Consider the following 144179-nt stretch of genomic DNA (forward strand, 5'->3'; position numbering starts at 1 on the left):
GGAGCTGGACTAATCCTGCCTCTTTGATCACTCACACTCTATGCCTCAGTTTCTTTACCTGCAAAATTAGGATAATAATCGGAGATGTTATGAAAAGCAAATAAAACAATCTGCCAGAGCTCCGAGAATAGTGCCTGGCACCTGACAAGCATTTAGTAGACACTATTTATTACCGGTATGATTTTATTCCCAGAAAGGCACAGGCCTTTTCCCCCTTGACAATGGAGCCCCTAGGTCGGAGCTGGGCACACAGCCAAGGAGGCTGCACAGCCATGTCCTGCACGGGGGACGGGCAGGATGGGGGTGCAGGCTGGGGCTGGGGCTGGCTCATCCTGGCTCAGCTCTCTACATCTCCACTTTCTCTCCCTCTGCGCCCCTTCAAGCTGTCCAAACACAGGCTGGGAGCCCGAGGAGGACTCCCAAGGAACAGCCCTGGGAAAGGTTGGCCGTCCGCAGCGTGAGGCTGGAGGAAGTGGCCCTTGTTTGCTTTCCCGCAGCCCCGGGAGCTTCCTTCCCTCTGCATGTTTGCTTTGCTTTCTAGCAGCTGCCTGCTGCGGAGGGCTGGCTGCCTAGTGGACGCAAGTCCCGGAGCCCTGGACGTTTCCAGGCCCGGAGAAGCATTGTCTTAGAACAACAGCTCAGTGTGAGCCTCGGAGCTCAGAATGGATGGTAAGAACCATCGCCGTTGAGACTAAGGGAAAAACAATCATGTACATGGAGCACCTGTCTCCATGCTCCATGTACGTCTGTTCATTGCAGTCTCCCAAAGAAGCCATGTAGCTCACTCTATTCCATCCCCATTTGACAACCCAGGAAACTGAGGCACGGAGCTGGCAGGTAACACGTCCCAAGTCTCACGTAACTAATAAAGACTTGTGTTTGATCTCCAACAGCCTTATTCCAACATCCGCTACCCTGTCTGGCCTCCCTGGAGCTTTTAACATAGAATCAAAGACTCGGAATCATAAGATGGGGGCATTTTAAAACAGAATCCTAGAGTCCAGGAATCCGATTATAGAAATTTTCAACAGTGTTCCAGGATCTTGTAATAAAAGCATAGATTCTTAATTCTTGGGCTCATTATATCTCTTTGTCCGAAGAGACCCTAAATGATCTATGACCCTTTCTATGGTGCCTTCTACTGATGCATTTCCTTGTACACTTCCAATGTTGGGGCTCTCGTCACTTCTTTCAGCCTGCTCAACCTACCAGCACCAGTGGTGAGAATTGTTTTGGGACTGTTGGGTTCAGCTCTGCAGCTTCCCTCCCATCTGCCGCTCTGCTCAGCTCATCTCATCTCTCTCCTTCTTACTTGCCTGCATAAATTAGCACCCCCGCCTCTGAACATCTGGTGACAAAGAGTGGCACTGATTCTAAAAAGCTGTGTGTTTCTTGTGTGGATTTCACAAGCAGGGTCTTGACATGGTGGTGGTGGGGGGGGCGATGGTGGGGGGATGGGGAAACTTTCATTCTCAAGCCAGTTGTTTCGCTCGAGGTTGCTCTGTTTCCCCCAGAGCAAGCTCCCGGGAGAGGAGCTTTGGAGCATAGCTGTCAAGGAACCTCATGCAGACCTCAGCTGGGATCAGTCCCCAAAAGACTTGTACAAAAATAAAATCTCCTAGTGGGAACACATGAAAGGTCACCTAGCGCATCCGACTTCATGGAGAAAGGGCTTTTGCAGTATCCTGATGGGTGGTCGTTTAAAGCCCCTTGCATGCCTCTGGCAAAGGAAAGCTCACTACCTCCCAAGACGTGGTTTTTCCAGGTTCATCCTTTGGGGTGAGCAGTGCCCTCCCCCTAGGCTCTCACACCCTCTTTTGGGCAGAGTGTCAAAGAGGGTTGCCTTTTTGATAGCATTTTTGTCACTTTCTATCCAAAAATTTTAAGTCATCACTGTTTGACCCAGAAATTCCACTTCTAGGAGATAATCTTACAACAATACTCAAACTGGTGTAGAAAGAAAGTGCTTGTCATAGTAGATACTTCCGAGGGGAAGGATTTTGAAAGACATATGGATATTTTCACCTGTTATTCACTTATATATGTTCTTTTTTTAAATTAAAGAGCATGCATTAAAAAATATAAAGAAAAGTGGTGCCTTTCCTTACACTGGGGAAACTTCCTTAAGAGGGTACATGAGAAGGTTGGAGTGCTTTAGCTGGTCTCATCTATCACTTTTGTTTCCTGAGACTTTGGGTTAGCCACTTGCCTTCTCTGATTTCCACCTCTAGCTAAAGGAGACAGAAGAGCTTGAATCCTACTGGTTTAGTTGGCAATTCTAGTTGCTTGAATAGCTAAACCTAGACATATCAGTGGCTCAATGGTGTGGCTGGTTTCTTGCATTTCGGCAGTCCGGAATGGATATTTAGTAGGAGGAATTCCATGGGGTGAGGAGGGACCCAGACTCCTGCCATCTTGTGGCTCCTCTCTCTTCCACAGGGGGTTTCAAGGTGTCTGTGGAGAGGAAAAAGAAGTGGGGACCCACTTGCTTCTTTCTTCATAGGTCTAGATATTGATGCATATCCACCCCTGCTCTCTTTTCTTTGGTGAGGCCAGTAGTGTAGCCTTCTATAGCTGCAAAGGAAGCTGGGACCTGCAGTAAATAACTGGGCAGCAACTTCTCCACCAGCAGCTCTTTTTTCTCCAAGAAAGCACAAATGCTGTTGCACAGCTCTCGGCTGCTCTACCTCAATGACTAGCGTCTTTTCTTGAGCTGATTAAATCACCATGGGTTAAAATCAGCCAGTGGGGACTCTGGAAAGAAACAATATAGAATCTCATCAACATCAGGGGACCAGAATTAAAACAGTTCTAGGAACAGCTGGAGTATATATTGGGAAGACATGAGTGCTCTGCTCCAGGCTCTGGCCAGGGACTTCTCTCTGTTTGGCAGGAATTTGGCATGCCTCAGTTTCTCTACCTCTGAACAAAAACTTGTATAACCTGGTATTGGTAAGTTCCAGCAGGAAAAATCAAGCTGGGGCAGGGGTTCAAGTGGTGGCATGCGACAATGGCGGTATTTTAGGCACGGAAGGCAGGGGAGACCTCTGTGAGCCAGTGACTTTGGAACAGAAATCTCAAGGAAGGGAGGGAGTCATGGATAGACGAAGGGTAACAGAAAGGGTAAGTCCTCTAGGGGAGAATGAGCTCAGCAGGTCCCAGCCCAGCCAGGCACGAGTAAAGGAATGGTGAAGGTTGGCCATGCAGGAAGCTTAGAAAAAGTATTTTGTTTTCTTTCTTTATTAGAGAAGTTGTGGGTTAACAGAACAATCATGCATGAAATACAGGATTCCCATATACCACTCTATTATTAACACCATGTCTTGTTGTGGAACATGTATTACAATTGATGAAAGCATATTTCTGTAATTGCGTTATGAACTATAGCCCATGGTTTAACTGATGTCGTTTGTGTGATGTGGTGCCATGGATTTTGAAAATAATTTTTTATTTAGGTATCATATACACCTAACATTTCCCTTTTTAATCACATCCAGATATATACCTCAGTGCAGGTAATTGCATTCACAGTGATGTGCTACATTGCCAGCGTCTGTGACCAAAACATTTCCATCATTCCAGATAGCAGCCCTGTACATTTTAAGCCTCAAATTCCCATTCCCTATCCTCACCCTGGTAAACTTTATTCTAGATTTGGACCGTGATTTTACTTATTCTAATTGTTTCAAATCAGTGAAGTCATACAGTCTTTGTCCTTTGGTATCTAGCTTCCTTCACTCCACATGATGTCTTCAAGGTTCATCCATGTTGTGGCGTGTATCAGGACTGCATTTCTTTTCTTAACATTTTTTTATTGTGAAATACATATATATGTACAAAAAAGCAAGACATTTCAAAGTACACTGTAAAAGTAGTTATAGAACAGATTTCAGAGTTTGGTGTGGGAGACAGATCCACAATTTCAAGTTTTTCCTTCTAGCTGCTCCAAGACACTGGAAAGAAATGTCAATACAATGATTCAGCAGTCACACTCATTTGTTAAATCCTCTCTTCTCTGTTATAACTCCACCTTCACCTTTGATCCTTCTCCCAATCTTTAGGGGTATTTGGGAACTTTTTCATGTTGGAAAGGGGTGTCAGTATGGGATGGGGGTTGGAACAAGTTGATGTTCTTGGAGAGGCTGGCCCGTCTGGGTTTCAGGACTTATCTGGCCTGAGGAACCCATCTGAAGGTTGTAGGTTTCTGGAAAGTATCCTAGTGAATACAACTTTTGTAGTATCTCGGATAAAACCTTAGGAGTTCTTTATGGTTGACAAGAATGGTTTTGGTTGGGGATTGGCAAACCATGATAACTAGCAATATCTAGCTGAAGCTTGTGTAAGAGTAGCCTCCAGAATAACCCCTTCACTCTATTTGAACTCTTGCAGCCACTGATACTTTATTTGTTACATTTATTTTCCCCCTTTTTGATCAGGAAGGTGTTGTCGATCCCATGGTGCCAGGGCCAGGCTCATCCCTGAGTCATATCCCACACTGCCAGGGCAACTTTCACCCCTGGATGTCATGTCTCACGTAGGGGGAGGGTAATGATTTTCCTTGCAGAGTTGAACTTAGAGAGAGAGGGTACATCGGAGCAACAAAAGAGGTTTCTGGAAGTAACTTTTAGGCATAGCTATAGGTAAGCTTAGCTTCTCCATTACAGAAATAAGCTTCCTGAGAGCAAGCCTCAAGATCAAGGAGAAGCTAAGCTCACTTATAATTATGCCTAAGAGTCACCCCTAGAGAACCTCTTCTGTGGCTCAGATGTGGCTTCTCTCTCTCTAAGCCAACTCAGCAGACAAACTCACTGCCTTCCTCCCTATATGGGACATGACTTCCAGGGGTACAAATCTCCCTGGCAACGTAGGACATGAATCCTGGGGATGAGCTGGGACCTGGCATCATGGGATTGAGAAAGCCTTCTTGACCAAAAGGGAGACAAGAGAAATGAGACAAAACAAACTCTCAGTGGCTGAGAGACTTCCAGCAGAGTGGAGAGGTTATCCTGGAGGTTAGTCTTATGCATTATATAGATATTCCTTTCTAGTTTATGGTATATTGAAATGGGTAGAAGGGAGTACCTGAACCTGTTGAACTGTGTTCCAGTAGCCTTGATTTTTGAAGACGACTATATAGCTATATACAGTCACACAATGACTGTGTGATTGTGCAAATCTTGTGTCTAATGCTCCTTTTATTCAGGGTATGGACAGATGAGTACAAAAAGTAAGGATAAAAATTAAATAAATAATATGGGGCGATAGAGGGTAAAAACTGAGTACATTGCAATACTGGTGGTCAATGAGAGGGAGGGTTAAGGGGTAGGGGATCGTATGAGCTTTTTCTTTGTATTTCTTTTTCTGGAGTGATGCAAATGTTCTAAAAATGATCATGGTGATGAACACAAAACTATGTGATGATATTGTGAGCCATTGATTGTATAATGTGGTTGGACTGTATGTGTGTGAAGATTTCTCATTAAAAATATTAAAAAAAAAAAAAAGATCAAGGGCTTGGCCGATTGACTTGTATCAGGGGTTGTCCCAGTGGTAAAATTAATAGTTCCATACATTTTCTCCCACTCCTCAAGGCAAGGATTGCATTCCTTTTCATGGCTGAGTAATATTCCATTGTATGGATAGATCACATTTTATTTATCCATTCATCAATTGATGGACACTCGAGTGGTTTACCACCTTTTTAGAAATGATTTTTCGGGTGGTGACCCCGGTGAAAAAATGGGTCAAAGACTTAAATTGCCAATATAGAGAAGAAGAGACCAGAGAGACCAAGAAGTGGGTGAAGAGAAGGGCAAACCCCCTTGAGTCAGCAGAGAACAGCAAATTAGAACCAAGATGAGCTATTGCGTGACTTGGTTGGACTGGCAGGCACAAGACAGCTGGGTGGGACATGTCTTTATGGTGCCCCGTGGTGGGAGTGTGAGGGCTGGTGGAGCTGTTCCACAAAGTCACTTCCCAGTGTGCCTCCAAATGAAATCACACCTGCCCTGTGCCTCAGCAGTTCTGCTCCCGGGTATTTATCCAAGACGTTTCACACAGGCCTCTCAGGCAATATATGATGGGTGAGGATGTGCCCTGGGGTGTCATTTGGGGCAGGGGGGCCAAAGCAGGTCACCTAGGGGCCTCTCACTTGAGAGCTGATGGGTAGGAATTGAGCGCCTTCTCCTTCGACCAGACACAGAGCCGTGCACTCCACGTGACACAGCCATTAGTGTCCCCATTTGGCTGTTGCAGAGACTGAGGCTCAGTGGGTGGACGCATTGACCCAAGTCACTTGGACAGCCGGTGGCTAAGGTCTGTGTTTGTGAGCCTGCCTTCTGCAAACTCAGCTGAGGCCCCGGAGGCATCCCCGTTGTGGGCTGCTCCACCCAGCTCCACGCTAAAGGAACCTCTCCTGGTAGACATGGGTCTGAGGGGAACATGGTCTCACAGGATTCTCCCTCTTAGCAGCCCCCTGACTTTGCATGACCCCCCGTTATTAAAAGCAGAGTCTGGACAAGCTGGCCCAGGGGACCAGATATTCTCTGCCCTGATCAATGCAGTGTGGTCGGGGACCATGTGCTCTGGGTGCCAGAGCGCAAATGGGGGTGGGGGGCAGGGCGTAGGAGAGTGGCGCTAATGACATGCTGATTTAGGTGGGGTGTCTTGAGGGATTCCAAGAGGCCAGAAGTTGTGTCTTGGGGTCCCCCTGACCCCTGACTTCTATCCCTTTGCTCAGCCAGCAGACTGTCTCCCACGTGACCACCTTAGCATACATAGTTGGAGCCTGGCACCCCACCCCCGCCCACCCTCAGCCTGGGCCCAAACATAACAGATAAGAATGACTGGCACTAAGCTTGCTACTGCAGCAAGGTGGCAGCTGGGATTGGGGCAGGGTGGAGGGGCAGACAGCAGAGAAATGGAAACCGGAGCAGAGACCCACCGGAGGTGTGGCTCATTTGTTAAGAGTGCAGGTGCCGCAGCAGACTGCCTGGGTTCATGTCCAGGCTCTGCTACGGCACAGCTGTGCACCCTGGGCAAGTCATCTCACCTCTCCCTTCCTCAAGGTGGGTGCGGTGGCAGTAGCAGCATCTGGTCGCTGGGTTGTGAGGATGAGATGAGACGACACATGTAAAACAGTTGGAACATTGCCTGCATGTGATATGTGGTAAGCACACAACACTCAGAAACCATATGTGTTAGTTAGATTCAGTTGTCAACTTGGCCAGGTGAGCATACCTAGTCTTGTTGCTGCGGCCATAAGCCAATGGCATGTGAACCTCATCTGTTGCTCATTACATCTTCAGTCAGCTAGGAGGCGTGTCTGCTGCAATGAGTGACGTTTGACTTAATTGGCTGGTGCTTAAATGAGAGATTGCAATGTAGCACAGCTAAGCAGCTCGGCATTCCTCATCTCAGCACTTGCAGCTCAGCCCAGGCCTTTGGAGATGCAGAAAGAAGTCACCCCGGGGAAAGTTGTTGGAACCCAGGGGCCTGGAGAGACCAGCAGAGACCATCCTGTGCCTTCCACGTAAGAAAGAACCTCAGTGGAAAGTTAGCTGCCTTTCCTCTGAAGAACCAACAAAATAAATCCCCTTTTATTAAAAGCCAACCCATCTCTGGTGTGTTGCATTCTGGCAGCTAGCAATCTAGAACACCATTGTTCTTCATAAATCTGCAGATCCACCCCCTTACCCACTCCCAGTGCAGAGGAGAACGAGCCTGATGCAGAGCTCAGATTGGTCAGCCCCAAAGAGCTTGTGCCATTGATGTCAGCCAGGAGAGGCCAAGTTATGCTGCAGTAACAAAAAGTCCCATATCCTGGTGGCTTACTGCAATAAAAGTTCATTTCTCACTCATGTTACATGTCCAAACGGCTCAGCTGCTGGCTTTTCTCTGGGCCATCATCACTCTGGGAGTCAGGCCAACAGAGAAGCTGCTGTAGGAAAAGGGAGTGGTTCTTAAAGCATTCATCAAGAAGTGAGACCCATCACCTCCCCTTCCATCTAATTGGCCAATGCAAGGCATATGGTTAACTCCAAAGGGGCAAGAAGTACAACCCTTTTATGTCCTTGGAAGATGGAGAGACAGCATACTTGCAGGCACTGCTAATGACAGCCATACCTCTCACCCTTCTTTATTATAATCATTATTATTGTGGTTATTATTTTAAAGATGGGCTGAGAGGGATCAAGGAGTCAGCCCAAGACTAGAGAGCCATGGATGGCAGAGTAAAAGTCATTCCTTCATTCAACAAATGTTTACTGAACAGCTACTATGTGCTGGACACTATTTTATGCTGTGGGAAAATTACACAAGACAAAGGAGTACAAAAGCACTGTCCTCAAAATATTTTCATTTGGGTGGTGATGGGGAGACAGACAATAAACATAAGAAGTAAGTTATATCCTAAGTAATAAGGTGGAAACCACAAAGCAAGGTAAGGGAGATTGAAACTCTGGAAGGAAGTGGGCACTTTCTCTTTTAAATATGGTGGTCAGGTATCCTTGAGAAGGTAAGGGGGTGGGTGAGCCATGGGGATGTGTGGGGGAAGAGCCTTCTAGACGGTTAGAGTGATATGTGTAAAGGCCCATTCTGCTATTCAATCAACAAACATTTATTAGGGCCTACTCAGAGTAGGGCAGTTGCTAAGAGTTTGGGATACAGAGCAGAAAAAAATAATCCTTACCTTTAAAGACCTCAGAACCCACCAGGGAAGACAGAAAGGGAAGGCTTGGACATGAATGAATGAATGACTCATTCGTTCATTCAGGCACTCACTAAGCATCTGTTAGCACCTACAGTGTGCCCCAGTGTAGAATCAGACAAGGCTCCTGTCCTTGAAGAGCTCCCAGTTTGGTGGAGGAGTCAGGCATAAACAGGCAGCTCCCATTCAGTGTCATAAATGCTGTGATAGAGGGATGCACCCAGAGGGGGGCCCATGGCTCAGAGAGCTAGGAGGCTGTGGCCACAGTCCTGGGGAAAGGCGGGGGAGCCTGGGTGGATGGTGACAGTGGGGCTGGAAGGGAGAAAGTGAGGGGGCGGGCTCAGCAAGGCCTGGACATTGGTAGGATGTAGGGGAGGAGAATGGAAGGGGAAACTAAGGATGACTTTGGGGTTCCCACCTTGGATTACTGGGGTACTGGAGAAGAGGTCATTCTCTGAGATCAAGAAGATGGGATGCTGAAAAATTTTGGATGAAGTGATGAGTCTAGACTTGGCCACGTGGGGAATGAAGTGACTGCCAGGACAGTGTGCTGCTTAATAGTAGGGTGCAAGGCTCCAAACTAGGGGCTGCTCTTACGTGGCTGAGTGACTTGGGACAAGGTCAGTCTTGGAGCCTTATTTTGTCATTCTTATGTAACTTAGGAATATCAAAATTCACATGGAATTGCAACGGTCCATGGAAACAGCCAAAACAGTCTTGAAAAAGAACAAAGGAGGAGGCTCACACTTACTGATTACAAAACATACCTCAAAGCAACAGAAATAGACTGTGTACTGGCATCAGGATATAGATATAGGCCAATGGAATAGAACTGAGAGGACAGAGATAAACCTTTGCATAGCTCTTAAGTGGGGTGGGGAGAACTGTTAACAGGTCATGTAAGTGCTGAGTCATCAGTCTTCATCCTTGCTGCTATGAGACTACCAGGGAGTTTTTCAAAGTCCTCAGGCCCACAGAAGTCAACAGAATCCAGAAGAGAAAGAACATGCTGCCATGTGCACTGCCATGTAACAGAAAAGCCAAGGACCAAGGATCACCAGCAGTCAGCCCCAAAATGCCACAATCTTGGAGAAAGCATTGCCTTGCTGATGCCTCAGCTTTGGACTTCTCCTAGCCTCCAAACCCTGAGCCAATCAATTCCTGCTGTTCAAACAACAACAACAAAAATCCCTAGGCCAAGACCACACCCCAGCCCAATTAAATCACAGTTTCAGGGGGTGGGTTCCAGGCAACTGCATTTTCAGAGCTCCCTGGGAGATTCCCAAGGCTAAGAACCACAGTGCCATGTGCTCTGCTTGGCACACCAGAGGAAACTGATGAGTGGGATGGGAGCAGTTTTTTATTCTTAGTTTTGACATTGTTGTTTTTGAACCATTATTTAAAGGGTGACATCCAAGAGGTAACAGGAGAGCTAAATTTTGGAGGGGGGTCCTGCCTGGTGCTACAGATCCCAGTGGGTCTCACACTACCTGCAGAGCTCCTTGGGGACCTCCTTTAATGAATGGATAAGAAAGGAAAGCAATCCCAATGAAACTATGGGCTTTGTCCTTTCTAAAGGAATTTAAATTTTTGGATCTAATCAGTATTCAATAAGGTAAAATTTCAAAATGCAGAAAGGAAAAAGAACACAAAACACAAAACTTAAAACTCCATCACCTAATGAAAAATTCCTGTAAGTATACTCATTATACAGGCATACAGTCATATATATATGTATATATAAATATATTGAAGTGTTTGTAACTATTATGCTTTAACTTTAAGCAGAGTTCACCATACCTGGACCCAAAGCTTTCAACACTGTGTGAAGAATTAACCTTTCCATACCTCATTCTACTCGTCTAAATGTTAAAACCCATGAGAGGTTTTTATTATTGTTGTTTAAAAAGTTATTTTTTAAGATATTCAAATAATAAAAAAATAACCTTTTACATTTTCCCATGTTAACTCTTTCAGTGTTCTTTGTTCCTTTATTTACATTTAAGTTTCCATCTGCTGGAAAACATTCTTTAGCATTTCTTGGAGTGTGGGTCTGGAATTCTTCCAGTTTTTGAATGTCTGAGAAGCTCTTTCTTCTGCCTTGGTTTTTAATGTATTTTTTGCTGGGTACAGAATTCTAAGTTGACTTTTTTTTTTCTTTCAGTATTTTAGAGATGTTGCCCCACTGTTTTCTGACTTGCATTGTTTCTGGTGGGAAATCTGCTGTCATCTTTATAAAGATAAGGTTGTTCCTCTCTACATAACATTTTTTTTTTTTTACCCTCTGGCTATTTTTAAAGATTTTCTCATTATCACTGGCTTGGAAACAATTTGATTATAATGTTCCTTGCTGTGGTTTTCTTTGTATTTCTTGTACTTGGGGTTTACTGGGCTTGTAGGTCTATAGGCTTAGCATTTTCACTAAATTTGAAAAGTTTCTGGCCATTATTTCTTTCAATTTTTCTGTCCCTCTCTTTCTCTTTTCCTTTTGAGACTCCAATTACTTGTTCATTAGGATGATCAAAATTGTTCCACCCTTCACTGATGCAGTTTTCATCTTTTAAAAATTTTCTCCATGAGTTTCACATTGGATAGCTTCTATTGCTGTTTCCGAGTTACTAATCATTTCTTCTGTTTTAGCTAATCTGCTTTGACTCCCATCCAGCATATTTCTTTGTCTCAGACATCACTGTTTTCATCTCTAGTAGTTTGATTTGAATGTTAAAAAATATACATCTTCTATGTCTCTCCTTAACTTTTTGAGCACACAGTACATATTTATAATAACTATTTTAATTTCCTTTACTGTTCATTCTAACATCTGTGTCAGTTCACATTGGTTTTGATTGATTTTTCTCCTCTGTAAGAGTGGTATTTTCCTGCTTCCTTGCATGCCTGGTAATCTTTGATCGGATGCCAGACATTGTGAATTTTACCTTGCACAGTGCCATCTATTTTCATAGTCCTATTCACGTTCTTGGGTTTTATTTTAAGATGCAGTTAAGTTCCTTGCACACAGTTTGAATCTTTGGAACCCTGCTTTTATGATTTGGTAAGCAGATCTGGAGTGGTGCTCAGTCCAGGGGTAATTATTCCCCACTTTTGAGATAAGACCTTCCTGTCCACTGGCTTGTGAATTGTGAGTTTTTCAGTCTGGCACATAGAAGCAGGGCCTATTTCCATCCTGGGTGATGAAGGCTCTCTCTCCTCCAGTCTTTGCAGAGGTGCCTTCCCCTGGTCTAGAGTAGTTTCCTGACATGCATGCACTGATGGGTACTTGGCTGAATACTCAAGAGAGGCCCTCTACAGATCTCCAGGGATCTCTCTGTCTCCCTCTGCAGCTCTCCCCTCTCCGGTATTCTGCCCAGTGAGCCACAGCTTCCTTGATCTCTCTGACCCCTCAGTTCCATCTCCTTGACTCAGGAATTCTCTGGGCTCTGCCTCAGCTCACCCTCCGGAGTGTACAGCTTGGAAATACCCTCAAGGCAGAGAGCTGGGCAGTCATTGGGCTCACCTCATTTGTGTCCTGTGCCTCAGGGATCACTGTCCTTCACTGCTAGAAAATTTGAGAATTGCCATTTCATACATTTTGTTGGTTTTGTTTGTGTCAAGAGGAAGGGGACATTCAGTCCCTGTTACTCCATCTCAGCCCGAAGACAAATTCCCCATGGATTCTGGTGCCTTCCTCATCTGAATTAAATTTGATTCTTGTCCTTCTTCCCCTTCTGCTTATACATGTTGCTGTGTCCCCTGGGTCATGCCCGTCCCCGTGCCCTGAGGGCAGTCCACATGAGGGTGGAGGCTGTGGGGTCCAGAGAATATTGGACCTCAAAGGAACCCAGTGGCGGGGGAGGAGGGTGGGGTTTGCACATGCAGGCGCTGTCCTGGTGCTGAGTGACGTGTGCTAGGAAAAGGTCTGGAAGTCCACTGGAGCCTGTTGAAGCCATATGGGGAAGGATTATTATCCACTCCACGTTTCATGGATGAAGCCCTTTCCAACACTGCACAGCATCAGAGAATCAGGGCAGAATTTGAACCCAGGGCTGACAGATGGTATATTAATATCTAAATCAGGCACTGCTCTAAACACTTTATATGATTTATGCATTTAATCCTCAGGCAATCATATGATATAGGAATGGTAGCCTCGATATTGGACAGGCGATACTGCTGAGTGGTTGAGAGTGGTCTGAGGGTTCTGGAACCTGGGGGCCTGGGTTTGAATCCTGCCTTAGCCGTCTAAAGTTGGGATCAGTCACTTTAACCTCTGCATCGGTTTTCTTATCTGTAACTTACCTACCTCTTAGAGCTACTATGAGGATTACATGAGGAAATATGTATCAAGTGCTAAGAAGACAGCATGACACACCTGAGCTTTTGATAGTTGATGAGGAAACTGGGGCCTAGAGAGGTTATGTAACTTGCCAAGGATCACACAGCTCACAAGTATCTGAATACAATCCCTAAACCACCAGTGACTCTACTCCTCCATCTAAACTCCAGTCCATACTCTCTCCCGAATACACTTTGCCAGGGGTTCCTGCCACCCTGTCCCCTCCTTGCCTGTAGTTGGTGCTTAACCACATGAATCGATAATCTTCCCTGAGGTCAAAGGGAAAAAATTAAAAAGTAGAGAAGGCAGCAGACTTCTGGGGCCAGGCTGGCGGGGAAAGTATTTTACTCAAGGAAGTAATTACATATTAAGTGAAAAATTCCACCAAAATGCTCTCTGATTCACCGCCGCAGCTTCCTTGACGGATGTGCAGTGGGGATGCCGTCTGTGGCTCCCTTCCAGCAGCAGGTGATCACAATGGAGCGTCTATCATAAGTCACCTCTCGGCCACCGTCCAGGTGTGCCAGCTGGCAGGTGGGGGCAGGAGGCAAGCCGGAGGCTGCTCTGGGCAGAGGAAGGCATTCCTTCGGAGAGGAGAGCCCCGACTGCAATACCTGGTCTCTCTAAATGCTAAACGTCTTGCCCTGGGAGCCAAGATGTTCTTTCGAAGTGGGGCAGGAAGCACGGTGCCCATGCTGGGGAGGGGCGATGAAAGGGGGCGGGGACACACTGAACCTGACTCTGGCCACCTCCTTCTTGCAGGTGACTCAGGCCAAGCCACTTCAGCTCCTGGAGCCTCAGTTTCCTCACCTGTAAAACGGGTGTCCCTATGATGGAAGAGCCCCAGGGACCTGTGGGTATTCAAGAGCCTGTAGCCAAGTGGAGACTCCCCTAATTTCTACCCTCCTGGAGGACCCTTGCTTCCTTTGCCAGAGAAGCAAAGTCACAGAGGACACAGTCCTTGCCAGTCACCTAGGGCTGCTCAGTGGTGAGGGTGAGGGTATGAGGTATGGGATGAGCAGATGTGGGCATTTGTGGTGACCACCTCTCAAAGTAGGTCTGACTAGCTGTAGGGGTTAGGGAGACCCCAAAGAAAAGTCCCCATGGCCCCCACAGCCAATATAGTACCCGACCCCCACCTCTGCCCTAGGGGGATGGATGTAATGCCCCCATGTCTGGCCAGAGAGCCATAGCTCAGAGGTAGAGGCACTGCCCCCCAGTGCACAGCGGGAAAGTGGAAAGGGCTGGTCTTGTTTGCACATTGCCAGGCTCTCAGCACCTTGCAAAGCAGCCTCGGCACGGGTAGGATTGCCATATGTTGCAAAGAAAATCACAGAACACGAGTCAAATTTGAATTTCAGATATTTAATGAATAATTTATTTTTTAGTACAAGTATGTCCCGGGCAATATTTGGCATATATGTACACTAAACATGTTGTTGTCATTTCTTCACCGAAGTTCAGATTTAACTGGGCATCCTGTATTTCATCTAGGCAGCCCTAGGCTCAGTGAGGGGCTCAAAGTGCCCCGGAGAGGCAGGAGCTGGTCGTGGTGTAGGGTCAGCCTGCATGGGTTCCAGCCGTGACACTGCCACTTCCTGGTTTGGTGACCTCATCAAGTTGCTGGAAGCTCAGCCTCAGTTTTCTCATCTGTGCTAACAGTACCTGCCTCATTGGGCAGGTGTGAATGTGTCATGAAATAACCCTTATGAAACCCATAGAACAGGACCTGGCACACAGTACCAACTCAATATATACTCCCTGTTTTTAGTATTTATTGAATTTGGGTGAGCAGAGGAATTATAATCAATTGCCGGCAATGCGTCCAAGGTGTAGCTCTCAAGCTTTTCGACTCAGGACTCCTTAATATTTAAAAAAATGATTGCAGACTCTAAGAGCTGTCTTTCTGTGGGTTAGCTCTACCGATCTTTACAGTAATATAGAAATTAAAGCTGAGGAAAATATGTATGTATTAATTCATTTCAAAATAATAATGAACCCATTTTGTTTACATAAGTAACACATTTTAATGAAAAGTATCTCTGTGCTCTAAAATCAATGAAATAAAATTGAATGCAAAAGTGGCATTGTTTTACCTATTTGCAAATCTCAAATGTGGCTTCCTAGAAGTCAGCTGGATTCTCACATCTGCTTTTCTAACATTAAGTCTGGAAAGAAAGAGGATAAAGACTGAGATGGTATAAGTAAGGAATGCCTAGAGTGGACAGTGATGGTGATTAAATGTACAAATATGAGAATGTTTTTGCATGAGGGAGAACCAATGAATGTTGACACTGCAAGGTGTTGACAATTGGATGGTAAACAGGAAAAAATACAATCAGTGCAAACTGCTCAGGTCTATAATCAACAGTAAATTGTAATATGCTTCCATTGAACATAACAACCGCATTATGCCAAAGCTACATGTCAGTAAGTGGGGGATATGGGAGAGGAACATGGAATGCTTTGTGGAAGAAAAGGAAACGTCCTCAAATAGACTGTGACGGCAAAGCCATGGCTTATGATTATACTGGGAACCATCGATGTTTTACTTGGGTTGGATTGAATGATATACAAATAAAAGGGTTTAAAAATGAACAGAGAGAGGGTGGCCCACGGTGGCTCAGCAGGCAGAGTTCTCTCCTGCCATGCCGGAGACCCGGGTTCGATTCCTGGTGTCTGCCCATGCAAAAAACAAACAAACAAGCAACAAAAACAAAGATGAACAGAGAGAAACAAGTGCTAGAGAAAATGTGGAGAAAGATATATACCTATTCATTGTTGGTAGGGAAACTGAGAGGTGCAGCACCTTGGAGGGCAGTATGGTGGCTGCACAGGAGGCCAGGGGTGGGGTTGCCATATGATCCTGCAACCCCATTGCTCAGTATATACCTGGAAGAACTGAGTATGAGGACAGGAATGGACATTTGCAAACTGGTGTTTACCGCAGCAGTGTTCATGATTTGCAATGGTTGGAGGTGGCCTAAGGGTACATTGACTAAGGAAGGGAAAGGGGATGTCTGGTATATACATACAAAGGATTACTGAGCGGTTGCAAGCAGGAATGAAGTTGTGAGGCATGCAACTAGATGAATGAACCTTGAGGACAGTATGGTGAACGAAATGTCAGAAACCAAAAGACAAATATTATCATAGCTCATTCATAGGGACTAACTATAATATACATACTCAGAGAATTGAAGTCGAGAGCACAGATTATCAGGGTGGGGCTTATTGTAAAGGGTCCTAGATTGTAAACTCTTACAGCAGTCACATATATTCAGGAGGTATAACTGTTATTTCTAAGTTCTGAGATACTGAGCTGTTTGTGCATAACCTGGTCGTTCCCTGAAACTTCAGGAATTTATGTGACAAGTGAGACTCAGAGTTAGAGCTCTGAAGCTATCAAAGTCCAGTACCCCATACAGCAACTGCTTAAAAAGCTGAAAAAGTGATCAGACTTCGACTAGAGATATGAATGAAGCTGATCCGGATAGGTCTAAGGTATATCAGAAAACAGGTAAAAGATGATATGGTCCATATTTTAAAACTTCAACTTCTTTGTGAAACCAAAAGGAGAGATGTTTATTTGGTGCAAAATTTACATTTTGAGTAGCACATCATCTAATTTAGCTTGTATGGTCAGTTTATTCAAACACTGTAATCACACGGAATCTTCAATAGGGAATGACATCTTGTTAGTTTATATAGGTTAGTGTGATGCCCCAGTACATCCTAGAGTAATTTGGGCAGAGAATAAAAAAGTATTTGCAAAGGCCTGTTGGGGGACTGGGGACAAAGGAGGAAATATTAAATTTCCCCATTTGGGGAATTCCTGATATTCTTACAAGCAGTGAGGACAACCAAATCAATAGGCTGAGGCCTCAATCTTTTTTTTTTTTTTTTTTTTTTTTTTTAAGAGAGAGGGAGGAAGGGAAGGAAAGACAGAGAAGGAAGGAAAGAAGGGAGGAAGAAAGGGAAACATTTTTAAACATTTTCTTGTTTTATTATATTTTGTTTGTTTGTTTGTTTTTTACATGGGCTGGGGCCGGGAATCGAACCGGGGTCCTCCGGCACGGCAGGCAAGCACTCTTGCCCGCTGAGCCACCGCGGCCCGCCCTGAGGCCTCAATCTTGAGGCTCACTCCTATGAAACTTATACCTGCAAAGGAGAAGCTAAGCCTGGTCACACCCAGAGAACTTCTTTTATTGCTGTGATGTGGCCTCTCTCTCTAAGTCAACTTGGCAGGTGAACTCACTGCTCCCACCCCCTACGTGGGACATGACTCCCAGGGGTGTAAATCTCCCTGGCAGTGTGGGACCTGACTCCCAGGATGAGCTGGGACCTGGCATCATGGGATTGAAAAAATGATGATGAATTTTAAAAGCCTTCTTGACCAAAAGGGGAAAGAGAAATGAGACCACATAAAGTGTCAGTGGCTGAGAGATCTCCAACAGAGTCGAGAGGTTATCCTGGAGGCCATTCTTATGCATTATACAGACATCCCTTTTAGTTTATGCTGTATTGTAGTGTCTGGAGGGAAGTACCTGAAACTGTTGAGCTGTGTTCCAGTAGCTTTGATTCTTGAAGATGACTGCATAACTATTTAGCTTTTACTATTTAGCTTTTAACTATTTAGCTGTGTGATTGTGAAAACCTTGTGTCTGATGCTCCCTTTATCCGGGGTATGGAAAGATGAGTGAAAAAATAAGGACAATAAATAAATAATGCGGGGGTGGATAAAGGGTAGAGAAGGTGGACAGATTGTAATATTAGTGGTCAGTGAGAGGGAGTGGGGAGGGGTATGGGATGCATGAAGTTTTTTCTTTTTCTGGAGTGATGCAAATGTTCTAAAAATGACCATGGTGATGAACACACAACTGTGCAATGATATTGTCAGCATTGATTGTATACTACTGTTGGACTGTATGTGTGTGAAGATTTCCCAATAAAGACATTTTTAAAAAAAAGATGGAATACCAAAAAACAAAACAAAAACAAAACAAACCCAGAAACCATTCAGTCTATTAGGATCTCACACTCTATGTGGCCTCCGGAAACCTCCACCATCCACGCAGGTGTGGGTGAGTGTGAAAAAGGCAGATATCTCGGTATTATTATGAAAATAGCTTTGACCTTTTCATCGCCTGGGCCTTGAAAGAGGTCCCAGGTCACACTTTGAGAATCACTGTCTAAGGAATGTTTCCCACAGAGGCCTCTCCACCCTGGAGGCCCTCCCGGCCCCTGGTGGGTGTGGGGGGCTGAGTCCAGCTTGCGAGGGGCTGCGGGGGCCAGGGTGGGTAGTCACGGCCGTGCCCTGGCCTGACAACACGTCTGCGCCCGCCGGGGAGGCGCCCCTGGGATTCCCATCACCGTGTGCATGTCACAGGGAGGATGCTGGGCTCAGAGAACAGGAAGGTCTGGCTTGATTTCTTCCGACTATGGGGCCGAGCTGAGAGTGAGCCCAGAGCTGGGTCTTGGGCTCAGAGGCTGCTTTTTCTTATACTCAGGTGTCTCCGTTCGGATGTGGCCTTGCAAAGGAGGGGGTGCTGGGGCTCCCTCCAACCTGTATGCCCACAATAGCCCGCCTCTCCAAACACCCATACACACACACACACACACACACACACACGCACCCTGGGGGGCTGCTGTCCAGCAGGTGCTGGGGACAGCGAATGAATGAGATGACCTGGGCCGTGGCCTGTGTCCTGGGGATGTGACCGTGTACCTCCTGGGGTGGCCGTGTTTGTATCCCCCGGAGCCTCACATGGGAGCCTCTCTGGGGCTCTGGCCTGGCTGGTATGTGTGTGTTTGTGTTTCGCTCTGTGCAGTTTTGTTCTCTTTCTTGCCTGTGTGGGTCCCCCTGGTCTCTCCACTCAGCGTATGGGGGTAACTGCGCGTGTGTGATGTGTGTGTATGTGTGTTTGGAGTGCATGTGCATTTAGCACAACACTTTCTCTGGGTCCAAGGACACTTGCCCTCTCGGGGGCTAAGCTGGGGTTGGGGTGGGGGTGTGGCTGCAGAGCTCATGCCTTGTCTCCAGCACATTCTTCTGGGGCCAGGAGTGTTGTCGTGGCAACTCATGGCCGCCCCGTCAATGGAGCAGATGGGCCTGAGACTGCGTCGAGGGGGCTTGATCTGTCTCCACGCCCCCACCCTGGCCCCTGAGCAGGCAGGCAGCTCCCAGGACAAGCCCCCCTCTTGTTCTCCAGCTCCTCCACTCCAGACGCCCGCCTGAGCCCGCCAACCCCCAGCCTGGGTCCAGGCAGAGAGCCTGGTGAGTCTGGGAATGGGCTCCCAGTCTTCATTCATTCTTATCCAGCAAATATTTATTACCCCCCCAGCTAAGCGCTGGCCACTGTGAACCCAGTGAAGACAAAGACAGACAAGGGTCTGTGTTCAAGAAACTTAATAAACATATTAATATGCCAAGCTCACACTTCTATGGTGCTTGCCGTGGGCCAGGCACTGTGTTTTGCAATTTACACATATTAATACATTTAATTGCCATAGTAATCCTATTGTTATCCCCCTTTGTAAAATGGGGAAACCCTGGCACAGTTACTTGCTCTCAACACACAGCAGAGCCAGATTTGAACCCAGGGTTTCTAGGTCCAGAATCCATGCTCTTAGCCACTGTACTTGTGGCATAGCTTCTAACAAATGAGAAATATCATTTCATATAGTGGTAAGTTCTACAAAGAAACAAAAATAGCGGGTAAGAGGTGCTGGGAGCCAGGGTGGTTGGGGTTATACACCAATATGTTGAGTTGAAGCTCATTAACAAGAGCCAGTCATGGAAACATCAGAAGGAGCAGCACGTGCAAAGGCCCTGAGGTAGGATGGAACTTGGCATGATGGGAGAACAGAAGGAAGGCCATGTGGCCAGAGCCTAGCAAGGGAGAGGCCCTGGGCTGTAACACCTAAATCTCAGTGGCTTCCCACAACAGACATTTGTTTCTTGCCCATGGATGTTCCTGATGAGTAAATGACAGCTCTTCTCCAAGTGGTCATGCAGGGATCCAGGGCCCTTCCTTCTGTGGCTCCACGGCCCTCACCCCACAGCTTCCTGGGAGTCTGTGCCTGAGTCAGCAGAAGGGAAAGAGTGTGGGGATTTTGATGGGACAGGCCTGGAAGTGGAGCCCATCACACTCCACAGTCCACAGCCACATGTCCACTCCTACTCAAAAGAGATGGGAACCTAGCTGAGCAGTGCGTGTGCCGAAGAGAGGCCCTGGGTGCATGAGAAATAAGTCCAGCCTGGCCCAGTCATGTGAATGGCTGGTAAGGCAGTAGACAGATTTGGGCATATTTTTAGGTAGAATCCACAGGACTTGCTAATGTCCTGGGACAGAGGAAGAGAAGACTCAAGGCCAAGTCCATGGCTAAGGTAGGGAAGCTGAGGTTCCAAGGGGTCTGGCTCTTTAATGTCATCAGTGCTAAAAAACTCTCTTGTTTGGGACAGCAGATGTGAATGTCTTTGCACTAGGCCTGTATTCAGTTACTTACAAATTATTCCTCTCCCTGTATCCACATCCTTGGCAATGTCACTTCACCCCTTCTCTCATCACGAGGCGACTCTGTTTCCCCACCCCTTGAATCCAGGCTGGGCTCATGACCTTGCTTGGGTCCACAGAATGTGGCAGAATGAATGTAGTGACAATGCTGAGCCTAAGTCCAAGAAACCTTGCAGGGTCTGCTTTGGAACCCTTCCCATCTGATGTCAATAAGATTGAGCTAGTCTGCTGGAGAATGAGAACACATAGAGAGAGCCCAGTCATAGGATAGCTGTGCCAAGATGATCAGAGCCACCTATTTGACCGAAACTGACCATCAGTGATGAGACCAAAGAACTGCCCAATCCATCCATAGATTCGTGAGCAATAATAAATGTTTATTGTTTGAGGGCACTTTGGGGTGCTTTATTACTCAGCAGTAGCTAACCGATAACAGTTCCCCAAGCTGGAAAAGAGCTCTGGTCGTGGAGGCAGGGATCTTGGTCCCAGTCCTGTACCTGTCAGTGATTTGCAATGTGCACTGGGTCCATCACATCACCTGTCTGCCTTGAGCTGGGAGGCTGGATCTGCAGCCTCTAGGAGAATGTGTCGTTCCGAGTCCAGAAGCTCAGAAGGAGACTAAGACTGCATGTGAGTCATTCACGATCCCATCCTTCCTGCACAGAAAGACTCCTCAGATAAGAGGCTGTTAGAACTAAGATGTGAGGCCTAACCAGGAGTTTGTCTGGTAGAGAAAAGAGAATTCTGGGAAACGGAAACATCCAAGGTGTAAGATGTACTGCAGAGCGCTGGGACCACAAGTATTTCAATGCAGAAAATGAATAGATGATGAGAGTGAGGGCATGGAAATTGCTAGAACCTTTTCTGGCATATAGTAATTGCTTCATAAATGGCATTGCTGCTACTGTGCAGAAGAGACAGGGACAAGGCTGCCAGCATGGCAGGGGCCAGGCCTTGAAGGGTTAAGCAGCATGGACTTACTCTATAGGGCAATGGGGAGCTATGGATGGTTGTAAGTAAGGTGTAGCTTGGTCTGGTTGGAGCTTGGAGGGTGGTTTGAATGAGCATGAGTGGAGGCAAGGAGCCCTGGGAGGAGGCTGCGGCATTTTTCCAGGTGAGATCTGAAAGTGGTTGGTGTAGGACAGTGATAACAGTGGGGTGGGGCAGTGGGGGAATTCATGGGATGCCATGGGGCAGAAGTGTCAGAGCCTTGGTGGCCTGCTGCATGTGACCAGGAAAGTAAGGGAAGGAGTTAAGGATCATGATCTGGTGTCTGGTTTGGAGCGCCGATGGGGTCCACGCCCTTCCTGGCCATGGGACACGAAGACTCTGCAATGTGGAAATGAGAGGCTTACAGGGGGCTCAGGAAATATATCACAGCATATCACAGCTTTGCCTTTAAGGTAGCAGAGGACAGTTCTTCCGGTGGAGATGAGCTTCATCCAGGGCTCTCCTTGCCCTGGTCTGGCAGAGGAGTGCCTTGATTGAAGCAGAGATGGGATGGGGAGAGCTATCTTGGCTGCCTCGGTGGTGTGCTGTGTTGGTAAAAGGCTTTCCCTGGAAGGCGAGGAGGCTGGGCCTTCGCTGGGCCAGACTTGTTGGGGGGCCCCAGTTTCTCCGTATCTCAGACAAGAGGTTTGGCCCCGGCTGGAGGCTGCACGCTGGTGCCAAGGAGGCCATGTGTCGCCTGCAGACATGCTTCGCTCCATCCTCATGGTCTTTCGTCAACAGACTGAAAAAACAGGAGATTTTACTTAAAAATTCAGATGTTTGGCCTTGCTTTAAAAATCAGAGGGTGGAGTTCCAATGAGGTTCACACCCCCACGTGCCACCCATGGCCCCCAGGCACCTGAGATTTTAACACCATGGTCCTGGGCTTTCTGGTTCTTTGAGTCAGCTTCTTAAGATTTCGGCCTTTTTAACATTGGTTTTGTTGAAACGTCCCTTTAAGAGTAAACTGAAGGAGGAAGAATGCTTTTGTGCAACACAGAGGCAAGTATTAATTCCCATAAGCTATGCTTGAAAAAGGCCATCCTCATGGGGAGAATAATAATGGTGATGAGGAATAAGTAATTCATAATAATAACAAGCATTCATCCATTGCCTTGTGACTCAAAGTTGCCAAATAGTTGTTACTGGGAGGCTGCTTGCAACAGCCCTTGTAAGGGAGGGCTTCTGGTCCTAGCTTTACAGGCGGAGAAATGGAGGCCCAGGGCACAGTTGAGCTGGAGCAGGTTGTAGAGCTATGAGCAGGCTGGCCCCTCTGGGATGGGCAGCCCCAGAGCTTTAGAGTGCACTAAGGCGCCAGAGGAAAGGCTGAAAGCTGCCCTTGCCAGTCTCCTCACAGGCCCGGCTTCCCTTGTGCCAGGCCCTCTCCCCTGCTGGATAGTAAGGTGGGTCTGGTGGTGGATTTCTGATGTCATGCTTATGTAACCTTCAATAGTCATCTGGAAGATCTGGTCAACATTCCTCATCTTCCCAGGCGTCAAGGAGGAAAAAAGAAGAGGGCCTGCAGGATTGGGATGCCCCCACTGCTTACAGCAGACACTCTGGTTTTTCCAAGGCAGATAAAAATGTGTAGGAGGGTGGGGGGCTGGGGAGTGGGTTTCAAGGAACTCCTGTGTATTTTCTCTTCACCTACCCACCTATCCATTCACCTACCCATCCATTTATGTACCCACTCAACCACCCATTCACCCACTCATCCATCCATCCATCCATCCATCCATCCATCCATCCATCCATCCATCCATCCATCCATCCATCCATCCATCCATCCATCCATCTATCCATCCACTTATCCACACATCCACCCATCTATCCAACTACCCACCCACCCATCCACCCATCATCCATCCACCCTATTGTTTCTTTATATACCCATCCATCCAGAAACCCAAGGAAACAAGAAAAAAAGCACAACAGAACAAAGAAAGAAACCAAGCAACTGTCCAGCCACTTTTATTTGCCTATGCTGAGAGCCCGGCAGACCCAGTGCTGACATTGGAATCAGACACGGCCTTAGTCCTGAGGGACTCCTGATTCACCGGCTGTGGTCTCAGAGGCAGCCAAATTTCACCACTGGCTGTGGGGACAGAGTTCAGTGGTGCCATCTCTTGGGTGGCTTGACACAATCACAAAGGGTCCCTACTGTCTGCCTCACACCACAAGCCCTCACCCGCAAGTAGTCACCCTAGCAGAGGCACGGGCACAGAGCCCAGGAACATGCAGGAGCACAGGGAAACACACACAGACACGGATGTGTTTGCAGCACAGGCACGTGACTACTGCAGCGAATCCCCAGGTCTCTCTCTCTCTCACACACACACACACACACACGTACACGGAAATGCAAACAGACATGCGTGAAGCCCCCCACAGTGCCCCCCAGAGGACAGCTTTCCAGGACATGCTGGACCTGAAGCGGAGTGGGGCGTGGTCTTCAGGCCTCACCCACCCCTCCCTGCCCATATGTCCCCGTGAGTGGACACCAAGTTCCGACGGGCCCCTCACCCTGCCTGGCCTTCTGCCCCACACCTGAGGACTGCACCTCTGCTCCTGAGACACACAGGCAGTGGCAGGGGTGTCCTGCTGAGGGGTGGTGCTCCCTGAGCTGGCTTCTGCTGGTGACAATGACCCAGTCCCTGTTGGTGCCCACCCAAAGCCGAGGGCGTGGGCCTGCCTGCCAGGGTCCCTTCTCCGGTCACTGCTCAGTGACCCTGTGCAAAATGCCTGAGCTCAACAGGCTGAGGTCGGGGACTCAATTTCTTTCCCAGTTAAAACCAGTGAGGCCGCAGCCCCAGGCCTTAGACGGCTGCTTTCACCCACTTGGCAAATCCGAACTCAAAGCCCCAGCTGTGTGAAATTCAATGAGGGGGTCCCTGTGGGCCCTGGACTCCACCTCCATGCCTTGCCCCTCCTGACCCCACAGTGGGTACCAGAATTAAGAGGAAGCACAGGCCATGGAAGCAGATTTGATATAAATAAAATATTCATATAAAAATAGTCTCTTACAAAATATTCTCTCTTATCCAGTGGCTCACTTTTCCAAAGATGGAAACTGCTGGGTGTTTTATTTCCTTTCCTCTCTCTATTCCAAACCAGGTTTTCTAATGGTGAGTCTGAATTGGGGAAGACTAAAGGATGGAAAGTGTATTCCACAAAAGGTCTCTGAATCTGGACTGGCTTAAGTTTCTGGAAAAGTAGCAGCAAACAGCAAAAACAAAAATATAAATGTGTGTGTGTGTATGTGTATATATATATCTATGTATGCATAAAAGCTGTCTGTTTTTGGACTTAAACATCTAGTGCTGCAAAAGGTACTTGCAAAATCAACTAGTAGAAATATCTGCATAAAGAATGATTATGTACAGTTCCACTTGGCTCCTTGTCCTAGTGACAAAATTAATCCCACCAGGAAAGCAAGCAGTCCACTTTGATTGCAGAAAACGGATCCCGACGAGGTGGAAGAATTCTTTTTAATTAAATAAATTAATATTATTTTATCAGAATAAATTGTTAAATATTGCTATGATGAGGCCCAAGGGTCCCACGTTGCCCCTGCAGAGGCGGAGGAGGGGCCAGGGCAGTTTCTGGGGAAGGATGGAGCAGCATTGGGTGTGGAACAGAATAGTCGAGGGCTCTCAGAGGCTTTTCCCAAAGGTGCCTGGGGGAAACCCAGGAGAGGTGCCCTCTACAGCAGATAAGACAAGCTCAGCATTCCTGTAATTCCCTGTGGAGGTCTTGAAGTGACTTGCCGGGGGGATTCCAGCTCGCCGGACTGTCTGGGCCTCCCTGTGGTCTAACTTGCAGCTGGAGGTCACGGCCCACCTGGGGCAATGTGGGGCGTGACCTTGGGTTCACTTGCACGTGTAAACCTCAGTACGCTCGCTGCACGTGTTGCATTTGACGTAGCAACACCAGTGGAACTTGCAGTTGCACTGCCAGACGCGGGCATACTGGTGGGTGTTGTAGCCACGGCCGCAGCACATGAGGTCACAGCCGCTGGCCTGGGGCGCTGTCTTGTTGCAGGCGCGGCCCTGCGTGCCCACGCTGCCCGTCACCGGGTCCTCCTCGCAGTAGTTGGGGGACTTCTCGATGTACACCAGGTCCGTGTCCATGGGCTTGCGGTACGACAGCGGCTTCTTGATCTTCAGGAAGGTGGGCCGCTTGTTGCGGCTGGCGCGCACGGGCTCCACGTGCACCGCCTCGTTGTACTTGTCTTTGAGCACGTAGCCCAGCTCCCGGAACTGCGGCAGCGTGGTCCAGCACGTTTTGGTGGTGCATGAGCCCGACACGCCATGGCACTTGCACTCCAGCTTCATGTTCTCCTCCAGGATCTGCAGGGGTGGGCAGGGAAAGGCAAATCACTGCACGCCAAGGCCAAGTGGGGCCCCCAGCCCGGCCCGGACTCCCCCCTGCCCCACATAACCAGCGATGCTTTGGTTTTCCTTTGTGCTGCAGAAAACTCCAACCTGGATTCAGACCCCTCTCCCCATCTGTCTTTTTTTGCTGTGCACTCTCCCCTGGAACCTGCTTGTCCTCCTTGCCTCCCCAACTCCCACATTGGGGTGTAGGGCTTACATCAGTCCAGGCCAGGCCAGGCCAGGCCACTGCTAGATTCTCCTCGGTTTCAAACCAACATTTAAAAACCAGGAGAGTTCACTTGAAAATATGGACTTCCAGGTTTTCTTGGCAAACAGACAAGACATACAGGGGTGCTCATTTAAAATATTCAATTAGCTGACAGAAGCTGGCACTGCTATTGGAACAGAAGCTGGTCACAAAAGCCAGCACCGCCATCCTACCATGTTCCGAGTCACTGCAATCCCTGCCAACATTGCTATATGGTGACAATATATGGAGCTGCTCCAGCTTCACAGGTTGGCACCCTCCAATTTGCCACAGTCCCACCATTCCCTATTGCCCCCCCACATGGAGCTATGGTTTCTTTGAGTTCATCAGCTTTGACCAATTATGATACCCGCCAGGCCCCTTAGGGAACCCTGGCTTTGATGGAACCTTCCCTGGCAGCTCTTCCTGACTCTCCAATCTAGACAATGTACTCTGCTCCTTCCTCTGACTTCTCAGCACCCCGTGGACGTCCATCTCCATAACTGGAGAGGCAAAGAATCACACAGTGGTTAAAAAGCCCCTGTGGGCAGCACTTCCCCCATATGTAGAAAGTGGGTTAATAACAGTACTTAACATTCATACGATGGAATACTACACAGCAATGAAAAAAATAATGAACTCCTTATACACACAATGAGAGGAACGGATCCCTAAGATATAGTGTTGAGTGAAAGAAGGTGGACAAAAAGAGAATATGCTGTATGATTCCATTTATAGGAAGTTCAAGATCAGGAAAAACTAATGTCAAATGGGTTTACCCTTGTGAGGGTTTCCTTCTGGGAGAGGGCAAAAGGGGCCACCTGGGGAGCTGGAAATACTGCCTATTTTGATCTAGGTGATGGTTATTGATTTCTGCACTGGCTCGTAAGCTAAACTCCAAAAAGTTAAAATAAAATAATATTACTAAACTCATATTGGGGTTTTGCAAGAAGAGCGAGTGACAAAGTGATCAGTGAGTGCCTAGCACCCAGCAAGTGCCGTACAGCTGTTAGTTATTATTATAGCATTTAGCACGGTCAGGTCTCCCCCATGAGAATGGGACCCCCTGGAGGCCATGGACCACCCCATCTTGGGTTCCACTATGACCCCAGAGTCACGGATGTGCCTAATCCCTAGCAAATTCTCAATAACTCCCCTTGGAATGAATAAAGCACAAAAAGCCATGAGAACCTGGGGGAGTCATTTTGCTTCTGGAGCCTCATCTTACCTAGGAAGCAGGACTGGTCCCTTCTGCCTTGGAGAAAGGATTACAGCGAGTGAGTGTACAGGCCCCTGGCAAAGCGCCTCATCCACAGTAAGTGCTCAATAAGTGGCAGCTACAGTTATTTGTATTCATTAATAAAATATTTGGACAAAAATTCAAACCTGCCTCTTTATCTCAACAAAATGTCGTTCTCCTCCCTACAACCCCTTCCCACTTGTTCCTGATGATGTCTAGTGGAGGGGTCAAGAGCCCAAGCTCTAGGGCCCAAGCTCTGCCACAGGGCCAGCTTCATGGGCAGGCGGCCAGCGCCGTCTCACAGGGCCTTGTGCACAGTGTCTAATGCACTGCAGTCCCATCCTGAAATTGTTCATAATTTTATCTGTGAATCTGTGCTGTGTATATGAAGCTCGAGGGGACAACAGAGCATGTCCCAGGGACTTGTCGGCTCAAAGGCGGTTCCACCTCCGGTCACCATCCGGGGGAGGATTCTTGGCTGTCCCCTCCCCAGGGTCTCCATCCTGGAGGGCCAGGGTCTAGGCGGGGGTGGCTAGAGATGGGCGTGCAACATGCAGCATTTCAGAGAGGGCGAGGTAGCGGTGGACCTGCCCTGGGCTGGCAGCACCAAGCTGGTCTACTGCAGATGCAGGGGCTTGCCATGGAGGTCGCAACACACAAGAAGAGGAGACTGACTTCCCTGAGCCAGCTGGGGCCCCGCATTTTCAGTTTGCGCCAGGCCCTGCAAATTATGCAGCCAGCCCTGCAGCTACTCACCAGCCCAGCAACCCTTGGCAACTTCTGAACTTCTCTGGGCTTCAGTTTCCCAACCAAAAAATGGGCGTGACAACCGTGCCAAGCTCACAAGACTAAGCACCCAGATGTAACAGCATTTCTTTCTCAAAGTGCTGTCAATCCTTGCTCTTTCATCTTTCTATTTATTCTTTTCATGGCTACACAATATTCCTTTGAGTTGATACTGCCAGGACCAAATGGTGACTTTTGTGAGGCCTGGGCACTCTTTGTCTTCATGGGTCCCTTCCTTTATTAAAAAAATATCATAAATTCGATTTTAGGATGACTTTGGTACAAAGATGAATATAATCCAGGTTGGATTCATTATTATTATTATATTCATTTTTCTTAAATTAGAATATTTTCATGACCCGCCCCCCGCCCCCAAGAATATCATGGGGGCCTAGACTCTGTGCCCACTGTGAAGGATAAGTCTGTTCTAGATGGTGCATCATTTATTTCAACAGCCTTTCCCGGCTGCCTGAGGGGTACATTCATACCCTGAATGGTATGAGCTGGTCTGGCCCGTACACCAGTGAGTGTACGGGCCAGGGGGAAGAGATGAATCTAGATCAGGGCCTCAGAGGAGATGCCCCAGGGAAGGGGATGTGGAAACTGGGCTTCAAAGGATGAATAGGAGTTCACCAGACAGAGAAAGGCAGAGAGGGCCAAGCACACACATACAAGTATGGAGGAAAGAAACGGTCAGATCCACTGTGATAGATCACAAGGGCTTAACAGGTCAGACAAAGATGCTGGGAGCATATCGTTTTTGTTTTGTTTTGTTTTTAGCATATGGTTTTTAAGCACATGATTTGAGAAGCATATTAAGAAGAACAGTTAGGCAGATGGATGGAAGGGATAGGAGTGGGGGTCAGAAGACCAGGGGGAATCCAGAAAGATTATTCAGGCAAGAGAGTAGATGGCCCTGGAGGGTTCTGCAGGAGCAAGAAACCAGAGTGTCAGCTCTGAGGGCAGTTATGGGCACATTGGAAGAGCCAGAAGGAGAGGGGACCTGGGTGAGCCCAGCGGTGTCTGGCCAGGATTAATGGGTGTAGACTGTCATTCTCCAAAATGAAAACCCAGGAAGAGAAGCAGGCTGAGGGAGAGATCCACATGAAAATACTCTGTCTGTACACTTAGCTCTTCTAATGTTCTAGAAGAGGACTCAGCAAACTTATTCGGTAAAGGGCCAGATGATAAATATTTCAGGCTTTGCAGGCCATTTGGTCTCTGTTGCATCTACTCAATTCTGCTACTGTGGTGCAAAAGCTACCACAGACAATATGTGGCTGTGTTTAATCAACAATTTATTTATACATACAGGTAGTGGGCCAGATTCAACCTGAGGGCTGTAGCTTGCTGCCCTCTGTTTTAGAAAATCTCAGCTATAAAAGAAGGCAACAGTTTATCAAACCCTGCCACAATTCAGGATATTTAAGTCGTTTCTCAGGAATTTTTTTTCAACTATAAATAATGTGGAAGGAAATATATCTGGGGACTAAAGCTTCTCTTCCTGCCTCATGCCTTCAGCCTGATTTCATCCTAACAAACATGTATTTGGCCCCTACTGTGTAAGAAGCACTAGTATGAGTATATACTGGTGAGCACAATTCCTGGCTCAGAGTGTATAAACATTTTTATCATCCTCATACAGAGTGTGAAATTGCTTTCTGCCTATTACACTGTGAAAGAAGAAAGGAATGATGAGTACGTAAATGACTGAACATTTATTAATCAGCTACGTATACACTAGGCTAATCTTTTATATGTGGCTTCTTTTAAACTCCATAGCGCTGGCATGATTATGATTCCATTCCACAGGAAAGAAAAATGAGGCTCGGCTAACTCTCAAAGCTGGGCTATAAAATATTTTGAAATGAAGTTCTTAAGAGCTGAGTAGTGTGAATTATAGGCTTGGTGCAGAGGGCACAGGGCAAGGCGAGGAAGCCAAAAGCTGATTTCAGTCTGGGTGTCGCCACTTACTTGCTACGTGGCCTTGGGGTGATCACGCCCCTCTTTGGTTCTCGTCGGATATGCTTCTGTGCCTCTGCCTGCACTGGGTGCTGGGGACACAGAAGTGACAAGACAAGGTCTCTGTCTCCAAGGATGGCTTCTCCAATCCCTGAGAACTCAGCTCCCAGGAGGTGACCAGGGCTTGGGTCAACAAGACCATCAGGAAGGCAGAGCCACCTTGTTTCAACCACAGTATCTGCAGTCCAATGAACCAGCGACACTACAGACATCTAAAATGTTCAGGGACAGATACTGATTAGTAAAGTGCTCTGGCTCAAAGAGAAGTAGCACAACAGAGCACCTACAGTGAGGTGTGTGTGCTCTTGCGAGATGCTCACACATATTCAGCCGGTACCTGACAAGCAGCCCCTTCGAATGGCGGGTCCCCAGAATAACACAGATCTCCCTTTTGATGGTCCAAAGAGAAATATTTCCCCAAATGGCCAGTCCTTCTTTCTCTCCTGGCCTAAGAAGTGGGGGCTGGGGAGTGGGTGGAAGCAAAGGCTCAAAGTTGTGATGGTGTGTGTTAAGGACAGGCAGGCATTTTTGAGGCTCTAGAGTCTAGTTGATTGAGATTCTATTTCAGTTGGAGATTCCAACACAGAGGTGCCTGGGGGATGTTCAGAGGTGGTTCTGACAATAGTAAGTGCTGACAAGATTGCGGTGCAACTGCGGCTCTCATGCCTGTCTGGTGGGGATGGAGATACAGATCTGTTAGAAACCCATTTTTCAGTAGCTGGTGGAGTTGAAGATGCACATATCCTGTGACTCAGAAATTTCACTTCCAAGGCAGAGCCCCTAGTGGATCACAAACTTGTGGGCACAGACTGTTCAAGAATGATCAGAGCAGCAGCTTTGTAATAGCTCCAAATGTGGAACAATCCAGATGCTCATCCATGGTAGAATGGATAAATAAACTGTGGCCTCAGCGCTCAATGAGATACCATAGGGCAGCGGCAACAAATGCCCAGACAAGGAAATACCTTACAGATACCACACAGAAGGTAAAATGTGAATCATGAAAGATATCCACAGAACAATTTCATTCATCTCAAGTTCAAAGGCAGGCAGTACTGGGCTATATTGTTTTGGGACACATACAGAAGGGCAAAGTATAATTAACGAAGTAAAGAAATGAGGATCACAAATCGCAAGCCAGGAGCTCTTCCTGGGGTGGGAGGTCAGGGGCTGTGGTTAGGAAGGGTTATCCAGGGGGCTTCTGGGATGTTGGGGATGCTGTCCTTGCCATAAGTGATGGTTACATGGGTACTGCTTTGTAATTACTGTTTTAAATGAGGATATATGTTCCATGTGCTTTTTCTTGTATGTAAGCTAGATCTTGTAACTTATGAAAGTTCAAAGGGTACAAATGGCCAATAAGCACATGAAAAGATGTTCAACGTCATTGGTCATTGGGAAGTACAAATCAAAATCACAATGAAATACCACTTCATAACCACTAAAATGACTAGAAACAAATAGACAATAGTAAGTGTCGACAAGGATCTCAAAAAAATTAGAACCCTCAGGCACTGCTGGTGGGAATGTAAAATGGCATAGCCACTCTGGAAAACAGTTTGACAATTCCTCAAAATGTTAAAAATGAAAGGGCAATAAAGAGACAATGACAATTAAATGCAATTCCTGATCCTGAACAGGAGCTAGTAAGAGAGGAGGAAAGACTCAAACATACATTGTGTGGGACATATGAAAAAATTAGAATATAGACTGTAAGCTTTATATCAAGTTAAATTTGTTTAATGTGATACCTACACTATGGTGGTTATGTAGGTGAGTATCCTTGTCCTTAGTACACGGCAGCATTGAGTGCTTAAGGAGCACGATGTATACAACATGCAGACAAGGATTCAGAAAATGGATCGATAGACAGATACAATCAATAGATGGAACGATGGATAGATAAATCGATGATAGATAGATAGACATAAAACGATGGAGCAAAAATGGCAAAATGCTAGTACTGGTGGTTCAGGATACATGGGGAATAGGGATAAATTGGAATTCTCGGTGTGGAGTTTGTATCAGTTAGTATCTGTACTGTAAGTTTGAAAGTATTGCAAACTAAGCAATTTTTTAAAAAATGTTAAACATGGTCATGTGCTCAGTAATTCTACTCCTAAGTATATATCCAAGAGAAATGAAAACATGTCCACATAAAACTTATACACAAATGTTCACAGCAGCATTATTCATAAAAGCCCAAGAGGGGAAATAACCAAAGTGTCCATCAAATGTAAGTACCCTAGAAAAGCCATGTTTTAATCCTAATTCCATTTTGTAAAGGCATCAGTTTCTTCTAATCCCTGTTCAGTACTGTATGTTTGAAACTCTAATTAGATCATCTCCCTCAAGATGTGACTCAATCAAGAGTGGCTGTTAAACTGGATTAGGTGGAGACATGTCTTGATTAGTTTACTGGAATCTTATAAAAGAGGAAACATTTTGGAGAATGTGGAAGATTCTGAGAGAGCAGAATGATGTAGCCATGAGAAGCAGAGAGTCCACCAGCCAGTGACCTTTGGAGATGAAGAAGGAAAATACCTCTGGGGAGATTCATGAAACAGGAAGTGAGGAGAGAAAGCTAGCAGATGATGCCGTGTTCGCCACATTCCTTTCCAGATGAGAGAGAAACCCTCACTCTGTTCACCACATGCCTTTCCAGCCAAGAGAGGAACCCTGACCATGTTCACCATGTGCTTTTTCACTTGAGAGAGAAACCCTGAACTTCATCAGCCTTCTTGAATCAAGGTATTTTTCCCTGGATACCTTAGATTGGACATTTCTATAGACTTGTCCAATTTAATTGAGACATTTTCTCAGCTTTAAAACTGTAAACTAGAAACTTACTAAATTCCCCTTTTTAAAAGCCATTCTGTTTCTGGTATATTGCATTCCAGCAGCTAGCAAACTAGAACAGTCCCTAATCAGATGACATTCTCCCAGCTAACCCTGCAAACTCTGCATTTTGAGAGATTCAGCTATCACATTATGTCCACATTAAGCTGGGGCATAATTGCAGCTGCCCTGACTGGGGCTGATCATTCCAAAGGGCGTGCAGGTGGCCCCTAGCCCCTCCCCAAGGCAGGACCTTGATTTACCTGCACAGAAAACACTCGAGGGCCTATGTAGAACTCTTCATCCCCAAGACCAGGCTAGCTCTCAGCTTCTGAGCTGCCCAAGGGGACTTCATGGTCTTAGATCTGGATTCCGTGATTCGAAAGGTGGCTGCTCTAAGGGTTTGTCAGCAGTGCTCAGAAGACACAACCCCTGAACTTTCCTGGTGCCTCGTACAAGCAGGTGCTCAGGAAATGCCCAAAGGTAAATTCACCAACAGGGCGCAATCAAACTATTCTACCACTCAGTAACTGCCAGGTCTAGCCCATCACCAACAGGAATGTTCAAGATTCTGGAGACCCTGCTGGGGCAGGCATCAGCTCTTCATTGCTCAGGGGGCTCGGAGCAGCCGTAAGGAAGGAAGTCCATGTTTTTACATCAGTGATAGCACCACTGGGTCCTAGCCTCATATGATTGTTTGGGGTCTGCCTTCTGCCATTGTGCCATGTGAAGTTTCCACAGTCCAGAGGGAAATTAACCGAGGAACTAAATTTGTGAGTCTGCGATCTGGCCTCTGCAGATCCTTGGCCCATGTCAATTCTTCTTCTGCTCTCACCCTGACAGTGGCCTGAGGTCTGAAAAATGATGAGAACCTCAGACAACATGATGGGGGGGGGAGCTGTGTTCCTGCAGGCCTGAAGGCATGGCGTGGCCCGTGGAGGCAGCTGAGAGCCAGGTGCCTCTGTTCCTCACTTCCAGCTCGAGCTAGGGGCCTCCATTCACTACCTCCACCTGTCACTCCTGGTTGGTCAATGCAGGGCTCGGTACCTGCCTTCATAGGAAGCCCAGAAGACTTCATTGAACATGTTAATTGAGCACTTACTATTTGTTGGCCCATGCCAGGATGGAGGAATTCAGCAAAGGACACGGCGATGAAGAAGCTGCTCTTAGAGAACATTCTACGGGCAGTGGGGAGAGCAATAGATCATTGATTACCACCATTTTAGAGAGTGAAAAGAGGAAACTAGAACAGGGTGGAGGGCGACAAAGGGAGCGAGAAGGTGGGGGCAAGCCTGCCTGAGACAGAATGGCCAGAGCCACCCTGTCTGAGAAGGTGACATTTGAGCGAGAGCAGAAGCCCAAGAGGAAGTTTATTTTCCAATTGAATTTGCACTTCTGGGCCAAGGACAGCAGTGCAAAGGGCCTGAGGCACTTGCAGAACAGAACTAAAGTCAGCGAGACTAGAGTGCGGTGAGGAGAAGGTGATTATGGTGGGGGCCGTCAGATCCCATAGGACCCCATGGATTGTAATAAGGAGGTGGGGTTTTTTCTAATAAACTCTATTTTTTATAACATTTTAGGCTTACAGAAAATTTGCAAAGATAAAACAGAGAGTTTCCATATACTCTTTTCCCTATTATCTTACATTAAAGTAATGAGCTAGTATTGATACATTATTACTAATGAGAACTCATACTTGATTCAGATTTCCTTCATTTTTACCTGATGCCCTCTTTCCATTTCAGGATCTTATCTAGGATACCACGTTACACCGAGTTCTCAGGCTCCTTAGGCTGGGAGATGGGGTTTTACTGTAGGTGGGAGGGGAGCCACCAAAGCTTCTGATAGGCTAGCACTGGCTCATAGTTATGTTCTAAAAAGTTCTCAGAAAGGAAGCTGTGCGTGCCCTGAATTACCTGTTTGAATGTAGTTAAAAGGGGACATTTTAGGTCGTATATGCAATTAAAATAAAAATTTTACAAAAACACCAACATAAGCCTGTAAAACACAAACGGTGAGCCCCAGTGTTAAGTAAGGACCATAGTTAATAGCACAATTAGAATAATATTCTTTCAACAATTGTAACAAAGGTACCACACTAATGTAAAGTCTTATTAGTGGGGGGAGGGGTAAATGAAGACTGTATTTTCTGCATAATTTTTTTCTGTAATCTATAGCTTCTCTAATAAAATACACATACACACACATATAAAGAGGCTATGTTTAGGGACTGTCCCTGGAGTTGAGATTTGGCTGTCTCTGCTGCTGACTGGCAGGGTACCCTCTTGGGGCCTCAGCTTACTCATTTTGAATAAAAGGATTGAACCAGATGATTTTCTGGACTACCTCTGCCTCCCTGAGAACATTGGCCTTGTATCCATACTGCTCTTTACCCTAGAGCTCTGGAGCTCTGGAGGTCATCTGACTTTGACAACACCCCCAGAGAGGTGGGCACTTTTATTCATTTTGACAAGTGAAGAAACTGAGGCTCAGAGACAGGAAGGGACTACTCCAAGATCCCAGGGCGGGCTGGTTCTCTTCCGCATGCCTCTCCAGGCCCCTTTCCACCCTTCCCTCTTCTGTTTCATGCCCTCGGAGACTACACTGTAGGAATGCATCAACAAACTCGCTTGTTCCGGGCCTCTGAACAATTCACGTGGTGAATGGTTGGGTCTGGAGCACACAGTGGTGTCACTGTTTTAATTCATGGTTGTCACTTCCAGGTGAGTTTGGCTGGTGGAGGGAACTGGTAGGAGATCAGAGATCAGGAGGAAAGTCCAGAAAGTCCAAATGGAATAGTTATTCCCCCTGCTTCCTGCTAGGTCCCTGCTCCTACTTAGAAAGTCCTCCTGTACAGTCTTCTCTGGATTCTAGCAACCACAGCCCCCCTGTTCTTCAGGGCTAAGGAATAACACCTCCCCACTGCTGCACCATTTACCTTTGGGCTCCTTTAACTTTACCCTCCACTTTATTAGCAATTACTCTTTCTTAATAGCATTGTTGCAATATAATTCACGTATTTAAATGGTACAGTTCGATGGTTTTGGGTGTATTTACAGGTAAGTGCTATCATCATCTCAATCAATTCTAGAGCATTTTCATCACTCCAAAAAGAAATGTAGTCACTCCCAGTTCCTTCTTCCTAGGAACTACTAATTTACTTTCTGTCTTTATATGTTTACTTATTCTAGACACGAATATGAATGGAATCCCATAATATCATACAATATGTGGCTTTGTGTCTGGCTTCTTTGTTTTCAAGGTTCATCCATGTTGTGGCATGTATCACTCCTTTCTATGGCTGAATCATATTTCCTTGTATGAATCTATCCTATTTTATTCATCCATTCATCAATTGATGGACAGCAGTCTTTCTTTTAAGTTCTCCTTAATTTCCTAGTTTTGAGTGTGTCAGTTGATTCTGGCCAGGATGCCAGTGGATACACATAGCTCCTATGTGGCAGTGCCGAGAAGAAAGTCCAGACCCTTTGACTCAAAGGCCAGACCTTTCAATAGTCCTGTGGCATACTGGGCATGTCCATCCCTTCCACATGGCTCAGCCATGCCCTTGCTGTCTGCTAACTTGGAAGGCCAAAACGTATCACCACTATGAGACCTGACCCAACTATTCCACCACTGAATGTCTGGGGGGATCACGCACATGTGAAATGATGACGAGACTGGCCAAGGCATCATCTGTGATATAAGAAGACCAAATAATCCAGATATCCACCAATGCGGACTGGTTATATAAATTATGGCACAACTGTAAATTGAGATGGCCTGCTGCTATTATAAAGAATGAAGCAGTTCTGTACTTACCAGTAAGGGCTGAGCTGAAAACTACATGGTTAAGACAATAGAGCAGGGTACGCAGGGTGTGCTCTTGTTTGTGAGAGAAAGGAAAAGAACCTACCCACGTGTGTTCATAAGAGTACCAAATATCTCTGGAAGAATTCACCAGAAATTGGTGTGAGTGGCTTGCCTCTGGGGAGAGCACTCTGATGCTAGGGTATCAGGTGGACAAAAGCCTCACTTGTCATGGAATTGCCTTTCATACCTTTGGAATATTGCATCAAGACAGAGTAAGAAGTCACCTCCTCCATGAAGCCTCCCCTGATTGCCAGGGCAGTCAAGGGCTCCCTCGGAATTCTCAGAGTTGCTTATCAGAGCTGTCCTGGGCTTGGCCCTGTGAAAACCTGTCCACACATGTCAGCATCCACCATCAGGCCAGCGACTCTTTGGGGTGGACACAGAGATACAATACCCAGATGCCCCTTCAAAGAAGGATTTGCTTCTCAGCTACAAGTAATGGTGTGTTGGTAAGCCAGCTCTCAAAAAAAAAAAAACCTATATTGTAGTGTTTGCCGATTTCATGACTGATTTTAAGCTACCCACAGTTTAATAACAAGTGCGACAATCACCGGACCAGAAGTGTGAGGGATGGACAGAAACCTAGCTCTTAGTTCCTGCAAGGCCTGCCTCACTGCAGAGAACCCTCACATCTCAGGTTATGCCTTCTCCATGGTGGTCTGCACGTGGGGACTGTGAGGGCAGGAAGAGCATCAAAGACTGGCCATTTTCCCCAGAGGCCACCCCCGATGGGCAGCTCCTGCTCCCAAGCTCCTTATCCTACATCACAGCTCGACCTCTTCTGTGCCGACCAGCTCCTCTGCTGGTCCCTCACGGATTCCTAATGAACAGCTTGATCCTGAAACTCCATCTCAGCATCTCCTTTGCAGAACCCAACCTCTGACCTCCTCAGGGGCACTCAACTCCCACTTCCCCCAGCACAGGAAAGATGCTGACGTGTTTGCTGGTGGATAAAAGGGCTGAATGTCTGTTTCCATGTGCATTCATTCATTCATTCGTTCACACGCTCACTTATTTGGCATTGAGCACCTACTGTGTACTATTTTGCATCACCCTGCTGCAGAGGCCCTGGGAGGACTCAAGCACAAGCAGACGCTATCCTTGTCCACTCCGAGCTGACACTCCCCAGCTGGAAGCAGCCACGGATGTAATAACCCCCCAAATCTAATTATAAATGAGCAAGTGGTGCAAAGTAGGGGAACGGGGGCAAAGACACCTTGAATCGGGAGGAGCAGCTCCTATGCGCCAGCTTAGAAAGTCTCCCTCTAAAAAGGCCAGGTCTGGGCTGGTTGCTGAGAGATGGGTTTGAATCAGGGAAACTTATGGGGCGAAGGGCAAGTCAGGCTGAGGGAACAGCACATAAAGGCCTGGGGACAGGCAGACTGAGAAGAGCATGAACTGGAGAGGGAGTAGGGCTGCCCACTGAGGGCCAGGGAGGGGTCTGGATTATCAGGGGCCCCCAGAAGTCTTTTTTGCAGAGAAGTGGTAAGATGTGATTGACACCTTTAAAGATCATTCTGGTATAACCTGGTATTTCAAGATAAGGATGAAGCCGATCACGTCAGGATTAAGGTAATTCAGAAAACAGGTGTAAGGAAGACATTGTCTATATTTTAGAACCTCATACTCCTTGAGACCAAAGGAAGAAAGGTTTATTTTGTCCAGAACTTAAATTTCCTGTAGCACATACTCTAACTCAACCTGTGTGAATAGATCATTTAAACAATCCAAACACAGGGAGCCCAGAGTAAGAATGAGGGCCTTTAATCCCGTATAGCATAATATAATGCCTGGATACATCCCAGACAATACTAAGCAGACAATCAAAAAATATTGGCAAAGTCCCTTGAGGGATGGGAGAATAAAGCATGAAGCTATTAAACTTTACCTCCAGGAAAAACCCTGACACCATGTCAAACATTAGGAACACCCAAATCAATAGGCCAAGCCCTTGATTTTGAGGCTTGCTTGTGAAGCTTACGTATGTAGCAGAGAAGCTTAGCCCATCTATAGATATGTCTAAGAGTTACTTCTGGAGGACCTCTACTATTGCTCAATGTGGCCTCTGTCTCCCTAAGCCTAACTCAGCAAGTGAAATCGTTGCCCTCCCTACTACATGGGACATGACACCCAGGGGTGAAAGTCTCCTGGCGGCGTGGGAGATGACTCCCAGGGATGAGCCTAGCCCTTGGAACTGAGGGATCAACAATACCATCCTGACCAAAAGGGAAAGAAGTGTAACAAATAAGGTATCAGTGGCTGACACAGTCAGAGGCTACTGTGGAGGTCACTCTTACTCAAGCTTCAGGTAGACATTGCTACCCATCATAACTTGCCAACCCTCAACCAAAACCATTCCAGCCAATCCTAAAGGACATATAGGCAATATATAAGAGTCTACAAAGGTTCCATGCACTAGGGTAACTTTCCAGAAACCTACAACCTCCAGATGGGTCTCTGGACCAGATAAATCCTGAAACCTAGAGGGCCCAGCCTCTCCAGAACATCAGCTAGTTCTATCCCACTATCCCATATTATCAACAGCCCCTTTCAACATAGTTCAAATACCCCTAAACAGTGGGAGAAAGATCAAAGGTGATGGTGGAGTTATACAGAGAAGGTAGGGTTTAACAAATGAGCGTGATTGATGAATCATTATATTGATATTTATTTTGGTCTCTGGTATCTTTGAGCAGCTAGAGGTAAAAGCCTAAAATTGAGGAATTATAACCCCTACCAAACTTTGAAATCTCTTCTACAACTAATTGTTGTGATGTGCTTTGAAATTTACTGCCTTTTTGTATATATGTTATTTTTCACAAAAAAAAGGGAAAAGAGTCGATTATGATGATACATGCACAGCTCTAGGATGATATCGTGAACCACTGATTGTACCTTTGGATGATTACATGGTATGTGATATATAATATATATCAACAAAAAATAATTAAAAAAAAAAGATCATTCCGCATCCAGAATGGAAACCAGGTGGGAGAAGGTGGCCAGGGGCACCACAGAGGCCCTAAGGGAAGCTGACACCATCACTTAGGCAAGAGACAACGGCAGCTCCGACGAAGATACTGGCAGTGGAGAAGGGAAGGAGATGGATATAAGGCTGGAGCAAACTTGGCAAAACTGCATGGTGACCGCCCACGGGGGAGCTGCGGGGGCCCCTGGGGGAACGGGACCCCATTCACTGAGACTAGGAACCAAAGAGGGACCAGGCTGGGGGAGAGCACAACTTGGGGGCGTAATGAAGAAATCCCAGGCACTGAAGTGGCCAGGAAGAGGGGCAACTGGAGAGCAGAGGCACCTTTTGGTGCCACTGAAATCTGGTTCCAGTCGGCTCGGGTGCCTATAGGGGAGAATGTGAATGGATCCCAGTCAGGATTCAGTCACTGTGGCAGACTTAAACATGTAGCTGAAACTAGTCACAAATGGGGTCAACACCTGCAATTCTGTCACTCACAAACAAAAACGTGATTGCAAACACACAGGATGGGAAGACTGAGGAAAGAACAGTATGAGATGACCACAAGTTCAAAATGAGCTAAGAGACTGATGAAAAGCCAACAGTCTGAGGTCATGTCCATCAAAATGGAAGGGATGGTCTTGCTTTGTGATTTTTCCCAAACTGGCTAATGCTGGGCTACCTCCCAGGAGATGGAGAGAAACACAGCAAATCTAGAGGAGGGAGCCAGATTGGGAAGGGGGCTGGAGACCCCAAGCTGAAGGAGTTGGAAGTGCTCAGCCTAGAGAGTGTGGTGGGATCCTGGTCACTGCCCCCACAGGCTCTGCTGCCCTAGAACAGGGGAAGTTGCAGGGACTGTGGGTACAGAGCTGGGACTGGGAATCACTGTCACTTTCCCTTGTGTGGGCTGCCAGAGAGGTGATGAGCTCCCTGTAGTGGGAGTATATGCAAATATCAGCTGGGGTCTGCAAGGGGAATTCCTGCATTGATGGGGTGGGGCTGTTCTTGAGGTGCTTCTCTTGTACCCCAGCCCAGCCTCAGACATGTCTAGCAGTTAGCAGGAAGGATTTTCTGCACCGCTGGAGGGAGAAATATCAATCTCTTTCTGACAGATCCCCCAGGAAGTGCCAACAATGTACCAGGTGCTGCCTGGAGCCCAGAATTATCCGGGGCGGGGCTCTCAGGCCTGGGCGGGGCCTGGGGCGAAACTTGGCTCCAGAAAATTCCTTGACTCACACGCCCAATAGATACTATCGAAGTCGGCCTCCTGGGCTCGTCCCAGACCCTTGGGCTGCCTGGGGGAGAGGTGGGGTGAACTTCCTGGAGGAAAGAGGAGTCCTCAGCAGAGGGAGGTCAGAGAGTGACCTCTGGTTCCCACACATCCATGCCACACAGTGCTCTTGTGGCCAGAAGTGTCTGTCACTGTCCACAGCACTTGGGGGAAATCTAATTCTTGCACACCAAAAGCTGTTGAATACCACTGCTCCCTCTCAGCCTCGGACCCTGCAGCCACCCTCAATTCTTAATCCTCTGACGCAGTCCTTCTAGCCTTCCTACCTTCCAGCAATCACCCCTGCGGTGCCCTCCCCTCCAGGAAGGCATGCCCCCGCATGGCCCAGCCAGCTCAACCCTGCAAGGGCCCCACAAATGCCACCTCTTCCTCGGAGCCATCTTGACCGAGCAGGACGTCTCGGTCTATGCCTTCTATATCAAGCCTGCCTTGCTTTAGAACCTTCTCAAATGCTGACCCCTGAGAGAGCATTCCATGCCACCAAAACTAAAGTAGGCCCACCAGTCATCTCCCCATTTCCTATCAGTCACCTCCCCACTTCCCACTGGTCACCTCCTGCATGTCCCACAAATTATCTCTTCCAGTTCCCATCTGTCACTTTTCTCTACTTCCTACCAGTGACCGCTTCCAGTTCCCACCAGTCACCTACCCACTTCCCACCACTCATCGCCTCCACTTCCCACATTCTCACAGGTCCCCTCCTCCACTTCCCAATGCTTACCTCTTCCATTTCCCACTGGTCCCTCCTCCACTTCCCACCAGTCATCTTTCTCACTTCCTACCGGTCACCCACCTGTCACCTCTCTCAATTCTCACCAGTTGCCTCCTTCCGTTCCTACTGTAATTGCTCTCACTTTCCTGTTCGGTTTTTTCCAGAGCACATTTCCCACCTCAAAGTCTTTGCTTCTGCATCTGTCTGATTATTCAACATCTTTCTATTGCACCAGAATGTACTTCCATGCAGCAGGGGCGGGTCAGTCTTGTTCAGGGCTGTGTCCCAGCACCCAGAACAGTGCCTGGCACTCCGTGTGCACCCAATTATTGCTGGTTGGATGCATAGTGAATAATAAGCATTTGCTGGACGAGAGGACAGCAGTTTAATTGTAGGGACGCCCTACCTTCATTTCTGCTGGGTTCTCGTGATCCATTGCCCTGTTTCTATGTGCTTCTATCCTCTCCCCATCCAGCTTCTAGCAAACCAGCCCTTGACTGCTGCAGTAGAAGACAGAGGACATATGACAGCCCAGCATCCATTTTCTCCTCTTTGGTGAATCACACCTGGATTTCCCTCTGGGATACCTGATGACTCCATCCTCACCTATCATCCTACTTCCTCAGACATAAAGAACTTGGGGCCACATTATCTGAGGTTTCACAGCCAGAATGAACAAGGCTCAGGGGTGGGACATAATGTCAAGCTTAGCCATCAATACATTCCACTCTGCAGACCACTGTGAGTGGCCTAAGAATAGGTTAGTGTCCCAAGCCAGAGCAGGGCCAGTCCGAGTGAGTCCTGGGGCCTCTATGTGACTAGAAGGCAAGAACTGGCCATTATTTCCCACCATGGTGAACAGGAAAGGATGCAGCAGCCAGAGCTGTTCACAGGCCTGTGGGGTGGAGAATGGAGCCAACGAAGAAAGCAGAGCTAAGAAACAGGGTGGGGTAGAAGGGTCTGTGCAACCAGGTCCTGGGAATAGTATTTGTACCCTGGATCTAGCTGGGTCTTAAGCCAATACCCCAGGGCCATTCAGTTCCATATGAGTTCCCTTTTTTTTTCTTACACCAGCTTGAGTTAGTTCTCCGTTCCTTACAAGTTAAAATGCCCTGACTGTGCATAACTCATTTCACCTGTACGGTGGAGCTAGCCAGTCCCTACTGGATGGGTTTTAAACCACATCTGAGGAGCAGAGGACTGGTTTGCTTGCAAGGGCCTTAGGGAGGCTCTGGGTTCATTGGGCATCTCCTGCTTCCTCTCTCTTAAACCCCTCTGCTGCTGGCCAGCTGGCTCCTCTGTAGGGAGGGTCAGTGGGGACCACTGGCATCCTAGGTGATCGGAGGTGACCTAGGCAATCAAAATCACCTGGCAGCAGGGTATAATGAAGGGCAGTTTGAAGGAGAGGAGGGAGCATCAAGGCCAGATAATCCAAGAGTCCTGGTTCAAATTCTACCTCTGGCTGCCACAAGCCAGCAATGACAGGAATGGCTGAAGGGTGCAAGCCATGCGTCCTGTGTGACTCTCCTTTCCCTCTGACCATGGAGGCCAAGAACATGAGACATTCCCAGATAAAAAGACCTGAGAAAGCAATTGCTCTGGCCCTACCCTCTTCCTTCCTATCTTGGGATGCTGTGGCATGACAGTGTGAATCTTGGAGCTTTTGCAGCCACCTTGTGAGTAAAGATAAGAGAATTAGTAGCCAACAAGATGATACTGGCAGAGTGAAAGGATGGAAATAGCCTGGGACCGTAAAGATTGGAAATCGTTGCACCTCTGAAAGGAACAAACCTTTATGTTGTCAAAAAAAAAAAGCAAATTCCCAACATTGAAACCACTTCTAAAAAGAAATTCTGTTACTTGCAACCAAATGCATTCTAAGCGATTTGTTTCTCATTGTAAAGGTAAGTCTTTGCTCAGGGGGAACAGTAGAGTTTAAATGAAAGAAGGACAATTCAGGACCTGACACAGGGGTTCTCACATAAAGAATCCCTAACCTATGTGAGTCTTTCTCATCTTGCTCAATGAATGTGAAATTCAGGGCCTGCCACATGGCAGCTTTTGGGATGAGCCAGCTGGACGGGCAGGAGCAGAGGGAGCAGGAGGTGGAGTGGAAGAAGCAATCAGCTGGAGGTCCTGGTTCTGCCGCCACACTGCTGTGTGGCTATGGGAAAGTCCCTTTGCCTCTCTGGGCCTCAGTTTCCTTTATTTGTATAAGGAAGGAGCTAGAGGGGATCTCTGAGAGAGAAAATGAGGGCACAAAGGGAAAAGGAGGCAGGGGTATGGAATGGAGCTGGTTGGCTAAAGTCTGCCACATTCTTCCAGATATCCCTATAGAGTTCAAGTCAATTTCTGGGTGGTGCAGCTGCAGCAGACACAAGAGGAAGCAACCATTTCCTTGACAGAGGTCATGATGAGTGTGAAGAGAGCCCTGCTGGAGAAACTGGGCCTTTTGTCCTCCCTCCCACCTCCTCACCTACCAAGAAACCTGCCCTGTTGAAGATATACACACCCAGCTCCAGAAGCCTGCTGGCCTGCAGCAGCTGGCCAGAGTCTAGGGCACCCTTAAGAAGTGCTCAGGTCATCACCTTCCTTCCCCCTTTCAGGCCCTGGAGGGTCCTCTCCCATCGGCAGGGCCCAGTCAGCACTTTTTAGCACCCTCATATCCTAGCCACTCTTTCCCCAGCAGGCGACCTGGCTCCCGAACCCCCTCCAAGGAAAACCCAAGCCAGTGGGCCACCTGGCTCCAGCGGGCACCTGTCTAGGAGATGCACAGAAAGCAGGTGGCACACGAGCTGGGTGTGGTGGGCTCCTCTTCCTCGGGCTGATGGTTTGGCTCCCGCTCCCATGGAAGCCCTGTCTGGGTTGGACTCGAGGAGATGGTTATCCCTCCCTGTGGGTTTTGTCTCCCACATTTCCATGGCCCCAGCTGCCTGCGTTTCTCATCTCTGACCTTCCCGCACCAACCAAGGCTAGACACCTGCCCACTGTCCTGTGTGTGAACAGTGTCCCTCACTATGAGTGTGCCATGGGTCTCCTCCTTCTGCTGGCCACCTCGTGGGCATCATCCGTGGGACCCTCGCCATAGCCCAACAAGGTGGGACCCCTGTTGGATCTGGCTTCCCTCCTGGGACAGGCTGGCTGGGCTGGGCAGTGTTCGCTTACTCTCCAGATCCACTCTCCTCTTTGCTGCCCTACGAGGCTGACCTTTGTACACTACATCCTGAGACCCCCTTGACCTCCAGGCCCAGGTCAGGTTCAGAGAGAGGATGGGGCGTTTAAGCCCTGGGGTCCCAGTCCATGTTGCCCTACCTACACCCACAGCTGTCTCCAGCTCCAGGTACACTACCCCCTCAGGTTTGTCTCCTCGCTAAATGGGCACAATGACACACATCTAGGGGTGGCGGCAGCAGGGTGAAATGAGCCCAAGACGTGGTGCCTGGCCAGGGGAAGCTGTTAGGAAACGCTGCTGCCATTAGTAGGGTGGCTACGATTCTTTAAAGTACCACGTGAGATTTTTGTCTTGGTTTTAGGATCGGAGTAGGGACATTTTCTCAGCATAGGGTGCAAGGCTGGTCTCACGCCCCAGCTGCTCAGTGGTGCCACCTCCTTTTTGCACATCCCTTGCTCCCACCAAACCGTGAGCTCCAGAGGGCAGGAAGCACATGTCCAACTCCCAAGGAAAGCTGCCACCTCTGGGTCAGCAACTGTTCTAAGTGCCCAACATGAAGCCACTCGTTTAATCTGTAGAGCAACCTGATGAAGCAGATTTTGGTCATCGTCCCCATTCTACAGGAGAGAAAGTGGAGGCACTGAGAGGCCACAGTGCTGGGAGTCGGCACAGGGTCACACAATTAGCCAGTGCTGGAACCCAGGTGATTTGGCTCTAGAGCAAATCACTGCTGTTGGACAGAAGGAAGGTGGGTGGGCTGGGAGGGTTGCTTTGTGTAGCAGACGCTGTAGCATGCCACTCGGATCCTTCCTTCAAAAGCGAGCACCTCCCTGCCACCAGCTGCTGGAAGTGCTGGCTCAGTTACTCCTTGAGATATTGCCTTTGCATTAGGAGAGCTGTCTCAACCAAGATCACAGCCCCTCCCTGGGGCAGCCCCTAGACGATGATCTTGATGCCAAATTCAGACCTCAGCTGGGGACAATTCTAAAGAATCATCCTAACTCCAGAGCTTCTCTTGGGGTTGCTGCTGCATGGGCAGCCCAACTTCTCTGTGCCCAGTCTTGCCCTGCTCACTTCCTCACAGGTGTACCCACCAAGAGCCTGACATGTAAATCATCAGGGAACCTGACCTAAGACATCATGGAGCTCAGTGACCCGAGGCCTGGGAGACTAAGGGTTTGAGCTCCACCCCTGGGTCTGTGGGCTCCCTGTCCCAGGCAGTCCCCACCCCCCACCTCGTTCTCATTTTCTTCATCCTCCTCCTCCTTTCCCTGCATGCTGAACCATCACCAGCAGAAAAGTGCATTTCATCCAGCTGCAGCTGTATTCCTCTGGGCAACTCAGATGAAAGGGAAGAAAAAATAGCTTTTTTTTGCATGTGAAAACAGTTGCAGTATTTTCTTTTTGGTCGCATTCTTTCAGTCATATTGGACTCTCTGACTGCAAGCAAATATTCTTGTCTGACTTGGGGCAGGGATGGCTGGAGGGAAAGCTGTGCCCCACAGGACAGGCCACTGGAATGCAACTGAGCTAGCCCTCGCTGTCCTTGGCTGTGCAGAGTCCATCCGAAGCCTCAGGAAAAAGATTTCAACCCAAACTGGAGAGAGACATTTCCTGGTCTACATTGGGGGCCTCCTGAAATTCAATGTTTGCAAAGTCATTCCTGCTCAAACACCATCTGTGGCTCCCTATTGTCATGGGGTTAAAGCCCAGATCTTGTTATTTCCATGAACTGGCCTCTGCTCAGCTTTGGGGTCTTGCAAGAACTCGAGTCTCATGGACAAACAGCCACTCAGCCCAGGACTTCTGTCTTTCTAGGTTCCTACTACTCCCCCTGCAATATACCTGTTTGCCCCCTACACATAGTCATATATACACCCAAATATCCCCCACATGCTTACACACACACTCACACCCTCCTGCAAACGTGCCCCACACATGCAACTCCCATGTTTGTTCACACCCCTTCACCACACACTCATATGCACTCTCTCACGTGTGCTCACACTCACATACTCCCCCACACTTGCACACATGACTTTGCATGTCAACCCACACACACATGCCCACCCCACCCCAGCACGTGTAACCTCCCCCACAACCTGCACACTCACACGTGCCTCCCCCCATACACATACCTTCCATAAACCCGTGTTTCTATCACACACACATTCTTCCACACTCTCAGCCACATTTCTCTCTACAATACACACATCCTCCACCCACAAGCCCACTGTCACAGATGTGTGCCCTCCTCCACGCCTTCACCCATCATCCCCCACCTGCAGAGCTTATGCTCAGACACTCCTGCCCTTGCACAGCCCTACTCACACCCCATGTTCACACATGTGCACACAGTCACACCCCTACATGCATATCCATGTTCACACACACAACCTCTCCCCACACACACACTCAGTCACACACACATACCTCCCCCCATGCTCACACCCACACCACATGCTCACACATGTACACGCGCAACCTCCCATATGTGTACTCACACACAGTCACACCCCCCACATACTCACATATGTACATAACCTCCCCCATGCTCACACTCAGTCACACCCCATACACCACATACGCACATGCACACACAAACTTCCCCAACACCCATGCTCACACACACAGGCACACTCGCACATGCTCACATATGTATACACACACAATCTACCCCCCCCCCACGTTCACACACACAGTCACACACAGTCCCCCCCCACACCCTCAACCATGAAGGGAGCCCAGAAGGTGGAGACATGGGGGCAGGGGGCCCCAGCTTTGCTCACCTGTAAACTGGGGCTCACACCACCCCTTCAAAGGGCTGCCATGGGTGTTTAATAAACCAGAAACACCGATGTTAGGGGCCAGACTGCCGAGCTCTGGGAGGGGCTGTGACTTGCTCACGGGGCAGCCCCAAGTCCCACCCTGACTCTCCCAGGTGCACTCCAGCTGCCTCTCCCTACTGAACTGAACTCACCTGGAGGTTAGCCCTCGAGTCCAGGTGGGATCTGGACGGAGGACTGGGGCCTACAGAGAGACAGGTGGCTCCGACCATGACAGAGGGGCCAAGAGGCCAGCAAATACACACATTCCTCCCCATTTTGGGAGCAACAGGGGAGGGGCGTTAGCATTCATTCATTCATTAATTCATCTCTCCATCAAGTGCCACTTTCCTCTTTGCCCTGGGCCAGGCTCTGAGTTTGGTACCCAGGTGTGCAGGAAGAGGCAAGGGCCCTGCCCCCTTGAAGCTTCCGCCCTGGGGCAGGGAGGTGGCTGTGAAGCCAACGGGCACACCAGCACGTGTTCCTCTGAGGAAAATGCAAACCCCAGCTCAGCCTTTCTGGAGTCACAACCCCCGGTACCCCTCCCAAAACTGACTGGGACATGTTTTTAAGACAATCAGAGAAATCAGTGTTGGATGGGGTATTAGACGAGTATGTTTCTTAAACATCCTTACCAATGAGAAAAACGTGCTGAAAAAGTTGTGGGTGAAGTAGCGTGATGTTTTGAACATGCCCTGAACAATTCCCGCTGTGGGGAGGTGGGGGCTAAGGCTGGGGAGGAGATAAAACTATGTTGATGGCTGCTGGGCAAATGTTGGGGTTACTGGAGTTGGAGGTTAGGTACCTGGGAGTTCATTATACTAGTCCCTCTCCATCTACCCCTTTTCTACCCTCCCCCTGCCCATTACTGCTTTGACCTCATCTTCTATCACTCTCGTCCTTGTTCACTCCTGGGTCCCTGCCGTTCCATCAACACACCAATAAAAAAAATCTCACTTTTCAATGATACCCTCCCTGATTGCGATTTACAACGACAGTCCCTTGTCCCCAGCACCCTGCCCTGCATTCATTTGCTGCTCTGTCCTTACGGCATCTCGTGCCGGTTTCATTTGTCTATCGTGTCTCCTGCTAGAATGTAATTGCATGAGGGCAGAGACTTGCCTGACTTCTTCACCGCTGGGTTCCAGCACTCAGGCCCAGGACAGAGCAGGTGTTCCTTAAATCCCCATGGAATGAATGCCTGGGCATAGTTAACAAAGGAACCCGACCAGAGAGAGGAGGTGAGGCAGTGAGATGCGAGCTCAGAATGGGGAAGTCAAGGAGGAGCTGGCAAGACAAAACTGAGAAGTGAGCCTGCCAGGCAGAGTGCTGCACAGGCCGGGGCCTGGAGAGAAAGGAAGCATGGGGCAGACACCAAGCAAGAAGGGGTTGGAGGACGGGCGGGTTTTGGTCTTGGTCAGTCTCAGTAGGAACCGAGGGGCACATGTCGGAGTTTGAGAAGCAACCTCCAGAGGCATGTGGAGGACAAACTGAAGGCCCTAAGTGGATGCAGGAAGACAGAAGATGGAGGCTTGGACCAGGCGGAACCAGAGGTGAAGTTTAGGAGGACACACAGAGGCCAGAGGACCTGCTTGTCCATTTTCCCGGGGAAGGCCCTTGTGAAGCTCCTTTTGGTAAATCAATCAGCTACATCAATGAACTTCCCAGCAGGTGACAGGAGCTGAGACAGTGTCCACAGCACCAATTGAACTGTACCGCCCTGGCCAGCCCCCATGGGGACACAGAGGCCACCCTACCCAGGGCAGGGCCAATTCCTACATCTGTCTAAACCCTCCTTCTCTTGACGCCAGAGACCTGGGCTCCCCCAGGGACACACCTAAACCCCAAAGATGGTGGACTCCAAAACCAGAGGGTGGCTCTCCAGTCAGACCAGAAGCTGACATCCATGCAAAAACGTGCACCTGGATGTTCATAGCAGCATTATTCACAATTGCCAAAGGTGGAGACAGCCCGAATGCTGACCCACAGGTGAATGGTTAAACAAAACGCCGTATGTGTCCACATAATGGAATACTATTCAGCCGTGAAAAGGAACGAAGTGCTGATCCATGCTACAACATGGATGAACCCTGAAAACAAGATGTTAAATGAAAGAAATCCCTCGCAAAAGACTGAACATTGTATAATTCCATGTATATCAAATGTCCAGAACAGGCAAAGCCAGAGAGCCAGAAAGTAGATTCATGGCTGCCAGGGGCTGAGAGGAGGGACAATGAAGAGTGACAGCTAATGGGGTATAGGACTTCTCTTGGGATGATGAAAATGTTCTAAAACTGTGCTGATGAAAGCGTAACTGTATGAATATACTAAAAACCAATGAATTGTACATTTTCATGGATTCATGGTGCGGTAAGCAAATTAAATTGCAATAAAGGTGCTATACAAAAAATTCAGACCGAAAAGCCCGTCGGTTAATCCAGCAGGCCTGGGAGCCCAGGGTTGCCAGATGCCCCTATTTCTGCAATGTCAGCATCTCTGGGGGCCCCTGCGGGTCTGCAGCACCTGGGGTGAATCGGACCCCACCCCAGGCCTCCAGAATGTCAAGGTCAGTGACAGTGGTTCTCTACCAGGCTGCGCGTGGGAGAGTGGGGTGGAGGAGCTTTAAAAAAGTGTTGATGCCTGGGCCTAACTCCCAGAGATCCTGCTTTTAGTGGCCTAAGATATGGCCAGGGCAAACGTATTTTTAAAGGCTCCTTGGGTGAGTCTAACATGTGGCCAGGTGTAGAGAGAACCCTGGTGATATACTCTATCCACTCAGTCCTTTCAGAACCATCCAAAGAGGGCCACCCCCTGCCAGGGCCTGTGCTGGGTACTGGTGAGGTGAAGGTGGTTGGATAAGCTCCCTGTCTTCAGAAAATACCCAGTGGAGTCGGGGAGACAGATGGGCCAGTCAGAGTGTTCACAGAGGGGGATCAGCCTGGGCTGAGCTGTCATGGGACCAGTGGGATCAGGAGAGGCAAGTGAGCAGTCCTCCCTTCAGGCTTCCTGGAGTTGGTGATCTGTAGGTCTTGAAGTATGAAGAGGAGTTTGCTGTTGGGAAAGCAAATGGAAGGAAATTGCAGGTAGCAGAAGTGCTGGGACTAAGGCAGGGAGTGGGGACTAGAAAGATCAAGAAAGAGTGGGTACAGGAGAGAGGTTTGATGTGGTCTTAGCAACGGCTCCAAGATAGGAAAGGAAGGCAAGCTGTGAAACAAAGGGGGCCCTGGATGGACTTCCCACCAGACCGTGAGGGCTGGGATGTGCCCTTTCTCCCTCTGATGGGAGCCTGTGGGAGGGATGAGTCAGAGGTAGAAGGGCCCAGGGGCCAGGCAAAGGAGGCTTCCAATGGGGCAAGGGGTAGCCTCACATGAGAACCAGGGGATGAGAAATCCCCTGAAGTCTCAGGGCACTCACTACCTCAGGCCCGCTGAACTTCTTCCATTACTTAACATCATGTACTTCTGGACCATGCCAAGCCTGTTTCTGCCTCTGGGCCTTTGCAACTGCTGTTCCATCTGCCCATGGTTCCCCTCAGTGCCAGCTTCCTGCCCTCATTTGGGCCTCAGCTCCACGGTCAGCAATGCAAAGCAACCCTCGCTGGCCAACCTTCCCACCTCTGCGATTCCCTTTCACATCACCCTGCTTTAGGTTTTTCTGGGCACTCTCGCAAAGAGACAATGCCCTATCTTTTGGAGAACTTGCTTTCGTCTCCCATTCCCTGCCTGAATGTCAGCTCTAGAAAGGCAGAGCCCTTGTCTCTGTCTCTCATTCACGCGGCATTTAGAAGAGGCCTGTCTCGCAAGAAAGGCTCAGCTAACATGGGCCAAGTGAAGGAACAAATGAATGAATGAATGAATTCACCCTGGGCTCATGAACTTAGATGGCCATTTCCTTCATGTGGGATCTTGTAGAAGAGCCCCAGACTTAACCACAGAAGATCAAGGCTGAAGCACCCAGGGAAGAGCCCTGGGTCAGGGGGCTCAAGGAAGAGGCTTAGGGCTTATTGGAAGGACTCAGGAGCTGGGTCACACCCGGCTGAGCACCCTATGTGCCCTTTACCCCCCCAGGTGAACTGCCCTAACTCTAGTAAGGCCTGCCCAGGCCAGCCAGCTACCACCGAAGCCCTTTGACCCTGCCCTATAACTCCTATCCCAGATCAGGAGCTTCCCAGAGACACAAAGCATGGCCCTGGCCCCTCTCCCATTCCACACCTTTTCTGTTGGTGTCTGGAGCGAAGCCGCTGGTATCTGGGTAGGGGACTGGCCAGGACTGGATTCCATGCTGTCCTGCCACCAGCCTGCAGGACACACGCTCAGAGCCATCTCCTTTGTGATATCTTTTTTCCTGCCCCTGGTGGAGTCAAGTTTTTTCCAGTTGGGAGACTGGGAAAAACATGCTGGTTTATCTCTATCCCTGGGCAGTTTCCAGTCAAGGGCGGAGTGGGGGCCGTCTCCCCTTGGGTGGAGGAGGGGGGATGTGACGGGTGGTTGAGGAGGTTCCTTTCCTGGGGAGGGTGCTCTGAAACTCCAAGGCGCTGTCACAGGAGGCGAGACCCAGGGCGCAGAGAGACTTGGGTTTTGTCCTGGCTCTGCCACCAAGAACTGATCCCGCCGGCCCCCCGGCCCCCCGGCCCTGCCCAACTCTGAAGTTCTGTTAACAAAAATCTGGCTGGCCCAGTGTGTCTGGGTTGGGAAAGACCTCTGAAACCATGTCACATGGAAGGAACTGGAGCCTCTCGCAGTAAAGGGAGAAGAGGTTCCAAAGGCCTGACTCTGAGTCTCAGCTGTGTCACCTCCTGGCTGGGTGATTCTGGAAACATCACTTTACCTCTCTGGGCCTGAGCCTTCAACGAGAAAATGGAAACCACAGCAGTGTTGCCAGGAGGGCTAAATGAGGCAGAGGGTGTAAGGTGCTGGCCATGTTGGAAGGGGACAGAACATGAAAGCTGGAAGCGAGGGCCTCCAGGAGGCCTGGGCAGCACCTCTACACTTTTAGGGACTGTTCTCGGCAGAAGATGCAAACTGGCTTCTAGGTGGCTTTCCCCAGCCAAACCCAGAGCCTGCAGGGACGGAGTGGACATCCCATGACACAGAGCTCATCACCAGAGGTATTCAAGCCAGATCTACACTCTCCAAAACAGAAGCCACCAGCCGTATGAGCACTGGAAATATGGTTAGCCCGAACTTATATGTGCTGTAAAGGTAAAAATAAATGTCAGAGTCTGAATAGCTATTTTGGAAAAAAAAAAAAAGAATGTAAAATATCTCAGTAGTATTTTAGACTGATTAGATACCGAAATGATATTCTGAACCTATGAGGTTAAATAGAATAGATCATTAAATTTTTGTCACCTCTTCTTATCTTTCCAATACGGCGATTAGAAACATTTTAATTCCACACGTGGCTCACTTTATATGCTTTTTGGACAGTGCTGGTTTAAATCCTCCTACTCAGAGTGTGGTCCACGGATCAGCCGCATCCCTGCCACCTTGGAGTTTGTTAGAAATGCAGAATCTCGGGCTCCATCCCAGACCCGCTAGAGCAGAAGCTGCAGTTCCACAAACTTCCCAGGTGACGGATGTGTGCGTGCTAAGGTTGGGTGGGAGCTCCTACAGCCGATCCCAGCTTTAGGTAGGGAGCTGAGCAAATGGCCTTGAAGTCTAGCCCATATTATGTGAAATATTAAGTAATCGATGCCTTTGTCTGTTAGCCACACATTCGGTCAGCCGGGGCCCTTTAAACCCAGCTCTCTCACGCCAGGAAGCAAACACACACTTGAAAGAGAAAAGGGCTAGTCTCTCTCATTTAGAAATGAAACATCTCATGGAATACACAATCAGCTGGCATCCTGTAATTTTCTAAAGGCTGGAGATAGTCTCAGAAAACAACTGAAAAATAAATCTATGTGTTAAAAAAAACACAAACTTAACCGACTCCCTCCAAATTCCTCCTCCTTTTTCTCTGAAAACTTGGCCAACAGGCATTAAATGGCACTAAATATAGAAATGGTGAGCAAGTAAATCACTCAGAGGTGCCATTTGTAGCCCAGGGCCTGTTTTACGGTTGAGTTGTAAACCATTGAAAACTAGGAGCTGTAATTAAAATGCTGACAGCCTCCCAACTGTGAACAGGCCAGGAGGAAGCTGGGCTGGAAATCCATGGAGAGTGGAGGTGGGAGCCTTTCCAGATGCAAAGCCACCGTCTTCTGTTGGCTCTCCGAGACACAACCAAACCCAAACTTTTCCACAGGGCCCACGAGGTGCTATGCCCTTGCCCTCCACCCCATTCTCGTCCATCCCAAACGCACAGCCTGTGACCTCATCCCCTTTCTCTCCCCTTCTCACTCCATGTAAAAGCCACTCTGGCCTGTTGCCTCAGGGCTCTCATCCTTGCTATTCCCTCTGTCTCAAATTCTATTCCCCAGATATTCCTTGCTTCCTTTGGGTCTCTGTTCAGAACTCTCCTTAGAGAAGGGCCTCTCCCAACTACCCAATATAAAAATGCCTCCCATTCCATCCCATCATCTCTGCCCTCTCACCCTGCTTTATTTTTTCATTAGAGCATTTATCATAATCCCTAACAATAGATTCTCTCTATTTTTGATTATTTGTTTGTCATCTGCCTTCTCTCTGGAATGTCAGCCCCATAAGAGCAAGTACCATATCTAATCCCAGGCCGAAAGCAGTAACAGACACGTAAAATAGGTGCTTAATAAATATTTGTTGAATGAATGAATACACGGATTTTCAACCCTTTCTTTCAGCTGGTCTGGTGATCTCACTGGGAAAATGTCCAACTTGCCAGCAATGAGCTCAGCTTTTCACCCATCCATCTGATCCAAGCAACCATCCTTCCAAATAACTATCCATTCATCCAACCAACCATCCATCCATCCGCCCATTCAGCCACCCACACAAATTCAAAATATCTATTGATACATTCATCCAACCATCCTTCCATCCATCTACCCATCATCTAACCATCCATCCACCCATTCAAACATTCTTCCAAATAACTATCCAGTCACCCATCCAACCATTCACGCTTTCACCTAACCACCCACCCATATAATCATCCATCCATCCCAACCATTCTTTTCAAATAACTATCCATTCATCCATCAGCCTTCAAAATATCTACTGATCCATCCATCCATCCACCCACCCACCCATCATCTACCCATTCTTCTAAATAACTATTCTGTCATCCATCCAACCCTTCACCCATTTATCTAAGCATCCGTTGATATAATCATCCATCCATTCAGCCATCCTTCTACATATCTATCCATTCAACCATCTATCCATCTGTCCATCCAATCAACTATGTATCCATCTAACCACTCACCTGCCCACTCAATCATCAACCCATCCAAACCAACTCCCAAAAGATAAGACCTCCTATTCTGGGGTCCCACAGCCTCCTCTCCATTCTCCTCTATCAAATACAGTTCATGCTATCAAGTTTACATACAGTATTTCACACTTCTCCCTCTGCCAGTAGAACGTACTTTCTTCACAAGCAGAAACTGCCTTATTTATCTATAATTTACAGTGTCTAAGGCAGGGCTGAAACATAGTAGGTGTCAGTGAATGAACACATTTTCCCCTTATTTATTAGTTCTGCCTTTCCTACTAGACTGTGAGTTTGCTGATGGTAGGGACCATGTCTTAGTCATGTGTCATTCTCTAAAATCCTGAACATTTTCTGGCACAAGGAGGCATGTTGTAAATATTTAATGGATATATGAATGGGTGAGTGAATGAATGCACAAAAGAGAGGAAATATGGCAAGAGTGTAGACTCTGGACAAAAACTGCCTAGAGTCATATCCTAGCTCTCTATTATTAGCTATGTGACCTTGAGTAAGCCACTGAATCTCTGTGTTTTAGTGTCCTCATATTTGTAGAAAGGAGATAATAATAGTATCTACCTCATTAGCTCCTTATGAGAATTTAATTAATAGTTTCTGGAGTGGTATAAGGACTATATACATATTTAGAAACAAAATCTCCATTTACCACTGGTCTGTTGGAACAGATATTGACAGCATAGGCTCTTGAGTTCAAAAGAGAGGAAGGAAACTTTTGTCTATCCCTGTGCTGTTCCCACAGGAGACCTCCTATACCAAACACTAATTTTTCCCAGTCAAATTTGGATCATTTAGCAAACTACCAATTTTATGTCAGATACTCTAAGTGCTATGTAGAAAAATGAAATGTGGAAGGGGGGCAGGTGGCAGAGGGGAAGGCAATTTCAAACAGGGTGGTCTGGAGGGGCCTCCTTGAGAAGATGATATTTGAGCAAAGACTTGAGGAGGTGAGGGAGCAAATGTCTGGGGAAGAGTATTCCAGGCAGAGGGACCAGCAAATGCAAAGGCCCTGGGATAGGAATGTACCAGGTGTGTTTGAGGAATGGCAAGGAGACTGGTGTAGGTGGAGCAGAGTGAGTGAAGAGAGAAGCAGAAGGAGATGAAGTCAGAGGTATCATAAGGCCCAGATCAGGCAAAACCCTTGTGAGTCATTGTAAAAACTTTGGCTTCCACTCTGAAACAGGAACTATTGCAAAGTTACAAGTAGAGGTGGGGTGGGAGGGCATGATTGAACCTACATATGAAAACGCTGCAGGAGGCCAGGGTGGTAGCAGAAAGACAAGCTAAGAGCCTATTATATTGTTCCAGGTAAGAGATGATAATAGCCTGGACCACAGAGTTAGGGACTGGTTGTTATAAGGTGGCAGATTCTGGATAAATTTTACAGGTGGAACTGACATAGTGGATGTGGAGTGTGACAGAAAGAGAAGAGACAGGTACAATGCCAAGGGGCCTAGACAATGGGAAGGATGGAGTTGCCATTTCCTGAGCTGAAGTGAAGCTGAGAAAGGACAGTCAGGGTCCTCTCCAGAGGTGGGGACATTTGGTTATTCAGGTCCTCAGAGAGAGGAGGCCTCCAGATCATTGCAATGATCTGCTCTCTCCTAAATTTCAGTGATCTCCTGGGCATCTCCTTTTTCCCCAAGACTATCTAGCATTTGATGTGGGCCGGTTCATGGGGGGAAAAATGAGTTTTGGAGATGGAAAGATCTTTAGGGATAGAATGGGGCTTTGAAATGAGTGCTGCTACTACTTCTACTAAACAATATTCCTATAGCAGCTACAGTTGTCCAAACAGCATTCTACAAGTGGGCACTGTACTGAAGAATTTTATGAGTATCACCTCATTTAATCTGCACAACAGCTCCAAGAAGTACAAATTGTCATCACCTTTCTGCTGATGAGGAAACTGAGGTTCAGAGAGGAGAGACCACCCAAGGTCATGTGACAAGCTGCAATGTCAGGGTTTTCTACTGCAGCACTTTTGGACTCTGCAGCATGGAACGAAAGGCCAAGGTTCCTTAGCTAGCCAAGACCACAGTGTGGCCAGGAGCTCCCCGACCTGCTCCCTCTCCCACCCAGGACTCCCACAGCCCACGACCCTGAAGACTTGCCCTCCCAGCGACCAAGCAGCAGCCGGCTGGACCCTCCACTGCCTCACCTGCAAAATGGGGCACAGTTACCACTCACTTGGAGGGGACTTACAAAACCCAGGCCAAGAAAAAGTATTTCAAAAAAGTTTTGTAAATTATAAAGTGTTCTGCAAATGGCTGGTGGTAGAATCATTCTTTTTTTCAAAATGCTACCCATTTATATCTACTATAGCGGGAAGCCATGCAAAGGATAGGCTAGAGTGTGGGCTGCAGAGGCAGGATGGCTGGGAATGGGTCTCACCTTGGAGGCTTACTACCTGAGCAACCTCCAGCATACCATGTCACCACCTGGTGCCCAGTTATCCTCATCTGTAAAATGGGAGCAACCACAGGTCCCTCCCTCTGAGATCATTGATGGAGAGCACTTGAAATGGAACCCAGACATGGTCAGCCTTTCTTGAACATTCTCAGTAGGGCCTGGGGGTGGAGAGGGGGGAGGCACATGGTGCAACCCAGCCTCCAGCAAGGCCTGGCCTCACACCATCCACATCCAGCTGGCCTGGGTGTCTGTCCCTCTCCCCGGGTCCTGAGGAGGCCCTGAGGTCAGGGGAGCCCTCTACCTGCTGCTTAGGAGCTTAGGACATTGCTCAAGCCACAGCCTGGACCCAACTGCCCACCCATGCAAAGAATTTGACAAGGTCCCCTGAGGTTGCTTAGAAAACTAAGTGGATTAATCCATGTAGCACACTAAGAATCCCACCTGGGATGGCGCAAGTGCCCGTTCCTATAAGCTGTCCTTATCATTAGCTGCATTTTAAATGCACCCTGGAAAGTGATGATTTAAGGAAGCCTCTTTACAAGGCAACAGACATGATCACAACTAGATTTCTCCTTATAGGACAGGATGAGGGAAAGTGAAGGCTGATGGTTCCTGGTACCAGTTCCTCCAAATCACCTGCTCCCCCCTTCCCCCATTCACTCTCTCCCTCTAGCACCATTTCTGACCCCTCCCCTCCCCCAGCTCCCCCCTCCTCACCGCACTTGCCACACACCCCCCCCCCCCCCATCCCGGGCAGATTTGATAACACCCAGGAGTCCCCGTCCCCCTCCAGAGGACAAAGGGAGCAATTGTCCCAGGTGGGTGCCTTTTGACTTGGTCTCACCGTGGTGTAACTGAGCCTCTCTCTCCCCCACTACCAGACCTCACCTCACTGGGGAGCCTCTCAGGGCCTCGCCATGCCGCCCCCTCCCCACTCAGGTCAGTTTCAGATGAGCCCCCTGCCGAAGGGTCAGCAGCACCATGGAAATTCCTTCCAAGAGAAGTCAAATGGCCAGTATTTGAGATCCCCCTCGGGCTGGCCAAGGGCCAGGGAAGGGAAAAGACTGGCTCCTGCCATTGCCGAGACCGGCTGGGCTGGCTGGGTCCCTTTTTCTTCATCATCATCATCATCTGAGTCTTTATTCTGAGCCCGCCAGGCATGCAGCCAGCACTGCCTGACAGAACTTTCTGTAGCGTTGGATCCGTCTCCCAAGGTAGCCACGAGCCACGTGTGGCTATTGCGTGCTTGGCGAAATTTTCGCCTTACTAATTTTTAATTAATTTCAATTTAAATATCCACAGGTGGCTCACGGCTATCCTATCAGACAGCACAGCTACGTGCTTTAAACTCATGAAATCACTGATTGCTCACAGTACATTGAGGAACTATTGCCGTCTCTGTTTTGCAGCTGGAGAAACTGAGGCACAAAAAGGCAAAGGAACATGTCTGAGGTCACAGAGCTAGAAGGCAGCGTCTTTGCAAGTCAGCCTCACACCCTATCCCACCTCAGTATTTATTTACATTACAAGGCACTTCCAACCCGGCAGCTCATCAATCTCTAATGGCCAATTCTGGCTGTGGGCTTGCGTAGCCCAGCTCTGGCAGCCACAGAGGTGAATCTCCTGACCTCCGTAAGGATGCGGAGGAGCCAGCCAGCCGGGAGGAAAGGGTGTGGCTCCCCCAGGCTGCCATGCATCAAGCTGAGCAAGCAAGCAAGAGGTGCCCCAGGTCTCTGCACCAGGTGTGGACACCGCCTGGGCATGTCCCTGTCTGGGCATCTCCTCGTCCAGCTTCCGCTGCACTTCGATGACAGCCCAGGCCACCTCACTCACGGGGAATTCTCCTCTCCCCACGGCCAAGTTTCCCTCTCAGCCCTGACGTGTCCTCTCCCAGGTCCAAGGACAGTCCTCGGGCTGCAGTGACTGGAGCCACTGTGAATAACACATAATCCCTGAATGATAAGATACTGCAACTTCCTGGGGCTGAAGACTGCAGAGTCTCCAAGTTCTCCAAATCAGGGGAGTCATAGCATCTGAGGATGGCATCTTAGAATCAAGGTACGTTAGGACTGGGAGGTGGGTGGGGATAAAAGTATCTGAGTCCAAGAACCCCTGGGGCTGGTGACATGGTTCAGTTTTTAAGAACTGAGTCTTGAACCAGACTACTTGGGTTCAGATCACAGGGCGGCCACAAGGCAGCTGTGTGTCCTTGGACAAGTTTCTTAACCTCTCTGTGCTGCCATTTTCCCATTTGTAATGGGAAATGCTAACCCTATCGGGCTGTGGTGGGGATTAAATTAGTGCATGTATTTTAAGTGCTAATGTTAAATTCATGCCCATATTCTCCCAGCAAATGAATTTCTGTTCTCTATGTGGACCACCTCCTCTGACAGGCCTAATCCCACTTAGTTGCTACCACTGCCTGGTAGCAAGTTCTTTCTTACCTGAGCTGAAACACTGCTTCTTACCCACATTCCTCCATTCTGGGGGTCCTGGTCCTACCTTCCCCCACTCCCAACAGTCCTTCAGGGACTATGGGACAGTGACAGCTCCCTGGAGCTGCCCCCCACTCCCTTCCACCTCTGGCCAGCCCAGTTCCTACGAGGCCTTGGTCTCCAGCAGCCACTGCTGGATCTGCCCCAGGCTGCCCCGTTCCTCTTTGGGTGGGAGGGGGTGAGCTAGTCTTAGCAGTCCAGGGCAAAGTGGAATGCCGGGGACCAGACGCCACAGAACTGGGGACCCACAGATGCTTCCCTTCTCACCCCTGCACTCCACCCCCTCGCCCTCCCTTATCTCATCCCCTCCCTTCCGGGGCACCGCCAAGAGCAGTGCTATCAGCGGCGGCATCACTGACAGGACCAACTGGGCCCTGCCCTTGCTGTGTCATCAGAGTAAACTGGAAAAACCTCAGGCCTCATGGCCCATTCCCCTCTGACCACTCCTCAGTAGCTTCCACTCTGGTCCTGCTCTGGACCTGTCCTCTGGGCCCACACACCCGGCCTGGTTGTCCCAGTGCAGTGTCCCTTGATCGAGCTCCCAGCCCAACCTCACCGCCTCAACCTCGGAAGGCATGTGGGGCAGAAGGGAGGTCTGTTCAGGGAGCCAGGGCCTGGGTGCAAATCCTGTCTCCTTCACCATCTCTGGGTTTCAGTCTCCCACCAATTAAATGGGGAGAACCTCCAACTCTAAAATGATGCTACAGTTCTCTGCACAGTCTGAAGGCCACGCTCCTTGACATGGCCAGGCGAGGTTGCCAGATTTAGGACACAAATAGGCAAAAAAATAGGAACTTCAACCTAAACCTCACATCTTATAAAAAAGTTTATTCCAAATGGATTAGGGATTTAAATGTAAAATGTAAAACTATACAATGTTTAGTAAAAGCCTAGGGGAAAATCTCCAGGAGCTAGGGCTAGATAAAGTTCTCGTTCAACACCAAAACACAATTTCCATAAAAGGAAAAATGGATAAATTGGACTTCACCGAAATTATGAGCTTTTGTTGTGGGAAAGATGCTATAATGAAGATGAAGAGACATGCTACAAACTGGGAAAAACATATTTGTAGATCATGTACCTGACAAAAGGCGAGCAGCTAGGAAATTTAAAGAAATCTCAAAATCAAACAGTAAAAAAGCAAACCACCCAATTAGAAAACGGGCCAAAGACATGAACAGACATTTCACTGAAGATGCACAGATGGCAAATGAGCTCAGGAAAAGAGGTTTGACATCATTATTCATTAGGGAAATACAAATTAAAACCACAACGAGGTATAACACACACCTAGCAGAATGGTAAAGAAAAACCAGTGGCAGCAGAAATGCCAAGGAAGTGGAATGCTCATATATTGCTGGTGAGAATGTAAAATGGTGCAGCCACACCAGAAAAACAGTGTGGTTTTCTTAGAAAACCAAAGTGACAACTACCATTCGATCCAGCAATTACACTCTTGGGCAATGATCCCAAGGAAATGAAACAGAGGTTCACACAAAAACCTGTCTGCAGATGTTCACGGCAACTTTATTTGCCAGAGCCCCAGACTGGAAACAGCCCTGACACCTTCCAACAGGAGAAACTGTGGGACATCCACTCTATGGAATACTACGCAGACAAGAAAAGGAACAGACTATTAATACACAAAGCAACTTGGATGAACCATGAGAGAACCACGCTGAGTGGGGAAAAAGCTAAGCCCAAAAAGGTTATCTACCTCCTGCTTCTATTTCTATAACATTCTTGAAATGATAAAATTATAGAAATGGAGAACAGATTAGTGGTTGCCAGGAGTTCAGTGGGGATAGGGGAGGGCGGAAGTAGATGTAACTCTAAAAGGATAGCACAAGGATCCCTGTGGTATTGAGAATGCTCTGTCCTGTCTCAATCGATGTCAATATCCTGGATGTGACATTGTATATCCTTTTGCACAATGTTACCATTGGGGAAAACTGGGCAAAAGGTACACAGGGTCTTTCTGTATTACTTCTTACAACTGCATGTGAATCTGTCATCTCAAAATCTCAAAGATCTCAAAATATAATTATCTCAAAATAAAGTCTAATAAAAAAGAAAACCAGAAGCCCAGTTAAATTTGACTTGGAGATAAATAACAACTGCTTTTTCTTTTTAAGTATAAGGACATCCCCTGCAATATTTGGTATTATTACTTCCAGTACAAAGTTACTCATTGTTTATCTTAAATTCAAATTTAACTGGTTGTTCTGCATTTGATCTGACAGCTCTGCTCCTGGAAAAGTAATCAAGAGAAGAGCAGAAGACACTTATCGTTTCATTCATTCTTCCAACAATTTTTTCTAAGCACAGGGGAAGGCATGGTGAACAGACACCACTCTTCCCCTCATGGTGCTGACATTCTAGTGGGCAGCAACAGGCAATAAGCATGCAAAGAACTGTGTAAATAAGATAATTTCATATGTGGTAGATGTTAACACAGAAAAGACGGCATGGTTGTGTGACAGAGAGACGAGCTGGGCACTAAGATAAAGCTGTCAGGAAAGGCCATCCTGAGGTGGTATCTGAGTGGAAGCCTGAAGGAACAGGAGATGGTTATGCCAAAATTTGAGGGAAGAATATTCCAGAAAGTGGAGACAACAGCATGTGCAAAGGCCCTGAGGCAGGAATAAGCCTGGCAGACTCCAGGAACAGCGTGGGTGAAGGTTGGTGAGCAGAGGAGGGTAGGTGGACAGGAGATCGGTATCCAGGAATCTTTCCCCACCCCACTTGTCTCCCCATGGCAGAAACTGAGTGACCCCAGGGGTAACTGGGTGGGGTGGGGTGGGGGTGGTGGATAGGGATGAGATTTGCTCAAGGCCACTCCTAGATCAAGTCCCCTGAGTCTCGGCTGCAGGTCTTTCCATCTGGGAAAGGTGAGAACTGACATCAGTGCATGTGTCTGGAGCAGGCAGGAGGGAGGGCACCTTAGCCCGGTGGGGGTGGGGGTGCGGGTGGGGTGGGCTCCTCCCAGCCTGGCCCGGTTGGCAGGCTTCACACCAGGCAGGACCTGCCTCCTCCTTGGCCCTTGACATGCCACCGTTGGCCACTCTTTTTGGTCAAATATGCAAGTGGCCCTTTGGACAGCAGGAGAAGAGCATAGCTGAGCAAGCCTTATCTCGGCCCCACCCCAGCCACCGGGGGCTGGGTCCCCAGTGTCCCCTGACTCACAGGCCTCCCTGCGGCCAGGGCAGGGGCGGGAATCCAGCTCCCAGGAGTACCCAGACCAGATGGGGCAGGGCAGGAAAGGACAAGACCGACATCCTTCTGTGAGCAAGAGGCTGGGGCTGGGGCTGGGAGGTGGCTTCTCACTTGGGTAGAATTCCATCCCCCTGAGCTCACCTCCCTTGGAGCAAGCGGTACATTCCAGCAGGGGCCAGCCCCAGCCCAGCTGTGCCCCCATCCCCAGGGCTGCCTCCCTCTTGGGCTCAGTCACCACGCTCCCAGGAAGGGGGTGCTGAGGGCCCCCTCCTCCCCCCAAGGCCCTTCCTAGCTCACTGGGGCAAAATCTCCGTGTATGGTGGGCCCTGACAACCGGGTCAAGTGCAATGTTATCATGGGAGAGAATGGAGGCTGGGAGAGGGGTTCCCGGGCTGGGATATAGCAGAGGCCGGTTCAAAGCACCTGCTGGTCTTCTCTGCAGGCTCTCAGGAGGATATCTTTTACAAATGCACCCAGGGCGGCACCCACTCCTGATTTCCCTCCTATTTCTAGGGCTACTCCTCCACTTCCCCTAGCCCTCTTAGCCATTGCTGATTTCCCCCAGGGTTATGCCCCAGGGTCTCCTGCTTCTCACTTTAATCCTCTTGCTGGGCAATCCTACCAAATGCAAGGGCTTCTGGTACCACCTCCTGCTGGTGCTGCCTGGGGGAGCTCTCCAGCCCAGGCTTCTTCCAGAATTCAAACCCAGGCACCGATGGTCTCCTGAGCATCCCCACCTGCCACCCACAGACTCTCCCACTCCCCCCAAACCGACCTCCCCCTGCACCAGTTCCTGACCCCAGTGAGGGGTGGCACCTACTCATCCACCCCAAATGCAGCCCCCCCGATGGGTCCTGTCCATTGTGCTTCCTACACAGCTGTCCCTCCTGTCCACCCTGAGGCCCTTGGTTGGTTTCAGAACATGCTGCTCTTCCCCGGCCCCTTCGTTCCATTCTCCACTCCTGTCTCAGAGAGGACAAGGCATCTGACCATGTCAACGCCCCCACCAAAGCCTCTTGCAGGCGCCTACGGCATAAGAAGGACGCCTCCCCCCTCTGCCCCAACTTGGCCAGGCACTCAGGGCCCCAGCTCCCTCTGCAGCCTCATCACCCATCATTCCCCACTCTCCCTACTCCTGCCCCCAGGCACATGGAGTCCCCTGACACCCTCCCCCCACCACACATACACTATGTTTTTTAAGGACTTCGTGCCTTTGTACATGCTGTTACTTCTGTCTGAACTGCTCTCCTCCTTCCCCCTCTCCTTGTCTCTCTGGAGAACTTCTACTTATCCTTCAAAACCTTGCTTAGAGGTCCCTTCTTCTTCCCTTTAGAGGTTTTCAGACTTCTCTGGCTGGAAAATGCTCCCTCCTCTGAACTCTTTTCTGCACCTTCTGTACCACATTTCCAATCCCCATGTGCTAGGATTTGAACCTAATACTCTACAATCCCAATTTGAGATTTCAAAGCAAAAAATACAAAGGACCTAAAATTCCAATAAGGACAGGGTATAATTCTAAAGTCCCCCTAAAGATCTGTTTACATCCACCATTGTTATCCTTCAACCTGACTGTCCAATGATTCGACCTTGCGACTGCACAACTGCATGAGATAATGAGGGGAGGGTGGGTGTGGGGATAAAGTACAAGCAGTGTGGCCCTCCCTCCTGGGCCCCCATAGCCCACATTTGCCAGCCAGGGTCTGGCTCTGCCTGGGCTCGGACTCAAGCTGGAGACCTGAGACGGTGCTTACCTTCCCTAACCTGCCAGGTGAGTCGGTGGGGAGCCCTATAGAAGGGGAGTGGGCTCCTGCCACTGCCTCTGTCCCTTGCAACGCACACCCCCTCCCCAGCTCCTCCTGCCTCCCTCTTTCCTCTCGCTCCAGCTGCCAACAAGCCCCAGAGCTGGTGGTCAAGTTGAGTCTTGCCGCCCCACAGCAGGAGGGAGGGAGCTGGTGATAAACACATCTGTGATCCTTTCCAAGATGCTCAACCCAGGAGCGGCTGCAGGCTGGCCCCTTTTCTCCCAGTGCCTGGGGCCCTCGGCAGCCTGATGGGGGGAGTTCTGGGAGGAGGGCAGTCCCATGCGTTAGAATGCATGGCACATCATGGGGTCCTGGGGAATGGCCAACATGAACCCTCATCTGGCCCTGAGCAGCACCTGGGGATCCAGAGCAAATCAAGGTTCATAGTTCCGTTTAACAGATGGGGAAACTGAGCAACCAAGAAAGGACGAAACCCACAGCCAGATAGTCACTACTATATTGGACGAAACACTGGACACATGTCTGGGCCTTTGAGTGGCAAGGAGTGAGTGGCTTAGTCGTCCTGGGACTTAGCTGGGAGACCTCCTTCCTTCGTGCTCAGCACTGGGGGCCTGAGGACCAGTCGGGACCCTCCCTGGGGTCTGGCTGGTGCTTGCTAAGGTCTTTCCCCTGCATACTTCTGGAGAACCCCAAATTCCACCACCTGGCCCAGGAAAACACATATTCCCTATTTAAACTCCTTTTCCAGGAAGTCACCTCCAAGGGTCCTCCCCAGTCAGAATGGAGTTGGGCAGGCAGAGAAGGCATTTCTTCAGCTGGGTGGACTGTGCCCATTCAGAAAAACCAGATCAGACCCATCTGCCTGCTGTCAGGTCAACTCTTTCCCCAACCGTGTTTCTGATTCACACTCGAAGCCTCATTTTGTCACCAAGGAGACTGTCTCTGACTTCCACCCCTTCTCAGTTCCAAAACCATCAGTGGCTCCCTAGTAACTATAAGGTACTCATCCATTCCTTCCATACATATTAATAAAGTACCTATCATATGCCAGGCTCTGGGGTACAGCTGGAAGCTCTTCCCTTGTCAAGTTTACTGTATAGGGTGGGGGGAAGCCATGGAACAAGGCAACAGTAGAGAAAAGTCTAGAAAGGAAATCAAAGAAATGGCTTCTCTGAGGGGACATCTGGGCTGAAACCTGAATGACAAGGAGAAGGAAGCGGCATGAAAACATAGGGGAGAATGCAAGGGTCTGACTAAGGGGCCAGCCTGCAACCCAGGCCTGCCTGCTCTAACCCCTTCAGGGATGCACAGATTAGCTTGTCTGGTCCCTGAAATGACCCCATCCTTCCCCCACCTCTGGGCCACTGTCCACTACCTCCCCACACCCAAACCCGGACTGCCTTTGCCTCTCTTCTCTGCTTAGCAAAATGTCACTTTTGAGGCCCACCTCCTCCAGGAAGCCTGCTGAGGTTGACCTGATGAATGCTGCCAACCCCCAGCTCCAGCATCACCCACAAATGCCTTGCAACTGGGCTGAGTGGTGAACACAGACCAGGTAGAGCTGTGTGGCTTAGAAAACACTCTCCCACCTGGAACTAGTGGAATCTTACGTACCCCAGGCATTCTCTCCTTTCATTCTCCCCGTGGCTCAACAAGGTAGCTACTGATGAGGAAACTGAGGCTGGGAGATGGGAGCTACTTGTCTTCCTTCTCTCCCCACTTCCCTGGCTCCTGGGATCTGAGACATCAACCCTGAGGGAGGTCTGACTACAGAAACAGTGAGGGATGAACTGGAGGAGGCAGGACCTCATGGTTGACCCCTGGATGTCTGTCCCGTCCCTGGGGATGTCTAGTTGAGCAGGCTCTGGGTGACTCACCACGGCCAGGGGGACACTCTGACACACAGGATGTGGCTAGAGGCTGGAGAAGGGGATGGAGAGGAAGAAGGGAAGGGGCAGCCAGAGGTGCTCAGCCCCACCCCTGCCCTCTCCACACCAAGGGTATGCAGGCTACCCTCCAAAGCTCACACTTAGAAACACTCACCCCTCGCCTGTTTCCACACCCCATAATTACACCTGGCCTGCCTTATCTCCTTCCATCCTCACCTCCGGCCCCAGAAGGTGCTGTGCGTTGCCACCTCTGCTTTACAGGGAAGGTGGCCCAGAGCTGGGATGTGACCCAGGCAGCCTGCTTGCCCAGCTGCACCTCTCAACCTCACCCCATCATGCCAGCTCTGGAGCCAGGCAGGCTGGGTTCCAAGTCTGGCTTGGCTTTTCATTAGCTGTAGGACCCTCAGCAAGTTCCATAACAGCTCTGGACTGGAATTCCTTCACCCAGATGCCAGGGATAAAAATGATGCCATCCCACAGGGGTACCGTGAGACGGCCCACAGCAAGGCTCTATCAGGACAAGACTCACCACTTCCACCATTGGTCATGCACCTAGCCAGGAGATGAATTGTGCTGTAACCCCCTAGGCTTATCTTCCTTATTTCTTTTCTCTTCTTTTTTTAATGAATTACTAGTAGTTGCCAACATTAAAAAAAAAAAATGAGGTGATTGCATATAAAAATTGAAGCGAAAATCAGAGGGTCTGGCCACTTGAGGCCTGCATCCCCACATGGCCACTGCAGACCAAAGCCAAGCTGAGGGGCCCCCTCGGGTGGAGACGTAGCCCTGGGGCATGGCATTTCCCTTACTCTTAGTCCTGCCTGGCCCCCATGGGTCCCCACGTTTGTGGCCCCTGGGGATGCCCACACATCCTGTCACTGCAAAAGGCTCCCACCTGGGGTGGGCACCACAGACCTTTCACAGTCACTCTGGGAACCCACGTCCGACCTCAGGTTGCAGCCCAGAACGCAGCCCGACCTGGGCAGCACTCTCCCTGGGTGCCTGGTCAAGCTGCCTAGCCTTGCATATTTCCTGGGGTGGGGAGCTCATTTCTTAACTGGCAACTTGAACCATTTCTCAATGGCTGTGTCTGGAACTCACAATGGCAGAACCTGTGACACCCCCACCTTGTGGGTCCTGACCCTGTAATCCAGGCCTGTAGACCCACCTGTTCCCCATCACAGGGCGGAGTCTCCAGTCCCCTTCCCGTCCCTGCCACCTTCACTAGAAATATCACAGAAGATCCCTGATTCTCTTCTGATATGAACCCAGAATCTAGAAGGGAATCGTCTCGATGGGGAGCTCCAGATTTTGCTTAAGATGACACGAAGACACTTTTCTCTGTTCCTGTCAGTTATTTCAAAATGACAATTCCTACCGAAGTCACCACTCACCCCTTCCCCAAACCAATTTTTCTACAGCTGATTTTGTGGACCCAAGACCAAGAGGGTCACATCAGTCCTTCTTTCCACCTTGCCGGATTACAGTCTATATGCTGTAAGTGCAATTCAGGTATTCGACCTCTCCTGTCACCGACAAGTTGTACACCATACATAAATCCTCACCGCAACAAACTGACAGCACGGTTCAGCAGAATGGGGCTAAGGGCTGAGCCCTGTGGCACATCAGCAGGTCCCCAACACCAGACATTATTAATTAAGCCGTTTCGCAGCATCTCTGCCAGAGCCGCCCGGCTCCCCTCCCTGGCTGCCTACCTTTCGGCCTGCCTCGTTATTGTGTAAGTTCATGAGAGTCCGAGCATTCTGCTTGATTTCCCGGGCATCCACAAAGACCTTGGCGAAGCCGATGCCGTAGCGGATGTCGGCAGAACAGCCACCCCACTTCCAGCCCTCGTCCCGGTGGTACTGGCCTTGCTTCTCCTTGTCACAGCCACAGTCGCTCAGGTTGCCCTGGGTGCAGGCAGCTGTGATGGCATGGGCCACGCCCGCGGCGATGATGGCGTAGGTGAAGGCAGCCTCCCGGCTCCCTGCGAAGAGGACAGAAGAGTGGAGAGGCTGGGGTCAGGTGCTAGGGCATCTTGGGGGCAGCTGGGGCCTGGATACAGAAGGGAGCTAAGCTCACTGCACTGGTTTCACAAAGATCAACAGAGAGCCCATTCCTTACCTCCCAGGTGGCTCCCTCTCAGGAGAATCACAATGCATGGACATTCCCCATCATGCAGACATTCAATCCTCAATGAATGGTCCTGGGGGTGGATTTGGCAGTGGAGGAAGAAGGCACCTGGGCTGACCACCCAGACAGGGGGGGACACCTTCAGCCAACGATCACCCACTCCCCACCCTATTAGACCTGACCACGGCACCTGTACATCTGTATGGTGCCCACACAATCTGCAAACAAACCAAAAAGTAGCATTTCTTAACCTGCTGTGTGCACAGCTTCTGGAGCCAGAAGGCCTGGGTTTAAATTCCTTAACATCAATCCCTGGTTCTTGTGACATTCTGCCATAGATGCCCCCCCACCCCCACCCCTACCCTCACCCCACACCGCCTCAGTGTCCTCAGTTTCTCTATGGCCTGACAGAGAGTACAAAGACAACAGGGTGGAGGGGTGGGAAGAAATCCCTGTCCCATCACTCTCTAGCTGTGTGACCTTGGGTGAGTCACCAAACCTCTCTGTGCTCCACTTCCCCCACTATAAAACGGAGATGATAACCTTCCCCCACTTTGTTAATTTGCTTGAGAAGACTAGAAAAGCTCTTTGCATAAAGCCTGGCCCAAAGAGGTGGCCTCCGATTCTAAATTTATTACAGTTTTTATTGATGACACTAGTGAAGTTCCTCATGTCCAATGTACTTTTCTCCTGGCAATGATGGAAGAAGGATAAGCATTCATCCATAGAGCGCTCTGGGCCCTATCTCTTGACTATGGTGCCTGCAAGACACACAGTAGCTCTTTTTCTTGTAGCTACTGTTCTAACTGCTGTGGGTCATCTGCACTTTTCTTTTTCTTTTGTCAGGGTCCCTACCTTTTTTTCTTTCTTTTCTTTTTTTTTCTAATTGCAGGAGTTGTACGTTTGCAGAAAAGTCACATATTAAATACAGAGTTCCCATATACCACCCTATTAATACCTCACATTTGTGTGTACTTGCTACTTGGGATGCTCGTCCCCTCCCTTTCTCAGTGGCCCCTTCACCATGAGCATCTCCAGAGAAGCAGGGACCTGGCCTTCTTCACATCTGGGTCCCTGGTGTCAGAACCCACAGTCAATTAAGGACGGGGACAAGTACAACAACAGGGAGGGCTAATTTCAGGTTGAAGAGTACTAGATTACCAGGTGCACTCAACAGGGCGACTGGGGCGCTGCTTTGCCAATGGTCTTCCTAGTCTTTGGGAGACAACCCCCCTGGGAGACTGGGGGTTGCATGTAAGTGTTTACAAGAGCCTTACACTGGGGGTTGAACTCCTGAACTTGGAGAGCAGTTGGGTATAAGAGAGAAACCCCTCAGCGGGAGTCACTCAGACCTGGTGGCAAATCTGACCCAGCCACCCTATCTCTTAGCCTCTCTGAACCTCAGTTCCTCCATGTGCAAAATGAGTTTGAGAGCAACATCTACTTGACAGGGTGAAGATTAGATCAAAACGATTTGGATGCGCCCTGATGAAAACTTGGCAAGTTGAGCTCTCTCTGTCATGCATTGAACTGTGTTTCCCCAAAAGATATGCTGAAGTCCTACTCTCCAGGACTTCAGAACATGAGCTTATTGAGATGGAATTAGACAAGTTAAGATGAGGTCTTACTGGGACAGGATGAATCCTTAACCCAATATAATGGGTGTCCTTATAAGAAGGGAAAAAGAGACAGAGGGGAGAAGACCACCTGAAGATAGAGGCAAGAAAGACCATGTGGAGTTAGATGCAGAGACTGGAGTTATGCTACCACAAGCCAAGGAATCCCTGGAAAGGCCAAAACCAGGAGAGAGGCACAGAATAGAATCTTCCTACAGAGGCCCTGTGAGCACCTTGATTTCGGACTTCCAGCCTTTAGAACTGTGAGAAAATAAATGTTGGTTTTAAAAATCATCCAGTTTGTGGTACTTTGTCATGAGAGCCCTAGAAAACTAAGGCATTTTTCACAGCTGGAGTAGGATGGCATATCAGGAAAGGCAACCTGGAGGAAGAAGCACCTGAACCCAGAGCAGGCAGGTGAGGTCAAGATGATCCGCTAATGGAAGGGCTAGGAGAAAGTTCCAGATGTTGCAACAGAGATAGCTTCAGCAGTGGATGATGTACCTCCAAGCTGCTTTGAGCCTTAGGTTGCTCTGACACACACTCAGGTAGACCTTTCCTTCCACCCCTTTATCTATCCCATGGCCTCCCTAATTCATGCTACTAAGACACAAACAATCCACTTTCTCCCCCCCCCCCCCCATCACTGTTTTTGTACTGAACTGGACAGCTTGGCCCTGGCCATTCCATGCTTCCAGAGAGGAAGGAGAATGCTATCGTTAACAGAAGAGCTGGGCTCTCACACCAGACGCTTGGGTTCAAATCCCAGGTCTGCCACTTACTATGGCTGGATAGTGCCTCCTCCTCTCTGAGCCTCATCTTCCAGTTTGTGCAATATGGATAACGCCACTGCCTCCCTCACAGAGCTGTCCAGATGCAGTTAAAGGACAGCATATGTGCGACACACGGAGCAAATGGCCTGGGTCCACAAATGTCCCCAAAATCAAGATGCCGAGGAAGGGAATCTCTGCTTTCTCCCTGGAACCATATTTCAACTGCTGGGACTTCCTCCTGGCTTCTTGACTCTCCACGGATATGATCCTGCTGGTTTTAGAATCCATGTATGTGTAACACGTTCCTCTCAGAGGGTGCAAAGCAGACATCCACGTGACAGGGAACACAAGCACGGACAGGTTCAACTTCCCATGTGGCAATGTGGCAGGCTGACACCCAGCAACACTCTTTTTGTCCCCCCCCCCCCATCTTTAATGACTACTGAGTATAACCTATGCAACCCCTGGAGTAAGAGAGCTTTTCTTTCCTAGCAGCGTCCACAACAGCCCCAAGACGCTGATGCTCACGTGACTTGGGTCACGTGCCCTTCCTGAGCCAATCACAGGCATCGGAGAGATTCCAGATTCTGATTGGCCGTCTGCGCGTCATGTGCCCATACTTAGGGCTAGCCGTGAGCCCCGTCCCAAACCACAGGGACTGACACTCCGGGAGCGGGTTTCCCTTTTCGGGCCCCAGAAGGAGGGAGAGGAGATGAGGTGTTTCCGCCCTACAGACTGTGTTTTCACCATCAACTCCAAGGAGCAGCTGAACCCTCTGTTGCCTCAGTTCTCAGGTCTGGCTGCACAGTACGACCACCAGGGGAGATTTTAAGAAATTATCGGTGCCTGGGCCCCATTCAAGAGATTCAGATCCATGGTAAAGCCCCAGGTATCACTTTTTTGGGGGGGGGGGGCGTGGGGGTGGAGGATAGTTTTGTGGGTTTTTTTTTTATTAGAGAAGTTATGGGTTAACAGAACAATCATACATAAAATACAGGGTTCCCATGTACCACCCTATTATTAACACCTTGCATTGGAGTGGTACATTTATTACAATTGATGAAAGCGCTTTTTTTTTATAATTGTGTTATTAACTATAGCCCATGGTTTACCTTAGGGTGCGCTGTGCTGTGCATTTCCATGGATTTTATTCTAAATTTTTTAGTTTGCTACCATATATAAACCTAACATTTCCTAACAATTCCCCTTTTAACCGCATTCAATGCTGTTAATTATGTTCACAGTCCTGTTCTACCCCTACCACCATGTATTACCAAAATGTTGCCGTCATCCCAAATAGAAACCCCTGAGACTTTTAAGCCTTAACTCCTTATTCGGACAACACTCTTATACCACCAAGAAAATTAACCAACGCTTGGCTAGGTTTACAGGAAGATGAGGGATCCCATAGGAGCCACAGATGGAACTGAGCACTAAATAGTAGGTAAGGATAGGCTGTGGCTCTGCAAATGAGGGAGGTTTCGAATGGAGGGCGTGAGGGGAGAGAAGAGCAGACCTTGGGCCTAGGTGAGGCAGGACATTGGAAAAGAGATAGCACTTGATGGGAGATACCAAGGGAAGGGGCAGACCCACAAAGCTGGACAATGAGCCAGAACAGGTGTGGAGGGAGTGAGGAAGGAGGTGGAACCAGGATTCCCTTGGGAACTAAGAGCTGCATTCCTGCCTTTTCAAATGCTTGGAATGCAAATTTATGCCCCATTCTCCCATCTGCATGCTCTAGAGGCTCCCAAGCCAAAAGGGAAGACTTCTCTCAGGACCATGATGATTCCAGACTCCTAGAGGAGCACTGGGCACATGCCCACACTCCGAGATTATCAACATGCAAGAACAAGAAGATAATATACCAGAGGATTCAGCAACCAGCAAGATTAGACCATAAAGAATGTCAGTGAAAAGAACAATCTGATAGAGAGTACAAAGACAACAGGGTGGAGGGCTGGGACGAAACCCCTGTTCCACCACTCTCTAGCTGTGTGACCTTGGGTGAATCATCTAACTTCTCTGTGCTCCACTTCCCCCACTATAAAACGGAAATGATAACCTTCCCCCACCTTGTTAGGTTGGTTGAGAGGACTAGAAAAGCTTTTTGCATAAAGCCTGGCCCAAAGAAGTGTCCTCTGGTTCTAAATTTATTAGTTTTTATTGATGACACTAGTGACAGTTCCTTACAAGAGGGCTGTAAAGTAGAGGGTCTTTGTTCATTTTCATTTATAGTTGAGGAAACTGCAGCCAAGAGAAAGGTCTGACTTACTCAGGCTTCTCAACTGGTGGGCAGCAGAGTTGAGGGGCAGACAGCCTCCGGACACCTCCTACAGACCAAGAACTGGTCCCTGGAGATTAAATGACTCTAAGGTACAGAAGACTCCTGCAGGAGAGGAGACTGGGACCCCTTTGTCAGGTGAGAAGCCAGTACACACATTGAGGAGAGGGCAGGAAGACTTGCCCTTGTCCCATGCCCCACCAGCCCCAGGGCGGGTAGGGGGCTGTCAGCTCAACACTCCTCATAGTAACTTTGTGTGCCCTGTTCCACCACTCAGCAGATGGCCATCCCAGGGTCTCTCTGACCCCTTCGATGGAGCACGAGGATGCAGATGATGAGTTATAGATCATAAGGGTGATGGCTTCTCACCCTTATATATCCCTGCGGTGGGAGAAAGGCAGCTGTCCCCCAGGACACATTTAACTCTTCTCCTCCCCCATGTTCAAGGTGGACCCCAGACCAGAGGCGTGCCTCACTATCTGCCTATGGTCTACCCCTTCCCCACCAAGCTAGCCCCTCATGTAGCACCCACCGCTCCAGAGAAGTGAAAGCTGCAGTCATGGAGCCGAGAAACAAAGAGACCACCATTCTTGACCTCAGAGCACCCATAGACCCAGGCCCTGTCCGGTAAAGTTCACTCTTCAGCATGCTCAAAAGGTCCCTGTTGACCCTGGTGAGGTTGGCCTTAATTTTGGTCTTGCCCACAAGCATTAGGCCAGGACTGCCCAGTCCACCACACCCCCACTGACCACTATGGAAAGTGACCCGGGCATCAGGCCAGCCATGACCAACAGCCAATAGGTGAAACTCTTCAGGACTCCGGTGAAATTGGGGATAAGGATGGCATCATGGATGATCAAGTGAACTAAATCATATGATGAAGGGACGGTGCTGAGTACAGCATCTGTCATGTAGGAAGTATGAATTTATTAATAATATTGTGGATCCATGATATCCAGAAGGACAAGACACAGAGGCAAGTGTGTGGGGCTGATCCGGTGTCTGTCTGCCCAGCCAAGTTGTGAGTTCATGTCCATCTTGCTTCCCACTATCCCCCACTGTGAGGAATGAATGAAGGAGACAGACCTAAATTCCGATTCCACCCATCCCAGAAGCTAGAGGACTTTGGGCAAGCCACTAACCTCTCCGAGCCTGTTTCCCTCTCTGTGAATAAACACCCACCCTGGAGGAAGAAGTGGATATCACCTGCACAAAGCAGGTGCTTAAGTAAATGATATCAAGTATTATAATTATTACAATTGATTAAATTTAGGCACAATTGGAAGGTGCTGAGAGAAACTTCCCCCTGCTTTGTTTTTCTCCATAGCTCCTACCCTGACCTGCCATTTTTAATTTATCTACTTATTGTCTGGCCCCCATCCCCCACTGCTAACTCCCTCTATCCCCCTAGAATATAATTTCCATAAAGATAAGCACTTTATCTTGTTCTTTGCTGTGTCTACAGGGCCGGTGACATAACAGGTGTTCATTAAATACCTGTTGAATGAATAAGTGAATGAAAGAAGGAACGTTCTAAAATTCCAACCTGAAACTCCAAACAGTAGCCAGCAAACATCTGACTTTTATTTAATGCTTATTATTTGCCAGGCTCCACGCAAAGAGCTTTCAATAAGTACACTCATTTATTCCTCAGGGAAACAATCCTTCAAGGATTAGTTAATGGGTAATATTAGCATCCCCATTTCATAGATGAGGAAACTGAGGTCTCAGAGATCTGCCTAGAAAGGCGTGCACCCTGTGGTGAACTCCAGCCCCTGAAGACATGGGGTCAAAGATGTTCTCTGTAGTTTCCTGGTGGTCAACTCCTCAGGCCACTCAGCCCAGAGTTAGCCAGAAGCTTGGGGTTTTTTTAGGGGAAGAGTTGGGGGGAAGAGGTGGAGATTAAGTAACATTTGTTGAGCACCTACTATGTGCTAGACCCACTCTTGGCTCTCTGGCCAATTTTTCACAAGAACAGTCCCATAGGGTAGACACAATTCTCCACAGTGTTACAAGTGAGGAAACTGAGGCTGGGAGATACTTCTGGGAGATACAACTGGTTTGGGAGTCAGTCACCTAGAAACCAGCCAGGATTGGGATTCAAGGCCTAAGTCAGGCAGTGACTTATCCCATCCCACCTCTTTCTATTATTGCTTCTGAAATCCAGCCATTAGAGAGATTCTTCTGATTTAAGGTTTTTGACCCTTGTCGAAATGCATTTACTTCTGGCAAGAAATGCCATTCAGTTGTTGTCAGTTAAAACTTATCAATAAAGAATCTGTCATCTTACATCTATGGTCAGTTGGTTTTTGATAAATCTTCCAAGTCCACTCAATTGGAACAGAGCAGTCTTTTCAACAAATGGTGGTGGAGAACTGGATATCCATATGCAAAAAGTGAGAAAGGATGCCTGTCTCACTCCCCAAACAAAAATCAACTCAATCAAAGTGGATCAAAGACCCAAGAATAAGAGCCAGGACCAAAAAACTCCTAGAAGAAAATGTAAGGAAGCATTTTCAAGACCTTGTGTTAGGCAAAAACAACTTTACACCCAAAGCAAAAACAACAAAAGAAAAAAATAGATAAATGGGACCTCCTCAAAATTGACAACTTGTGTGCTTCAAATGACTTTGTCAAGAAAGTGAAAAGACAGCCTATTCAATGGGAGAAAATATTTGGAAATCACATATCTGATAAGTCTTTAATATCCAGAATATATAAAGAAATCCTACAGAACAACCCAATTAAAAAATGGGCAAAAGACATGAATAGACATTTTTCTGAAAAGGAACTATAGATGGCTAAAAAGCACATGAAAAGATAGGTAACATCATTAGCTATTAGGAAAATGCAAATCAAAACCACAATCAGATATCATTTCACACCCACTAGATTAGCTACTGTTTTAAAAACAGAAAACTACAAATGTTGGAGAGGATGTGGAGACACTGGAACACCCATTCACTGCTGGTGGGAATGTAAAATGGTGCTGCCACTGTGGAAGACAGTTTGGCAATTCAACTGATGAATGGTAAACAAAATGTGGTATATATACGATGGAATATTATTCAGCAGTAAGAAGGAAAAAGTCCTGAAGCCCTGAAGCATGAAACAGCATGGATGAATCTGGAGGACATTAGGTTGGGTGAAAAAAGCCAGAAGCAAAAGAACCAGTGTTGTATAATCTTGCTAATATGAACTAATTATAATAAAGAAACTCATAGAGTTTAAATCTAGAATATAGGTTATCAGGATATAGAATGAGGGTAGAGAATGGGGACTTGATGCTTAATTTGTACAGCATTTCTAATTAGGCTGATGGTAAACCTTTGAAAATGGATAGTGATGGTAGCACATTATTGTGAATGTAATCAACAGCGCTGGATTGTGTGTGAACGTGGTTGAAAAGGGAATTTAGGGTCGTGTATACATACCACTATAAAGAAAGCTAGAGGATGAAACCTGGGACTCTATAACACAGTGACCCTGTTGTGGACAATGATTGTGGTTAATAGTACAAATGTAGGAATGTTCTTCCATGTACTAGAACAAATGTACGTCACTATTACTAGATGTTAATAAAAGGGTGCTATGTGGCCACCTAATGCAGCTAATGGATTATAGTTAACAGTAATGTTTTAATCTTCCATCCAAAAGGTACCACACTAAGTATCAGCTATAGGGGGGTATAATGGGTATGGTTTTTTTTCTTTTTGGAGCAATGAAAATGTTCTAAAATTGATTGTGGTGACGAATACACACTCTGTGATCATACTGAGAGGCACTGATTGCACACTTTGGTTGGATTGTATGGCCTGTGAATATATCTCAATAAAACCGCTTTTAAAAAAAGAATCCTTCAAATAGGATGCTTGCTAAGCTGCTAACAGGGTGTGATGGCAGAATGAAAGTATAAAAGGATCCTGGAATCTTAAAAGCTCAGACTCTCAGACCAAGAGACCATGAAACACCACCCCCATCCATACCTCCTTGACCCGGCTCCGACGGGAAATAATTCCTTATTTTATCAGGGGGTAAACTGAGCCTCGGAGAGGTGAAGTGACTTGCCCAAGCAGAACCCAGAGGTCACACACTACTTCTAACCACCCTCCCCAGGGGGCTGCTGGCACCTGAAGAAGCTTTAGTGTTGCTGAATGGCCCACTCTCAGCTGCTTGGGGGAGCTCCTCTACCAGGGCCACGGACAGCCTGAGTGCCATTTCATTTCTCTGCAGGGGCAGTTCATCTGTGATGATACATTCAAGTGGATACATATCCACTTAGCTGTGAATAACCACAACAAAGTCGTACAAAACACTTACTCTTTGCCAGGCTCTGTTTTAAGCACTCACTTAATCAACTCACTTAATCCTTGCAAGGCCCTATGAGATAGGGACTGTCATTCTCACCATTTTACAGATGTGGAAAGTGAGGCCTCAGGGAGGCCATGTAACCAGCCATGACAGGTTGAATTGTGTTCCCCAGGGGAATAAAAAAACCAATATGTTTTTCATCTTAATCCCATTCTTGTAGATGTGAAACCCTTAAAAACAGGGCCTTTTGAAGGTGTTATTTTTAGATGAGGTGTGGCCCGCTCAATCAAGATGGGTCTGAATTCTATTACTAGAGGCCTTATAAAAAGAAAGCCATGAAAGAGGAACCAGAACCCAGAAGAGAAAAGAGAGGACATTGCCATGTGCTGGGAAAGCCAAAGGAACCCCAAGGATTGTGGGCTGTGCACAACAGACACAGGGAAGAAGGAAGCCTCTAATCCTTCAACACCACAAGCCAATAAATGCCCATTGTTTAAGCCAACCCATTGTGTGGCATTTGTCAAAGCAGCCTGGAGACTAAGTCACCTGCCCAAGGATTCAATCCTGGTTGGTCTGACTCTGGAGTCTGTCCTTTGAAGCCCTGCTCTCCTATATGATGCCTGACTCTCAAGCCAGCCTCTTGTTCCCAATCTTCTATGAGGGACAGACATATGGACACTGTGCTTGGCCGTCACTGACCGTGCCGTCTCTGACAGCAAGAATGGGCTGCCCAGAATGATCCACCTCTCCCTCCTACACTTGAGCAGAAGGAGAAGCATCATCAACCCTGCCCTCTCCTTACCCTCCTTGACCAAGCCATGTGCCCCATTCCTTTGCCCAACAGACATTTTTTGAGCACTTACTATATACCAGGCATTATGCTAGGGTCTGGGGAAACTGAGATGGGGAATTCATGGCCTGGACTTCATGAGGAGACAGACAGAAAGATCATTCCAGTCAATGGCAAGTGAGGACACTGAAGAACAGAAAACTGGGTGCAGATGGGAGGAGGGGACAGCTGAGATGTGGAAGGAGGTCCATCTGATTAGGTGGCTTTGGAGCAGAGACCTGGGTGATGAGGAGCCAGTCATGACGCTTTCTGCAGAGACAGAGGGCTCTGGGCAGAGGGCGGCTTGTGCAGTGGCCCTAAGATGCACTGGCCAGATGGCAAGAACAGGTGAATGGGGGAGAATGTGAGAGGAGGGGAGGCTGGAAAGGTGGGCAGCAGCCAGGTCCAACCAGTCAATACCATCCTGCCCAGAATCAGGGAACAGACACCCAGAGCCCACAGCCACAAGCCAAGGTTCCTCAGCATTTCCTGAATGTAACCATGATGGGGGTCATGGTGGCTGGGAGACTTGCCCAAAGTCACCAGTGAGTCAATGAGAACAGAAGAGTTAGAAACAGGGTCCCCTGCCTCTCGGTGTGGCATCCCCTGCCCTCAATCCCACGTCTTCTTTAATTCTAAATCCCCCCGTATCTCCAGGTAACTTTGCCATCTAGAAGTCCAGGGAACTGCCCTCTTGGAACTTTCCAGGTGGGCTTTAGCCTAGAATGCTGATAAGAGGGAGCTTGTCTGTCCCCCCTCTCTGCCATGTATTCAGCTGGGTGATCTGGAGCCAGGATCTCACCTCATTGAGTCTCAGTCTCCCCATCTATAAAATGGGAATCATCAGGCTGACCCTGCCAAGGTGGTACAAAGAGTAAATGAAACCCATGTGTAAAGAGTCAAGGCCCCTAGAAGGCCCACAACAGAGAATGGTATATGCCATCACTGAGATGAAAACTGGGGACCTGGGCAGATGCCCCTCATATATTCCTGCTGTGTAACAATTCTGGCTGTTACAGAGGAAATACACTGATATCCAAGCCTGCCCGAAAGATTCCATTCCACCGCCCTGTGCAGCTGCCCTAAATGGTTTGCACCGGAATATTATCTGGGTGTATTTACGGTATCTTACTGGAAACCACAAAGTGTATTGTATTTTTTTTTCTTTTGCTATTTAAAGCCAATGGGTCACCGAGTGAGCAATCTGCAGTGACACCAGCTGAAATATATGATGATTTGGAAAATATGCAGATGGAAAAAGGTTGCTCTTGCCAGCCCCATGGCATGGCAGTCCACAGCCCTCTGGGCCTAGAAGGCCACCTCTGGCTATCTCTCTTCACAGGAATTCAGTAGCCTCTCGAATAACTGGAAGATTTGGGGGCAGAGGGAGCATGTTTCTGTGACAGGCAAAGGTAAGAGCTCCCCACCCCGCCCTCCACCCTCCTCTCCTGCCTCAGCTACCTCTGAGGGTCTCTTCCCACCCATGCAATGCCCACAGCACCCTCAACCTCTCCTACCCCTTTCTGCCTCTGTACCTTTGCACCTCCCCTTCCTAGGTTTGGAAAGTCCTTTCCTTGCCCCGTCTGCCTGGGGTGCACATCCTGGCTCCACCAGGGTACATTCACTGACCTCTAATGGCCTCAGTATCCTCATTTGTAAGATGAGAGCAATAAAATACCTGCCTCCTAGGATTGCTGGAAGGAATAAATAAACCAATACACATGAAAGGCTCAGTCCATGCCTGGCAAGGAATCAGTAAGCAGTAGTTCTTATTGTATGATTGGCTACCATCATATCTATCCATAAATGCCTGGTTCAAATGTCCCTCCTCTAAGCAGTCTTACTTGTGCCCCTTCCCTCTGCTTGTGCCCAGCCTCTTATCTATCCTTAGTTTGCTCTGACCATGTTGAATTATCAGTCTCCCTTCATTGGGTTTGGAGTCCTGGATTAGTCATCTGTGAAGCCTCAGCAATTGAATAAATGAATGAATGTGCGGTGTGAATGTGTGTAAGTGTGTGTATGTGTCTGTCTGTCTACTCTAGGTAAGCTGGAGTGAGAACATTATAACAAAGGACTCATCGCAAAGAAAAGTGTCAGGAGAGCTAAAACCCAGGATGAACTGAGGCTTGCAAAAAAAAAAAAAAAAAGCAAATGAAACAAAAAGTCTTTTGTTAGCAGAGTCCTAAGATAGAATAGGGAAAGAATAGGTCTTTGGCTTGGGCAAGATGGCACATTGTTAAGAAATGACAGAGAGAAAGTGGAGCTGGTCCGCCCCTTGCTTCTGTCTCTCAATGGCAAGGTCTGCAAATCCATCTTTGCAAGCATTCTTTGGTTTTGCAGACATGTGCTCCGCTCACACAGCTGGAGATGGGTAAAAAGATGGAGTCATTTTTATGAGGCTTGTGGGTTCCTAGACCTGGGACTCCAGGCTGTGACGGTCAGCCTGGGGAGTAGAGGAAACTGCTGAGTGCTGCCCAAGAGGAGAAGAGGTGGCAAATGGGCAGGAGCAGAAAAGTACCAGAGTTACCCGGTTTGTAGACAGAGGAAGGTAGACCATACGAGCTGGGTCCTAGGTCATTTGTACCAATCCCTGGAGAAATTCTGGCAGGGGGGTACCAAACAGGAGGTGGTAAGCATTTGGAAAAGAATGCAGCCATCCCCCACAGTACAGGTCGGGAAATCATCATTTCCTTTTTGATGACAATGCTGGAGACAGAGCAAATTTCTATGTGTGCAAAAAAATCTGATCTTTCCAGAAGAACCCCTCTGTCCCTTGATGAAACCCTTGTGACAACTCTACCCACCCAGTCAACCCCCTGAGGCAGGTATACAACCCCCTACAGGAATGGGTCTCCGCTGCTTCACTCCTTTCTCCAGCTTATTATTATTCTTTTGCATGGGCAGGTACTGGGAATCGAACCTGGGTCTCCGGCATGGCAAGCGAGAACTCTGCCTGCTGAGCCACCGTGGCCTACCCTCTCCAGCCTCTTTTTATGCCCTCTCCTACCTCACACCTTGAATCTCACTGGATTCCAAGCTCTCTTGACTGAGTCACATGGCCAAGACCTTGCCCTGCTGCCCACCGCGCCCCCGCCCCACCACATCCTTCCTCTCTGGGTTTGTTGATTGGTTTCTATGAATCCTCCAAAATTCATTTAAGATGAACTTGCCCTCTTAAAGGAACAAATTCCATGCCCAGAGACTATTTCAGATACCCACTTCACTGTCTGTCCCCAGGGCAGAGGCCACGGGGGGTATATTTGTGGTTTGCCAGCATTTACTACCCAGAAGATTCTAGGAAACGTCTGTAGGGCAGATAAATGAATAAGTGGGTGGACATACAGAAGAGTCTTATTTCATCAGTGTTTAACTTCCATGAATTCAACCAATGCACCTAGAGAAAAATAAATGATAATATTGTATACTTATCATTTGTAGTTGTACCCTCCTTATATACAGTGCATTACTGTATGGACATGATACAACTACTTGGACATTTTATTGTGCTTCTTGTATAGAAAACCAGGTATTCTGAGTTCTATGGCTGATTTAAGGGACTTTCAAGAGTAAGGTTGACAAGAATAGATTTCCGTCGTACATGTCGATGTAAGAGGCTAAGATGTACCTCTGTTGTAGCCTTGGGGAAAGTTGTTGAAATTGGGAATGGATGAATATATTATTGATGCATTCCTGGTTGGCCCCCAAGCCATGTTAAAGTGGACAGTAAACCTGTGAGATGTCTCCAGGGCAGCATTTCCCAGCATGCCTGCCTCTGAAGATCAGCCCCATGGGATGGCCATAACTTCAAGGCCAGAGAACAACTCTCTAGCCTGGTCAAGCTGCTTTCTTTTCTGCAGGACTTATCAGAGCCTTTAATATGCTGGTGGGTACTCTGATTCTCTAGGAGCAAGAAACATTCTGATTCCTCAAATTTATCACCCATGGAACCCTCCATTGTTCCCCAGAGCTGCTAGCAGTGTGGTGGTGGTGGCAGGTGAAGAAGTGGGGACTGGTTTTCCACTGAGGAAAACTCCAGAGTTATGCTTTGGTGGGGGGGTCTTCCCTAGATCTTAACCTAGTCAATATCTTTCTCCCATTTGAAGCTGAAGCAAAGGAGAAGGGAGGGAGAGCTGATAGAATAGTTGACTGAATCAATGCTCAAAAAGATATTGATGAGAAGGAAGGCTGGGTTAAAATGGATCAAAATAAAAATGTCGTAGTTAAGTGGTAGAATTCTCGCCGGCCAGATGGGAGACCTGGGTTCGATTCCTGGTCCATCCACTTCCCAAAAGACAAACAAACAAGCAAAACAAACAAAAATCAACCAACCCAACAAAAATTCAACAAAATGGTGCTGCAATACAGGATACTCATATGGAAAAATAATGAAATGTGACCCCGCCATGCAACATACAAAAATAATAATAATAATAAATAAATAAAACAAAAACGTGAGAACATTCAGCTTTGTATTTTGGGTCAGGAAGAAGCCTTCACCCACAATAGCAATGGAGAGAACAGAACGCTTACTGTGTGAGAGGTGCTCCCTGGACAAACGAGAAGGCCCAGGACAACTGTTAATCTACGGGGCAAGGGGGACCTGGCCTGTCCAGAGGTAATTTCGGTGGGTATTTGCTGAGCACCTATTGTGTGTCAGGCCCTGTGCCAGGTGCCGGGGGTCCAGCAGAGGAGATAATTGACAGATTTGGGCTCCATGGAGCCTCATGGTGGCAGGGAAGACTGATGTCAGACACATTCCTTCATATGTAAGCAAAGTTACTTCCTAAAGCAGTTAAGTGCCGCAAAGATGGCCATGTAGGTTATGTGAGGGAAGGCTGTCTCAGGCATGTGGTCCAGGCAGGCTTCCTGAAGGAGGTGGCATTTGAGTGGAGACCTGTATAACGTTGGTGCTAGCAGGTTGCCTGCCCTCCATCACTCAGCTGCTTCTCCCTTACACCAGATGCTCCACCCCCTGTGCCGGACACAATTTGGGACAGGGGTCTGCACCTGGTAGGTGTCCCTACATCCATTAAATTCCTGGCTGTGTGCCCTCCTTGTGCCAGGCACTGTGTTAGTGGTATCCACCCTCCCTCTCGCAGCTTATGCCTGGGTAAGGGACAGTTAATAGTAACCACACAGCTATGATTTATCAAGTATTTCCTGCGTGCCAGGCACTGTGCAGCATGCTTTACATGAAAAAAGCCATCTCATCCTCCTCCAGCCTTGTGAGATGGATACTGTTCCCATTCCCATTTGGCCAAGGGCCCAAAGCTAACAAATGGTGAAGTTGGGAAAAGAACCCAGCAGAAAGCTTCTGGGCTAAACAGTTACACGGTGTGGCACAAATGAGCAAGAAAATGGGTAATAGGTCCTGGAGACATAAAGAGCCATGAAGAAAAGTAAGGTGAGGGGTGCTTAGGGATGGATAGTCTATCCCAGATAGGGAGAAAGAAGGCTTCTCCCAGGAGGTGACATGACAGCAGCAAATGGACAGATGCAGAGAGTGAGTCAAGTCACTATCTAGGGAAAAGCATTCTAGGCAAGGGGAACAGAGAAGGCAAAGGCCCCGAGGTGGGGAGGACTGTGGTATGCTTGAGGGCAGCAAGAAGGCCGGTGATGGTAGAGGTGAGGAAAAGGGTCAGAGAGATGGGGTCGGGATGCAGGTCCCAGCAGTCCTCCCAGGACCAGGGAGTGAGTCTGCATCAAAAAGGGGGAATGCCGTGACCAGAGTGACGCTGGGAAAATACTAAGTTGGATGGCCGTGTGTATTGGTAGTCCAAGAGAGGAGGCAGGGGTACAATAGGGGACTGATGTAGTTATTCAGGTGACAACTCTCTGAAGATGGAGGTTTGCACCAGGAGGTAGTGGTGGAGGTGGGTGAAAGGAGACTAAGTTGAAACTATATTTTGGAGGCAGAGTCAAAATAGTGAACTTCAATTACTAACTTGGATCCGTGGCTTCTACTGCACCAAGAACAAAATCCACTGGCATGTGGTCTCAATGCCTTGATATATGGTTCATATGAGATGGACCTCCTGGAAAGGAGGACAGTACATATTCTGATGGACAGCGTCCATATTGTTAAGCAGGGCACACTAGCTGCTTCACATCCCTTATCTCACCTGGCATGGTGGGCTACGTGACTCCCCCATTCTGCAGATAGGCAGACTGAGGTCAGAAAAGCAAGGTAGAGTAGAAAAGAAACCCAGCCATGTGACTCCAATTCCAGTGCTTGCTTGGCTGCCCCACGGCCGGCCACAAGACATGGCAGACTCGAGACTCTCAAATGTGGTGGGCTTACACAAACAGAAGAATCCTTCTAGCCACAGGGAATTGGTTCTCTCTCCATCTCAGCCCTACCACAAAACAGCCTCATGCTTTTGGATAGGACTATGCTCATTCTAAGTCTTCCAAGAATAAGGTGGAGATTGACAAAGCTTGTTTTGAAGCTTCTGACCCACATCAGTCCTGGATGAAGAGATGAATGGCGATAATGGTAGAGAGTCAAGCCCTCCCCATCACCCACCCTCCCTCAAGCACTGCATGAGACAGTCCTCTCTCCGCTGCCCCATAACCCCATGCAACCATAGGTGGTCAAACTGGAGGGGAAAACGCACAACCCAATAGAAAAATGGACAAAAACCATAAACAGGCAACTCATGGGAGACTAAACCCATGCAGTTGATCAACAGAGGAAAATATTTCCACCTCATCACTTCTCAGGAAGATGTACTTACAGACCACAGCAAGACTGCATGTTTAGGTCCCTTCTCGAGGCAAAAAATGAAGAAGTCTAGATAATATCAAGTATTGCAGAGGCTGTGGATCAACACTGCCAGCCCTCAGGAGCAGAAATTGGCACAATCATTTTGGAAATTTGACTAGCATTCCAAACGCAGACCAGCAATTCTATTCCTATGTATACACCCAAGAGACATGCCACCCCCATGTAAGCCAAAGACGTGTCCCCGAAGGTTCATAGTGACTGCTAATGTCAGCAAATGCTCACAAACAGTGCAGACGTCCCACCACCAAAAGAGTGGATGCAAAGATCATGGCCTATTTACCACCACTAAGACGGATGAACAATACCCATAAGAAACAACATAGATGGATTTGATTAATATAGAGCACAAAGAATAAATTCCAAAAAGATTGTCTCTAGCATGATGTCTTTTCTTTGCAAAAGCTAGTACAACTAAAGCAAATGACATACTTTGCGGGACTATAGCCATGTGATAAACATAAGAAAGCAAGGGAATGAGACAGCCAAGATCCAGCCTAGAGAAACCTTGGAGTGGAAAGTAGAGGCATGAGGGAGGCTCACACAGGTAGGTGTTCTAGTTGTTGCATTGGGTGGTAGATTTCAGGTGGAGTTATTGTATGATCTAAAAAAAGAACAATGAAAATGTTTTAAAATTGATCATGGTGATGAATATACAACTATGTGACGATACTATAAGCTATTCATCATATACTTTGGATAGATTGAATGGTGTGAATATATCTTTAAAAAAAACTGTATTTAAGGAAAAAGACAAAAACAGAAAGAAAAAAAAAGAAAAGAAGAGGAAAAGCCGGGAGTGGGGTGATGGACTTCTCGGCCTGGGTAGCAGTTGCTATAGCTGATAAAGTGCCACACACCAACCCAAATAATGCCTGGCTTTCAAGACTCTTGATAATTGGCCCTGTCATCTTATGTGCTGCTGTTGCCATTCCATTAGCTTTCACCCTTCCATGTCTTTGTCCCTCCTATTCCCTCTATCTAGGATTCCATTCACTGATGGATGAAATACTTTTCACCCTTCAGGACCCTGATCAAGCGTCTTTCTCATAGTCCAGCCCACTCCTCTTCACCTGGGAGTCATATCGTCTCACCTCCAAGAACCGTCCATCCCCCCACCTGGCCATAAAATACTGATCACATCATAATCTGGGTGCTTGTTGGCAGCACCTTCCTGAGAGATGAAGGTCTGGGTAGGCTCTCAGGTCTGGTCAATAAAGGCACTATTGCCTTTGGGCACTGTGATTTGTTTAAGAAGGATTCGTGACCTATAAGCCAACTCATTCACTGATGGAATCAGGTGAACCTTAGGACTTTTGCAGATGCTGCCAGAGAAAGACTAAGCCTCCTTTGCAGGACTTGAGCCTGGACGATGGTGATCCTGGAGTTGCAGTGGCCATTTGCCACCCCATTGAAGATCCTGGGGTTGCTGGAAGCCACCAAGACTTCTGGTCCAGGCCATGCCACTTAGCTTTCCAGTTACTTAAGCATACATAAATACCTCCCTTCACCTACGGTGGCTTGAGTTGGGTTTCAGTTTCTAGCATCCAAAGGGGTATAGCCTGGTACAAGTCTGCAGCCTTCCCCTCAGATGCACACAGCTGGGGACTGGAGTAAAGAGTGAGGAGGGGGTGGAGGCTGAGTCTTCAGGTCTAAGCATGGGATAGAGAACCATACCAGGGACCCACTGCTCACCCTTATATCCTCCCAAGTCACATATCGCTAGCTGGATGCATGGCCATTCTGAATGAAAACGCTACACTCCCAGCTTCCCTTGCACCCAGATGTGAGCATGAGACTAAGTGCTTGCCAGTGATATACTAGCAGAAGTAAGGGCTGGAACTCCCAGAAGACTCTTTTACAGGCAGCATATGTCTGTTGCCACTCCTCCACCTTCCTGGTGTCTAATTTTGGACTGGATAGCCAGAGCTCCAAGAGTCATGACCATGACCCTGATCCCTCACCTCTACAAGCCAGTCTGTCACCTGCTCCCTCCCAGCAAGAGGCCACCCCGTGGGGGTTAGGTGCCCCCTGAGCCTAAATGGCAACCTCAAGCAGGATTCCTGCTTACCTATGGGGAAACCAAGGCTCCGAGGGGAAGTGACTCTTGGAGTCATTTCTGACCTTGGCCTTGACCTCATCTTCTTCCAATCCCATGCCACCACCCTTGAGGCCCAAACTCAAGTCTATCAAGCTCCTTCCAATCCAACAGCTTACTTCCAAAACAGACCCCCATTTCTACTTCTCATGATCGAGCCACTATCACCTCCTACCTTGAAGGCCATACCAGACCCCTAACTTCTGCCCTTGACATTCTGCAGATGATTCTCTTCCCCACAACCTGAGTGATTCTGCTAAGTTGGACCCTGTCTCTCCCTTGCTCTTGCCCTTCCAACAGCTCTCCATTCACATAGACACAATCCTTATCTTGGCCTGACAAGATGCTGTCCCATCTGGCTCCTGGCACCCTCTGGGACCTGTGATTCCCCTTTTTTCTCCCCTCTCTCACTGAACTCCAGCAACGATGACCACCTTGCTGTTTCTCAAGCCATCACGGATATTCCCACCACAGGGCCTTTGTACTTGCTGCTCCATTTGCCTGGTATGCTTTCCCCCCAGACACAACCATAGCTCACCCCCCGCACATCTCCAGAGGTCTTCTCTGAGCACACATGCAAAACAGCAGTCTTCGGCCACAACAGAGACTTAATAAATATTTGACAAATGCATGAATGAATCAAAGAGGGACATATTGAATGAATGGATTTTGCACCTGTCCTTGAATCCATTTTCCAGAACGTCTATTACTTTGAATCATATGAGTGGCCATTTATATCAGTCAAAAATCATTGAATATCAGAAATTTCATACAGTTCACTCTGTACTTTGTCAGAGTTATTCCAACACTTGAAATCGTTCAGCAGTATCTCAGACTTAGAACTCATTCTCATCAGAGAACCGTGCACACCGTCCTGTCACCTGCTCCCACTACTGCCATCTCAGCCTGCTCAAGCCTGCTAGAATTCCTCTTGCCACTGGACTCTGCTCCTCCACTGTATGCACTGATGCAGACAGCCTCCTCAGCCTGCATTGGCTCTCTCACTTCCACAGCTGGAGGGCGGTGGTGGGGAACTTAGGCTTCTTCATCACAGAACTGCCCTCTACCACAGCGCCCCTGCCCTAACCCACAAGCGCCATTAATATGCCACCCGATGGACTGGCTGTTCAAGTTGGGCTGGAATGATCCCACTCACTTTTGCTAACTTTGGACAAATCCTTTCTGAGCCTCAGTTTCCTCCACTGTAACAGCCCTTATGTCAGCACAGCCACAGTTTAAAAGATGCCAGAGCCAAACCTGGGTCCCAGGAGCGTGGATCTGAGCAGTGGATACAGGAAAATCCCAGGTGAGGGGCAAGGGGAAGCTCACAAGACTGGATTTCAGTGGCGTCGCCTCACTGTGGGTGGTCCTATGCCCTCTTGTGACTCAGTTTCCAGCAGAAAAGTGAGTCCTGAGGCTGGAAAGAGGAGGAGGAAGGGCAGGCAGTGGGAGATAAAATTCTTCTCAAATAGCATCCTGGAAAGGGCCTGTGGGACCAGGGATCCTGTTTTGCAATTCCCTCAGGCATGAGTGAGAAGGCAGTGGTGGATTATGGAGCAAGACCTGCCCTGGGATTTGGAGATAACTCTGTTCTTCCTTCCAGGGAGAAAGGGGAAGAAAATGTTCTGTGGCAGATGTGACAGTTAAGTCCCTGCCCTCATGCAGGTGGCATCCCCAAATGGGTTAAGAATGATTCAGAGGGTGCTAAGTGCTTGGCTGATGGGATGGAGCTTTGGGGAGAGAGAATACCTCAGCTGGGATAACTGCGGGGAGGCCTCTCTGAGACCAGAATCCTGGGAGGGAGGAATCCAGTCAAAGAACAGGGGGTACAGGGCTGTGGAAAACATTTATGGCAGAAAGAATATGTGGTACTGAGGCTCCATGGCAAGACCAAGTTTGGTGTGGTGTGTTTGAGAAACAGGACGAGGCTGAATGATCCCTAGGAGGGGGAAGGTAATGAGCGGTGAGAGCAGAGGTCAGCAGTGGCCAGATGAACAGTTTGGATTTTATTCTGATATGCTGGGAAGCCCCAAGAGGGTTCTAAGCTGGGTAATGACATGATCTGATTTCCATTTAAAAAGGATTATCCTGCCAGCTTGGTGCAGGAGGGTCTGCAGAAGGCCAGGGGATAAGAGAGGAAGATTGGGTGGCCTCTGAGAACAGAGGTGATAATGCCATGATCAGAGGGGAGGCAGCAAAAAACACAGAGAATTCGCTGGCTGGATTCAAGATGGACCTTTTCAAGATAGCGCCCACTGGATTTGCCAATGTTGGGGTGGAGGAAGTGGGAGAAGTCAGGGATACCCTTTGATCAGTTGAGCAGGCAGGGCAAATCACTCTAGCCCAAAGAGACCCAAGACTGGCCTAACTTCCGGGGAACTTTGCGACTCAGAAGTGAGCCTGCAGCATTCTGGGCCCCTTGGCCCAGAGGCACACAAGTGAGAGGCCATGCTGCATGGCCTTCCTGCACTGACCAGGGAACTCCATGCTGATCAACATCACTCTCTACACTGGCTTTTCCACTCAGGCTTTTCTCACGATTGCTTCTGAAGCCAAATTTGTGGCCCAAGATTCTGCATGTGTGTGCATATGGGTCTTTGTTCATGCACATGTTATTCCTATGAAACAGGCGTTGCAAAGTTAAAAGCCCACAGGGGCTAGGCAGGTCACATACACGAATTATGTAGCTGGGCATAAAGGCCAACAGGGAATGGTGGGGACTGTAGCAGCATTGAATAGTACAGACTCTACCCAAAGGAAGACGCATGTTCAACTCCAGCCCATTACAACTGTACAGGCACAGGGTTAAGTATTGTGAGATCTTTGATATTTTCCAAAGAAGCCAAAAATCCCTATTTGAGCTGAAATAGCTAACTTTAAATTTTGGACTTTGATTAAAAAAACAAAACAAAACAAAACAAAAAACAGCACTGTATCAACCAGTCAGCATTTGGGCCGCTAGCTGCTGGTTTGAATGAAGCTTTCCTGATATGGTGTTGATTCGAATGAGAGCCCTGACCCAAATTCAAGTCAGGGAGCTGCAAGATCCCAGGTCGAGAGGCATTCTAGCAGGTGGCAGGGGAGGGGGTCCCGGAAGTCTCTGGAGGGTATTCTGGTCTCCCCGTAGCCTGTAAGACCCTACTTGGGGTATTTGGGCAAGCACATACCCACTTTGAGCTCCTTCCCGAAGACAGTCCGCTCCCCCAGCGCTGAGCAGTTCCAGCGGCCATTGCGGAACTGAAACTGACATTCGTCGAGGCCCATTTGCGAGCCTTCTCCTATGACAATGATGGCGTCCGGCCGGCTCTGGCAGATTGCCCGCTGTCTGGGAGCCAGACCTGGGATCTTGTTACAGATGATGCTCGCGCCCAGAGCCACCACCGAGGAGAAGCCACTGGAGCAGGGGACACAGAAAGATGAAGTGTTAGAGGCCAGCAAGACGGGGTAACAACCTAGGTGCCTGGCTCCAGCCACCCCCACTGCCAGGGACCCTCTGGGCCCCCAGCTGGGCTATTCCAACTTTTAAAACCATGACCCTGCCTCCCCAGCCCATGTTACAGTCACTTATAATTTCCACACAGGTGCTGGTGTCGATGTGTATATTCAGTATTAGTGAAGCTTGATTTCCTTTTGAGGTACAAAATAGAAAGATGGGGTATGTCCCAAACATAATGTTCAGTGAAAACAAAAGCAAGTCGTCTTTGTGTAAGATTCGATTGAGATGCAAAATGAAACCCTGTATTGTTTAGGAATCATTTATATGTGGTAAAACTGTCAGGGAAATCAAGGGAATGGGAGCTACAAAGTTTCACACAGCAGTTGCCTCTGAAGAGGCGAGAGGTGGATAAGATCAGGGAAGGGCACTGAGCTACTGTCAAAGCTGTATTCCTGAAGCTGGGTGCACAGGTATTCAGTTTTTAAAGAAACTGTTCATACGTGTTATATATATATTATATATATATATAATATATATATATACTCTTGCATGTGATATATCCTATTGCGAAAAAAATAAAAAACCTTTGAAAAGTAATTGTGTCTAGATTTCTAGTACTTTCTTCCTGCAATCCATGGAGCCTCATCTACCACTCAAAGCAGATTTTGGAATGACTGGCCTAGAGGATGGAGAAGTCTGTGATGACAGGAGTTCCTCTCTTCACCACCTTATATCACTGAACAGTTATCTATCAATTGGACACCTATCATGGGCAGGCTTGTGCACCTGAAAGGCGAGTCCCCGCCCTCAAGAACCTAATTCTCTATGAAGGGAAACAACCCAACACAAATGAAAAAAACGAACTATTTCAGGCAGTGATATGTGCTATGAAGAAAGCAAATGAAGATGCTATGTTCACAGCATGGAGGGATGCGTGGGGAAGGGGCCACCTGAGCTCCGGTGATCCGAGAGGGCTTCCCTGAGGAGGTGACATGGGAGTGAGATTAGCACTGCCAGAAGCAATCAGCCAGAGGGAGACCTGGGGAGGAGTATTCCGGGTAGAGGGGAATAGTGAAAGCAAAGTCCTGAGAGATGACCAAGCTTGGGCTCTCCTTGGAACAGAAAGAACCCAGGGAGGCTGGAACAAAACCAGGTCTGGGTAGGTGGGGTCATTACAGATGGGAATTAGACAAGGTAAAGTGGGATACTACTGGAATAGGTGGGGCCCTAATCCAATATGATGGGTGACCTTATAAAGGAGAAGAAATCTGGACACACGCAGACAGGAGAATACCAAGTGGCAACTGAGGGAGAGAAAACCACGGATGGCAGGCAGGTCACCACCAGAAGCCAAGAGGAACAGATTCATCTCTATAAGACTTCAGAGGGGGCACGACCGTGGTGACACCTTGATTTTGAACTTCTGGGCCTCCTGAACTGCGAGACAATAAATTTCCGTTGTTTTAAGCCACCCAGTTTGTGGGACTTTGTTACAGCAGCCTCAGGAAACTAAGGCAGGAGTCATTTACTACTATCAAGGTAACCCCAAACAGGCTCCAACAGTAACCCCAATAATGCAGGCAGGATGACCCACTCATCTGGAGCATCCTTTTTGTATCATCTTTTAGATGCCTTCAGGAGCACATTTAAAGAGACAACCTGACCCCTAACATCTCACTTTAGTGGTAATAGAAAGAGCTTCCATTTATCGAAGCTGTGCTTTCTGCCAGTCCAGGGCTCAGTACTTGCTGTTTTATTTACATCCTGGGGCTCAGCTCTGGGACGACATCCTGGAATTGGCATTTCTTAAAGTGAGACGCCAGCCCTGCTCCTCTCCTAGAGCATCCCTGTCCACTCCTGCCCTCTGTCCCGCCTGCTCCTGCAATGCACCAGCCTGCTTCCTGCCTCAGGCCCTTTGTCCGGGGAGCCTTTCCCCACTCCCTGGAAGCCCTCTCACCTCCAGATCTTTACAAACTTGGCTTCTTGTCATCATTCATGTGACCTAAAGGGTCACCTCCCTGGCCATGCCAGCTCAGGGAACCTCTCAAACCTCACCCCATCCCAAAACTTTCCATCACAACGTCCTATTTTATGTACTTGACAGTTTTGATCCAATGGTCTTGCTGAACTCTTCCCCTGGATGTGCTTATTTGTTGTTGTTTTTTCACATGGGCAGGCACCGGGAAACGAACCCAGGTCTCTGGCACAGCAGGGGAACTGCTGAGCTACCGTGGCCTGCCCGGTATTTGTTTTTAATTTAGGGGTTCATTCATTTATTGTCTGTCTTCCTCGGTAGAATGTGAGCCCTTTCAAGGCAGGGAGGCTGTCTGCGAATTCATTTAAATGGTTCCTGAATGAATGGACAGTGGAGCTTCAAAAATGTCTCTCAGGGGTGAGTGCCTGTTATACAGCAGATGCTCCCCAAAATGCACACAGTGCATCAGTGAACTTTGGCAGCATTCCACAAGCACCCTTCCCAAACAGGCCTGCCGGGTAGGAGACATCATATTCAGCTCACATACAGGAAACCTGAGGCTAGCAGGTGATGGATCTGAAGCAGGAGCCTGGCTCTACCGAATTCATCTCAGCTCTAAGACAGGGTCCAACTCAGTGGCAGAATGTTTGAAATGCTCACAGAAGAGGCAGCAGAAAACAACTAAATCTCAGAGGAGCTGTTTTTGCCACAAGTCAGAAGGAACTGGTGGCAGAAGGAACTTCTGACTACGTAGCAGATGGGGGGGGGGGGATTTCTACACACCCGCAGCAGAGAGTGTGATGATATTTGGGACTAGACATCCTCAGAAATGACAGGCTACCAGCCAAGTTGGGTAGGAGGGCAAAAGCTAAGACCTGGGTTGCCGCAGAGGTCAACTTTGGGTAAGTTGCACCCACTCTCTGTATTCCAATTTTCCCATTGCTAAAATGAGGACACTGCTAATTAGTCCCCACCTCAAAGGGTTGCTGTGAAAACTAAATGAGTGAAAACATGGAAAGTGCTTAGAAGGTGCCAGGCACCCAGCCCACAAAGGAATACATCTGTTGTAGCTGTAATTATTATTATTGGATTAGATTGTTAGGAGGAGTTAGTGCCAGAGTCATCCGAACAATTCAAATAAAATAAGAATACCATAAACGGCGGGTCACGAATGCACGGTGAACAGGTCACATCTGGGTACAACCCCCCTCATGCCCATTTTACGGATGGATAATCCGAGGCCCAGGAAGCAGCAGGGCCTGGCCTAAAGTCACCCTGCAGCGGTCCTCTCCCTCCCGGGCCTCCACCCTGCCCCTGAGGGCGGGAGGCCACTGAGCCGGAAGGCCGGCGCCCTCCGTGGGTTCCCCTCCCTCCCGGGCAGCTGGGTCCCCACGGGCCAATGAGGCCTCGGCGCCGGCTGGAGGTTCGGCCGGCGGGCGGGGCGGCCAGGGGAGGTTATTTTCTGCTGTTTTCCCTTTCTCTCTCCCCCCTCCCGGGTCCCCTCCGCCCCGTTTCTAATTAAAAGGGAGATAAAGCCGCACGCGGCCAGCGCCAATCGGCCCGACCGGCTTCCTGGATGCTGGATGCGCGCGGGGCGGCGGGGCGCGGGCCAAGATGAAGATTAAAGCGGGAGGAGGAGAAAAAAAAAAAAGAAAGAAAGAAAAGCTACCCAGACGCGGAAGAATCAATAACACTTAAAACACATACCGGGAGACAGGCAGGGCAGGAGGCCCGCAGTCGCCTCTCCGCCCGCGGTCATTTCTCCGACCGCGGTCGGGGCTGGCGGCAGCCTCAGCAGCTTTGCGCGCACCTGCTTCTCGCCGCCGCGGGTCAACTTGCGGAATCCCAGTTCCGAGTGTCGGGGGAGGGGTATGAAAAAACACAAAGGACCTGTGTGCGCCCCCCCCATGCCATTCCATACTCCCGCGTAGCTCCTACGGTCCGCCCCCTCCGTAAGTGGGGGCGACAGGGAGGAAGCAGGTTGCCTGAAACCTGCCAAGGTGTTTTATTTTTTTTAAGCTCCAGAAATTCTAGGAACTCCTAAATCTCACCGTAGCCCTCAGTACTTCACACACTTTATCTCCATAATACAAAGGGCGACTGGCGGTGCAAACGCAGTTCGGAGAGGCGTCTGGAGCTACCCCCTCCCAGCAGAGCGCCTCCCCGCGGCCCCACCTCGGTACAAATGCTGGGGTGAAGCGGGGAGGGGTGCTTCACGGGAGCGGCCTTGGGTGCCCAGTTCTAGGGGGCGGGGTGTCCCGCTTCTCTCTAGGGCTGGCTCAGCGACCTTGTTTCCCTGGTTCTCTCGAGTCACCTTTTGTCCTACCTTTTGTATGCGTTCGTTGGGGGTGGGAGGCGCTACCCTTTGGGGTGTCGGCTTGGAAAGGGCTCTGGGTGTCTGAAGGACCCTGGAAATTGGGTGGTATCAGGGCTCTCTGAATCTCTGCTAGTGAACGTCCCTCCCTCTGGGAACCTACCTGTTCCCTGTTTGCACAGACCTGCCCCACTTGCCACCTGGGGACTGCCCTGTCTATAGGAGCGGCTGTGTCCGCGCCTCCTCGTGCGGAGTTTCTCTTGGGCTCTAGGGACTGAGATCCCTGGGAGCGGCTGTGGTGGTGGCTCGGTTTCCCTGCTGGATCTGCCGGGTCTGGAGGGTCCCTAGGAGAAACCGACCCTTTGCAGCGGCTGGCCCTTTCCAGAATCTGCCAGGCTGGAGAGTCCTCGGTACCTGCTGTATCTGATTCTGGGGTTTCCAGGCTCAAACGTCCTTGGGACGGTGGGTCCCCCAGTATCTCCCGGGTTGTGCGCGCCCCTGGGGGGCCCGCCTGCGGGGAGCCTTTGTGCGCCCTCAGCTCTTGCACCGAGCCCACCCGGGCTTTCGGAAAGGTTGGGGAAGCTGGTGGCCCGGCAGCGACTGGTAGGTAATTCACACACACCCACTCCCTCCCCGGGCCGCTCCAACTTTGTCCGGACACGCGCGGAGGGGGCGCGAACCGCCCTTACCCGATCCGGAGGTAGACCATGCCCAGGCTGAGAAAAAGGTGGCCCAGGCAGCGTCGCGCTTTCTGGTTCATAGTCTCCGTTGGCCGCCGGAGCTGCGGGCCGGGCTGTGCAGATCCCGCGGGCCGGCCCCGGCGGGGCAATCAACATAGCCCGCCCAGGAGGCGCGGACCGAGGCGTCCCCGGGGCCGTCTGTCTGTGCGCCGGTCCGCGCGCTCACTGTCTGAGCCTCGCCGGGAGCGCGGGAGCCACGGAGCTGGAGGAGGGAGGGAGGAGCGACAGCGGCGCGGGGCGACGCAGGGCTGCGAGCGAAACGAGCGGCCAGTACAAGTGTGCGAGGCGCGGGGAGTGCGGGGGCGCTGCTGCCACCCGCCCCCGCCCGCCCTTCCCTCCCTCCCTCCTTTTCCCCGTCCTTCCCCTCCCCCACGCTGTCGCCCGCCTCCCCAGAGCGCCCGCCCCGCGCCCCGGGGGGCGGGGGGGACAGGGCCGCCTGCCCCAGGCGCGCTCTCGTGCTTGCCCCGCGCGCTCTCGCGGCCGCCCTCTCCCTGTTCCGGGGCGCGGGTGAGAGTTGGGGCGCAGAGGTCGTGAGAGTGCGTGAGAGCCCGCTGGCCCATCACTCGCCTCTAATGCGTGGACTGCAGGTCTCTCGGGCTGCCGGGAGTTGCCCTCGGGTGGGGGAGATTTGGGCTTGGCAGAGAATGCACTCCCTAGCGTGGCGCGGCACCCCCCTCCTCCCCTTCCCGGCCCGGAGGGAGTGTGGGGTAGGGATGTGGGGGGGATGGTGGGGCTCACCTCACTCCCGCCCCCCACCCCCACCCCGACTCAACCTTCCCTGTTTTCTACATGACCCTGCCTCGGGCGTCTGAGCCCAACTTCACGCGTAAGAGACTAGGGGGCGCCCTGGGCACACCCGGGTGCTGGCTTCTTTGGCGCTACGGGCGAAGCCCGGGTCACCGGCTCCTCAGACGCCCCCACCCCCCACCCCAAACCCCATCCCCACTCTTGTCTCGTTGAGGGAGTGGGAGGCAGGTGCATGCCGGGTTGCGCAGCCAACTCTGGGGCCTTGCTACCAGCGTACAGTAGGAGTCGAGCTGAGGCCTGGCTGCCTCGCGTGGAGCCGAGACACGGGGCACCCGAGTCGCCCGAGGGCGCAAGGCGCTCCTGGCGGCTCAGCGCGCTCGCGTCGACACCTGGCGGTCGGGGCGGGTGGTGCAGCTCCCAGGAATTGTGGCGGGTGGTTCTGGCTCCCGGGAACTGGATTCTCTGAATATCCTCGCTCATCCACGCGTCCATCCTTCCCTATCGTATACACAGCAAACCAGTGAGCTAAGGGGCTCACTGAAGTTACAGCCAGAGAAAAAGAGGTGGAAATGTTTATCCAAAGTCACCAGCGAGTGAGTGGCAGAGGCAGATGAAAACAAAGCCTGCCCTGCTCTAGCCCACTCCCCTGCCCCTTCCCCCAGGTGGGGGGGCCACCTTTCGGGATTGAATTGTCCTTCTAAATGCCTCTCATCCACGCACCACTTCCCTCAAAGACACCATTCCCGCGTTCCAGAAATTTCTATAGCCAGCACAGTTGATAGATACCATGGAAAAACAAGGAACAAAAAGGTGAGGCTCCTTCTTCCCTTGGAGCAGGGGAGGGAAACAGTGCATAAGTAAACATAAAAATAATTTCAGATACCACCTGGAGATGTGACGATAATAACCCCAGGTGAAGGGAGAGAAAATACTGCCTGTTGGAGATTTTGTTTTAGATCAGCAGGGCCTTTAGGAGGACGTGGCAGTCAAGCTGCGACCTGAAGGACAGTGGATCTAGGGGCGCAACATTCCAGGAAGGGAGATCAGCAGCAGCCAGAGCTCCAAGGTGGGCATAAGCCGCCCCACCCCACCCCCCAAGTTTCCCAGCCCAGCTTTGCCTGGAGGAAATTGTGCTCTAGAAATAGAAAGAAGGCCAGTGAGGGTGAAGGGGAAATCACGGGTAGGCAGGTCCAGGAGCTTAGAATTTGCTGTAAGTTCACAGGAGAACATTGGAGGGACTGGAAGAAGGGATGGCACATCTGACTTGTATGTTCAAAAGCCCCCTTTGTGGGAGATTACACCCAGGAATGAGCCTGGTCCTGGTAACATGTGATCAACAATACCATCCTGACCAAAAGGGGGGAAAGAAGTGTAGCAAATAAGGTATCAGTGGCTGAAAGAGTTCAAATAGAGTCAAGAGGCTACTGTGGAGGTCACTGTTATGCAAAGCTTCAGTTAGACATTGCTACCTCTCATAACTTGCCAAACCCCAACCCAAACCATTTCTTCCAATCCTAAAGAACACCTAGGGCGTTATATAAGATTCTACAAAGGTTCCATGCCCTAGGGTAACTTTCCAGAACCCTGCAACCTCCAGATGGGTCCCTGGACCAGATGAGTCCTGAAATGCAGAGGGGCCAGCCTCTCCAGAACGTCAAGTTGTTCCATCCCCCCATCCTATTTTATCGATAGCCCCTTCCAACATGAAAAGTTAGAATGGACACAGCCCAAATACCCTTAAAGAGTGGGAGAAAGATCAAAGGTCATGGTGGAGTTATACAGAGAAAGTTGGGTTTAACGAATGAGTACGACTGCTGAATCATTATATGGATATTTCTTTTAGTCTCCAGTATCTTAAAGCAGCTGGAAGTAAAACCTAAAATTGTGGAATTGTAACCCCTACCAAACTGTGAAATCTGTTTCACAACTAATTGTTGGAATGTGCTTTGAAATGTATTGCTTTTTGATATATATATTACTTTTCACAAAAAAGAATAAAAAGTCAATTGTGATAATAAGTGCAAAGCTATATGCTGATATTGTGAACCATTGTACACTTTGGATGATTACATGGTATGTGAATATATAATATATATATCAATTAAAAATTTAAAAATCTTTTCTTTTCCAGAACACATTGCAAGAAAATGAAGAGTCAACCCCAGGAGTAGGAGAAAATATCTGCAATGCATATATCTGGCAAGGACTTATGTCCAGAATACAACTCAATATTTAAAAGGCAAAGAACCCAATTTTTAGACAGGCAAAAAAATTTTTTTTTTTTTTTTTAAAGGAAAGACAGAGAGAAGGAAGGAAGGAAGGAAGAAAGGGAAACATCTTTAAACATTTTCTTGTTTTATTGTATTTTGTTTTTCCGTTTTTTGTTACATGGGCTGGGGCCGGGAATCGAACCGAGGTCCTCCGGCATAGCAGGCAAGCACTTTGCCCGCTGAGCCACCGCGGCCCGCCCCAAAAAATTTTTGAAAAGACAAAAAATAAGATATAACACAAATCACAAACACTGATAATGGGAGTCTAAGAAAGTTGGATCGTTTTGGAAAACAGTTTGGCAGTTTGTGTGGAGTAACAGGTGTATTCCATAGAGTACGTATTTATGCAAAAGAAATGAAAGTATATACCCACACAATAACATGTTCAAAATGTTTATAACAGCTTTATCCATATTAAGCAAAAACATAATCACAAAATGTCCATCAACAGGTGAATGGATAAATAATTTATAGTATATTGATACAGTGAAATACTCTTCAGCAGTAAACCAGCTATTAACAAACACAATCGTGTAGATCAATCACACACACACACACACACACACACACACACAAAATGTAGAGCGAAAGAAAATGGACGCACAAGAGTACATCCATAATAAATTATTCCACCTGTGTGAATTTCTATATGAATCAAACTAATCTATCGTGACAGAAAGCAGACTTGTGATTGTATGGGACGAGGGGAGTGGGATTGAATGCAAACAGGCATGAGGGAACGTTTTGATATCATACGAATATTCTGTATCTTGATCGGAGTGGAGTTTCTACGGGGGTATTTATCTGTCAAACTCATTGAACAAATTTTATCTTATGTAAATTCTGCATCAATAAAGTTGAAGGTTTAGATTTAGAAAACAGAGCCTCTATGGTGCTGAAGGAATTTGAAAAATACTATCACTTATTTTTTATTCTTTAGAAACATGGAGGTTGTGCTAACTTGTACCTTTTCCGATATTTAAATTAATCATCATGGAAAGTTTCTTTCTAAAACATGCCTGTGTTTGTGTATGTGTGAGTGCATGTATTTCTTGGTTTGCTGCTATTCCTGAATTGGAAAAAAGAACGTCTTATTGAAAATTAAAAATGTTTTATCTCAGTGGGAAGCAGATGGGTTATTTTGCTGGTTTAGTATCTTTGTGGCTATTTGATTCAAATGGTATTTCAAATTGCTGACCAGGGGGTTTACTTGCTTTCCTCTCATCGGCTGGATGCATTTGTATGTGGCATTTGCAATTACTGTCATTACTTTGTAGTCACACTTGATACATTTAATAAATCTTACTTTATCTACATTGTCATAAGTTGAGGCTACATGTAAGTGTGTGCCTGTTCACGTGTGTGTATGATTCAAAAGCACTTTTACTTCGAGACAAAAATTTCAGTCTTTACTTTTGGTGGGCAATTGTTTGGAACAAAAAGATGCATTTATCTTTTGCATTGCACAAAACAGTGAACCCTACATTAAACCATGCACTATCGTTAATAGTACGATTATAAAAACATGCTTTCACCAATTGTAACAATTGGACCACACAAATGCAAGGTGTTAATAATAGGGTGGTATATGGGAATCCTGTATTTTATGCGTGATTGTTCTGTAAACCCACAATTTCTCAAAAAAAAAAAAAAACCTGTTTGAATCTCAAGAAAGAAAAAAACCTCCCTTGGGCTGTCGTGTGTAGACTTGGCTGAGGGTACAAAGTGGAGCCAGAAAAACCAGAGAGAAGGCAACCGTGGGGTTCCAGGCCCAAGATGCTGGTAGTTTGAATTAGGGTGACAGTTTTAAAATCTGGCCACAACACTCTAACCCTTCTCCCACCGAGAAGTGAGTTCCACGTGTCCTGTCGGCTTGAATCTGAGTGGGTCTGGGTCTGCTTCGACCTTTGAGTCTGGCAGCAGTGAAGCTGCAAAATGTCTAGGACTATGGACTACATAAAAAAGTACTGTGGCTTCTGTCTTGTTTGCTGGAACCCTCGCGCTGGAGCTCTGGGCCACCACGGGAGAAATGCTGGGGCTGCTGGGCTGAAAGATAAGCCCAGGCATGTGTGGAAGTGCTCTTGTGGAGGTCAGCATTAGAATCATCCCAGCCCAGGCTCCGGGCAGATGACTGGAGGAGTCTCTGGGTCACCCCAGGCTCAGGCATCCCAGCCATGGACTCTTTCCAGCCGAGGCATCCTGCATGAACAGTGGCTTGTATCGTTATCTCCAGCATGGCCTGTCCAGATGGCTGAGCTGTCCCATGACTTGTGAGCATAATGAAATGGTGGTTTTACGTCAGTAAGTGTGAGGGTTGCTTGTTACGCCGCCGTTGTAACTGGAGCAACTGGTGGAGGTGGGGTGCAGAGAGGACTGGAAGATACAGGGCATAATGCAGAAGCAGCACTATGGGGTTTGCTGAGGGGGGCTCCAGAGGAGAGGAGGGGTCCCAGAAGGAGACAGAGGAAGGAATGGTAGCTCCTCTGCTAGCTGGAGTATGTGGGTGGATGGGGTGCCTCCACTTGGGGAAGACAGCAAGAACCAAGGGTCGGGGAGGGAAAATCCCAAGGTGTGATTTGAACAAGTTCTTCCCGCTGTGTACCTCCTCCTCTTCCTCGCTCAGCCACAGATGCAACGAGCACCAAGCCCTGAGCTGCCTACTTCCTAAGCATCTCTCAAACATGCGCCTTTTCTGTGCTCATTACCACCATCTTAGACCAAAGATTCATCCATGTCGCAAATCCTTGTGACCAAATGTTGGACAGGTACTGGGGATATAGTAGTGGATCAAATAAGTCCAGTCTCTGCCCATGTGTTTGATTTAATCATTAAACACATAGGTAGCACTTATTATGTGCCAGGCGTAGTTACAATTAGCATATTAACTCCTTTGATCCTCTGTGAGGACCTATACTATGAGGTGCGTGCACGTGGTAGAGCTGGGATTTGAACTGAGAAAGGACGGCTTTAGCATCGGCTCTTAACCCCTCAATTATGCCTGCCATCTAATGGAGAAGAAAGACGTGGGCCACTGCAATAGAAAAGAAGGTGTTAGGTACCATGGTGGGCAGGGGGGAGGGTGCACAGAGGCTGTGGGATCACAGAGAAGGGACTCCTAATTCAACCTGGGTGAATCAGGGAGGGCTTCCCGGAGGAGGTATTTCTGAAGTAGGAGCCTGAAGGAATAAGTTGGCATTAACCAGGTAGAGTTTTTGAGGAAAGGGAGGGCAGGGCCCATGAATGGTCCAAAATCATCCTAGAATGTTCGAGTGTTAGAGGAAATGGGGGTGGGGAAGCAAGTAGCAGGGAAGAGGCCCAACAGGGAGTCTGAAGACACATTTAAGGCATATTAATTAGTTTGGGCTTTATCATAAAGGGAAGCAGGGGTGTCACATGATCATATTTCTATTTCAGAAGGCTCATGGTGGCTGTCAAGAGAAATTGATAGTAGGGAGCTGGAGCTCTCAACAGGCACACAGAGAAAACGCCCAGGCTGAAGAGAGGTGGTGGCAGATGACAAGGAGAGAAGGGGATGAACCTGGCTGGAGAGGATCACAGAGAGGTGGGATGTGGGGGACAGCAAGTCTGATGGAGCAGATTCAGTTTGGGATATGCTGAGTTTGATGCGTCTGTAGGTCCCATTCAGGAGGCAGCTGGATGTGGGCTTCCAGCACTCAGGAAAGAGACGTTTGGACTATAGAGAGTGATTGGGGACCCCACAAATAGAGATACAAACTTGTCATGCAAATCATGACATAGAAGGGAAGAATGACAAATGGGAAGGTCCAAGGCAGAGCCCCAAGAACTCAACATGATTTAAAGAACCAGCTGGGAGAAAGCAGCAAGTAACGTGAACCAAAGTGGACAGCAGGAGAGGTAGGAAGCTAATCAAAAAGTGGAAGAAAGACAGAGGACTTCGCAGCGTCAGACTTCACACAGAAGGCAAGGAAGGCAGGGACTGAAAAGTATCCAAATTCATCACCTCAACATCCAAAGATCTTCACAGTTTAGCTCCAGGTGACCTTTCCAGTCTCTACTTTTTCCTGCTCCCCCGGGCCCATATGATAACAAATTAGTGGGTTCCCACTAGCATTCACAAAAAAAGGAAATAGACTAAAATATGACAGAAGGTATTCATAGAAAAGCTTCAGTTGTGTGTGGGTGTGTTTATTGGATCAATATATATGTGTATTGTAGGTTGCAGCTTTTTTTTTTAAGTTGAGAGACCACCACTCCACCACATCATGTCTTCTGTTTTTCCATATGATCTCAATGCCTTTATCCCACTTTTCCACCTGGCAAAAACTCCTACTCATTCTTCAAAGCCCACCCAAATATCAACTGATTTGAAAAGCCTCCCTGATCATCTTTGCTTCTATCCTAGGCACTTGGTCTCCTTTCATTAATTCATCAGACATTCATTAAGGATAAAAGTGTACCAGATCCTGTGCGAAATACAGGGAGACAGAAGCAAACAGAATAAACGTGATCTCCTTTGAAGATAACACTTTTAATGCATTTCTACCTTTGTGTTCCCATAGCCCCTGAGCTGATCTTGGCAGAGCCCTTCCCACCTAAATGATGCCTGAGCCCATGGTGCCCTCTCCTTTGTTAGAACGTAAGGTCCTTGCACTTAGGACTCTGGCTCTTTCATCTTTAAATCCCCAGAACTCAGTATAGGGCTGGCAATAACTGAGGACCTTGGCTTGGTGGAAAGACTATAGACTTTGGTGTCAAATAAACCTGGGTTCAAATCCAGGCTAGCTCCTCATTTATAAAACGGGGCAAAAAATTTTAAGTCTTTTAATCCTTCACTCAACTATGAGCTCCCCTAAGGGGATAACTGTGTTTGATTCATTCCCAAAACAGGAAACCAGGTGTGAATACATGTTTAGCGATGGGACCCATCGCGAAGAGTTCTTTGGCAGAGTCATATTCACCCAGAATCTTTCTCACAATTTGGCTCCCTCTGCCTGAATCAAGGGAAGAGAAGGGCCTCTCTCTTCAGCAGGTGCTGTGCCACTTTCAGCCAAAGCAAACACACCTGGGGCAGGTGCACAGTCAGCCAGGTGCTTTGGCGCCCCCTGCTGGAGACAGGATGAGTGGCTTTGGAGATCCTGGGAGTCACGGGAATAATTGACACGCATTGAGCCCCACTATACACCAAACACTGCTGTACGAGAGCTCTGGGGGTTCAAATTCTGGCTCCACCATTTCTTATCTTTGACCCTGGAAAGGTTACTTAAATTTCTCTGTGCCTCAGCTCCCTCATGTGTAAACTGGGGATAGTAGTAATTTCTCCTTTCTATGGTTATTGTGAGGTTTGAGATTCTTTATATAAAGTGCTTAGAACAAGGCCTGGAATGTAGTGAGTGCCAAGTATGCACTTGTAAAATTAGGTTACGTGGAAGGCCACACCACCAGTTGGTGCCACCACGGATCAGGGAAGGACATTTGTGTTTACTGCAGTCTCCTCCAATGAGATTGTTTGGAGGGATGGGATTGTATAACCTTCTCCCTTTTCTTTGCTCCTTTTGTTTTCCTTATTTGTGCTTATAGGAAAACTTCAGCAACACAAGCCATAGAAAAACCTTTTACTGCCAACGCCTTTGGAGCTGGGAGGAGGGGACATCCCAGTAACCCAGGTTCTCAGAGATCCTGCTACCTGGAGTGGCTTGTTGGAAGGGAGTGAGCTTTTTCAACTTGAAGGAATACAGGGGCAGAAGGACTTGCATGGAAGCCTAAGAGAATGAGAGTCTCATCTCAGCTTTGTCATTACTTGGTGTGGCTTTGAGAAAGTCTCTAGCATGTCACCTCCTCAGCGAGGCCCTCCCTGACTGCACAAGTTAAAGGAGCTTTGCCTCTGGCACCTTCCATCACTTCACCCTGTTCTGTTCCCTTCATAGCACTGGGCACTGTCAGAGATCACTGCCTTTATTGTCTGTCTCCCTCACTGGATTGGGAACTCCAGCAGGTCAGGGACCAACAGGGCTATCACATTCACCTTCACATCTCCAGGACCCAGCCCTGCACTGGGCACGTAGGTTTCGTTGAACGAATGGGTGAAGGAAATAAAGACTTTTGTAGGGGGATTAGTGCTCAGAAGGAAGTTGAAGCAAGAGAGGTGATAGAGGGTGACATGGTGGGGATCTCAGCTAGAGGGGGCAGAGAAGACCCTTCTGAAGTGGAGACATGTGCACTGAGGACACAATAGTAAGAAACACCCTTTAAGATTCAGTTCCGATCCCCCAGAAGCCATCACTGTCCAGCTCCTCCAGCCCCATTCTTCACCTCCCACAGCCCCCAGCACAGGTCTTGTCACAGAAGCTGTCATACTACATCTCCTTTAGCTATCTGGGTTATCTGCCTCCTTCATCTGACCTGGGCACCTCCAGAGGACCCTGGTAAGCAGCTTGTGGGGACTGGGAGAGTCACGCAGAGTTGGGGAAAAGGTTGCAGAAGTTGTTGGGGAGTTGATGATGAAGGGATGTGGACTTCATTCATTCAGGAAGCCACCCAAGGGGTCTGAGCAGGGGAGTCATACAATCCTATGTGGCAGTCCCATCATCCAAATCCCTTCCTGAAAGACCCCATGGTCTCCATATGGGAAGCTTCCCACTGTGCGTGTGGCTGGTGGCAGGTTGTACGGCCACCTCCTCCTCTTGCCTTGGGCATCGCCAGTGTCCGGGTCCACTCTGCCAGCATGTGGGCAGGTGGTACAAGCTGGTGGGACATGCAGACCACATTCCCAGAGCAGGCACAGTGATGTAAAAGAAGGAATGCCCCCTCCCTCTGTACTGTAATAAAACACATGATTTATGGAGCACCTACTATGTACCAGGCTCCCTGATGAACCTGCGTTATTTCTCCACTGCCTGCAACACTCTTCCCCTAGCTAGCCCTGTAGATTGTCCCCCATGTCACCAAAGCAGAATATCCCCTTCCAAGCCACTGCCCCCAGGGAGGTGGTCCCTGAGCCTCCTGCCTCCTTATGCCACTTCCTAGCGTACCTCCTCCCCTGGTTTTATGTATCTTCCTAGCACTTATTGTCACACCTGCACCCCCACCCCATCTTACACTATATAATTATTTGTTGACTTATTTTTGTCTCTCTTCCCTGCTGCACTGTCAGCTCTGGCAGTTGAGGGTATTTAACACTTTTCACTGCTCCACTTCCTAGAACGAGAGCTGACATATAGCCAGCCCTCAATGGATAACCATTGGGTAAATGCGTAAATGAATGAATCTCATTCATGCCTCCTAACAACGCCGTTTTCCAGAAGAGGAAGGTGGGATGTTGAGAAGTTAAGTCTCTTGCTCAGCATCTAGCTGAGTGTTCGTCACACGGGGAATGATTATTGTAAACTATCACTATTCCCTTTTCATCTTCCCCCACACCTCCCCAAGCCTGCCGATAATGGTGGGCTCCACACCCGCGTTCATCCCTGTGGGGTGCCCTCCCAGCCCGCCTGCTATTATGCACAAGGTCAGTGTCACGCCAGGCTGGTGTTCGGTGATTAACACAGATGGGGCCAGGATGGCCAGGGCTGAAGCATCCTGAGTGGGGGGAGCTGAAACATGGGCATCGGGGCTGGAGAGGCAGCATCTCAGTCCTCTGGCTGGGCAGTGAACCCCAAAAAGCCTGTCTGGGGCCAGAGATCATGGAGCAGGAAGGGAGGAAAGCTAGGGGCAGCTCTCAAGTCAAAGCACCCAAGATTGCACTGCTGAGGGCTTTAGGGCAACAGACTCAGCCTTGAGTCTCCGCTCAGCCACTTACTGTGTGTTCTTAAGGAAATTTTAACCTCCCTGAGCCTCAGTTTCCACATCTGTAAAATGGGGGAAAGTGTCTTCCTCATGGGTAAAGGCTCCATGTGGTCATACTTGTAAAGCATTTAGCAGCATGTCTGGCTTATATTGTACACCTAACATGTGATAGGTATTTTATGATTTTGATTACTAATGGGGATAATGATGTGGGTTAGAACCCAGCACTTTAGGGTCAGAAGGAATTTTAAAAGGTCACCCCGACCAGTGTTTCGCAAACTTTCTACATGCATCAGACTCACCTGATACATGTTATAATACAGATGTCTGGACTCCTCCAGACCACCCAAGCCAGACTCCTGAAGGAGGTGGGCATCGAACGCTTCCCTGCTTATAACCAGGGTCTCAGGTGCAGGCCAGGTTTGTCTCCACGGGAGTACAGGCCTTGGGGGATCCCTGCTGTGGCCCAATCCCCACCCAGCAACCGCACCTCCTCTGTGCCATCCCCCCTGAGTAGCCTTGCTTGACCCTTGCTCAAATATCCCTCAGGGAGGGCAGCTCACTTCATTTCAGGGAGCCCCTTGCACGGGGGGACAGCTGTGGCTAAGCCACAATTCTTCCTCATATAGGTAAGCAATCAGCTGCTGGAGCTTAGAAGGATGAAAAGAGGTTAAGAATTGGTCCCTGCTCTTTCCTGGGCCTTGATGCCCCTGGCTCAGAAATGGGGCCAGGCATCCCAGGTCTAAATCTGCATCCTCTCCAAATGGAGTCTGTAAACCCTTAGCTCTCCAGAGAGGCATGGTCTAGGCCCCCAGAGTGAGAATTTTTAAAGTGCCTTGTCTTCACTTGAATATTAACCCGACATCGACATATTTTGTAGTACCAGGATGACACATTTATAACCGAGAGACAACCTCTAATTGATTCCACAGTTGGGTTTGTGTTTATGGTTGTGAGGTTGCCAACTCAAACCTCTTTCATAATTTGGAGCTAATGAGAAGAAAGCAGAGGCTGACGATAATGTGTAAATAATGCATCAAAGCACCTGCGCTGTGTGAAGGTAAGGTTAGGAGTTGTTAGAGTAGAGGAAAGTGGTAGTACTGAGTCATCCCCTGACACGTGGGAGTACCTTGTGCCAAACTGAAAGGGCAGGCTGCAAACTGCATTTGGCTCCAGCAAGTCAGCATTCACCGCCATATTCTCAATGCCCTTCATTTCAAATTCACAGGTTTTGTGGTGTTGTCAGCAGTTGCTGCTTGTATTTAGTCTGGAACTTGCTGGCTTTTAAATTGTCTAAGAACCTGTATTTACTTTTGTGATAGTTCATTTGAGCAAGGTTCTCATAAAAATGAGTTAAACTAACACTGTGCATAAACTAACACAAGAACCTTTCTCTTTTAAAGAGGTTTGCATGTCCCACAAGTTTGAGAAACCCTATTGATTTTGAAGAACCCCTGTGCCCTGATGGTTTGTGAGCCCATGGATGGGCTATATCAGGTGAATGGGATTTTCTACTGGACTTAAGATCACCACAAGCCATTGTACACAAAATAACTACAGAATGAGAGAGAGAGAGAGAGAGAGAGAGAGTGTGTGTGTGTGTGTGTGTGTGTGTGTGTGTGTGTGTGTACTTTGGGATTTGGTGGCAGCAAATGAAAGCAGTAGTTCTCAGACTTCAGAGGCTATCAGAACCTTCTAATCTTTGTTAATCCAAAGATTACATCCCCTCCCCCTAAATTCTGACACATCTTGGACATCTTGGGAGGGGTCCAAGAACTTGGGTTTCTAACAAGTTCCCAGGTGATGCTGATGGGCCAGGATCACACTTAGAGAACCAAAGATGCTCTGCAGTAATACTTTTGACCCTACCAAATAGTGCCAGGCATACACCTGTGGGCTGGGAAGCAGGAATCAGATCAGATCAGCTTCTACCTGACTTACTCTGGAATCTTGGAGAGGGGTGCGGGGCAGGTAAGCCCTTTCCCCTGTGCTTTTACTGGACTCCATTTTTCCCATTTGAACAATGAGGAGTTTGGACACTTACATTTAGAAGCAAATGTAAGACGTGGGGTTGATTTGCCACTGGGAGTCTAGATCCCGGTTGTTTTGTTTGTGAAACTTCATGTGCACCCAAAGTTCACCTGCAGGGTGAGGGCAGGAGCTCCCTGCTTCAGGGAGGCAAGCTGGCAACTGTCAAAAAGGAGACCCCATTTCACATCCCATCTCGGCCCCTCACTCGCCATGCGGCTGTGAGCAAACGCCTTATCCCTGAGGCTTTGCTTTTCTCAGCTTTAAAGTGGAGGCGCTCATCCTCCCATTGCAGAGTTTCTGAGAAGACACTTCTGGACACCGCCCAGGGAAGTGGGCGTTCTTAGATACATCGAAGTGCTCCCAGCCACACTTTGCCTCGCTGATGGCTGGCCAGCTGGCCACAGGCTCCTGGTCACCTTGGGAGGAGGGTGTTTATCACAGTTCCACCCCCAAGGTCTTCCTCAGGATAATCTCCATTCCGGGTGATTCATCTGATGGGCTGGGCCCTTCCTCTCGGGCCTGAAATACCTCCCTCCCTGCTCCATTCCTGGGTCAGGCCTGCGACCCTGCCCATGTGACTTCCTCTATGGACTGGCTCTGGGCCCCTGCCCGCCGGCCAGCCCTTCGGTCCCTGGCTAGGGACCCATTCTCGGCCTGACGTATCAGGCAGAGCTCAGCTGGGGAGGACGCCTGTAGCTTGTTGTGCTGGGGAAAAAGTGCATCCCCGTGTCCGGCCCCCACCCCGGCCCTGCCACCGGCTTCCGCCACACATCCTGGCACGGCTGGGCCCGTTTATCACGCGGTTGCCACCTGATGCCCTGCTCCTCGTGCACACACTTTCCTGGGGAGGCTTCTGGGGCTGGGTGGGGCAGAGGGGCTGGCCAGTCTGTCCCTTGACTATACAGAGCTGCCTTTTCCTGGAGCCAAGGATGGCTGTCTGGAAACGGTGGGCTAGCCGTGTGAATGGACAAGTGAGTTCATGTCTCTGGGTCTCGGTTTCCCCAATTTCTGGGAGACAGGTGCCTCCATCTCCACTTGGAGTGAGGATTAAATAAGATAGTACATGAATATTGATGCCTGCTTGCTCTACTTTCAACCAATTAAATCACATCTCTGAGGGTAGGGTCCAGACACTGGATTTTATGAAAGCTCTCTGGCTGAGTCTAATGTGGAGCCAGGTGTGGTAGTTTGGAGCTGTCACATACTCCCAGAAAAGGCCACGTTCTTTTAATCCATTCCTGGGGTGGGACCTTTTGATTAGGTTATTTCAATTGAGATGTGACCCACTCAATTCAAGGTGCTTCTTCATCCTTTACTGGAGTCCTTTATGAGAAGATAAAAGGCAGAAAAAGCCAAGAAAGCTGAGAGAGACACCCCAGAGATGCTAAGAGAGGATCACAGAAGCTCAGAGAGGAAGCTGCTGGAACCAGGAACTCAAAGAAATGAAACCAGGGAGCACAGGACCAGGAGATGCCAGCCTTGTGCCTTGCTATCTGACAGAGGAACCCCAGATGCCAGTGGTCTTTTTCAGGAAAGGTATTGTCCTGTTGATGCCATTATTGGGACATATACATGGCCTTAGAACTAAAATTTGTAAACTAATAAATCCCCATTGTAAAAGCCAACCCATTTCTGGTATATTACATTCCAGCAGCTTTATCAGACTGAAACACCAGGGTTGGGAACCACTGGTATGGAATAGTTAAGAGCTGAAGGTTTGGAGTAGAACCAACACGGATTTGGATTTTGGCTGTGTTATACCAATTGTGGAGCCTCAAAAAGATTAGTACCCTCTCAGAGTCTCCATTTACTTAGGTGTGAGATGAGGCTAATAGTACCTACTTATCAGGACATTTATGAGAACTAAACAAAGTAATAGTTATTAGGTGAATTCTTCCTAAATAAGCCACATGAGGATAGGCTCTTGTCTATTCCCTTCACCAGTGTACGCACAGTAGCTAGCAAGCCCTGCACCTGGCCAATCACTGGCACTCCAAACACGTATCTGTAAATTAATAAGTGTAGATATTATAATTTTTGTAGTCTACAAAGCAATGAAGGTATATTAGTCATCATGAGATAAATCTTTGTATCTTTAGAACACTGTGCAATCATAGAGAAAACAGCAAGCCTGGATTGCTGGATGTGCCCAAGACAGCTTCATCCTACCCAATACCCCTTTCCCCTTCTGCCTTACTAGCAGAACCCCAATGCCAAAGCAGAAGGCAAAGTGCCCACCTAAAAAACTACATTTCCCAGCTTCCTTTGCAGCTAAGGGTGGCCATGACTATGTACTGGCCAAAGAGACAGAGGTGAGTTTTTAAGTCTTTTGTGTTCCCCCTTTTTCATCTTATGCTTCCCCTGGCAGCCATCTTGCACAGGATGGCAGAATGGAATCCAAGGAGGATCTTGAGACCTGCTGGCATTGTTGAGCTGCTATAGCAGCCCCAGACTGCCCAACTCTGGACTTCCTTCATTTCCCCTCGCCAAGTGAAAGGAAAATCTACCTGTCATTTTTGTAAGCCCCTAGCTTGTGGATTTTTGTTTCTAGCAGTAGGACGTGATTCTTAACAGATGCATTGGGCTTCCCTATTTCCCTGCTTTCTCTCCCCAGTCTTCAGACTCTGGACAAATCTAGGCCAAGGGGATAAGCAGCCTGTCAATGATTCCCAAGTCAGACATTTGCGGACAGACTGAGAGTACCACAGGAAGCCTGCCCATCTCCTAATCTGATCACTTGAAAAAGAGTTAGTCCCAAGCCTGATCTGGGGTCTTTGGCCTCCCAAGAAGAGTCAGGAAGAGAGAGTAGTAGCTACTCTTTCTCCAGATACCAACCTCTAAATTCAAAGGCTCATTGACCCCATGGCTCTCCTGAGTACTATCTCTGGAGTCAGGCAAATATTGGTCAGAATCTTGACTCCTGCACATTCATTTGCCATGTAACCCTGGGCAAGAGATTTGACCTCTTTGAGCAAGCCTCAGTATTCCCACCTGCATAGTGGGCCTAGGCTGACCAAGAGCTACATCTAGACAAGGAACTCAGATAGGGAAAGGCCAGGATAATTGGAGCAATGCTTCCAAATAAACACAGAACTAAGACTAAGCATTCAAGAGAAGTGAAATGGCAGAATAAATGTAATATCTTAGACCTCGGCATTATAAAGACAGTAGCCCAGCAGCCGAATTTTGGGGTGGGGAATATGGAACTTAATTTTCTTGCCTTTCATAATAGGGAGAAATAGGTGCTAAGATTAGGGCATGTACTTTAAGAAAAGAAGATGACCTTCAACCTCTTAGTATGCTTTATAATCTTGGGGGATCTTTTGTAGGAAGAAACAAATGTGAAGAAAAAAAGATGTGAAATAGCAATTGCTTCTGTTTCACTTAACTTTCTTTTTCTTTTGTTTAAATGAGGTATAAATAAGTTCCACATATTCTATTTTTTAAAGTACATATAGAACTTGATCCCATTTTAATAAAATTCTTTCTCCTTTCTTCCTTGCTTTCCTTCCTTCCTTCCTCGCTCCCTCCCTTTCTCCCACATAATATGCTCAAAGAGATAGCTGAAATGATGCTGCCTAATAGTAATTTTTGATATTTGATGGTACTAGGACTTGTAATGATTACATCCCATTTAACAGTATTTTGCTGTATTGCTTGAATTATTTATAAGCATTTAGCATTTTTGTAAAGAGAATATAATCTCCACCCTCCCCAAATTAATAGTCTCTATTTTTGTAGGGTTCTTGTGAGCACTGAATGTAGGAAGCACCCAGCATAGTGTGGCACAAAGAATTCTAAGAAACTTCCCAAGATTCTCCCCCATGGTATACACGCTGTATAATCCCCTCCATGACAGTGGGGTCTGAGATACAATAGGACAGCTCCTCTCTTGATTAAGTTACCTTATTTGTCAAGTGTGATGGTATGGCCACTCCCGTGATTTAAGTTACATTAAATGGGACTCTGTCATCGCAGACTAGAGCAAGAATCTCCTGCTGGTCTTGAAAAGAGCAAACCACTGCATTGTAAATGGCCCATGGAGGGGCCCTGTGACAAGGCCCTGCATTCAGCGTACAGATGCTGAGGGTGTCCCCAACCAACAGCCAGCAAGGAAACGGGAACTTCAGTTCTACAACGGCATGAAAGTAACTTCTGCAGTGAGCTTGGAAGAGGACCTGGAGCCACAGATGAAATCGCAGGTAAGTGAAGCCTGGCAAGACCCTGAGCAGAGACTCAGTTAACCACTGCCTGGACTCCTGACCCACAGAAACCATGAAATAATAAACTGTGTGTTGTTTTAAGCTCCTGTTTGTGGTGACTTGTTATGTAGTATTAGAAAATTAATACACAAAGGAACTAGGGAAGAGTAAGAAATGTTAGCTCCAGTTAGCATTTATTAACAGCTGTTATAAGCCAGGCTACTTCTTTCATTCATCCTTTCCTCATACAAGCCACATACTCACCAGGGCTGAAGGGTCTCAACTTTATTCTGTGTACACTAGGGAGCTGGTCCTCAGAGCTCACCAGCTCTCCAGGGTTGTCTTCTGCCTGGTTTCCAGTCCTCCTCCCTCTCCTCCTCACAGAAGGATAAACTTCTGCCATTCAGACCCCACTAAGCCCTTTCATACCTCCAGGCTTTTTTTTTTTTACCTGCTATTCCTTCCACCTGGAATGCCATTCTCTTCTCCCACTGGCAGAATTTTACTCATCCTTCAAGACCTAGTTCAATGTGAAGACTTTCCTGACAGCTACACCCAGCCAATCAAACCCTCTCTCTTGGGACTTAGAATATGGGCAGGGACAGCTGGACAACAGACTGGGCTACAGCATGTTCATTATAAAGCAATGTCCAGGAGTTCAGCGGTTTGGGGGATAGAAACCAGACCCCACTTTCCCTTATCCCATGATCTCCCCAGTAGCCATTAGTATTACTTTGCTAAAGTTGCCAGAATGCAGTATACCAGAAACGGAATGGCTTTTTAAAAGGGAATTTATTAAGTTGCAAGTTTACAGTTCTAAAGCCATGAAAATGTCCAAATTCAGGCACCAACAAGAAGTTCACTTTCTTTATTCAAGAAAGGCAGAGGCCACGGTGGCTCAGCAGGCAGAGTTCTCGCCTGCCATGCCAGAGACCCGGGTTGCAAAAAGAAAGGCTGATGCCAACTGGAACACCTCTGTCTGATGAGAAGGCACGTGGCTGGTGTCTGCTAGGGTTTTTGGCTTCTGGACACCTCTCTCAGCTGGGAAGGCACATGGTGATCTCTGCTAGCTTTCTCTCCTCATTTCATAATGCTTCTCCAGGGGCTTTTTCCTTCTGCATCTCCAAGGGTCTCTGCTGTATGGGCTCTCAAGCTTCTAGCCAAAATGGTTCCCTCCTAATGGACTCTAGTAAGCAACCCCACCTTGAATAAGTGGACACACATCTCCACGGAAACAACTTAATCTAAAGGTCCCACCCAGCAATAGTGAATCAGGGTTAAAGAACATGGCTTTTCAGGGGTATGCAACAGTTTCAAACCAGCACACCTTCCAATAAACTGTTTTTGTTTGAAAATATCCAAGTCAACGTCTGCAGCTTGAAGCCTGCAACTCTTGCCCTGTTTCTGTGTTCCAGGCTATTAAAGGTTTGTGGAATCACTCTCAGTTGCATAGAGGGTCACTCAAGGATAAAAATCATTCCAAGTGCTGTTTATAATTCGTTATTCATTATATTAATGCTGCAACTGGAAAAGGACTTAAAAGGCCATCCGTCCTGGGGCCCAAACTTCTAAAGAATGGGGCAGGGGACAAATACCTGCAAGGCCTCATTCGTAGATGCTGGGGCTGGAGGGTAGGGTGAACACACAAATTCTTATTGAGGGAATCGAGGCTCAGAGAGAGGCTCAAAGTCACAGGTGGCGAAGAGAAAAGAACCAGGTGGCGCTCATTTCATCCTGTGTTTGCTGGGTAGGCAAGGCCGGTGCTTTCTGCAGTCTTGCTCTCCTTTGCGTCCACACTGCCTGGCGCACACACGTACGCTCAAAACGCGTTTACTGGCTTGATAATCCTCACAGTATAACCGGAAGGAGCCATATAAGCTACTTCACTTTGCAGATGGTGAAACCAAGACTCCGGGAGGTCCAAGGGCCGTTCCAGGGTAATCCCGCATCACTTTGCAGATGGAGAAACCAAGACTCCGGGAGGTCCAAGGGCTGTTCCAGGGTCATCCCGCTGCGATGCGGTGGACTTATTGTTAAGTCCGGGATACTCCAGAACCCAGGTTCGTCCCTCAGGCCGCGTGGCCTCCGCGATGACGTGAAACCAGGGAAGTCCCCTTGCGGCGTCGGTCATTTCACGCGGAGCTCTTAGTGCGCGGCCGAAATCAGTGCTGAGTGAGGGGGCTGGCACGTGGACAGGTGGGTCTCGCAGGTAAGGGAAGCCGGGAGCAGGCATGTCCAGTGGAGCCGAGCTGTGTCGGACGCAAGCCCAAACGGGACAAATTAGGCTGGGCAGGACAGAGCAAGCGCCAAAGTGGCGGAGCGAGTGCGTCGGACAGAGCCGAGCGGAGCCGAGCCAGGCCGAGAGGGTGGGCGGAGGGAGTCGGGCGGAGCCGAGCCGGGCCGAGCGAGTGGGCGGAGCGAGTCGGGCGGAGCCGAGCCGGGCCGAGCAAGTGGGCGGAAGCGAGAGACGCTGAATGGGTCAGGCCTAGTCGTGGCCTTGGGAGTGGGGCGGGCCTGGTCTGGAAATCCTGTCGCACATATCTGGAGGCGCCAGGCCATTCCTGCTCTCTGTAAGTGGCCGGAGTACCATCAAGGCCGCCCGGAGTGACTCCCGCTGGTTTCCCGGCACTTTTCCGCGCCCCACTGGGAAACAGGGCGCTTAGCTGCCCTGGGCCCGCTGTGTAACCTCAGACGAGGACTTTCCCTGCTGGGCGGGACGGGGGAGGGGGAAGGTGAGCGCCTCAGTTTCCCCACCTGTAGAGTTGGGGGCAATGGAGGGACGCAGAAGATGGTGGTATGCCCAGCCTTTCTCACGCCCCCTACTTGTAATGATACAGAGGTTTTATATTTTTGGATGGGGTTGGGTGTCGGCCCATGCGCCCGGATAATCCGGGAGAGGTTCTGAGGAATGTCATTTTACAGGCTTTGCTTTGGGGGAACAGCAATGATTGTTGTTCCTAACATTGGTTCACAGGGCGTTTCTCCGAGACCGTGCGTGACAGATACTATAACACACAGTGAAGTCTGGCTGGCAACCCAAAGCCCAGCTTCCCTCCATGAAACAGGCAGGGAACATCCCTGGGGCCTGGGTCCGAGCCATAAATTGGACAGGGAGGACCTTTGGCCTCTGGTAGGGGCCACCTGGCATCTATGACATGAGAAAAATGATCCCTGCCTCTCAGGATGGTGTGAAGCCATGAGCTAATTCAGCAGTTCTCAAAAAAGGAAGTTGGGGGATGGATGCAGTAGGGTATCTATAGCTTAGCAGTATTATCGTGTAGTCTTAAATACCCCTCTTTTTATTTTCTTTTTAATAAAAACTATTATGTACCAGGCAGCCTTCGAGGCAATGGGAATTTAGAACAAACCAGCCAATAATCTCTCTTTACATTCTGTTAGGAAGTAACTATACCAGTGGTCTGACCCCACAATTCATGCACTATGCATAAGTATGGATGCATCTGATCCCTTTTCACTGTCTGTGCCTGTATGCCTACTGCATGAATTAATCTACACTTGATCTTAGCCAAAAGGCTGGGAAGCATGGCATGAATTAGTCTAAAACATGCATCTGATCATTTCATCAAGCTGCTAAAAATCCCATTCAGAACCTTGCCTCCACCTGCGTCTCCAGTTACATGTCCCCACCCTTCTCCCCAGTTTTCAGGAACACCTCCTGACTTCTCCCAGAATAGGCCATCTCCCTCACACCTCTACTCCATGTATGTTTTCTTATTTAGAACGTCTTACCTCAAATTAGACACGAGATGGCACTAGAACTGTATGTAAAGCTTTCTCACCTGGCGTTGAGTGTTGGCCTGTCAACTGGCTTTTACTACAACTGTTAGAAAATTCTTTAGCACTTGTTTTCCAAGCATCGTACATATTTTTACTGCAACTCAGTGAGTTTTATGTATATAATTTATTTTGCAGCTATGAAAAAGGAAGGGGGAAATTTAAAAATGTATCTACTCACACTGCCTCTTAAGGGCTCTCGCATTCATTCATAGTCTCATCCTTGTTTCTGGGATATTTTAGAGTACTTAGCCAAGGTTGGGGACATTCCCTTCTCTTTGCTAGGCTTTTTCATATGTCTATGAACCAAGAAATGCAATTCAATCAGAAGGATCTTTCAAAAAAGTTCCATTTATCTTCTGCCCAAGCGAGTAAAATCAGATATTACCTACGAAATTTCTTTCACTTCAAATGTATGAGATTGCAGACCTCTCCCCATCTTAGGAAGGAATACATGTTAAAATTTCGTCTAAACTCCAATCAGTGATCAGGGGATGAGAGTACCTGGCATCCTTTCTAAGGAGTTTTCCCCAAAGACAGTCTATTAGGGAAGAGAAAATATTAGAACCTAGAAAACGGTAGCTCTTTCCCTCACCTTTGGAAATTCTTATTTGTGTCCATGTAGTGTACTATACTTAATAAGTCTCAGTTTTGTACATCAAGCCTGTCTCTTTCCAGATGAAGGGAAGATGGTCACATGGTAAGTGGCCAAGAATCCTGTTGGGCTTTCCCAGGATCTTATGGCCCAAAAGGTATCACTGGAACCTGAAGGGTTCCCTTTAGGAGTACCACTTGCAGGGTTTTGTCTTCCTCTATCTCTGAGCCTCAGTTTCTTCACATATGAAATTTTGGCCATAATCCCTGCCTGATGGGGTTGGTATAAGATTTTAGCAAGATACTTTGTTTAAAATGCCTTTGAAAATTGTAATACTGGGGCTAGACTAACAGGGCTGCTGTTAGACCTCACAGCAACTTTAGGCAGGTTAGGAAAAGGTGCCCCTTTCTACAGGTGGGCACAAAGTCCAGGTGCATGGCTTACTATGTTGAGCTTGATTGGATTTAACCCTACTTGCCTTCTTGACCCGGCACCTTAGGGTGCAGTCTGTGCAATGGCAGTGACAGTCCTCAAGATAAGTCAAAATTCACATGGAGGGAGGTGCCCTGCCTGCCTCACCCATGCATACACCCTGTGTTTCTACAAAACTGAAGCCATCAAAGCCTTGATAGCAAAAGGAGGTCGCTTCACCCTTTTCTGCCCTTATACATGTGGGCCCTGCTGCCTTTCTTACCCCTTCCCTTATTCTAGGTGCTCATGGTGAACTCCTACTTAGCCTTTAAGACCGAGATTCAGTGATCCTTCAAGTTTTCTTGATTTGGTCACCTCTTCCTTTGTGGCCCCTTCCAGCAGAGCACATACCTCTATCCTAACCCTTTCTGTTCCATGGTGCAATGATCTGTTCTTTCTGCCTCTTCTTCTGGCTGTGGACAAAGATGGAGACATTGAGACCCAGAGAGAGGACCATCCTGGATCCCGGGTAAGTCCATCTTCAGCACTTGAGCTTGTTGATACCATGGAGTTTCTTGCAGAGTGTACACTCTGGGAAGAAATTTCTGGACTTTGGAGCTGCTCAAGGTCAGAAAGTATGACTCATTTGCCTCCTGGTACCTGGTTTGTTCCCATCCCGGGCCCTGACTGCATTGGTTGTTGCTGGTAAAAATCTGTTGACTGATTGATTGACTGTGTCTCAAAGTTCCCTTCTTACCCCAGTCCTGAACAAAGACTATGGCGAAGAGGGGAGCATGGAGGTGAATGAAGGCAGGCAGCTGTTGGATAGACCAGATGTTCCAGCAGCAAGAAGAGTGGAAGGCAGGTATTGACTTTTACGTGTAATTGGTATCTTATCCTTGTAAGAAGTCGGAACATTGTAGATAAGGCTGAAGTTCATTTTGTTGGACTTACCCAGTCCAAGCACCTTCACAGAGGTATCTGCTGTTCTTAGTGGATCAGTCTTTACATGTGGGTGTGTAGGTATCTTTTAGAATACATGTAGCTGCAGCACCAAAAGAAAAACAAAAAATCAAGTTTCAGCTTCTCAACATAAGAAAGTTTGTTTTTCGCTCACAGCATTGTGTTATATGGTTGGGAGTTACCTTCCCAAAACAATGTCTTAGAGTCTAGACTTCAACTTGTCGTCCCTTGCTTCTAGCCTGTGAGAGGATGATTGTGTGGACCATTTTAAGGGCCAGGCCGGAGGTAGCACATCCGACTTCCACATTCCAACAACCAGAACTCAGTCACATGATCTTGAGGTACTTGTAAAAGAGGCTGGAAACTGTAGTCTTCTTGTGTGACTGGGAGAAGAAACAGGAGAATCGGTGAACATCTAGCATATCACAGTAGGCGTGTGTATCAATGAATATACACTATATTACATACTGGCCCAATGAAATAATTGCAAGAGAAAAGTGGTTGAATTTTGGATAGACATTATATTGAAAATGGGCAGGGCTTGCTGACTGATTGGATCTGAGAGGTGTGTACTACAGAAAAAAAATGTTCTGGAGTTATGTACTCCAGAAATAAAACATGTTCTTAATGTTAATCCCATTCCTGCGGGTGTGAACCCATTGTAAATAGGACCTTTTGAAGATGTTTGAGTTAAGCTGTGCGCAATTGAATCAGCATAAGTCAGTCGCATTACTGGAGGCATTATGAGGAGAAAACCATGGGGAGGAGCCAGAAGACAGCTATAACGTGGAAGAAAAAGGGGAAGACGTTGCCATGTAATGGGAAAGCCAAGGAACCCAAAGATTGCCAGTTCACTAGAGTGCTACTGGCCCCAGGAGGAACCAAGCCTTCTAGCCTCTGGAACAGTGAGTCAATAAATTCTTGTTGTTAAGCCAATGCTTTGTGTGTTATTTGTCCTAGGAGCCAGGAAACTAAGACAAGGGGTATGGTGCAGAATAAACCAAAGATGGTTCCTGAGTTTTTAGCTTGTGCAATATAGGGGGCCTCGTGACACCAAGTAATGAGGATAGGAGAGGAGACTCGGGGCAGGAACAGTATTGTTTGGGGGAGTGATTCTATTTTAACACTGGAAAGTTCAAGACACCTATTGGATATACATGTAGAGAGGTCTGCAGGACAGTGGAGAGGACAGAAGTAGATACACATTTGGGAGTCATGGGCACGTGGCTAATATTTAATGCCATGAGACTGAGGACAATTAGTCAGGGGAAGGGTATAAATAGATAAGCATGGAAAGCCTCACCCTGCATTCTGGGGCATGCCAACATGTACAGACGGCACACATGAGAAGTCTCTGAGGCATCCAGTTGGATTGATGAAAACCTGTGTGTATTAGTTAGGGTTCTCTAGAGAAACACATTCAACAGGGAACACTCACAAATATAAATTTTATAAAAGTGTCTCATGTAAGCATGGTAATGCAGAGTCCAAAATTCTCAGGGCAGGCTGTGAAGCTGACGATTCCTTTGGAGGGTCTGGACAAACTCCACAGGAGAGGCTTGTGTGGAGAGATTTAATGTGTTTCCAGTTATATGCAGGACAGTTGAGTATGGTTTTAAGAAAAAAATGCATGTTTTATTGTTTTTCATTTAGAAATTAGGTATGGTTTAAGGTGGTATGTATAGGTGCCAAGTTAACAAGGGGTGGACTGTCATGGTCAGGTTCATGTGTCAACTTGGCCAAGTGGTGGTACCTTGTTGCAATCTTTCAGCAACCCTGTGAAATGAAACACACAGACAACACGAGACAGACAAGATGACTCCAGCCCCAAAGAGCTTCAGCTGCTTTATTTTATATTCTGTCTCACAGCTCTTTTGCTGACCAAGCCTGATTTTCAGTATATTATTCCCTACATACAAGAGATATCTAAAAAGACCTTGGGGCTTAAGAAAAAACAAACATTCTGTCCCTCTCAGACTGTCCTCCAAGTAAGCAGATAACAGTCTCCGCAGTTTAGTGCCAACGCCACTCTGAAGCCAGTCACTCCCAATAAATTCCGCAGGTTTTCTATTAACCTTTGGCCCCTACATTTTCCCCTTTTTTATTTTATAAGTTGAGGTGACTGTGCCTGTCTTAGGTTGCCCTTAAGCTCTGAAGGAAGGGTCTTACCCATCACTGGCTACCAGTCAAGCGCTCTGACTTTGATTCCAGAGGGGAGCCAAGAGTTTTGCAAGAATCATACTGTTAGCATGGCTTTGCTCAGTGACTGTGCGTGTCTTAGGTTGCCCTTAAGCTCCGAAGGAAGGATCTTACCCGTCATTGGCCACCAGTCAAGAACTATAGTTTATTTAGGGAAGGAGGTCAAAGCCTTTACAAATAATACGTTGGGAGCTTGTGTTTGTTTATGATTAGAAGATATGACAGATAGCAAACAGTGCTTCAGGACACTAAAGAGGAAAAGAAATAGTAAGAAAAGTAAAATTCCTATTCCCAATGTTGTTAGAAAATGAGAAGTTTTCCACCAATCTACAGGATTAAGATTTTTTAGCTTTTGGGTAATTGATTGTATAACATCACCTCCATAGGGTACATGTAAATCATTCTGAAATAATTCTAATACCCTTTTTTGGAATTTTAAGATACTAAGATTTAAACTATCTGAAAGCCCCAAAAGATGCCTCTTTTATCTTTTCTCATTCTATTTCAGAACGATTATATCTTAAAGGGGTAATACAAAAAATTGCTGTTATTTCAGTCACATTTTAAACTTCGTAAGAAATTTAAATTATACATTTGATCTCCAATATAAACCAAAGCTGTCTCTATTATTAATTTGCTCATCAATGTGAGATAGACTATGCCACAGTTCACTGGCATTTTTATGCCATTCTCTAACATAATATTGTGTCTGTATAACTTGATGCAACACAGTTCCAGCAGCCACAGCCATTGTGATAAGTCCAGTAATTCCAATGATAGCTGCAATAATGAGTCCAATTAGTCTCTTGGTCCTTTTTAGATATTCTTTTGCCAAATGGATCAGGACTTGTGTTTCTGGAGAGGATTATCAGGATCTTGACATCTGCACCAACAGCGTACCTCTTCTTTTCCTTGCTGCTAAAATAGTCTCATTTTCTTGCAACATAAATGCTTGGAGACAAGTGAAGGTGAAAACAATTCTCACAATTAAAAGTTTGATTTCTTGGGTGGGCCACAGTGGCTCAGCAGGTAAGAATGCTTGCCTGCCATGCCCGAGGACCCGGGTTTGATTCCCAGTGCCTGCCCATGTAAAAAAAAAAAAAGAAGAGTTTGATTTCTTATATGCATATGACTTTTAACAAATACATACGGATCTTTAGTACATATTTGCATATAATGTTTATGGCTGCTATTTAAAAGGAAGTTATAGTTACTAGAATTTGCTATAAAAATTTATCCCAGTCCTAGGAAAATTTTCCATAAATTTCTCAGATTAGTGTTATATTTATCATCCCATGGATTTGGCACAAATTGTCCTTTATGTATTAAACTTTGATTTAGCTTGCCTGCCCATATAGTTTCAGTTATCTTCGGCCCCGCAGGGGCTGCATCTCTTACAATTTCCTAGGAATCATTAATTATGATAACTGCTAGATCCATATGACATAACTGCCATCCATTCCAACTTTCTTTCTCATCTAACAGTCAAATATTATTTGATTCCATAGAGTTATGCATATGGATCTTTCTAAAAATGGAAAGGTTAAATTTGATACCATTTTTCTTCTTCTTTAAGTAGTTTTGGAAGTCTTGAATTTATTGGACCTGGGAATCCTAAACTAGTATTCAGATATTTTGGTAAAGTTGGATTGGCCCATGTTAGGGCTAGCAGTAAAGGTGGGTTAGGAATATAAACCCAATAAGTATAATTATGTCCCTGTCCTTCAGCAATTAAAGTTGTATGTCCTATAATAAATATTACCCATGTAGTTATTATTTTCATCTGGGTTGACATGTCTGGGTTTTATTCTCTTCTAGGGAATCCAAATCGAGGTTCCATCACCTGTAATGATAAGAGCAAATCCCCTACCCACACCTTTATCATGCCTGGTTTCCATAGACCATCCTTAACATCTTTCCAATAGCTCAGCTACAGCTGCAGTTCTGCTTGAGTTATATCACTTTTCTTTTCCAAATTACTAAAATGTTGTTCTGCAGGAGTCTGTGATGAATTATCATAAATGTTTAAAGAACTTAAAGTAAACAGTGCTTTTGCTAATTGATCTTTTGGTGTACTTATTTTTATAACACCATCCTCCTGATCTCCCCCTTTTTGTTTTATGAGCATAGACTTCAGGGTCCAGTTTGTTCATTTAATAATTCATTGCCCAGAGGGATTATGTGGAATTCCTGTGATATGAGCAATATGAAAAGTAGTATAAAATTTACAAAATTGCTTCCCTGTATAAGCAGGACTGTTGTCCATTTTAATAGATTGAGGGCACCCCATAACAGCAAAAGCATTAAGTAAATGTGATCGAACATGGCAGAAACATTTTCCAGATTATGTGGTAGCCCAGATGAAATGAAAACAAGTGGCTATGATAACATGTACATACTGCATTGTACCAAAATGTGAAATATGAGTAACTTCTATTTGCCATAATTTATTTGCTTTTTGATTTCGAGGATTAACCCCTGATGCAAATGGGAGTGCCTTTAAAGGTCCACAGGTTTGACAAGTCCTAACAATGACCTGACCTGAGCTTGCTGTTTAGATAAAGATGGAAATTTCTGTCGAAGCCCTTTGCTATTGATATGAGTCAATCTGTGAAATGCTGTGGGATCCTGAATTACCCTCATAAGAATATTTACTTGCTGATTTTGTAATGACAAAGGACCCGGAAGATTAGTATGAGCTTTTATATGCATGAGAAAAAGAGGATTAATTCGACTTTTGGCTAATGTTTGTAAATGTAAAAACATTTGGGACAGTTCATCTTATTCAAACAAAGAAGCTGTCTTAATGTGAGTAATTGTTTGGCAGACATACTCAGAATTAGAAACAATATTAAGAGATTATGGAAAATTTTACAATATTTGAATTACAGCTGCTAAGTTAGTACGTTGGGCTGAAGTATAAGGTGTTTTTTAACTTTTGTTTTCCCCTGGGGTGACATATGGAGTTTACCCATTATTATTACCATTATTAAAGACAGTAATGACTCTTTTTAGCAGGGAAGCCTGAACTATGTTAGGCAAGATTAATTGTGTTCCTTTAGAAATTGTAAAAGTTTATTTATTTATTTTTACAAAGTTTAATAACAAATGAATAAAAACATTTCTAACAAATCATTATTCCATTTTATATATATAATCAGTAATTCATCATTATGATTAAGAAATTGCAAAAGTTTTGACATAAGCAAATGATTATTAATTTGTCCTTTAAAATTATGTAATGCTATTTGCCAAGAGGTATTGAAAATAAATAGACTTTGAACCTCTTCCTTTGTGAGATCATACATTATGCGCTAAGCATTGTGACCTCTTAATTGATAACATTTTTGGTGATTTTTGGCTATTAAAGAAATGATTTTTTGCAAATATGTATTTAAAAATTTTTGTTAATTGTGTGGTAAAAAAATTTATTTTAAAATACCATCTTGCCAAAGTAGTCCTGTGGGAGATTGCAAGGTAAAGAAAATAATAAAATTAACAGGTTTTTCTAAATTTATCTGAGCAAGTTGTCCTTTTTGAATGCGTTGTTCAGTTAATTTTAATTCTTGTTAAGCTATAGCTGTTAACTGCCTTTTGCTTAATAAATTAGAATCTCCTTGTAAAATATTAAACAAGTTTTGCAACATATAATTAGGAATTTTTAAAGTGATAAGTAGCAAAATTGAAAGCAAAGTGTTAATAGTGATGTGCACCCATAGTAAATAACTAGATTTTGTAAAATGAATTTACTGGACTGATTAAAAAGGAATGCAAGGATGAGTATTCTTTATAATTGGTTGTGTGTTTTTGCTGATTTTAAATTTATTGCATGCAATTTGTATGATATATATTTTTTAATAATAGTGGTCAAATTCCAATTTGCTTACATGACTGGGCCCAGTTGGGTCCTCTGGGAACTGGCTAGGGACCAAGAGGAGCTTCCTGGGACCTAGATATTTTTATTAAAGTACACCTCTTTCTGGGAGGATAGCCAGTTCTCCCAGCTAGAGTGCACATTGTAATTGTTTCTTTTCAGGGTCATGTGATAGCAACATGAGCTGCATGTAATGGCAACATCAGGTGAATAGAACAGATGCCACAAGTATATTTTTTCCTTGCATTCAGCCCTCAAATTTGATCTGCTCCTGACTTAAGTCATGGATATTTTGGGATAAATTTAGTTTATACCTATATAGTTTATATAAACACTGGATAAAGCATTTAAATATTTTGGCTTAAAGGAATTTAGGTATTTATATGATGTGAATATTATTTAGTGAGTAATAGATTTATTTACAGCAATATTACTTAGATTAATAGATTAAGTCACCTGGTCTAGGGCAAGAAAAGAAATAGTTTTTTGCCAGTATAATGATACCAGAAGAAAATCAGTATTTTTTATACAGATAACGACATGATAAAAGCTAACGTAATGTAGTTTGATAAACACAGACTCTTTGCCTTTTACACTGATTATTTAGAAAAAAAATTTTATATATTTTCATTAAGGGTCTAAGAAAACGTTGTTATTTTAGACTCATTAACTCTTTTTTTATTTTGACCATAAGTTCCATTTTTATAAACTCTCAGCAATTATTATATTAGTTCAGGCTTTGTTCTACTTTTTTTTTCATTTTGTAACAGTTATTCATTTTATCTTAAGATAAAACTATTTTTTTCTATTAATAAAAATATGTCTTTTATATTTTTCATGCTTAAGTCATTATTTTAAACAAATATTTTAACACACATAATTACCATCAAAATTATATTTGTTAGAATAATGTTAAATACTTAAAATCCTTTAGTTAATGCATGTTTGAAACATCAATATATAGTTTTTAACAAGAATTTTCAGTTTCAAAGTTCTGATAATATATTTTCTTTTCAAATATGAATAGGAGCTAAACTCATGGCCAGTTTCCAAATTGCTATTTGTCAAGGATCTAAGTTAACAAAAGGAGATGGGACTGCCATTCCCATTCATTGTCACAAGATTTTATTTGTAGCATTGGTATAAATTTCAGTAGAATAATTATTTAAATTAAAACAAGGTAACTTAAGAGAACACTTTGAGTTAGAACTATAATTCTGAATTGCATACCGCTTAGGGGACCAATATGTTACAATTCCATAGGAACCATTAATGGGTACTGACTCTTGTTTTGCATTGATCCTATTGAATATTTTTTGACTCAGATGTATATGAATTTTTATATAAAGGCAGCTCATTAATAACAAGCTCAGAAATTAATTAATTTTTTTTTTGCTCTGCACCTTCCAATCTCTAAGATTAAGCTGCACTTTATGTTGACAGTGGAACCAATAGCATTTTTGAAAAACATGTTTGAAAAGTTTCGAAAGTAAAGCAAAAGAAGACTCCACTCCTGTGGAGTGTAACAATCCCTTGAGTAAATATAAATATTCCCATTCCATTGACGGTGAGTTGCCCATTATGACATATAAAACATAAATCCGAAAGTCCCTCTCAAATTCAAGGAGGCGCTTACCCTTTCGGTTTCGCAGTGATGAATGTTCCAGGGAGCTGGGCCAGGTCCCTGTGCAGTGATGAATGGTCCCTGTTCGGGTGCCACTTGTTGCAATTGTTCAGCAACCCTGTGAAATGAAACACACAGACACATGAGACAGACAAGATGACTGCAGCCCTGAAGAGCTTCAGCTGCTTTATTTTATATCCTTTCTCACAGCTCTTTTGCTGACCAAGCCTACTTTTCAGTATATTACTCCCTACATACAAGAGATATCTAAAAAGACCTTTGGGCTTAAGAAAAAACAAACATTCTGTCCCTCTCAGACTGTCCTCCAGATAAGCAGATAACAGTCTCTGCAGTTTACTGCCAACGCCACTCTGAAGCCAGTCACTCCCAATAAATTCCGCAGGTTTTCTATTAACCCTTGGCTCCTACAGTACCTGTTTGTTTGGTTGGGCAAGTGCTAGCCTATCTGCTGCGATGAGAACATTCATAGAATTAAATCATGATCATGTCAGCTGCATCCACATCTGATTCCATTTGTAATCAGCCAAGGGACATGTCTTCTGCAATGAGTGATGCTTAATCTTATCACCAGAAGCCTTCTAAAGAGGATTCGGAAGAGACAGGTCTCTTCCGACTTCAGCCAACAAGCCTCTCCGGTGGAGTTTGTCCAGACCCTCCAAAGGAATCGTCAGCTTCACAGCCTGCCCTGAGAATTTTGGACTCTGCATTACCATGCTCACATGAGACACTTTTATAAAATTTATATTTGTGAGTGTTCCCTGTTGAATGTGTTTCTCTAGAGAACCCTAACTAATACACACAGGTTTTCATCAATCCAACTGGATGCCTCAGAGACTTCTCATGTGTGCCATCTGTACATGTTGGCATGCCCCAGAATGCAGGGTGAGGCTTTCCATGCTTATCTATTTATACCCTTCCCCTGACTAATTGTCCTCAGTCTCATGGCATTAAATATTAGCCACGTGCCCATGACTCCCAAATGTGTATCTACTTCTGTCCTCTCCACTGTCCTGCAGACCTCTCTACATGTATATCCAATAGGTGTCTTGAACTTTCCAGTGTTAAAATAGAATCACTCCCCCAAACAATACTGTTCCTGCCCCAAGTCTCCTCTCCTGTCCTCATTACTTGGTGTCACGAGGCCCCCTATATTGCACAAGCTAAAAACTCAGGAACCATCTTTGGTTTATTCTGCACCATACCCCTTGTCTTAGTTTCCTGGCTCCTAGGACAAATAACACACAAAGCATTGGCTTAACAACAAGAATTTATTGGCTCACTGTTCCAGAGGCTAGAAGGCTTGGTTCCTCCTGGGGCCAGTAGCACTCTAGTGAATTGGGTAATATTCATTCTTAAACTTGATATCTTACAACTTAAATAGTATAACAGGAACAAAACAGCATCACAGTCTTCGTTTCTATAACTGATCATGTGGTTGTAGTTCATATTTATCACTACGTTCTTCCACTACCCATTCCATGTTCCCTTTACCCTCAGCAAGTACTTCAGCTGACCGTGGTTTTTTGCCTGGTGAAGTGACCCAAACCTTCATTTCTGAAGTTTCAGACCCATTGGTATTCCTGCCTGGATTAGGTTGTTGCAGTTTTCCATTGATTTTAATCACAAGGCATGGTAGTACTAAAAGACACCCTAGGGGATCTCCTATATTCCAAGAAAACTCTTCTTTACCTCCATTATGTAGTTTCAGTCTTACTTCCCTCTGATAGTCAGGGTCGTTCACCCTAGACAATAATGTAATCCCCTTCTTGGCTTGTTGATCCAGTGGCTTAAGTAGCCCAAAGTGACCAGGTGGCAGTCTTAGATTCCAGTTCAATGGAATCACTGTTGTTTCTCCTGGTGGAAGCACTCCCCATTTTGGAACTAAAACCTGTAGACCAGCAGAGCTCAGGGTTGTAGGGACAGGAAGCAGAAATTTTCATAGTGCATCACTAGGGGTAATAGTGAGTGGTACCACTCCCATTTCCACCCCTTGGTTCCTGGACCCATGGATCCTGGCTATAGGAGAAACAGCACCATATAGCGGGCACTGATTCAGAGCATATACAGCTTCCTGGAGAACATTACCCCAGTCTTTCAAGGTATTGCCACCTAGTTGACACCATAATTGAGTTTTGAAAAGGCCATTCAACTGTTCTATCAGTCCAGCTGTTTCTGGATGATGAGGAACATGGTAAGACCAGAGAATTCCATGAGCATGTGCCCATTCCCACACTTCATTTGTCATGAAGTGTCTTCCTTGATCAGAAGCAATGCTATGTGGAATACCATGATGATGGATAAGGCATTCTGTAGGCCCACAGATGGTAGTTTTGGCAGAAGCATTGCGTGCAGGAAAAGCAAACCCATATCCAGAGTATGTGTCTATTCCAGTTAGAACAAACTGCTGCCCCTTGAAGGGAGTGGTCCAATGTAATCAACCTGCCACCATGTAACTGGCTGGTCACCTCAGGGAATGGTGCCATATCGGGGGCTGAGTGTAGGTCTCTGCTGCTGGCAGATTGGGCACTCAGCAGTGGCTGTGGACAAGTCAGCCTTGGTGAGTGGAAGTCCATGTTGCTGAGCCCATGCATAACCTCCACCCCTACCACCATGACCACTTTGTTCATGATTCCACTGGGCAATGACAGGAGTTGCTGGGGAAAGAGGCTGACTAGTATCCACAGAACGGGTCATCTTATCCACTTGATTATTAAAATCTTCCTCTGCTGAAGTCATTCTCTGGTGCACAATGGGTGTTCATGTTTTTAGCCCACTCAGAAAGGTCTATCCACATACTTCTTCCCCAGACCTCTTTGTCACCAATTTTCCAATTATAGTCTTTCCAAGTCCCTCACCATCCAGCCAAACCACTAGCAATAGCCCATGAGTCAGTATACAAATGCACCTCTGGCCAGTTTTCCTTCCAAGCAAAATTGACAACCAGGTGCACTGCTCGAAGTTCTGCCCACTGGGAGGATTTCCCCTCACCACTGTCCTTCAAGGACACCCCAGAAACGCATTGTAGTGCTGCAGCTGTCCACTTTCGGGTGACACCTGCATATCATGCTGAACCACCTGTAAACCAGGCCCGAGTTTTCTCTTCCTCAGTCAATTCACTGTAAGGAATGCCCCCAAGAGACCATAGCTCTGGTCTGGGAAAGAGAAGGTAATGTGGCAGGAGTGGAGACCATGGGCATTTGAGCCACTTATTCATGTAACTTTCTTGTGCCTTCAGGACCTGCTCTGGCCCTATCTTGTATATACCATTTCCATTTTACAGCAGAGTGCTGCTGCACATGCCCAACTTTATGGCTTAGTGGGTCAGACAACACCCAGCTCATGATAGGCAACTCAGGTCTCATGGTAATTTGGTGGCCCATGGATAAACATTCAGTCTCTACTAAGGCCCAGTAGCAGGCCATAAGCTGTTTCCCAAAAGGAGAGTAGTTATCTGCAGCAGATGATAAGACTTTGCTCTAAAATCCTAAGGGTCTGCATTGTGATTCAACTATAGGGGCCTGCCAAAAGCTCCAGACAGCATCTCTATTTGCCACTGACACTTCCAGTACCATTGGATCTGCTGGATCTTATGGCCCAAGTGGTAGAGCAGCTTGTACAGCAGCCTGGACCTGTCTCAGAGCCTCCTCTTGTTCAGGTTCCCACTCATAATTAGCAGCTTTTCTGGTCACTCGATAAATGGGCCAGAGTAGCACACCCAAATGAGGGATATGTTGTCGCCAAAATCCAAAGAGAACAACTAGGCATTGTGCCTCTTTTTTGGTCATAGGAGGGGCCATATGCAGCAACTCATCCTTCACCTTAGAAGGGATATCTCAACATGCCCCACACCACTGGACACCTAGAAATTTCACTGAGGTGGAAGATCCCTGTATTTTTGTTGGACTTATCTCCCATCCTCTGACACGCAAATGCCTTACCAGTAAGTCTAGAGATATTGTTACTTCTTGCTCACTAGGTCCAATCAACATGATATCATCATTATAATGGACCAGTGTGATGTCTTCTTGGAGGGAGAAATAATCAAGGTCCCTGCGGACAAGATTATAACATAGGGCTGGAGAGTTGATATACCCCTGAGGTAGGATAGTGAAAGTGTATTGCTGACCTTGCCAGCTGAAAGCAAACTGTTTCTGGTGATCCTTACTAATAGCTATTGAGAAAAAAAAAGCATTTGCCAGATCAATAGCTGCATACCAGGAACCAGGGGATTATTGATTTGCTCAAGCAATGATACCACATCTGGATACAGCAGCTGCAATTGGACTTACCACCTGGTTGAGCTTACGATAATCCACTGTCATCCTCTAAGACCGATCTGTTTTCTGCACAGGCCAAATAGGAGAGTTGAATGGGGATGTGGTGGGAATCACCACCCCTGGATCTTTCAATTCCTTAGGAGTGGCAGTAATCTCTGCAATCCCTTCAGGAATCCAGTATTGTTTCTGATTTATTACTTTGCTAGATAGGGGCAGTTCTAGTGGCTTCCACTTGGCCTTTCCCACCATAATAGCCCTCACTGCATGAGTTAGAGAGCCAATGTGGGGATTCTACCAATTGCTCAATATGTCTATACCAATTATACATTCTGGAACTGGGGAAATAACTGCAGAATGGGTCTGGGGGCCCATTGGACCCACTGTGAGATGGAACTGAGCTGAAACTCCATTGATCACCTGGCCTCCATAAACCCCAACTCTGACTGGTGGACCAGAGTGACGTTTTGGGTCCTCTGGAATTAATATCACTTCTGAACCAGTGTCTAATAATCCCTGAAATATCTGATAATTTCCTTTTCCCAGTGCACAGTTACCCTGGCAAAGGCTGTTGGTCTTCTTGGGGAAGGCTTGGAGAAAGATTAACAGTATAAATTTGTGGCAGTGTAACAGGCTTCTCCCCCAAAGAAAACTGGCCTCCCCTTCATTCGAGGGGCTCTGGGTCTGCAAACTGTCTCAAGTCTGGAAATTGATTAAGAGACCGTGACTCTGTGGTTTTGTAATTCAGGTTAGACTTCTGTTCACTTGACCTGGAACTCTTTTGTTTATACAGCTCAAACAAGAATTTAGTAGACTGCCCTTCTATTGTATTTCTAGGTACCCTATGATTTGCTAGACAATGCCACAAATCTCTGTGAGTCAGATTATTTTGACTCCTGCTTTGAGTTTGCTGTCTATTATAATAGCCACATCTACCCTGTCTTTGGTGATTAAGTGCTGCCATCTGGCTTCTGCCAACTCGGAATCCTGTCATCCCCATTGTGTTTAAGGATTCCAGCTAAGTGACAGCAGTTCCTGCAGTAATATCTGACCTACAGAGAAGTGCAACTACAGAGTTTTTCGGGAATGATAGTGCTATCATTAGTGCTCACAAATTTATTTCTCACTGTTCTGGTAAAAGGTGCATCCTTCGGACATTCCTGGGGTGTAAGAACAGGCTTTGCATGATAAATCCACTCTAACATTCCAATCTCTCTAAGCCTCTGGGTTCCCTCATCTACATTATACCAGGGCAGTTCTGACATTTCAACCTCAGGTAATGTCGACCACCTTTTGATCCATGTTTCAATCAACCATCCAAACAAACTGTTAATACCTTTTCTAACCCCTTGAGCTGTAACACTGAATGCAGAATCTCTGTTTAGTGGTCCCATATCAATAAATTCATCCTGATCCAGCCTTATATTCATTCCATCATTATCCCACACCCTTAACATCCATTGCCACACATATTCTCCTGTTTTCTGTTTATATAAACTGGAAAACTCACACAGTTCTTTTGGAGTATAACTTATCTCCTCATGTGTGATATTTGTACCTCACCTCTAGGGGCCTGTTGAGACTTTAGTCTAGTTATAGGTCTGGAAGAAATGAGTGATAGTGGGGGTGGGTCATGAAAAGAATTAGAAATATCTTCCAAGCCATTTTCTTCAGGGCATTTATTTGCAGTTTCATCTGGTGAAATAGGATTAATCACTCTAGGACTAATCCCTTCAGGAGGAGGTTGGGTGGCCAACTCCTCAAGGCCAACTGGAGGTGGGGTGGCTGTGTCCTCAGGGCAAACTAATACAGGGTTATCTAGAGAAGGCTCAGCATGACCTAGGGCTTCAACCTCATCCCCGACATCATTATCAATCCATATGCCACCATCCCATTTTTCAGGGTCCCACTTCTTTCCAATCAATGCCCTCACTTTAATGGCAGACACCATGCAACATTGAGATTTCAGTTTACATTGTAAAGTTGGTACTCTAACAATAATATTCTGAGTCTTATTTTCAGAGATCTCAAGTCTACAGCTACAGGAAATAAAATTTTCCTTCAGGATACTCATAGAAACATCTACATCTGTCAGACGGTGCTTAAGCTTCTTGTTTGAAGCCTTAAGCCCATTCCTTTCAATCCTTAATGTAGCCAGTGTATCTGACAGCAACCAACCAACATGCCTATACCTCCTATTTCCACAAAACTCTGTAAAGGTGTCAAAAACATTACCCCCCAGAGCCTGGCTTTATATAAGCAAAGCATTAGGATAATTGAATGGTGATATTTTGACTATCTCTTTTGCCAATTCACTCCATGGATTGGGAGTATCATTCTGATTATGGGAATCAGAGTCCTTAGTGCCTTTGAGTCCAGTCAGAGTAGAAAACCATTCATAAAAACCCATTTTTAAGATTCTGTTTCTTAAGAATGACTCCTGGTACCAAGCTATATTAGTTAGGGTTCTCTAGAGAAACAGAATCAACAGGGAACACTCACAAATATAAATTTTATAAAAGTGTCTCACATGACCATGGGAATGAAGAATCCAAAATCCGTAGGGCAGGCTGTGAAGCTGACGATTCCAATGGAGGGTCTGGACGAACTCCACAGGAGAGGCTTGCTGGCCGAAGCAGGAAGAGATCTGTCTCTTCTGAATCATCTTTAAAAGACTTCTGGTGATTAGATTAAGCATCACTCATTGTGATGTCTAAGAAGACATGCCCCTTAGCTGATTACAAATGGAATCAGATGTGGATGCAGCTGACGTGATCATGATTTAATTCTATGAAATGTCCTCATTGCGACAGACAGGCCAGCACTTGCCCAACCAGACAAACAGGTACCACCACTTGGCCAAGTTGACACATGAACCTGACCATGACACTGTGTAATGAGAGGGATGTCAGAGAAGAGACAATTTCAAGAAGAAGAGGAGGGGGTCACCTTGTGCTGAAGACCACTGAGAAGTTGAGCAAGATGAAGACCAAGAAGTGACTGTTAGACTTGGTGCCATGGAGGTTACTGATGACCTCGATGATATCAGTGTCCTTCCAGTGGTTGGGAACAGAAACCGGTTGGATGAGGTAATGGGAGAATGGGGTTGAGGAAGTGGAGGCAACAACTATAGCTTATGTTTTCATGATTAAGGAAAATGAGATGAAAGGATACCCACTCCAATGGTGTTTGCATTGGTTCCCCAATAGTGCATTTTCCCTTGCTTCAGCAAGTAATAAACTCAACTTGTTTAACTGTTGGTATGTTTCTGGTAGTCTTTGGCTGAAGAATAGTGTATGTGTTTATGTATGTACATAATGCTTTCATTTCTTCTTGGGTAAAATACCTAAAAATGGGAAGTAGGATTGTTAAACCTTTCTTCTGGTTTCCATGGTGCATTCGGGGAAGTAGGGTTGGAAGGCATTGGTGTGAATGATTAATTTATCCTTCATGTTTATTTGTATTGTGCCATATATCCAAATGAGCTTGAATTACTTTGGTGTTGTGCAATAACTCATATAGGGAATTTGGAAAGAAAAAAATAAGTGTTCTAGGAGTGCTTTATCACCATCCCAGGACATTGTTGGAATTTTATAAAGGTACTTTTATATGTGTAGGACTTTTCTCAGTAGCTCATAGAGACTAGATTCTTCTGGGTTCTCAAAATCTAGACAAGATTGCTACTGAGAAAGAAAGAAAGAAGAAAGCAGTCCCTGATCTCCAAAACTGATCTGATGTTCACAATGAGATTTCAAGATTTTACATACTGATCTGATGCTTACAGCCAGGCCATGCTGTTGTCCCATCAGGCATAAACAATTTCACAGAGCACTGATCTCAGACAAGAGTTCTCTGAGACCATGATAAAAGGAGATGAACAAGGCCGCTCTATAATTTTGTCTAAGCACAAACAAATGCAAGGTTATTATGCCATCCATAAAATACCAAACATTACTCCCCTCCTGCCCTGTCTTGACCAAAATAAGTGACTGCTACATCTTTACCCTATCATAGAATTGCCTTTACCTTCTGGCAACATGCAATTTAGCATAAACCCCTGCTTCCTTAGGCCTCTCCCAGATCATCCAATGGAAGCTCAAATCTTATAATAGGTTCTTTCTAACACTCTCTGCTGAGACACCCTTCCTCTCCCTCATACCCCGCCCTGGGTTCTCCAATGTGTGCATTTTCCCTTGCTTCAGCAAGTAATAAACCCAACTTGTTTAAGTACAGGTAGAGTTGCATCGTCTGAATAAGGTTTGGGCCCTGGTTTGGTGGGGAGCTACTGATGAACCACATGCAAAGCCAAGGAAATACACAACCTAAGACAACTGAGGGAAATCAACCCTCCAAATAATCCTATCAAGATAACCAGATGTCTCAAAGCCATCCTAAAACCACAAAGCATATGAAGATGCAGGCAGATACAGCCCAGCTAAATGACCAAATTAAAACATCAGAGGAGACACAGACTCTGGAACAACTAATCAAAGATGTGCATACAACTCTCCTAAATAAATTCAGTGGGTTGACTAATGACATGAAGGATGCCAAGAAGATACTAGAAGAGCAGAAAGAAGAATTTAATACATGAGGCAAACACTGACAATACTGAAGGGAGAAGTAGACACCTCTACCATAAGAGTTGGAGACTTCAATTTCTCACTCTCATCAATATTTAGAATATCTAGACAGAGGATCAATGAGGAAACAGAGATTTTGAATATGAAAAATGAACTAGACTTATTTACAGAACACTACACCCCACAACAGTAGGATGCATATTTTTCTCAAGGGCTCATGGATCGTTCTCAAGGGCAGACCATATATTGGGTCACAAAGCAAGTCACAATAAATTTGAAACAATTAAAATCATAGAAACCACTTTCCTCGATCATAATGGAATGAAGTTGGAGATCAAAAACAGATAGAGGGCCAAAAAATTCACAAATATATGAAGGCTTAACAACATACTATTTTTGTTAACTTTTTAAATTGTATGCTATAACATACATACAAAGGAAAGAAAGAAAAAAGCGATAATTTTCAAAGCACTCTTCAACAAGTAGTTACAGGACAGATCCCAGAGTTTGTCATGGGCTACCATACCATCATCTCAGCTTTTTCCTTCTAGCTGCTCCAGAACATTGAAGGCTAAAAGGAATATATATATATATATTTTAATCATTGCTTTCTTCTTCTTTTTTGTGAAAAAGACATATATACTAAAAAGCAATAAATTTCAAAGCACTGTACAACAATTAGTTGTAGAACAGATTTCAGAGTTTGGATGTGTTATAATTCCACAATTTTAGGTTTTTACTCCTAGCTGCTTTAAGATACTGGAGACCAAAAGAAATATCAATACAATGACTCAGCAACCATATGCATTTGTTAAACCCTACCTTCTCTGTATAACTCCATCATCACATTTGATCTTTCTATTGCACTCTTTAGGAGTATTTGGGCTATGCCCACTCTGTTTCACATTGGAAGGGGCTGCCAATAATATGGGGTAGGGAGATGGAACTAGCTGATGTTCTGGAGAGGCTGGGTCCTCTGGGTTTCAGGACTTACCTGGTTCAGGGACCCATCTGGAGGTTGTAGCTTTCTGGAAAGTTACCCTAATGCATGGAACATTTGTAGAATCTTATGTATTGCCTTTGGTGTTCTTTAGGATTGGCTGGAATTGTTTTGGCTGGGATTTCACAAGTTATGATAAGTAGCAATGTCTAACTGAAGCTTGCATAAGAGTGACCTCCAGAGTAGCCTCTGAACTCTCTCAGCCACTGATACTTTATTAGTTTCACTTCTTTTTTCCTTTTTGGTCAGGATGGAATTGTTAATCCCCTCATACCAGGGCTGGACTCATTTCTGGGAGTCATCTCCCACGCCTTCAGACAAACTTTTATCCTCGGATGTCATGTCCCATGTAGGGGGGGAGAGCAGTGATTTCACTTACAGAGTTGAGCTTGGAGAGACTGAGGCCACATCTAAGCAAAAGAGGTCCTCCAGAAGTAACTCTTAGGCATACCTATAGGTAGGCTAAGCTTCTCTGCTACCTACATGAGCTTCACAAGAGGAAGCCTCAAGATCAAGGGCTTGTCCTATTGATTTTGGTGTCTCTAAAGTTTGACACAGTATCAGGGAATACCCTGGTGGTAAAGTTAAATATTTCCATATTTTTCTCCCATCCCTCAAGGGACTTTGCCAATTTATTTTTTCTCCCATCCCTCAATGGACTTTGCCAATACTTTTTGATTATCTGCTTGTGTATATTCTAGGATGTATTCAGGCATCATGCAATACAGGATTAAAGGCCCTCATTCTTATTCTGGGTTCCCTGTGTTTCAATTGTTCAATAAGCTATTCAGACATATTGAGTTAATTATGTGCTACAGAAAATTTAGGTTCTGGACAAAGTAAATCTTTCTTCCTTTGGTCTCAAAGAGTAGGTGTGGTTCTAAAATATAGACAATGTCTTCCTTATGCCTGTGTTCTGAATTGCTAAACTCCCCACCTGATTGGCTTCATTCTTATCTCTGACTACCAGGTTATAGATATATAAAAGCCTCTCAAAATCCAGAAATAATAATTACCCCTTTGGACTAAATGTGTTTGCTATAAGAGCTTATAGTCTAGGCCTTATAAGCATTTTCTAAAGGAGACCATACCATAATTGTTCTTTCATTTCTGGCTTATTTTACCTCATCAAATGTCTCACAGGTTCATTCTCATCGTTGCATGCCTCCCTCACTACTTTGTTCCTTTTTGTAACATCACAATATTCGATCATAGGTATACACCATCATTCGCCAATCTACTTCTCAGTCAGTGCTCCTTCAGCCACCTGCTGAAGTATTCATTGGGCATCATGTATACTGCCCAAAGTCCACAATCCATCAACACTCTCAATTTTAGATAATTTAATTGTTCCCAAGAGAAAGATAACCAGTAAACACATCATCACCAAATAGAAAATCTAACTCTCCCTTAACTCTAGTCTCTCCCCCCATTATTTACACCTGCTGTTGCTGTGGTACTGCTGATGCTTTCCTGTTAAACATAGCCCATAACATGCAATAGCAGTTTTTACCCCTGTATCCTGAACTTAAACACTCTTTGTACCCAAATCATACCTTTGAAGTAGTTCTTGCAAGAGCTAATTTATATTTCTAGTCTTAATCAGTGGGACACATAGATCCATACAACCCTTTCAATCTTGTGCACGTTCAATATGGTAATATTACTTATAGACCCACTAGAGAACCACTTTCACTTCTATCTATTCCCTTACATTTGAGTTCCACCTTATTAGCTATCCATTCACCCATCTCTAGCTTCTATGCATCTCTAAGTCCCCTATATTCTATATTATAAGCCTCTAATTTGACCTTTACAATGGTCATAAAAGTGGAGTCATACAATATGTATTCTTTTGTGTCTGGCTTATTTCACCCAGCATTATGTCCTCAAGGTTCATCCATCTTGTTATGTGCTTCAGGACATTATTTTGTCTTACTGCTACATAATATTCCATCATATATATATACCACATTTTGTTAAGCCACTCATCTGTTGATTGGCACTTGGATTGTTTCCATCTTTGGTGATTGTGAATAATGCTGCTATGAACATTGGTGTGGAAATGTCTATTTCTATCACTGCTTTCAGCTCTTCTGGGTATATACCAACTAGTGCTATTGCTGGGTCATAAGGCAACTTGATATTTAGTTTCCTAAGGAACCACCAAACAGTGTTCCATAGTGGCTACACCATTATACATTCTGACCAGCAGTGCATAAGTGTCCCAATTTCTCTGCATCCTCTCCAACATTTATAGCTTCCTGTTTGCTTAATAGCAGCCATTCTTAAAGGTGTGAGGTGGTCTTGTAGTCTTGATCTGCATTTCCCTTATAGCTAATAAAAATGAACATTTCTTCATGCGCTTTTGAGCCATATCTGTTTGCTCTTCAGAAAAATGCCTGTTTATATCTTTAGCCCATTTTATAATTGGGCTGTTTGTTATTTTGTTGTTGAGTTGTATGATTTCTTTATTTATACAGAATATCAAACCTTTGTCTCATGTGTGATTTCTAAAGATTTTCCTCCATTGAGTTGGCTTCCTCTTCACCTTTTTGACAAAGTCTTTTAAGGTTCAAAAGCATTTGATTTTGTGGAGTTCCCATTTGTCTATTTTTAATTTTGTTGCTTGTGCTTCGGGCATAAAGTTTAGGAAGCTACCCCCTATTACTGGGTCTTGAAGATGTTTCCTTACATTTTCTTCTAGAAACTTTATGGTGCTAGTTCTTATATTTAGGTGTTTGATCCACTTTGAGTTAATTTTTGTACAGCGTGTAAGGTAGGGGTCCTCTTACATTCTTTTGACTATTGATATCCAGTTCTCCCATGCCCCTTTATTGAAAAGACTATTTTGTCTCAGTTCAGTGGATTTGTCAGCCTTGTCAAAAATCAGTTGACTATAGATTTGGTGGTCTATTTTTGCACCCTTGATTCAATTCCACTGGTCAATACTTCTGTCGTTGTGCCAGTACCATGCTGTTTTGACCACTGTGGCTTTATAATAAGTTTTAAAATCAGGAAGTGTTAATCCTCCCAGTTCATTCTTCTTTTTAAGGATGCTTTTAGCTATTTGGGGTCTCTTTCCCTTCCAAATGAATTTGGTAACTAGCTTTTTCAAGTCTTCAAAGTAGATTGTTGGAATTTTTATTGATACTGTGTTGAATCTGTAAACCAATTTGGGTAGAATTGACATCCTTGCTATATTTAACCTTCCAATCCATGAACAAGGAATGTATTTCCACCTATTTCAATCTCCATTGATTTCTTTTAGAAATGTTAAGTAGTTTTCTGTGTACAAGTCCTTTACATCTCTAGCTAAGTTCATTCCTAAGTACTTGATTCTTTTAGTTGTTATTTTGAATGGAATTCTTTATTTAACTGACTCCTCAATTAGGTCATTGCTTATATATAGAAATGTTACTAACTTTTGCACAGTAATTTTATTCCTGCCACATTGCTGAATTTTTTTATTAGCTCAAGTAACTTTGTTGTAGATTTCTCAGGATTTTCCAAGTATAGTATCATGTCATCTGTAAATAATGAAAGTTTTACTTTTTCCTTTTCAATTTGGGTGCCTTTTATTTTTTTGTCCTGCCTGATTGCTCTAGCTAGAATTTCTAGTACAATGTTGAATAACAATGATGACAATGGGCATTCTTGTCTCATTTCTAATCTTAGAGGGAAAGCTTTCAGTCTCTCTCCATTGAATATGTTGCTGGCTATTGGTTTTTCATTATACCCTTTATCATACTGAAGAAGTTATGTTTGGTTCCTATTTTTTGAAGTGTTTTTATCAGAAAAGGATGCTGAATTTTGTTTAATGCTTTTTCAACATCAATTGAGATGATCATGTGATTTTTCCCTTTCAATTTGGTAATGTGCTGTATTACATTAATTGATTTTCTTCTGTTGAACCATCCTTGCATTCCTGGAGTAAATCCCACTTGGTCATGGTTTTAATGTGTGGTTGGGTTCAATTTGCTAGTATTTCATTGAGAATTTTTGCATCTATGTTCATCAGGGAGATTGGTCTATATCTTCCTTTCTTATAGCATCTTTACCCAGTTTGGGTATTAAAGTGATATTAGCTTTATAAAATGAGTTAGGTAGTATTTCTTTTTCCTCAATTTCTTGTAAAAGATTGATCAGGATTGATGTTAGTTCTTTTCAGATGTTCAAAAAAATTTTCCTGTGAAGTCATCTGGCCCTGGCCTTTTCTTTATAGGAAGATTTTTGACGAATGATTGAATCTCTTTATTTGTGATTAGTTTGTTGAGATTTTCTGTTTCTTCCTGAGTCAATGTAGCTTGTTTGTGTGCATCTATGAATTTGTCTATTTAATCTAAGTTGTCTAGTTTTCTACATACAGCTGCTCATAGTAGCATCTTAAGATTTATTTTATTTTGTCAAGGTCTGTGGTAATAGATTTTGTTCATTTGCATCCTCTCCCTCTTTTTTCTATGCCAGTCTTGCTAGTGGCCCATCAATTTTATTGATTTTTCTCAAAGAACTAACTTTTGGTTTTGTCTGTCCTCTCTTTTGTTCTTTTGTTCTTCCATTCATTTAACTGTACTTTAATCTTTGTTACTTCTCTTCTTCTTTTTGCTTTGGGGTTAGTTTGTTGTTCTTTCTCAAGTTCTTCCAGGTGAACAGTTAAGTCCTAGATTGTTTCCTTTCTTTTTCTTCTTTCTTTCTTTCTTTTTTTTTTTTTTTTTTTTGCATGGCCAGACACTGAGAATTGAACCCAGGTCTCCAGCATGGTAGGTAAGAACTCTGCCACTGACCCACCATTGCTCACCCATTTTTCTTCTTTTTAAACATAGGCTTTTAGAGCAATAAATTTCACTCTCAGCCACAGCCTTTGCTGCATCCCATAAGTTCTGACATTGGATTCTCATTTTCATTCATCTCCACGTAGCTACTGATTTCTCTAGCAATTTCTTCTTTGACCCACTGGTTTTTAAGAGTGTGTTATTTAATCTCCATATATTTGTGAATGTTCTCATTCTTTGTTGGTTATTGATATTCAGATTCATTCCATTGTAATCAGAGAAAGTGCTTTGAATAATTTCAATTTTTAAAAAATTTACAAAGACCTGTTTTGTGCCCCAACATATGGCCTATCCTGAAGAATGTTCCGTGAGCACTAGAGAAGAATGTACATCCTGGAGTTTTGGGGTGTAATGATCTATGTATGTCTGCTAGGTCTAATTCATTTATCAAGTTGTTTAGCTTTTCTTTTCTTTGTTGATCTTCTATCTGGCTGTTCCATCTATAGAGGAGTTCTGTATTGAAGTCTCCTACTATTATTGTTGAAATATCTATCACCCCCTTCAGTTTTTAAAAATTTTTATTTATTTATTTATTTATTAAAAAAATTAAGAACAAACACAAACATTAACATATCATTCCATTCTACATATGTAATCAGTAATTCTTAAGATCATCACATAGTTGCATATTCATCATTTCTTAGAACATTTGCATCAATTCAGAAAAAGAAATAAAAAGACAACTGAAAAAGAAATAAAACAATAACAGAAAAAAAGATTATACATACCATACCCCTTACCCTCGCTTTCATTTATCACTAGCATTTCAAACTAAATTTATTTTAGCATTTGTTCCCCCATTCCTTATTTTCATCTGTTGACATGGTAGATAAAAGAAGCATCAGACACAAGGTTTTCACAATCACACAGTCACTTTTTGAAAGCTATATCATTATTCAATCATCATCAAGAGACGTGGCTACTGGAACAAAGCTCTCCATTTTCAGGCAGTTCCCTCCAGCCTCTCCACTACATCTTGAATAACAAGGTGATATCTACTTAATGCATAAGAGTAACCTCCAGGATAACCTCTCAACTCTGTTTGGAATTTCTCAGCCATTGACGCTTTGTCTCATTTCACTCTTCCCCCTTTTGGTTGAGAACGTTTTCTCAATCCCTTGATGCTGAGTCTCAACTCATTCTAGGGTTTTTCTCAATCCCTTGATGCTGAGTCTCAGCTCATTCCAGGATTTCTGTCCCACGTTGCCAGGAAGGTCCATACTCCTGGGAGTCATGTCCTACGTAGACAGGGGGAAGGTGGTGAGTTTGCTTGTTGTGTTGGCTGGAGAGAGAGGCCACATCTGAGCAACAAAAGAGGCTCTCTTGGGGCTGACTCTTAGTCCTAAATTTTAAGTAGACTTGACCTATCCTTTGCAGGGTTAAGTTTCATATGAACAAACCCCAAGACTGGGGGCTCAGCCTATAGCTTTGGTTGTCCACACTGCTTGTGAGAATATCAAGAATTCAACTTGCCCCCTTCAGTTTTGCCAATGTCTGTCTCATGTACTTTGGAGTGCCTTGATTTGGAGCATAAACATTTATGATTGTTGTTTCTTCTTGGTGAGTTGTCACTTTAATTAATATACAGTGTCCTTCTTTGTCACTTATGATGTCTTTACAATTAAAGTCTATTTCATCCAATATTAATATAGCTACTCCTGCTTTCTTTTGGTTACAACTTGCGTGGAACATCTTTTCCTATCCTTTCACTTTCAATCTGTTTGTGTCCTTGTGTCTAAGGTGAGTCTCTTGTAAACAGCATCTAGATGAATTATATTTCTTAATCCATCCTGCCAATCTGTATCTTTTAATTGGTAAGTTTAGTCCATTAACATTCAAAGTTGTAATTGAAAAGGTGTTTTTTGAATCCATCATCTTATCTTTTGGATTTTATTAGTCAGATCTATATATTCTTTTCCCTCTTTCTCTTTTTATCCTTTAAGTCATCCTTATTGGTACTCTTCAATTCTGTGCCCTCCTCCAGACCTCCCTTTCCTGTATTTTTTTTCAACTGGCAGAACTCCCTTTAGTATTTCTTGTAGGGCCAGTCTCTTGTTGACAGATTCTTTCAGGAGTTGTTTGTGAAAATTTTAATCTCTCCCTCAGTTTTGAAGGACAATTTGGCTGGGTAAAGAATTCTTGTTTGGAAGTCTTTCTCTTTCAGGATCTTAAATATATCATACCACTAGTTCTCGCCTCCATAGTGCCAATTGAGTAATCTGAACTCAGTCTTATGTGGTTTCCCTTGTATGTAGTAGATTGTTTTTCTTTTGCTGTTTTCAGGATTTTGTGCTTCTCTTCAACATTTGGCAGACTGATCAGTATGTATTTTGGGGGAAGGCCTATTTGGTTTGGATTTATTCTGTTTGGAGTTCATTGAGCTTCTTTAACTTGTATATTTATGTCCTTTATAAAGGTTGGGAAGTTTCCTCCCATGAAATCCTCAACTAATCTTCCTAGCCCTTTACTTTTCTCTTATCCTTCTGGGACACTGATGATTCTTTATTTGTGTGCTTTATTTTGTCCATCATTTCCCTGAGATCCAATTCAAAATTTTCCATCATTTTTTGCCATTTGCTGTTTTGAGTGTTCAAAATCAGTTATCATGTCCTCTATATTGTTTATTCTTTCTTCTGCTTCTTCAGATCTGCTGTTGTG

At 46.7% G+C, this 144179-nt stretch overlaps 1 protein-coding gene and 2 long non-coding RNA genes across 3 annotated transcripts; 2 read left to right on the plus strand and 1 right to left on the minus strand.

The window, feature by feature from the left end:
- Positions 1 to 23512: 23512 nt before the first annotated feature.
- On the minus strand, positions 23513 to 96598 carry WNT7A (Wnt family member 7A). Its single transcript, XM_077115088.1, has 4 exons — positions 96286 to 96598; positions 91039 to 91265; positions 68762 to 69033; positions 23513 to 25896 (listed from the first exon to the last, which is right to left on the minus strand). Exons 1-4 carry the CDS (start codon positions 96354 to 96356, stop codon positions 25417 to 25419), a joined length of 1050 nt encoding a protein of 349 aa, XP_076971203.1. The 5' UTR covers positions 96357 to 96598; the 3' UTR covers positions 23513 to 25416.
- On the plus strand, positions 72198 to 82378 carry LOC143646030 (uncharacterized). Its single transcript, XR_013157231.1, has 3 exons — positions 72198 to 72445; positions 80332 to 80401; positions 81894 to 82378. It is a non-coding gene; the product is annotated as an uncharacterized LOC143646030 (long non-coding RNA).
- A 19203-nt stretch (positions 96599 to 115801) lies between the features above and the next one.
- LOC143646032 (uncharacterized) lies at positions 115802 to 120214 on the plus strand. The gene is made up of 4 exons (XR_013157232.1): positions 115802 to 115920; positions 118637 to 118680; positions 118914 to 119016; positions 119784 to 120214. It is a non-coding gene; the product is annotated as an uncharacterized LOC143646032 (long non-coding RNA).
- Positions 120215 to 144179: the final 23965 nt, after the last annotated feature.

Source organism: Tamandua tetradactyla, chromosome 9 (assembly GCF_023851605.1).
Source record: "Tamandua tetradactyla isolate mTamTet1 chromosome 9, mTamTet1.pri, whole genome shotgun sequence".
In the NCBI taxonomy this organism is placed as follows: domain Eukaryota; kingdom Metazoa; phylum Chordata; class Mammalia; order Pilosa; family Myrmecophagidae; genus Tamandua; species Tamandua tetradactyla.

Bases quoted from the DNA above. Each gene is read 5' to 3' on its own strand.
- WNT7A (XM_077115088.1), bottom strand. From the start codon at position 96,356: ATGAACCAGAAAGCGCGACGCTGCCTGGGCCACCTTTTTCTCAGCCTG. The intron at 91,266-96,285 runs GTAAGGGCGGTT...CCCCTGCTCCAG, and splicing joins ATGGTCTACCTCCGGATCGG to TGGCTTCTCCTCGGTGGTGG. The intron at 25,897-68,761 runs GTAGGCAGCCAG...CCACCCCTGCAG, and splicing joins ATAACGAGGCAGGCCGAAAG to ATCCTGGAGGAGAACATGAA.